This window comes from Sapajus apella, unplaced genomic scaffold, assembly GCF_009761245.1.
Source record: "Sapajus apella isolate SASKATOON/1434 unplaced genomic scaffold, GSC_monkey_1.0 scaffold8, whole genome shotgun sequence".
Lineage (NCBI taxonomy): Eukaryota > Metazoa > Chordata > Mammalia > Primates > Cebidae > Sapajus > Sapajus apella.
In genome coordinates, this window is record NW_022436948.1 from 42,769,903 (window position 1) to 42,901,704 (window position 131,802).

Below are 131,802 nucleotides of genomic sequence, written 5' to 3' on the forward strand. Positions count from 1 at the left end.
AGTGTTAAGAACAGTAGCTTCAACGCCTCTAAGTGCAGCGTGACCCAGTTATGCACCCAAAGGGGCTGTGGTAAGGCGGGGGAAGCCAGGTTGGCGTTTACTGCTAAAATGGAGTCAGTTATGCTAGCCCAGGGTAGATTATTACATTACCAATAACATGAGGCCCAAAGAATATTATGTACAACCCGAGCTGCCTGGGTTCACCTCTTAAAAACTACGAACATTTGGGTCTCAATTCTTCTGTTTTCTCATCTGTAAATTGGGGATGATAATAGAACTTACCTCAAAAGGTCATTCCAAGATTCAATGTCATCTACAGTGCATGTATCTAGCTTCACTCTTTCTCATCTTTGTATATAGGAACAAAATAATTCACTAAGTATAAGAGGAGGAATGACTAAATAAAACATTACTTACACATGTCACTTTATTTTATAATTCTTAGAGATATTAAGATAGAGAATAAGGAAGCATCTGACCAGAAGCATACATAGCAGAATCAAAAATCAAATTCAAATCATCAGCAGGAGTGTGGGTTATATTTTCTTTTGGTTTCTTGGGGTTAATTTATAGACAAAAGGTTTACTATCTATCAGAGTACACCACTTAAAACGTAACAGAAAACTCTATCAACATTTGACTCTCCAAACTAAATAGTTATTACCTTGGCTAAGAAGAAAGACTTAAGCAGTTGCTGGCATTGGTTTATCTATTTAATCATGCCAAGGTTGCTGTCTCTGAAATTTTATTGGCCCTTCTCTCATGGTCTCAAGATGGTTGCTGGAGGTCCAGAAATTATGACCTCAGTCAAGGCAGGAAGGAGGAGGAAGCAGATGGTGTTAACCTCTTCTGTCCCTTTTATCAGGAACAGCAAAGCCCTTTCTAGAAAACCACAGCACACATGTGCGAATGTTTCATTTGCCAGATCCAGCCCCCATGTTGTCCAAGTGGCTTTCTAGGGTAGACAGGTAATGAAGAGTAGAGTTGTAAATGGATTTTGGCTAGTCAACAGTATTATTTTGTTTGATTCTTACTATATTTAGGCCACATTTACTCAGAAGCTAGGGTATACATTAATGGAAATGGCTAAAGAAACTGCCACTTGCAGAGTAACTATTAACTTCCAGGCCGTATGTTAGGCACTTCATGGTCATTATTTTATTTATTCCCCAAAATACTCTTTGAGGAAATAAATAAACTGAGATACAGGAAGATGAAGTCTCTTACGAAAATTCTGTACATAATATTCTTTGAACCTAGGTCTGACCAACTTGAAAGTCTGTATTTTAACTGAAACATGAAACAATGGAGAAAGCTGTAGAATAACAGCCACTGGTGAATGAATGCTCACTGAATGTCGGGGATCACAAAAGCTAACACGTTTAGAAACAAATCGCCACGTTTATCCTTACAACAACAATCCTAGGAGGTATTAGCAGCCCCATTTTGTAGATGGATAAATGGAGTCTAAAGAAGTTGGCTAACTTGTCCAAGGTTACTCAGCTAAAACTTTGAAGCTGGAGTTAGTGTCTAGGTTTTGTCTAAATACAAGCAATTTGTTTCCAATTATGAAAACAATTTTTCACTTTTCATCTGTACTTAGGAGAGTGTTGTCTAACCTGCCATCTTACCATGATGATTCTAAAAGTGAACAAAGTATAACCATGTAGGTGTTGGAAGTATCCACTTAGATGTTTCCCCGTGTAAGTGCTACATATGTCAGGATAAAATCCCAGGCAAATGGTCTTGGGAGAAGGAAAATGGATGTATGTAATTTCAGGGAAGTCTGGCATAGGTACTCTATCTTACTGATAATATGGAGTAGGCTTGAGGTTATAAAAGGCAGTTAAACAGAGGAAGTCATGACGAAATGACTTGTTCTATATACAGTGTTATATATTATTCATTTAAAGCTTTTTGAATGCAAATAATACAACAGGAAAAAAAACACACAAAAATCCCCCAGCACCTCAATATTTCTCAACGGGCCAAAGCTGATCATTCTCTTTGGTGCGTTAGAACATTCCAGTACTAACAGCTACACAGAAATGAGAAAAGTCAAGTATGAGACATTGTCTTTGCTGATGATGAGGTAACAGTTGTATATACTTATCAGGATGTTTAGAATGGTCACTCTGTGGTGGTAAAGGGACAAAAATTATGTTTGCTCCTGTAGAAACTGACTTTATCTATTTATTTATTTAAATATAAGACCTCTGTCACCCAGGCTAGAGGGCAGTGGCACAATCACACTCACTGCAGTCTCAACGTCCCACATTCAAGTCACCCTCCCACCTCCGCCTCCCGAGTAGCTACGGCCACAGGCACGTGCCACCATACTTTGCTTATTTATTTATTTTTTTTTTTGAGAGACGGGATCTCCCTATGTTGCCCAGGCTGGTCGTGTACTCCTGGGCTCAATGGATCCTCCCACCTTGGCCTCCCAAAGTGCTGGGATTACAGGCATGAGCCACTATGCCCAGCCTGCAAATTGACTTTATTTAAAGATTCCTTGATGTCCTAAACTCCTTTAAAGGCAGTCATAAAGGGTTTCAGAGAGAAAAGTTTCAACATAGTCCACTGCACAGAATAAAAACATTTGCCCTGAGGGCATCAAATACCCAGGAAAAACGAGCACATACAATAGCTGACCACAACTTACAAAGGAAAAAAAAACAAAAAACACAAGAATGAGATTTTATTGCCAGCACAACTGTGATGAGTTTCCAAAATCAATTCTCTACCGTAGGTATCCAGTCTAAACATCTGAATAACCTTATATCTCAAGATGTCTGTCAGTTGACCTGATTGTTATTCACTTGATCAGTGCTTATGGGTGACCTATCCCCTCTAATGATCAGGAAAAGTGACTCAGTGCAACACTAATCCCAAAGAGGAGGTGATTAGGCATTTTGAGTCCCTCTGGTTCCCTTCATTTAACCACCATTCTTTTCTGTACATTGAAGCTATACATGCATGACATTACATTGCAATGTAACAGTTCTTTTCTTTTTTACTATAAGACACATAGATCTTTGTGTTTTTCAGACTAATTCAAATATATAAAACTTCACTCTGAGATTCTGACAATAATACTTTCAGTGATGGTGTGGCCTCTTTAGTCTAATGATAATAATTACAAATAGCAGTCATAACTAACATTTACTGAGTTATTGCGAAGTACTAGACTCGAAATATTTTATTAACCTAACTTTACTTAATCTTCTGAGCAACCTTATAGAATATGTGCTCTAGTTTTTTATATTTCATGGATGAACAAATGATTCCCAGAGAGATCCATAACTTGTCCAGGATTGCACAGCTTATAAGTGGAAAACTCACCTGAATCCAGAGGCTCAATATATAATAGCGATGCTAGAGATTGAGCTTTACTTTTAAAATTATCAAATGACATTTAATTATAATAATTTTCTGATGAGGAAGTGGGAGTCATTATGGCCATTGCTTCTTGATTCATTGCACTGCCTTTTACTTAGCGGGTGCTCCAATAAATTTTGATGAATGAAGAAATGAACCAATGGTACAATACAGAGGAAGTGCTCATTCTTGAGTCATTTAGAATAATTTCATTTCCTTATTTGTCTTCAATTATATTAAAGCATTGCCATGCAGATATTTGCTTATATTACAGAGTCTGATTTTAATGATTTGCATTATTGACTATTAGTACACAGATCATCCGTGTTCCATGTTATTTTTTTCTGTTGAAAATGTGTGCCACCTTCAGTATCATCCACATCCTCTTGACAGATACACTAGTTAAGGGGCATGGATTCAAAGCCCTGAGCTGACGGAGCAGAAACAAAATGTTCACCTGGGCAGCAGGGATAACACTTTCAAGAGGCAGTCAGCTTCTCTGCTTGCTGTCTGGAAGAACAACTTTAAGAACCTACTGTGGCCGGGCGTGGTGGCTCACACCTGTAATCCAAGCACTTTGGAGGCCAAGGCGGGAGGATCACCTGAGGTCGGGAGTTCAAGACCAGCCTGACCAACATGGTGAAAACTCGTCTTAAAAAAAAAAAACAAAACTAAAAAAAACAAAAGAACCTACTGTCACAGCAGTTTTTCCTTAGGAAATCAGGTCGTGGTCCCAATTCAACAGTGTGTCTTTTACAAGGATTTGGGACCAGTGCTCCCAGGTTTTTACAAATAATGAGATTATACATTTTTTCTTTAGGGTAATCAATAAAAATAATGGCTATAAAAATTAAATTGCTTTCGCTTTGAGAATTGGTAAAAGTGAATTTACAAAACTTTAGTATGTAGTATCAAATTCTTTGAAGAAAATGAATGCAAGACTCATTACCATATCGTTTCTGTTTGTCTAATTCCAAACACCTTAGCTTGGTATTCAAGGCTTCCAAGTTCTATCCCCAATATTATTCTGAGCCTTAAGTCTATCTTCTTCTATAAGTACATTATACAAGACCGAAATGGATTACACTTATTCCTAGATATTCACCATATTGTTAGTTCTTTAACTCTGCTTGTAGAAATCCTACTTATTCTTCTAAGATGCAACCTCCTTTATGAAGTAACTCCAAATAAAGATGATCTGTTCTTCTTCTGAATCCCTTAATACTTTCTGCTTCTCTTATAAGGCCAAGTTCAAGATAAACCACGTTTTAGTTTTACTATAAATATTTCTGTATTTGCCATTTGTAAGTTCCTTGAGGTCAGGAGAAACAGCATATCCCTGTGGAAGGAGACTACATTGGGTAATGGTAAATTGATCCATTTTTGGAATTGTGGAGTTAGGGCTGATGAACAAGAATAGGAGAATAGAGGGTCCAATAGGACAATAATTGCTACTTTAGAACAGCTAATTAAAGTTAATTAAATTTAAAAGAAGACCAAACTTTCACAAGTAAATGCTATTAAAAATCTGGTTATCTTTGGACATGAAAGTAAGTTTATTTTTTCTTATATTTAATATAATTTATATTTGGCTATAATCTAATTATTAAAATGAACAAAAAATTGTTCAAAGAATTTTCCCCTTCACTTTGCAAAATTATTCCTCAATTTTCCTAAACATTCTCTAAATTTCTCGATGCTCAGACTATTTCTCTTAAAACTGTCAATAGAATTACTACCCTGTTAAATGTCTAGATTTGGCCATTTCCTACTTCGTTCATGATTATTCTTGTGATTCAAGTAATCTCCAATGTCATTCTCATTAATTTCATGATGTTTTAAATATTTTACTAGAAATGTAATATCTTTTTAAAGTACTTAGCATTACATTTGCATTTCAGGCTAATACTCATTGAGAGACTAGTAGGCAAAAATGTCGAACTAAAGAGCTCTGGTAGATAATGTTAATGGGGAGAAATGTTTGAGTACAGACTAACTGCAAGGAATCAGTTTCCTGTACATACTCTTACGTTACTCTCCCTACTAGAGCATTGGACGATGAACACTCAGAGGAGACTCATCTCTGTTATATGTTTGAATTGACTTTTTCTGCCTATTTTTTTCCTTCGCATTCTACTCTGGATCATTGCATTTGAATGTGCAGTTTGTGTCTGTAGACGGTGCCAAACTGAGGGCAACTGAGTAAATGCACAAATGCCTCTTGGAGAAGAGACGCCTTTTTCTTTGCACAATTGCACATTCACCTGTGACAAACCTTTAAACAATATTACAAAGGCACCACATAGGCCAAAGCGGGCTCTGGTTCCATAATTCTTGTCCTCACCCCACTTCAGCCAGCCATGTCATTTTGCAGATTCTGCTGCATTCCGTGTTGACTACCTTCACAGGGCCGTCAGACTTACTGTTACGTCCCCCTTCTGTGCCCCGCTGCCTTTTTTTCCTAAAACATTTGAAAGTAAGTTGCAGACATCATGCTATTTTACCCTAAATACTTCAGCACGTGTCTTTCAAGAACATTCATTTTCATATCTAAGAAACTGAATATTAATATTATTCAACATACAGTTCTATTCAAAGTTCTCCAACTTTTTCATGTGTTTCCCCTATAAGTTGTGTGAATGTGTTTTTTTAATATTTTTACTTTTTAGAATCTAACCAGGAATCACAATTTGCATTGGGTTATCATGTCTTCTTAGTTTTCTTTAATCTATAATCATCTCTCTGGTTTGGTTTGTTACTTTGTTTGGTCTTTCATATTTTGACAGTTTTGACAAAGTCAGGTAAATTGTTCTGTAAAATGTTCCAGAATTTGGAACACATCATGTTAATTTTTTTGGGGGGGCATATGACAGCCTGGTGGTATTGTGGCTTCCCATTGTGTCATATCGGGAGGTACATTATGGTAATTTGTCCCATTATTGGTGATGCTTACTTTGATCCCTGCCAATTTTGCAAAATTTCCCTTTTTTCCTTCATAATCCATGATAATCAGGTGAGTGAAATGCTGATAACGTGAAGGTCATTTTACTCCATGTTTTAAAGCAATATTTGGTGATTGTTGCCTAAATCAATTCTGAAATTGTTTGCAAAATAGTGATTTTCTAGTTTTATCATTTCTTCTACTTAAAGTAGCTGGCATACGTTTTTAAAGGGTGTTTTTCCCCTACTACCCCCTCTACATTTTGTTGACTTAAAATGCAATATGTTATGATTTTTTCTTTGTTTTTTTTTTTGTTAATGCTCAAATAGTCTCAAATTTGGTCAGCTGGATCTGGTCCTTATGCCTTTTTGTTATGTCCCCATTAATCACTGAGGACTTTCTTGTTTTCTGACATTATAAGAACATTTAAATTCATCAGTGATTTTTCTTGCCCTCAGCCATTTCTCCAAGGACTCAAGTTCCTTTATGGGGAGAATGCTATTTAGAAACTAAGATGTTGGCACCAGATAAGCACATGAATGTTAGGGTGGGCATGACTAATTTCCACGTCTACTGTATCTTGTCCATTTCCATTCCTCTTACTCTTAGTCCCGCTTAGCTAATTTTGGATTTTATGCAACTAAAGCATTTCCCTCCTTTGTGTTTTCTGTAGCTAAGCAGTTAATTTCAAATGTTTCTGCCTAAAATTCTATTTGATTCCCAAAGATTGGCAAGTGGTAAGAATCCCTCTGGCTTCATCTGATAATGAGAAAGCTCTATAATTCTACACGTCATTCAAGTATTTTGCAGTCACCTCTTTCATCTGATTTTTACAGATGTTTTGAAGTTCCCAAAATAAATAGAGGTAATCAGTGAACCACAATATCTGGAAGATAAAGCAAATGCTTACCTGTTTGCTTTGCCATCTGCTCTGTTTTAGATTGGATCAGTACGTATTCAGTCTCCCTAAACAGCATGCGCTTCTCAAATACCCATGGTGACTGGTTCCAATTCCATCTGGTTGTTTCTGATTATTTCATAACAGCTGTTCAGATTTATATACCCAGCAATTAAAAGAACTTAAGACATGTTAATACTTATGCAGCCCTTAACCACCATGCCACAAAAGAAAAATTGGGAAAGGTTTTACAAGACATTGTTTCATTGAAGGGACTGTCATTATTTTAACGAAACATGCTATACATGCACATTATTTTAAAAGATTTCTTTCTTTCTTTTTAAAGTTGTCAAGCCTTCATTTACAAATAGATTAACCATAGTTTATTTTAATTGGTCCAAATTTGACAATGGTGAAAAGCAGCAATACAAATCCCGTCTTTTTTTTTTCTCCCTAGCAATGTTTCTATGGGAAGATTAAGAGTGTCTGCGACTTGTTCTAGAGTAATAATTTCAGTTGGCTCAAGTCCATTAACTGCAGGGAAAAACACCTGGCAAGGCGGTTGGTAGCAGCCCATTCTTGTTAACCTTTCAGCCTTCACAATAACTATCAGCAGGCACGGAGTCAGGGCCACAAATAAACTGGCATTAAAGCTGCTGACAGCTAATAACTTTTTATGGGTTTCCAGGAATAAATGAAAGAAAATTCTGATTAATTAGAATCAAAGAATTTTCAAATTCCATAACCCCAGAATTAAAAAAATATTAGATATATAAAATAAATATCAGTACGGTCTTCAGAAGACATTTTTAGCATAAACGAAATAGATTTTAAAGTATACAATTTCAGCTATTTTACTCCAGTTTAACTCTCAGCTACTATGTTCTTTTACTTTTTTAGTAAAAGAGAAAACAACTAAGAAACTGAAAACTTAGCAGACGAACTATAGAAATCAAGGTTTAACTGAATTATTTCGACATATCAAAGAATTTATGCTAGTGAATTACAGAAACCCTTTAATCGTCAATAACTGTGGAAGAGTAGAACTCAGGGGAGACATTTTAAGGAGAGTATTTATTTATTTATTTATTTATTTCCATTTATTTATTTTATTGCATTTTAGGTTTTGGGGTACATGTGAAGAACATGCAAGATTGTTGCATAGGTACACACGTGACAGTGTGATTTGCTGCCTTCCTCCCCATCACCTACATCTGGCATTTCTCCCCCTGCTATCGCTCCCCAACTCCCCACCCCCCACCGTCCCTCCCCTATTTCCCCCCAACTGACCCCAGTGTGTAGTGCTCCCCTCCCTGTGTCCATGTGTTCTCATTGTTCAACACCCGCCTATGAGTGAGAACATGCGGTGTTTGATCTTCTGGTCTTCTGTCAGTTTGCTGAGAATGATGGTTTCCAGGTTCATCCATGTCCCTACAAAGGACCTAAACTCATCGTTTTTGATGGCTGCATAGTATTCCATGGTGTATATGTGCCACATTTTCCCTATCCAGTCTATCGTCAATGGGCATTTGGGTTGGTTCCAGGTCTTTGCTATTGTAAACAGTGCTGCAATGAACATTCGTGTGCACGTGTCCTTATAGTAGAATGATTTATAATCCTTTGGATATATACCCAGTAATGGGATGGCTGGGTCAAATGGAATTTGTGTTTCTAGGTCCTTGAGGAATCGCCACACAGTCTTCCACAATGGTTGAACTAATTTACACTCCCACCAACAGTGTAAAAGTGTTCCTATTTCTCTACATCCTCTCCAGCATCTGTCGTCTCTAGATTTTTTAATGATCGCCATTCTAACTGGCGTGAGATGGTATCTCAATGTAGTTTTGATTTGCATTTCTCTGATGACCAGTGATGATGAGCATTTTTTCATATGTTTGTTGGCCTCATGTATGTCTTCTTTTGTAAAGTATCTGTTCATATCCTTTGCCTACTTTTGAATGGGCTTGTTTGTTTTTTTCTTGTAAATCTGTTTTAATTCTTTGTAAATTCTGGATATCAGCCCTTTGTCAGATGGGTAAACTGCAAAAATTTTTTCCCATTCTGTTGGTTGCCGATTCACTCTAATGACTGTTTCTTTTGCCATGCAGAAGCTGTGGAGTTTGATTAGGTCCCATTTGTCTATTTTGGCTTTTGTTGTCAATGCTTTTGGTGTTTTGGTCATGAAGTCCTTGCCTACGCCTATGTCCTGAATGGATTTTGCCTAGATTTTCTTCTAGGGTTTTTATGGTGTTAGGTCTTATGCTTAAGTCTTTAATCCATCTGGAGTTAATTTTAGTGTAAGGTGTCAGGAAGGGGTCCAGTTTCTGCTTTCTGCACATGGCTAGCCAGTTTTCCCAACACCATTTATTATACAGGGAATCCTTTCCCCATTGTTTTTGTCTGGTTTGTCAAAGATCAGATGGTTGTAGATATGTTGTGTTGCCTCCAAGACCCCTCTTCTGTTCCATTGGTCTATATCTCTGTTTTGGTACCAGTATCATGCTGTTTTGATTACTGTAGCCTTGTAGTATAGTTTGAAGTCCGGAAGTGTGATGCCTCCCACTTTGTTCTTTTTGCTTAGAATTGACTTGGCTATGCGGGCTTTCTTTTGGGTCCATATGAAGTTTAAGGTGTTTTTTTCCAGTTCTGTGAAGAAGGTCATTGGTAGCTTGATGGGGATAGCATTGAATCTGTAAATTACTTTGGGCAGTATGGCCATTTTCACGATATTGATTCTTCCTAACCATAAACATTGAATGTTTCTCCATCTGTTTGTGTCCTCTCTTATTTCTTTGAGCAGTGGCTTGTAGTTCTCCTTGAAGAGGCCCTTTACGTTCCTTGTTAGTTGTATTCCTAGGTATTTTATTCTCTTTGTGGCGATTGTGAACGGAAGTTTGTTCTTGATTTGGCTCTCCTTAAGTCTGTTATTGGTGTATAGGAATGCATGTGATTTTTGCACATTGATTTTGTATCCTGAGACTTTGCTGAACTTGCTTATCAGTTTCAGGAGATTTGGGGCTGAGACGATGGGGTCTTCTAGATATATAATCATGTCATCTGCAAATAGAGACAATTTGACTCCCTCCTTTCCTATTTGAATACCCTTTATTTCTTTTTCTTTCCTGATTGCTCTGTCTAGAACTTCCAGCACTATATTGAATAGGAATGGTGAGAGAGGGCATCCTTGTCTTGTGTCAGATTTCAAGGGGAATTCTTCCAGTTTTTGCCCATTCAGTATGATATTGGCTGTTGGTTTGTCGTAAACAACTTCTATTATTTTGAGATACATTCCGTCAATACCTAGCTTATTGCGGGTTTTTAGCATAAAGGGCTGTTGAATTTTGTCAAAGGCATTCTCTACATCAATTGAGATAATCAAGTGGTTTTTGTCTTTGGTTCTGTTTATGTGGTGAATTACGTTTATAGACTTGTGTATGTTGAATCAGCCTTGCATCCCCGGTTGAAGCCTTCTTGATCATGATGGATAAGCTTTTTGATGTGCTGTTGCAATTAGCTTGCCAGTATTTTATTGATGATTTTTGCATCTATGTTGATCATGGATATTGGCCTGAAGTTTTCTTTTCTTGTTGAGTCTCTGCCGGGTTTTGGAATCAGGATGATGTTGGTGTCATAAAATGATTTGGGAAGAATTCCCTCTTTTTGTATTGTTTGGAATAGTTTCAGAAGGAATGGTACCAGCTCCTCTTTGTATGTCTGGTAGAATTCGGCTGTGAACCCATCTGGACCTGGGCTTTTTTTGGGTGGTGAGCTCTTAATTGCTGCCTCAACTTCAGACCTTGTTTTGGGTCTGTTCAGGGTTTTGGCTTCTTCCTGGTTTAGGCTTGGGAGGAGGCAAGTGTCCAGGAATTTATCCATTTCTTCCAGGTTTACTAGTTTATGTGCATAGAGTTGTTTGTAATAATCTCTGATTATGGCTTGCATTTCTGTGGCATCTTGGTGATATCTCCTTTATCATGTTTATTGCATCAGTTTGGTTATTCTTTTCTTTTTTATTAATCTGGCTTGTGTTTTGTCTATTTTGTTGATCTTTTCAAAAAACCAGCTCCTGGATTTATTGATTTTTTGAAGGGTTTTTTTGTGTCTCTATCTCCTTCAGTTCTGCTCTGATCTTAGCTATGTCTTGTCTTCTGCTAGGTTTTCAATATTTTTGATCTTGCTCCTCTAGCTCTTTCAGTTTTGATGATAGGGTGCCAATTTGTGATCTCTCCTTGCTTCTCATGTGGGCACTTATTGCTATATATTTTCCTCTAGAGACTGCTTTAAATGTGTCCCAGAAATTTTGGCATGTTTTATCTTCATTCTCGTTGGTTTCGAAGAACATCTTTATTTCTGCCTTCATTTCATTACTTATCCAGTCAACATTAAAGAGCAAATTGTTCCGTTTCCATAAAGCTGTGCAGTTCTGGGTTAGTTTTTGAATTCTGAGTTCTAACTTGATTACTTTGTGGTCTGAGAGACTGTTATGATTTCAGTTCTTTTGCATTTGCTGAGGAGTGATTTACTCCCAATTATGTGGTCAATTTTAGAGTAGGTGTGATGTGATGCTGAGAAGAACGTATATTCTGTGGATTTGGGGTGGAGAGTTCTGTAAATGTCTATTAGGTTTGCTCGGTCCAGGTCTGAGTTCAAGTCCTGGATATCCTTATTAATTTTCTGTCTGGTTGATCTGTCTAATATTGACAATGGGGTGTTAAAGTCTCCCACTATAATTGTGTGGGAGTCTAAGTCTCTTTGTAAGTCATTAAGAACTTGCCTTATGTATCTGGGTGCTCCTGTATTGGGTGCATATATATTTAGGATTGTTAGCTCTTCTTGTTGCATTGATCCTTTTACCATTATGTAATGTCCTTCTTTGTCTCTTTTGATCTTTGTTGCTTTAAAGTCTAATTTATCAGAGATGAGAATTGCAACTCCTGCTTTTTTTTTGCTCTCCATTTGCTTGGTAAATCTTCCTCCATCCCTTTATTTTGAGCCTTTGTGTATCCTTGCATGTGAGATGGGTTTCCTGGATACAGCACACCAATGGGTTTTGGCTTTTTATCCAATTTGCCAGTCTGTGTCTTTTGATTGGGGCATTTAGTCCATTTACATTTAGGGATAATATTGTTATGTGTGAATTTGATACTGCCATTTTGGTGCTAGCTGGCTGTTTTGCCCATTAGTTGATGCAGATTCTTCATTGTGTTGATTCTCTTTACCATTTGGCATGTTTTTGGAGTGGCTGGTACTGGTTGTACCTTTATATGTGTAGAGCCTCTTTCAGGAGCTCTTGTAGAGCTGGCCTGGTGGTGATGAAATCTCTGAGTACTTGCATGTTCACAAAGGAATTTCTTTTTCCTTCACTTATGAAGCTTAGTTTGGCTGGATAGGAGATTCTGGGTTGAAAGTTCTTTTCTTTAAGAATGTTGAATATTGGCCCCACTCTCTTCTGGCTTGTAGGGTTTCTGCTGAGAGATCTGCTGTGAGTCTGATAGGCTTCCCTCTGTGGGTAACCTGACCTTTCTCTCTGGTTGCCCTTAGTATTTTCTCCTTCATTTCAATTCACCAGGATTCTCATCATCCTGGTGAATCTGATGATTATGTGCCTTGGGGTTGCTCTTCTTGATGAATATCTTTTTGGTGTTCTCTGTATTTCCTGGACTTGAATATTGGCCTGCCTTGCTAGGTTGGGGAAGTTTTCCTGGATAATATCCTGAAGAGTATTTTCCGGCTTGGATTCATTCTCTTCATCGCATTCAGGTACACCTGTCAAACGTAGATTAGGTCTTTTCACATAGTCCCACATTTCTTGGAGACTTTGCTCATTCCTTTTTACCCTTTTTTCTCCAGTCTTGCCTTCCCGTTTTATTTCCTTGAGTTGATCTTCGACCTCTGATATCCTTTCTTCTGCGTGGTCAATTCGGCTGTTGAAACTTGTGCATGCTTCACGAAGTTCTCGTGTTGTGTTTTTCAGCTCCATCAGTTCACTTATATTCCTTTCTATTTTGTCCATTCTCGTTAGCATTTCGTCCAATCTTTTTTCAAGGTTCTTAGTTTCTTTGCATTGGGTTAGAACATGTTCTTTTAGTTCACAGAAGTTTCTTACTACCCACCTTCTGAAGTCTGATTCTGTCATTTCATCACACTCGTTCTCCATCCAACCTCATTCCCTTGCTGGTGAGGAGTTGTGATCCCTTGTAGGAGGAGAGGTGTTTTGGTTTCGGGTGTTTTCATCCTTTTTGCACTGGTTTCTTCCCATCTTTATGGATTTGTTCACCTGTCGTCTTTGTAGTTGCTGGCTTTCAGATTGGGTCTCTGAGCGGACGTTCTGTTTGTTGATGATGAGGTTATTTCTGTTTCTTGGTTTTCCTTCTGACAGTCTGGCCCCTCTGCCATAGGTCTGCTGAGGTCCACTCCAGGCCCCTATTGCCTGGGGATCACCTGCAACAGCTGCAGAACAGTAAGGGTTGTTACCAATTTTCTTCTGCTATCTTTGTCCCAGAAGGATACCCACCAAGTGTCAATCTGATCTCTCCTTTATGAGGTGGCTCTTTGGATATACAGGGGTCAGGGAGCTGCTTGAGGAGACAGTCTGTTCTTTATAGGAGCTCAAATGCTGAACTGTGAGCTCCGTTGGTCATTCAGAGCTGCTGGGCAGGTACGTTTAGGTCTGCTGCAGCAGAACTCATAAACTGCTTTTTGTTCTCAGGTGCTCTGTCCCTGGGATTTAGGGCTTTATTTATGAGTTTCCGTTATGCTGCTGCCTTCTTTTTTTTCCTTCAGAGCTGCCCTGCCCAGCAAGGAGGCAGCCTAGTCACTGCCTGTAGAGGCTTTGCTGAGCTGCTCTGGTCTCCACCCAGCTGCCCAGTGAACTTCCCTGCAGTTCTGTTTATATGGGTGTAGTTGGAACTGCCTGGACAATGGTGGCCCGCCTCTGTTATGGCGGACTCTCTCTGCAGTGGCGGGTTGCCTTGGCAATGGCGGGCCACCTCAGCAATGGCTGACTACCTCCGTAGTGGCGGGCTGCCTCGGTAATGGCGGACGCCCCTCCCCCATAGAGCTGGACTGTCCCGGGTTCAGCTGCGCTTGCTGTGAAACTCTCAATCCAGAGAGTTTCTGATTGCTGTTCTTTTGTGGTGGTGGGACCAGCCAAGCCTGATCGCCTGGCTCCCTGCCTCAGAGCCTTTTTTTTTTTTTTTTAAGTTGGTGTTCCAGTCGCCTGTTAAAGAGGTGTCAGGATCTTTATGTCTTCCCACGCAGCGACTCACTGCACTGGCTTAAACAGTGGCACTGAGATTCGTGGTGCTTTTTTTGCCCTGGAATCTACTGTCCTAGTGCCCTGTTCAGTCCCCTTTTTAAACAGATGAATGGGCGACTTCCCGTGGCTCCAATCACCAGCCTAAAGGGCCCCCGGACCGGTGTATTTTGTACGGAGAACCGCTGCGCCGGGCACCGACAAAGCAGCCGCACGGGGCAAAGCAGCGGTGCCGGCCAACACAGCCGCGCTGGCTGAAACAGCCGCACTAGCGACCCGTGGGGCTTCTCGCCCAGGAATTTCCTAGTCTGTGGGCAATAAAAATGTGGCGTCCACTCACCCTCCGCACTTTCACTGGGAGCTGCAATCCTGAGCTGTTCCTAAACGGCCGTCTTGGATCCAGTCTCTTAAGGAGAGTATTTAAAAGCTTCACAGACATCGTTTTTCTTCTTTTTGCCTTTCCTATAAGAAAACCAATCTGCAGGTGGACTGCATGTGTAACCTGCTCACCACTGGTTATGTGGACTCTAAGGTGGTCTTGAGGAGTTGCAGGAGGAAGTCAGAGGCAAAAAGTCAGTGAAACACTATGGTCCTGTAAGAAACTAGACATAATTTATTTTCTTTTTTGAGCCAGACAGCTAATGTTCAGTTGCTGGATGCAGCTCTGGTAGAAATAAGGCATGGGTAGAGACTGGGTAGGGAGTCAGTTTATATTACTGATGACTTTAGGTAAAAACGACTGGGAGCCATCATTGTACCAGAATGTGTGAGGTTTCTTAGGCACTAGATTCAGGTAACTATGGTGATAGGAGACTAAAAAAGCTCTACCTATACCCATGGCTCAGCTCCTGGAGATGGAAGGAAACAAAATTGTTTGTGAGGATGGAGAGACCCCTGAGACAGTGAGTAAAGACCCAATACAGTGAGGTGAAAACTCCTCCTAACTTCTAAGCTTACAACCCAACCTTGTAGGCTGTTGTGAAAACCACAGATGCTATGGTTTGAATGTTTATCCCATTCCAACCTCATGTTGAAACTTAATTGCCATTGTAACAGTATTAAATAATTGGACTTTTAAAAGGTGATTAGGCTGTGAAGGCTCTGCCTTAAAGAATAGATCCATGCTGTTATCCTAACCCTAACCCTCACTCCTTCCTCTGAGGACCTCGGCAATGCTGCCTTCTTACTGTTTCTCCAACTTATCCAACATACTCTCAAGACAAGGACTCTGTACTTGCGATCTCAAAGAACATTCAATAGTGTGTTCTTCTCTGTTATATTGGGATGAATATTAATACTTTCCTCACTTTCTTCAGGTTTTTATTCCAAAGTTTTGTGGGCTTTTGTTTGTTCGTATTGTTTGTTTGGGACGAGGTCTCACTCTGTCACCCAGAATGAACTGCAGTGGCTTGATCGCTGCTCACTATAGCCTTGGTCTGAGCTCAAGCGATTCTCCCACCTCAGCTTCCAAGTAGCTGGAGCAACAGCTAGGGCTATAGGCGTGCCCGACTAATTTTTTATTTTTTGTAGAGATGGAGTCACTATGCTGCCAAGGCTGGTCTCAAACTCCTTGGCTCAAGCGATACTTCCATCTCAGCCTCCCAAAGTGCTAGGATTGCAGGTGTAAGCCACCACACCCAGCCCAAAGCTACATTTTTGTAAGGCCTTTTCTGTTTATTCTATCTAAAATTTCAATACCTAAGTTCACATTTCACAAAGCTCTTTCCTGTTTACATAACTTCTTTTTTTAGCACACATCACTTACTTACATGTCATATATTTTACTTATTTATTTGGCATATTGTCTGTATGGTGCTTAACAGTGTCTTGTTCACTATATCATATCTGGTCCTGCAATAGGAGTTGGCATACAGTAAGTCCTAGAGAAATTTTGTTGAATGGTCATTGAGTAAGTAAATAAGTATTTACTAAACTATCTGCAGATTCTTTTCTAGTTTTATTTAATAATTTATGATCATATGAAATAAAACTATTTCATTAACAAAATAATTAGTATGTATTCTATTCTTTCTCAGTACCAAATCTAGTATTTCTCATCCATCATCCTGCAGATAAAAAAAAATCCATGATTAAATTGCTTCTGTAATATGTTTGCATACAATAAAAGTACAAAAATTTTCAACCTGGAGTACAAGATAAAGTACTTTTCTAAACACAATGCTCTCTGTAGAAAGTCCTGGAGGTAATTAGCATAAAGGTTATTTTGCCTCACTGTAAATGGTTTCTTAATCCTAGAACAGTTTCTGAACCAAATCACAGAATAAGCGTTAAGCTTTTGAGTGAAAGCAGTGTGTCTGTAGACAATCTTATGTTTGCTTTCTTCTTCAGTTATAATGTTTTCTTTCCCTAGAATTTTTAACCTCCTCATTTCTGCCCATGAAAATCCTCTGTATTACCTCACTCATTTTCAGGTTACAGCTCCAAAAGCAATACACCCTATATACAAAGACTGTAGTAATTTTAATACTTCCTAAAGTAATTGCTTACCAGTGAGCTGATTTTTCTCTGCAAGCCATTATTTTGGCATCAAGGAAGGGGAAATGACAATTCTCTCCCTGAAGAGAGGAGAATATGATGTTGGGGAATACTGTAATAGAATTTGTAATTTACCTTCTAATGTTTAAAACCCCAGAGTGAGGAGGAAGTTCATTGCACATGTAGATAGAAAACTAAGGCAGAGGGCCTGCAGCCTTGCTCAGCATTTGGTTCTCCAGTAGGAAAGTGATGTTTCAGAGCTTCTCGGACCAACATGCAGCAGCAGACAAGCACAATAAAGAGAACGACTGCTTTGGTTTGAGAGAGAGTGGATCTTATTTACATCTGTATGTTTTCTTCAATTTCATAGTACACGGACATTGGACATGGACATTGGTTTAAGGACACTGCATGGAGGGAACAACCTGAGAATGAAGATGAGAAGGAAGGTGTGGCAGACACTCAGATGGGTCTACAGAAGCAGGGAGCTGCACTGGCTTGGAGGGTAATGGGATGGACCAAGCTGAGAAATTTTGGATCACAGAGTGTAACTACACAATAAATAGGCTAACTCTGGCTGAATGATCACCAGCTAACACACCCGAAGATTAGCCTGAAGCTACAGAGTCTCCCTCTTGCAGGTCCCAAGATCATGCAAATATCCACACCAAGAACACAATATACCTAGGGGTTAGCACATTGTAGTCCATAAGCTGAAGAGTGCTTGCCTCTTTTTGTGTGTCTTAGAAACTAAAGTGTGTGAATTGTTTTTTTTTACATTTTTTAATGATTGAAAAACAAAATATTTCATAAAACTTGAATATTATATGAAAATCAAATTATATATAAAGTTCCATAAACAAAGTTTTATTAAATCATAGCCACACACATTCATTTACATGTTACCTATGATGTTTTCCTGCTGCAAAGGCAGAGCTGAGTAGTTGCAATAGAGACCATATGGCCAATCAAGACTAAAATACAGTATCTGAGTATTTATAGAAAAAGTTTGCCCACTCTTGTAATACAACATGTTAGAAAGCAGCCTAGGGAGAAACAGAGGAATTTGAAGAACAGAGCTATCACCTGAAAATGAGTGAGTTAACCACAAAGAGACTCTTGAATTATCGGCTCCACTAAATTTAATTAGATTAGACAAAGATTAGGATTAGCAAGAAATTGCAGATGATGCCAATTCTGCCATATGTTCCTAAATGGCTCAATGGGGCTTCCTCAGTTATGTGGCATCTCAGATGTCGGGCCATCTCTTGGCCATCAATAGACTCAGCACAGATCTACCCACACCTTATGTGAATACAATATTTTACAGCAAGTTTAAGCACATAAAGATTTTACTACAGCCCAAGCTTATGATACCTCTAGGCAAAACTATAAAATAGCACACACACACACACACACACACACACACACACACACTCTCTCTCTCTCTCTCTCTCTCTCTCTCCCTCTCTTTCTTTCATATATATCCTCTTTCTTCCTACTTACATGTCTGTTGGCAACCCTATTTCCATGCTCGCTAAAGTCCCAACCTCACTCAGGCTGTTTTATCGATGTCTTGTGTCACTCTGGGCTGTCCTCCCTTGTTCTCCTCAAGACAGTGGAAACGTCTCATTTGTTTACATGGAACCGTGAGTGTTTGATAGTTACGAATGTGTTGTGTCTCGCATTTTGAAAACAATGGGTTATTAACGCAAGAAGTACATTCCTAATGAAGAACTAGGGCTGTAATATTTAGTAGCATGCTTTTAGAATTTAAGCAGTAGATTCATGGTAACACAACCGGTCAACTTGTAAGGAATCAGATGTCTATTTGTGGTATTTTGATTTATTTTTTGAAATTTGCATTACATACTCCAATTTTAAAGGAGAGGAAGTGGAAATACATAAAAACTTATGTTTTATGTTAATTGAAGACATCTGGATTTATAAGACAACTGGGAAGAAATATGGAAGTAACACATATTCTTTAAACTTAATCTTCAACTTAAAACAAAATTATTTATAGGTTATCATTTCTCTTGTTAGTTAGGTAACAACTGTACCATTTATAAAAACTACCTTCTGTCATTTGTTATTTTCAATGTTAAGCAGAGCTTTTAATTTTACTCTGTTCCCCCAAATAACTCCGTGAATAGATATTACAATCTCAATATTACAGGGGAGGGTAGTTGTACTAGTGAATTTAATCATTTCCCCACCTCAAGATTATATAGCTTGTACACAACAAAACCAGATTTAAGCACAAGCTTGTAGAACTTTAAAGCCTGTGCTCCTAAGAATAAGTTTAAAATCCTAACCACTACTTGACTCTACTTTCTGTGTTTGAAATACATTTTTCCGCAAACATTTAGGGTTTATTTTGTTTCATAATTGCTGAGTTTTCTATACATGCGTCTTTAAAGACATTTGTAGCCTATTCCTCTGTTTCTCTAACCCTCAAGGTTAAATGGCCCAGTTTAGCTATGACAGCATTCTTCTTGGTAAAGGAGATAGGGCAAGGTAGCAGCTGATTGTGCAGAGTTAACCTTGAAGTTATTTGATGTTAAATCAGTTTCACTTAGGGATGTTTTTTTCACCCCTAAGGTCTCTTTTATTCTCTCATACAATTTGCTGTCAAACTAAATGATGCATTTAAATTGAATGACCAAAGATAATGACTGTAGCAAGGGAGAGACCAGTACAATTGCTGTTGTAATGTCATTCTGATCTGAATGACCCTGTTATGTGAGGGTCATGATACAGAGGATGTCAAGTCATGATAACCTTCCACTGCTTCTCAGACAAATAATGGAAGTTTCTTGTGGGGTGGCATTAAAAATAAAGTTGCCCAAAGGGTATTCGCTGTAAGAGAGGTTCAGAAATGATAGCAACACCAACTGGAAGTAGAATGTAAGAACAAGGTACTCTATTTGATTATCAAACTGAATGACATTAAAATCTGTTTCTTACTGGAGATATACAGTATGGTGAAATAATTAGAACAGTTGTGGCCAAAAAATTGGCTTGGCTACACTGTGAAATAGAAAGATAAATTGGCACAATGTCTTTTGCAAAGACAATTGGATTCATAATTTAGATTTTCTGTAGTGGAAAAAAAGCAATTGCACAGCTTCTAGACTATCTGAAAATCCAGCAGGAAAATATGTCCTCAGTCTTTCCCTCCTTCCTTCCCTCCCTTCTTGCCTCCCGTCCGTCCGCCCTTCCTTCTTTTGCTACAGCATGAAAATCATAGAAACTAGTATTATTTGGCTTGATTGCACAAAGGGGGCACTATGATTTTACTTTTTCAGGTTTCTGTCATTTAAATTTAGCACTTATATATTCTTGACTTATTTAATCTTCAGAAGAAATAGACTATATTCTACAACTTCCTTCTGTCACTTTTGCATGCATTGTTGCCCATATTTTTTCATCCCATAAACCACAGGAGAGAGACCAGAAAGTTTTGTTTCTTAAAAATTTGCTTAATGACATTCTATGCATTTTCTCAATTATTTTGAAGTGGAAAGTCTCATAATCTTCCACATAACTCTTCTTTTTCCCCCATTTAATGTAAGATATAATCTTAATGCTCTCGTTCATGGATTTCACCTTATGAATAGGAAGTATATTGAGACTAGATTTTGATTTTGTGATCCTCATATGGCCTTGGATATTTTTCCCTTATAACAAGAATAATGTTTTCATTTTAACAAAAGACAAATTTAAAGTCTATCTTTCTCACAATCAAAACTCATTAAATAACTGAAATGGTGATGGGAAAATTGGCTAGCCATATTCAGAAAACTTGAAACTTGACTTCTTACTTACACCTTACATAAAAATTAACTAAAACATAAAACCCAAAACCATGAAAAACCTAGGAGAAAATCTAGGCAATATCATTTGGGAAATAGGCATGGGCAAAGATTTTATGATGAAATCACCAGAAGCAATTGCAACAAAAGCTAAAATTGACGAACAGGACCTAGTAAAACTAAAAAGCTTCTGCACAGCAAAAGTGGCTATAAACAGAGTGAACAGGCAACCTACGGAATGAGAGAAAATTTTTGCAATCTACTCATTTGACAAAGGCCTAATATCTAGAATCTACAAGGAACTTAAACAAATTTACAAGAAGAAAAAGTCCAAACAACCTCATCAAAAAGTGGGCAAAGGACATGAACAGACACTTCTCAAAAGGAGACATTCATTTGGTCAACAAACACATGAAAAAAGCTCAACATCGCTGATTATTAGAGAATTGTAAATCAAACCACAATGAGATACCATCTCATAGCAGTCAGAATAGCGATTAGTAAAAAGTCAAAAACAATACACGGCGTTGAGACTGTGGAAAAATAGGAACACTTTTACACTGTTGGTGGGAATGTAAATTAGATCAACCACTGCAGAGGATAGTGTAGTGATTCCTCGGGGATTTAGAACCAGAAATACCATTTGACTCAGCATTCCCATTACGGGGAGGGATATAAATCATTCTATTATAAAGATACATGTACATGGATGTTTATTGCAGCACTGTTCACAATAGCAAAGACTTGGAACCAACCCAAATGCCCATCAAGGAGAGACTGAATAAAGAAAATGGGTACATATACACCATGGAATACTATGAAGCCATAAAACGGAATGAGATCATGTCCTCTGCAGGGACATGGGTGAAATGAAATTGGAAGCAATCTAACACAGGAACAGAAAACCAAACACTGCATGTTCTCATTCATAAGTGGGAACTGAACAATAAAAATGCATGGACACAGGCACGGAAAGGGAAACACATACTGGGGCCTGTGGGGAAGGTGAAGGAGGAAGAGCATCAGGACAACTAATGCATACGGGGCTTAATACCTAGGTGATGGGTTAATAGGTGCAGCAAACCACCATAGCATATGTTTACCTATGTAACAAACCTGCACATTCTGCACATGTATCCCAGAATCTAAAATAAAATAAATTAATTTTTTAAAAAAACTCATGATTACGAGGAAGTGTATTGAAAGAAAATACATATTGCCAATAAAAATATAGAAATCTTTCTGATCATTAAGGAAATGAAAATTAAAGCACCAATTAAGAAATATTTTTTCAGCTATCATATTGGGAAAAATTAGAAGATCGATAAGGTTGAGGAGTGCCAAGTATATGGGGAAATTCATGTCCTGTCAGTGCGAGCAGAAAGGCTCGCCACAACCTTTCTGGAAAATAATCTGGCAATGTCTGTTAAAATAAAAATGTATAATCCATTTGTCCTAACGTTCCCAGTTATGTGATTCTGAAAACAAACAAACAAAAACTTATTTAATAATGACTCTGCATGTCCATTTGTCAATTATATATCCTTTTCTCAACAATGGATTATGTAATTTGCTGCTACTTATCTATAATATTAATCATAAATCTTTTAGTTTTAATATTTACAAACGTTTTATAATTAAAAGGACAATAACTTTGAAGTATTAGCAACAGAACTTAAAAACAATTTATAAGAAAAAATCCTACATATAGGACATTTGAGAAAGTGGGCTTAAATATTTTATAGTTACTCATGAATTGCAACTAAATGTCAAAAAACAGACAAGAAGACACATGTCTCTTCTATCTGGTGACTTCTTTTCTGAATTGATGGTATTCTCAATCTTGCTTGAGGAACTAAAGCACAATTTAGCACAGCTCCTCCTAAATGTGGCACCATTGGTCTTCTCTACTTTCTGAAAAGTAAGTAGAGTAAAAAAACAAAGTAATTCCCAAAAAGTAATTCCCACTCCTTCCTTAGAGCTCAGTGTTCTTGATTCTCTTCCCGTCTCTTTGAGCTCTACCCCATGACCCCGTGTTTGTCTTTCCCTTCTGCATGCATAACAATCATAATAGGATTCCTATTTAAATAAACACAACTTTTGAATCATACTGAGGGCAGGCCTCTTAAAGTGAAGTGTCTTAGTGAGGAACCCAGAAACATACCTTGTAGCAAGTTTTCTCTGAGGGAGTCTTATGCTCAGTAAAGTTTGAGATTTGTTACCTGAAATGATGGGCTACTTCAAGGTTCCTGCACGTATCTGTTTTGGACACACCAAATTTATCTCTGCTGTTGAAAAGGGCATTGAACTTCTTCTGGCCTCTACTGTTTGAGTCAGTTCCAATCTCACTCCTGACTCTCAGACTTTCAGCTCCCTTTGGAGGACTCACAAACACCTCAGATGCCCTTTGAGCCTACTCTTCCCTCTGTCGTTCCTGTTTCCGTGATTGACATTGCACCTCACAGCTGCCAGAACCAGAAACTGGGAGGTACTCCTGATTTCTGTGCTTTCCCACTGTGTTCATTCACTCATGAGCTCCTGCTTATTCTGCCTTCTAAATATCCACATTCCACTCACTTCTCAACAGTACCAGTGCCACTAGCCTTCCTCTGGCCACATCATCTCTCATTGAAATTATTACATCTGTAATTTTCATATTTCCCCTGTCTGTATTAAAATCCCATTGTAACTCAGTAACCTCGTTTTTCTATGAGAGAGTGAGTTATTTTTAAAATGAATTTCTTCTTCTCTCTTTCCTGTTCTTCCCTGTTTTCAACTTCTTTCTTAGCTCTTTAGAAATACAATTATAACCTTTACTTTCACTTCACCAGACACTGCCTACATGGACTATAGTCTCACTCAGAAGCTCCAGAGCTGAAACTCTGTCTCCGCAGGAGATTCTCCCAATTGACATCAGTCAATCTGCATCCTAACGTATGCTCATGATGGAACTCCGTCCCACCTGAGGAGTATCTCAGATAATGGCCGCTTTAAAACCTGCCACTACCTATGATGATGCCAGAGGGACCTCCTGGTAGACAAGGCACCAAAGAAAGTCACATAGGCCCCACGTCTGCTTGCTTCCTCCCATGCATGCCATTCATGGTCAGTTCCCCTTTAAAACCCCTGCATTCTGCCCCCAAAGCAAAGCGGTACCCTTAAAGGCCGGAGCCTGTGCTACTCCCCCTAAGCTAAGCTGTGGAATCAAGTCATTTACACCAGACCTTGTTCCTGTTAAACGGGATTCTGTAAGTGGTCAGTGACTGAACCTGCATTTCGGTTGTACCATGCATTCTTCTTCTAAGGTGTTAATTCTCTCACCTTGAGTAAAAGCTTTCAATAGTTCTCATTTGCTTTTAGTTTAAAATAAAAGTCCCTTCCTGTGGCTCAGAATGTCCTGCATAATCTAATCATTGTCTATTTCTCTGATTTGTTTCCTTCTACGCCTAGCCTCATGCTTTATCAAGGTCCGATTAAAGGTTTTGTTTCCATATTGTTTCTTGCCTGGGTTTTTATGTAGAGTACTTTTTCTTCTTGGAGTCCTATTCAGTATCCTCTTTAACCTGATCATTTCTACACTATATTTAGGTCTCACTTCCTCTGGAATGGCTTTCTTCCCACCTCTGGGTTGTGGGCACAGCATCACAGCAGTGTCCCATACAAGGAGGAAGAAGGGGTGGTGTCAGCCAGATCTAGTCTAACATTTTCTTTCTTTCATCGTGTTTTTCAGAATTGGGGTCAAATAGCCACCTGTAGCTGCAAGGGAGTCTAGGAATAAAAACATCTTTCAAAGGAAATGAGATATTAAGGTCAGTTCAAACAGATCATGATTCATCACTCAGACCAAACAAATTGTGGTTGAGAACATAGCTGGCATCCTGTTATCAAGAAGGGAAAATGGCCTAAGGGGAGGCAATCAGCAGTGTTTACTGGGCTTTCCCTTGCAGATTGACACCACAGGGAGTTGCCTAGCTGGCCTACTCCCTCATAGAGCTCTATTTGTGCACACACTCCCTCCCCAACCTCAGGGCTGTTTCCAAATTAAGAAGTAAATGCCCTCGGGGTCTCCCAGTGAAGCTTAATTCTAGGCAACTTGTGTTTGCTGTCTGCTAAGGGAACCTCTTGCTACTTTGCATTCTACTTGTTTCTAGAGCTGAAGAAACATGGCTTAAAAGGATTAATTTGGCTGGTGCTCCAGAGAATTTGGAAGGTAAACAACTGTTTCTTTTTTGTCAATATGGCAATTAAGAATGTCAAGATTAAAGAAAGAAAAGTAAATGCAGCTTTTATTTCTACCGTAGACTGATAGGCTAGTGAGTCATTGAATAGGTAATAAGCCCTAGAAGAGTTTGGCTTAATAAATCTAGTTCAGGGATAAAATTCTCTCTTGCTGCAACTACCTTGCATCCCAAATACCTGAACTCTACACAGACAGAAGCTTGACAAATTAGAATCTGAATTTTGTGTTCATCTGATTGTGGTGTAAAATGTTTTTATGCTAGAGATGCAAATCTGCATGAAAATTTGGTTTCAAATAAAGCTGATTTTTTTTCCTGTAGCCAGAAGTGTTACTTTTTGTTTTATGATGACTAAAGAAAATATAAATATATATACACATTATTAATGTAAATGTTCTAATGGAAGTATTAGTGGATGATACAAAATCATATTCTCACTGAGGGAATACTAGATTCAGCTATCAATTTACCTATTAGTGATCTTGGAAAATTGCTTATTCTTTCTGAGACTGTTTCTCACTTCTTTAAACAGCAATGGTAATGCCTCCATCCCTACTGGGTTGTTGGGGACTCTCTCTTATACTTCATTGTACCCATTATGACCAACTTAGTGCCAGGTATGTGATAGATATTCAGTAAATACTTATTTAGTGAAATATAGAATTAAAAAGCAAATGACATATGTATGTAAAAGTATTGTGAATTACTAAACGAGTATTATTGTCAAAGAACAAAATTTCAAAAAATTGAGTTTTAAAGCTATAACTGGCTTTTATTAGCAATTCATGAACCAGGCAGTATTCAGTCCACAGAGTAGAGGCAGCTCTTCCAGGAGCGGCAGAACGATTGGCTTTGAAAGGCAGATTTCGCAGTAAAACAAAACAAAACAAAAAACAGCCAGAATAGGATGGAAAGTGGATTGGCTGTCCTCAGGTACTTTCCTTGTGTGGGTGAAAGCCGAGGGGACTTCCCTATTAGGCCTGCTCAGATTTACCGATCCCATTTCGTTTGGTTGCTGTGAATCTCCTGTTACTTTTTCTTTGAAAACCACCCTGTTTAGGGATTTGGCTCTCATCTTTTTCCTAATTTCTCAGAAGGTCAGATTCATACAAATAAACATTTTAGTTCTCAGATAAGTAATACGGAACTTTATCATGAGTGACTCCATTTTGAGCCATCTTTTTATTAACCTTGTTATTCTCTTCCATGGTATGGAAATACGTTTTATCTATAAACTCTTTGGATCATTTAAAAAGCAACTTTAGGCCGGACGCAGTGGCTCACGCCTATAATCCCAGCACTTTGGGAGGCCAAGGCGGGTGGATCATGAGGTCAAGAGATCGAGACCATCCTGGTCAACATGGTGAAACCCCGTCTCTACCAAAAATACAAAAAAATTAGCTGGGCATGGTGGTGCACGCCTGTAGTCCCAGCTACTCGGGAGGCTGAGGCAGGAGAATTGCTTGAACCCAGGAGGCGGAGGTTGCGGTGAGCCGAGATCACGCCATTGCACTCCAGCCTGGGTAAAAAGAGCGAAACTCCATCTCAAAAAAAAAAAAAAAAAAAGCAAATTTAGCATCATAGCTTTCTTCAAAGACCACTCCACTGAGTAGGAGTAGCATTTGATGTACTATGGTTTTTTATCATTAGTCATTAGCTAAATCAATCAAAAACTTAACTTGCTAAAGGGAGGACATGGAGAAGAGAACAGATTTATTGAAACCTAATTTCTGAGCAAGATTAGGATGGAGGTTTTCTCAACTATGTCAGTTCCCGAAAGACGTGGGATACTGTGGCCCTTGAGGCATTATGGGAAGTACCCCTGAGAAAAAAGTGTCATTGCACTTGCTGACTCTTCAGCTGAGAATTACAGAGCATCCCCTTCTCATTACTGATCTATCTTGCATGCCAGTAATCTTACGTGGTTAAACCTATAGGAAAACTGGAGTCGGGATGATGGGGTTGGGAGAACTTAAAGAGAAAAAAGGGACATTTTGTTCAGGGGATTTTATGCTCTATAATTCCTTTCAAAAAGTCAGTAAAGAGAGAACCTTAAAATGAAAGCTGTATTTTAGCAGTAACTGTTACTTCTCTCAGTTGCTTTTTCAGAGCAAAAGCAGCCAAATTTAACTGACAAGTATAAAGATACTGTAATGAGGATTCTGAATTACTATGAAGAGGTCTGATAATAACCAAATTGTTAATTTTTAATCCATAATTAATTTATTAATTTTTGCAAAAGAGTTACAGTCAACATTGTAAACAAGGATAAATGCTATCATCCAGAGAAAATGGCTTGTATATAGAAATGAAAACGGATAACATTTTGAAGTACTATCTACTTTGGTTTTCCTTCATCATAATTGTCTTTTAACTGTGCACCGTTCATGATTAAACTAGGAAATAAATGTGAGATCTATTGTCTTAGCGGGAAAAACAACATCAACAACAACAACAAAATAAACTTCAAAGAGAGTCAAATTCTTGACTTTATAGCTCCTAAGTATATTTTGTAATATTCAATTTGGAATATTAGTCTGAAAGCTGAAGAATGTTTGAATAGTCAAAGCTAGACACTGTTGAGACATAAGAGGCTTGTAATGGAATGGCAGAAGTTGGTCTTGAATATTCTCACTGGAAACAGAATTTATACCAAGAACCAAAGGGTTGGAAGGAAATAAAGAGTGAACTAGTTTCTTTACTCGAAGGGAAATAAAAGTACAACTAGATGAACTGAGGGAGATAACTGAATTTGTTGGGACTGGGATTCAGATGCTGATGGATCCCTGAAAGCGGCCATTGCCATAGTCCCTGAGCAGCTGAAAGTTATTCTCATAGACCTGTAAGTACCAGCTTCGGTTTGTGTTTTTATTACGTGCCTTAAAAAAACAGGCCGGGCACGGTGGCTCACGCCTGTAATCCCAGCACTTTGGGACGCTGAGGCGGGCAGATCACGAGGTGAAGACATTGAGACCATCCTCGCCAACGTGCTGAAATTCCGTCTCTACTAAAAATACAAAAAAATTAGCTGCGCCTGGTGGCGTGCGCCTGTGGTCCCAGCTGCTGGGGAGGCTGAGGCAGGAGAATTGCCTGGACCCGGGAGGCGGGGGCTGCAGCGAGCCGAGGTCGCGCCACTGCACTCCAGCCTGGCGCCTGGCGACAGAGCGAGACCCTGTTTCAAAAAAAAGAAAAAAAAAACCACTATTATCAAACAAAAAAAATCACTCAAAATTCCATCACCCAACAATATCTGTTTCAATGCTTATCCTACTAGTCATTTCATTCATGCATGCTCATTTCTATTTATGTGTTTCTGTATCTGTAGCTGTATCCATATTTTTATCTACACCTGAAATTCAATTTTTCATCTGTAGCTATAGATGTACTTATATCTATATTGAAAAGTAGTATGTCCTAGGAAATTCTAGGAATGTAGTGACAGATGGAAAACAAAAATAAAAAAAAATCCATGAAGATAATATTTATAATGAAAATAGGTCATAAAGTATTTCTTTGAACCTCAAAAAGTAAGCAGATAGAAATATGTCATTATAGCCACAAAATCTGCATTATACCAATATCTGCATTAGAAAAACAAGAAGAAAGCAATGAATGACTAAAGGACTTGAGAATACAAACTTCCAAATTAGCCAACATGAAACTGTCAGAGAACAGCAGCTACAAGGCGGAGAGTTCTTACCTATTTGTATGATGAGTGAGTGTAAGGCTTACATTAAGGTGGAAGGCGCTACAGCTGTCTAGCCTTTATAAACTCTTGAAACTGATCAACCTGAATTTCCTTCCAAGATAGAGTACCAAACTGCTAAAAATAAAATGAGAATTGATCAGGCTGGGGACAATAGCAAGGAAGGAATTGTGATGTCTCAGTAAAAGTGAGAAAGAGAAACAGAAAAGCTTAGCAAGAAGCATTATATGTTTTAATGCTACTCATAAATGCCAGAAGAAGTTAAAAAAAGTCATTTGAACCAAGAACCCTTCTAAAAATTCAAGAATACAATTTGACATAAAAATAAACAACAAAAAAGTGTTAAGGTTAAATCCCATGAAAACGTACCAATATACAAAGAGAATAAGGAGCAGAATGACATCTGTCCTGACAATGAAAGTATGCCATTATGATATGCCTGTAAAACAGATCAAAATTATAACCTGCTATTTCAAAGCAACTTTAACGTCATTCAAATGCGATACAAAATGTAAATGAGTAACACACATCAGAATTAGGAAAAATCAGAAATTTAGTGACAGAATTCAAGAAAGAATTAGACATAAGAAACAAACATATTAAAAAGAGAAATAAACATAGCTAAAATATGTTAAGAAAAAGGAAAGGTTAAAAATTAAAAGGAAAAAAATGAAACATTGAAGATAAACAAAACAGATATGTAACACAGATAATAGAATTCTCTGAAGAAGAAAACTAAATCCAGAAGGAAGAACAGATACTCAAAAACCATAATTCAAGAAAGCTTATAAGGTTAAAAAAAAGACTTGAAACTTATTGAAAGAGCACATCATACACTCATACGCCCAAGAACGTCAACTCAGAAAGAATAGTGTTAAGACATTTTAGAGAAATTCCTGAACCTGTCAGAAAAAACATAATCTTCTGAGTGTCTGGATAAAAAAGCATATCACTTACAGGGAACAACATATCTTCTTCATAGTTTTCAGCAGTAATACTTTATATCAGAAAAAGAATGACGAGATATGTTTAATACATCAAGGACAGAAATCACAAAATTAGAAACTTATATGTAGCAGAATTATCAGTAAAACAGGTAGAAACTCTTAAACATACAGGAAATCAGAGAATACTGCTCTTATGAGCACTTCTCTGTGCAATGTGCTGGAGAGCAACTTCAGATGACTAACCCAACACTGAAATGTAGAATGGTGATGAGAATATGTACTTAAAAAGCTAGAAATAAAGAAGAGTTAAAGAGGAGAAAATATATCTGGAGTACAAGCTTAGAAATGCAGAAGGATGAAGGGATTAGCCTATGTAAAAATTAAAAAAATTTTTTCTAATAATTATTACTGGTGGTAGTATTGTTAGCATTACTGTTCTGGGATCATTCTGTGTATAATGTGAGCTAAAGCAAGGATGTCTTCTCTACACTTGAAAACGAAGACTCACAGTGTGGAAAATAAAAGATGCAAATATAATATAGGAGAGGTTACATGATATCAATGTGATTATGAATAGATGCATATATTTATACATTATATGTTTACGTATAAAATCAAAGCTAATTATTTATGTGTATATACTGAGTATATCCACTGAAAATGGCTGGCAACAGTGACTAACCCAGTAACAGTGCATGTTTCTGGTGACCAAATTGCCTTGAAATGCCAGGGGCTTCATGGGAAAATGGCTGATTGGAAAATCTTGTTACACTGGGTAACAAGACAGCTGACAGAGACTCCTTAGGATGATGTCAAGAAGAATTATGTGCTATCTTGAAGTATCTCCCATTGCCAAATGTAGGCCAGTTTGCATGGCAAGAGAATAAGAGATATAATGTTTTGAAACCCATACAGTATGTTTAAATTCACGAGTTTAAAATGATGTAAAAAGTAATTAGTCACCTTTTGCAAATATAAGGGGATTACTATATATCTTGAAACATAGTATGCAGAGGGAAAGATTAGGCATTTATGTTGCCTTCTTGTATAAACTGTACCTTTGGGTGACCAAATGGTAGATAAGAGAAGTATCTTCGTGTAACATTATTTCAGATAATTAAATACCAGCATTTTACACCATAAAATATGCTTCAGCATGAATGATATTTACTCAGAATATGATATAAACTGGTAGCTTCTCTCACACCTTACTAAATGAGAGTTTCTTCTTTCTCTCTGTCTGCATGTATGAAATATACACATGCTGGAATAATACTGTCATCCCGTCTTCTCATCTTTTTTAAGAAAAATTAGTGTATCATGAACATTTTCCCCCTTTTATCATCCATTTAGCAGACATTACAACATTTATAATGACTATATAATAGTCTAGCGCATGAGTATATAACATCAGGTTTATAATTTAAATAACATGCAATTTTTATTCAAAATTTACTTTGTTATCTTATGTATTTATTTTCTATTATGAATATGACTTCCACAACTCCTTTTGTAGTAACAGGTTTTACTTTGTAACCATAGTTTTTTTTTTAAGCAAAGTATAATTATTAAACATATTTTTAACAATTTGGACATCAGTTGTCAAATTGTCCTTCAGAAAAGTTTATCAGCCTACATGTCCATCTGTAGAGTGCAGTCCTCCATATGCCTGCTGCTTCTTTAAGTACAGCTGGCCCTCTGTATTTGTGGGTTCCAAACTGAATTCAATTAACCACAGATTGAAAATATTAAACACACACACACACACACACACACACACACACACTCAAAAACTGAGTTAAAGATCAAATAGTAGAAGAAAAGATCCTCCTAGTTCCCCTATCTACAAGGATTTAGGAGCTCCTGTCTCAGGACCTGGGGGGCAGAGATCAATATATATGCTTCTTATTATATCAGAATATCATGTGTTTATTATTTCTCTTTAAGTCTTTAGTGTTTATGTTTGTATGCCTTTAATGAAACCTTAATGGAACTTTCTACTATTTTAGATACTACAAAAGCTGGTAAAACAAAAACTTAAAACATGAATATGAAATTAAATAAAATACAGCATCTTATCTAGCCTCATTTATTCACTAAAACTAATTTATCAGGCATTAAGGAAAATCAGCTATTTCAAATTTTCCTATGGATGGTATAGATACTGCATTTGAAAAAATCTATAAGATTAACCAGCTATACATTTATTCTGATGAACTGGTCCAATTAGCCTCTTTATCTGCTTCTGCTATTAAGAGGCAGAAGTTAAGAAGAAAAATCCAGCTTTGGTTTAATATTTTTCTGAAAATGACTGAACACATTTTAGAATGAACAGCAGATTTCCCCTTGATATATACTTACAGTGGGTTTTGTAACCCACTGTGGGATGGGAGATTTCTAAGACGCAGGTCCTGATATCAAGCTCTCTTATTACGGCTGTCATGGCTCTGGGATTGGACCACAATTCATCTTCCTGGCAGAGATTCATTTAAGTGACTCGTAAGTACCTGAGTTTTTACCCCAGCCTCTTAGGAGCAAGGGGATCTTGAAAGAGCTGTGTGTATTTATTTATTTTTTTTAAAGGATTAAGTACCAAGTTTTAACAGTGGCTGAGATCCAATAGTCTCTTGTTAATCTTTGCAGGATATTCCCTAGTAGAAGAGCTCAGTTTTAGCTTAATATTTTTCTTAGAACAACAGTCCTTGCTATTTTAATCTGTCAGTCCCTGGAGCAAAAGAGCATGGCTGAGCATCCAATGTTACATTTTCTCTATCTTATCATATAACTGAAGCTTCTTTTTTGAACCTAATACAACTTTCTTTCTGTGTATGGGAGGCCTGTAGTTCTTCCTATTCTTCTTTTTTATCTTGGTGTTTTCATTCCTTTTATCAGATACAGCATTATACATTAAACAAGCTAATTAGTTAAAAGGCATTTCAGGAATATATTAGCATATATAGAAAGTCAAGAAGGTGCATTGGAGATTTATTCAGCACCTACAGTTTATACGAAGAAAAAGAGAAGTGAGATGAGTGAAGTTACGTCTTTTCAATGTTCACAAAGGAAGTTCACAGCTGATATTTTTTTGTATCTCTCCTCAGGTTGTAGATTAGTTTACATTGTAATTCTTAGGACAACAATGAATACAATTCCCTGGTTTAATAATGGCTTCAAAAGGACTAAGTTACCAATACAAATCCTCTAAAGTTGTATGCAGAAAATATAGCTGTTTGCATAAGTGGTTTTCTAGAAGCATGAATATAATGCTAAATAAATCAAAACGTATTTCAATATTGTTACACTGATATTTATTCTATGATATACTCATGTTTGCTTTGCACTACTAATATTGTATGTACTTAGAAATACTTGAAAAACAGAGTTTAGAGAGAGCTTTAATTAAAATAGTAATGAGCACTTGATTACCAAAATTGATTTTAATCATAAGAAAATATCGTCCTTCTTCCTGCTCTCTTGGCACCCTTGCTGTGCTCACAGACTCTCTCTTGGAAAGGTGGCCTTTTCTTGTCTTGATGGCATATGCTGCCGTGGTTTTCCCCAAACATCCTGTGGGACCTTTTGTTCTGTCCCCTTTGGTCCCTCCTGTTTTGCTTTTATCTCTTAAATTTATCCAAGTGTTTTCCTTATTTACTTTAATGTCTACCCCCATACTCGGTTTTGTCCCATATTTTCCCAACTTCAACAGTCATCACTGTTTACATGATTTCAAGTACTACACTTGCAGCTTCAGTATTTTTCCAGCTACTGATATTCCCTGTTAAATATCTTCACTTTGATGTTTGCTGGTGTTTTACTGGAGTGAGCATAGAAAGTCAACACCAAGACAAAAGTATGCCAAATTGCAGGGTCTTTATTGCCGGCGGCCACGGAGGACTTGCGTCTCCCCAACCGTGGCCCTGAAAGGAGGGTGTCAAGATGTTTTGTGTCTGTAAACCACCTCGAGGGTGAGGGTGAGGAGTGGGGGTGAGGGGCTTCAGACAGTCCGAGGGCCAGTGGATTCATAAATCACCTCCTGGGTGGAGATGAGGGTGAGTGGCTCCAGACATTCCAAGGGCCAGGGGACTTTGGATATTCCGATTGTTACTTAAGTGGTTCACAGAAGTCAAGATAAGCGTTAGTTTACACATTGTCTGGGTAGGGTGTAAATTACAGACCTTAGTTACTTATTACAAGTCACAGGGCCAAGATGGCGTGGGCTTGGACTGCTTGCCTGTCACATCGGGTTACAGAGAGCAGTTTCAACAGAAAGCTGAGGTATGGTCGAGGTGTGCAGTTTTATGGGGCTTTTACCATGTCGCAGCTGGAATAACAAGTTCAATATGGTTATTTCAAGACTCATTGTCTGCTCAACATCCTACAATTCACTCGCCCTCCTTCTTCTCCGCTTTCTGCGTAATGCCACATTTCTCTCAGCTACTCCTCTTTAGTTGCTCAGGCTCAACACCAGGCATATTTTCTTTCCTATATCAATTCCTTATCCCTGACCTTCAAAGAGTTATTTCCATGGTCTGAATGTTTATGTCCCCTAAATTCATATGTTGTAACCTAATCTCCAAGGTGATTGTCTTAAGAGGTGGTACCTTTGGGATGTGACTATTTCATGAGGGTAGACTCCTTACAAATGGGATTAGTGCCCTTATAAAAGAAAACTGAGGAGCTGGCTTTTGCCATGTGAGGATACATGGAAGGTGCCATCTATGAGAAACAGGGCCTCACCAGACATGAAACCTGCCGGCACCTTGATCCTGGACTTCCCGGCCTCCAGAACTGTGAGCAATAGATTTTTGTTGTTTACAGATTACCTCGTCAAAGGTATGTTGTTGTAACAGACTGCATGGGCAAAGACAGTTTTCAAGTCTTGACAGATTTTGCTACTGAAATGTTTACTCATTTATCCTCAGTCTTGCAATACTCTCTTAAATCTTAATTTATGTCTTCATTAACTCTTTATAGACTTCCAAAAGAGTTACCTGTTAGTTTCCCTACTTTGGAAAGTCTTATCAAATTACCCTTAAACACAGGTGATGTTAATCTGCTTAAAACATAGCCTCAGATCACATGCTCAGAGGCTTCCAATGGTCCCTCCTGACTTAAAAGAGTTTCATCAAAATGTAGTTTTTTTTCTGGAAAATGGCTTCATACTACATTGCCATTGTTTTTTCTTTCACGTTTCAACAAGTACTCTACATAAGTGCTTCTCATATTTGAAGTGCATACAAATCAAAGGTAGGTCATTCACTGTCCTTGGAAAGTTTTATGTGCCTTTTTGGTTCTGTGCTGCTCACTGTCTGCAATACCTTGCTGTTACACCTCCATTGATTATAAACCAAAGCACATCTCACAGTCAGCCTATCCATAACATCTCGTTTGTATGAATTTTATATTTTCCAAATTCCCAAACATCCATACATATATTCAGTTTTTTAAAAAAATATATTTTATCGAATTTTAGGTTCTGGGATACATGTGCAGAACATGCAGGATTGTTGCATAGGTACATACATGGCAATGTGGTTTGCTGCCTCCATCCCTGTCACCTGTATCTGGCATTTCTCCCCATGTGATCTCTCCACAACTCTCTACCCCCGCCACTGTCCCTCCCCTAGTGCCGCCCAACAGACCCCGGTGTGTGATGCTCCCCTCTCTGTGTTACGGATTCAGAACTGAAAGTCATAATCTTTTCCTATAACCAGCTAAAAATCTAGTGGGAGAGATATCAAAATAAATAATCACTAATAAAACAATGTGACAAGTAGTGGTTAATTAGGGAAACTACAGAGTCTAAAAGAATACGTAGGATATGTTTGGTAGAACAGCCGAGAGAGGACATATCGAATTGAGTAGGGTTTCTGAGAGAAAAAGCGCTGTTTCTTTCTTTTTCTATTTATTTTTAAATTATTACCCCCCTAAGGAAACTTTTCAGAGCCTTTTTATAAACACTAGCACTTGTTCCCTATAAAATGTCAATACCACAGATATATTGAATGTCCCTTTATGTATGGTGGCCTGTTGAAGACGTATCAACCTCTGTAATATCTACAGATTTTTCATCCTCTAACAACCAGTTTTTATGTGTTTGTGGCAATATGACCCCCACTGAGAATGCTTGACGTCCTAGCACTAGCATGCCTAGATCTTGTCAACTAATTTCATTCCCCTAGGGTCTATTTTGGCAACTTTTTTGTGCCAGAGTGACCTCACATTGTTTTCCCTCCCTTGATCTCAGCTGCTAAAACAAAATCTGATTGTGGTTTAAAGATTGCAACTGACTGGCATTTGGGGTTACCCTTCTGCATTGAGTATGCTGAGACACTGCTGCAAGTAAGAGAAAAATAGAAACAGTGGTTTACACAAGAGTTCTTCGGTCACTCTGGGAGTATGACTCTGCTCAGTGCTGTCTGGAAGGGTCCCAGACTGCTTTCAGTTCGCACTGCTTTGCCAGTTCTAGGAAGTTGCCCATGTCCAAGTTGGCTTCTACAGCCTAGGTAACAGAGGAAGGAACACAGAAGTAGGGAGACGGCCACGTGACAGCCACCTCTTAAGGGAGGTGTCCAGAGAGCTGCTGCATTGCGCTGTGACTCACAGTACATTGGCCAGGGTTTAGTCACATGCCCATACCTGGCTACACAGGAGGTTGAATATTGTCATCTTTATTCTGGTGGCCCTATGCCCCCCTGCAATGGAAGAATGAGGGACTGGATATTGGAGGACTACTAGTGCTTTTGTTAGTTTCCTTGCTAAAAACTTTTGCTTTAAAGAAATTATTTTTGCCAGACAAATTGTAACATTTACTGAAATCAAAATAAAGTATATTAAAATGATCCAGAGTATAACACAAAACAAATTAAACAGCTTTCATAGTTTTTCCACCATAGAATTCTTATCTAGGCATGATTTTTATATTGTTACAATTAGCAGTTGAATATAATTGTTACTTTTTCACTTTGTTTGTAAGTAGTATTCCAGATTGTTATATAATCCTCATAATTTTAAGGGCTTTAGCTATGCTGCAGTAAACGTTTCCATGTATACTAACTTTTCCTTGTTTAGGATAATTTTCTCTGTCTATCTATCTACCAAAAGTAGGGTAATTGGGATAAAGGTTACTATCATTTTACATGTCTCAAAACACAAGAAAAAAATATTTTTCCAATAGGCACCTTCCAATTTTGTTTGTTTTGTTAGTGATTATTTTTCATCACTTTTATTAGTTTGATATGACAGTGTCTGCCTGATTACCAAATATTCTTATTTTTATGGATTTAAAAAGCCACATTACTCTTATTTCAATGTGTTCTTTTGATAACTGGCAGAAATGAACATTTATAAATATACAAATATGTATGAATATTATTTTACTAACTTTAATTCCAATTATTCACATACTTTTCTCTGGTGTTAGTATTATTTTAAATACTAATTTGCACAAGCTTTCTCTACAATATAGATGTGGTGTCTGGAATGTAAAATTTGCTACAGATATGTGTCTAAATCTGTTTCCTAGTTATTATAAAATCATTATTATTATCATTCCGTTGCTCTTTCCTTCCTCATATTCTCTGTCAAAATGCATTCTTCAGGAAATAAAAAATTAAAAGACTGGTTAAAATACACGTCAAACACCAATGTAAAGCAAATGTTAGCTCAAACATTGCTTAGCCAAGGAAACGTTTATTTTAATAAACTTTCCTCTCTGATTAGTTTTCTCTTGAACACTGCTAAAATAAATGCAGACACACAGAATCAACGTTCAGGATTGTCTAACTATTTGCTGTGATTGTGTGGTTTAATTCATTTGAAACTAGAAGAACATAGTGCTGTTCACACTCCACTGGAGGAAGCACAATTTCACAGTTTGGTTCCCAGCGCTGCCTCGCAGGGCTGTGATCGTAATATGTTTCTGGCTCTGGACATGCAAGCACAAATCTCTCACTTTAGCTTCTCAATGGGGAAGGAGAAAAGCAGTAGAGGAAACGGCGATTAGATCAATACATAATAATACAAAAGCTGTAGAATGGTTCCCCATACTCTTATGTATGTTACTGAAGTAGTATGACTCTTTCCCATTCAAACAATGATTTATTTTTTCAGGAAGACTGGTTCAGGTTTGTACAAGCTAAAACACAGGAAGCAGCCTGAGAAACTAAGGAGCTGCGCAGTCTGTATGTAGAGCATTATTAGCTGGGGTCTTTTTGTTTTTAACTACAAGAAATGACCAAATCCAAGAATTTAATCGGCCATGAGATTTTTGCTGGAAAATTTTTTATCGATAAGATTAAAAAAGTCTGTTACTAAGAATTATTATGAGAATAAACTAGTTTGAAGGACATAATCTCATCACATGCTGGATAGTGGGCATTATTATTTCTGTTTTTGTGAAACTAAAAAAAAAACAAAAAACAAAAACTGTCCTTGAGCAACCAGAGAGTCGAACATTGCTTTAGCAAGTGCTCCTCCTGTGCTGTGGAGACATATGGTATTAGATTCCTTACTGACACAGCTTTCTACTAGAGACAATATCATATAGGAGAACATGACCTGGCTTTGAGGTCAGCTAAATCTGGGGACACACTGCAGCTCATTCACACACTTCTGTGTTCCTGGGTAAGTTTATTAACCTTTCTGTCTCTTCCTATTGTAAGATTTTTAAAAAGTGAAATAGATACCTATCTTGTAAGGAAGGTGTGAAGATCTGTAATAATCTATATAGAACATCCACTGTAAGGGCTATAACGAATTGAGAATTCAGTAACTGATAGTTACTACTCCTGTCTTGAATCCAATTTATCCTACATTTTTTTTTCCTGGATATGTATGGCAAATATTTCTTAATTTTGTTTGCACTTCCATGATCATCTTTTTCTATGCCCATAGAAGACAAAATTAATTGATTATGGTGCTGTATTCTACCATGTTTAGATAGTTTTTGAATCTAATTATCATATAAATTTGCAGAGGAAGATACTATAATATGTTTTCTTTTTTGCAACTATTATAATTTCCAGTACACATTGCATACAAGAAAAGACCCATTCATTGAATGATTTCTCCATTTTGGCATCTGAATAATATCATAGTTTAATTTTGTACAATACTAGAAAAATAAAAGAAGTAGAAATTAATTCGTGACATAAATGTTTTGGAAAATAAAATATTTCCCCAGGTTTGTCTTGAACTCCTGGCTTCAAATGATCCTCCTGCCTCAGTCTTCCTAGTAGCTGGGATTACAGGTGTCTGCTACCTCCCCATTAGAGAATGGTGAAAGTACTGCCTCCAGCGCTAGGCCTGTGCTCCCGAAAGTGGGACAGCAGTTGGTGTCGATCTGAAGCAGAAGTTCCCAAAGACTCTTCTTCAAGGAAGGTGGGCAAGTTGTAATAAACAGTGCTATGGTTTGAATGTGTCCCTCCAAAAACATGTGTTTTTGGAAACTTAATCCTCAATGCAACTGTGTTGGGAGGTGGACCAATGGGAGGTGTTTAGGCCATGAGGTCTCCACTAATGAGTAGATTAATGCTATTTACAAGAGGGTTTGAGGGGGCCAGTGTAAGCTCTTGCTGTCTTCCTCTCACGTGCCCTTCTGCCTCCTGCCATGGGTTGATGCAGCAAGAACATCCTCATCAGATATGGCCACTTGATCTTGGACCTCCTATCCTCCAGGACCATGAATCAACTGAGTTTCTTTTCTTTATAAATCACCCAGTGTCTGGTATTCTGTGATAGCAACACAAAATGGACTAAGAAAGAGTGTTTTAATAATTATCTTTTTTCTGTTATTCTTTATTTGAGAGAACCCACATATTGAGTGACTCGTTAACAAACCTCCCTTTAGGATTGAAAGGAAAGACATTTAAATTCAGGGCAATCTCCTTATCGATGTGGCAGGCAGAATTCTGATACGATCCTCGAAATTTCCCCATACCCTGGAGTACATGTCCTGTGCTAGCCACCCTCCTTGAGTGGTAACAGAATGAATGTCACTCCTGGGATTAGGTTCCATTAGATGACAAAGGTTAGGGAATATTGCTATGTGGCTGGTAGAATTTAAGCTGCAAATAAGGTGACATGGAAATTATCCTGGGTAGGCTTGACCTTACCAGTCAAGCCATCAGAAGAGCCTGAGGTCTTCCTGATGATGGAGAGATTTGAAGCAGCAGGGATGTGCTCTTTTTGGCCTTAAAGAAACAGACTGCCATTGTGTGAAGAGGGCATTTCAGAAGGAACAGTAGGTGGCTTCTAGAAGCTAGAACAACACATGGCTGAGAGCCAGCAATAAAGCAGCAATCTTTATAGATGCTGCTTTATAAATATCATTTTAAATATCTTTATAAATATCGTTTAAATATCTTTATAAATGTAGTTTTATAGATGCAAGGAAAAGAATTTGGCCAATAACCAGTGAGCTTGAAAGATGACCCTGAGTCTCAGATAGGAACATAGTCCCAGGCAACACTTTGGTTTCACTCCCTTAGACCCTGAGACAATGATGCAATCAACCAGTGTCCAGATTCATCAAATCTGTGAGATAACACATTTGCATAATTCTGAAACTTTTTGTAATGATTTGTTATACAGCAGTGGAAAACGAATACTCTTGGCTAAGAAAAAAATCAAATCCCTTATTTTTTTCCTTCCATAAAGAAAAACAGTACTTGTATTTCTTTTCTTTTTTTTTTTTTTTTGAGATGGAGTCTCACTCTGTCACCCAGGCTGGAGTGTAGTGGTGCGATCTCGGCTCACTGCAACCTCGGCTCACTGCAACCTCTGCTTCCTGAGTTCAAACGATTCTCCTGCTTCAGCCTCCTGAGTAGCTGGGACTACAGGTGCGTTCCACTATTCCCAGCTAATTTTTTTTGTATTTCCAGTAGAGTTAGGGTTTCACCGCATTAGCCAAGATGGTCTCCAGCTCTTGACCCCGAGATCTGCTCGCCTCGGCCTCCCAAAGTGCTGAGATTACAGGCATGAGCCACTGCGCCTGGCCTTCTTGTATTTCTTAAAGCCAATTATTTCACTTAGAGGTGTTTTTAAAATTAAATTATTTATTTATTTAAAATGGAATCAGAATCTTTATTACAAATGACCTTTAAGAACACAGGCAGGAAAGATAGCCACGTAGAAAGGGTTCTTCCCCGCCCCCCCAAATATAAACGTTGTATTTTATTTTAAATTTTGGGGATACAGGTGCAGGACATGCAGGTTTGTTACATAGGTAAACACATGCTATGGTGGTTTGCTGCACCTATCAACCCCTCACCTAGGTATTAAGCACTGAATGCATTAGCTATTTATCCTGATGCTCTTCCTCCTCCACCCCCAACCCTGAAAGGTCCTGGTGTGTGTGTTTTTCCCCTCCCTGTGTCCATGGTGTTCTCATTTTCAGCTGTTTGGTTTTCTGTTCCTGCATTAGTTTGCTGAGGATAATGGCTTCCAGCTCCATCCATGTCCCGGCAAAGGACATGATCTCATTCCTTTATATGGTTGCGTAGTCTTCCATGGCATATGTGTACCATATTTTCTTCATCTAGTCTATTGTTGATGCACATTTGGATTGATACCATGTCTTTGCTATTGTGAATAGTGCTGCAGTGAGCATACTGGTGCATGTATCTTTATAATAGAATGATTTATATTCCTTTGGGTATACACCCAGTAATGAGATTGCTGGGTCAAATGATATGACTGGTTCTAAGTCTTTCGGGAATCGCCACACTGTCTTCCACAATGGTTGAACTAATTTATACTCTCACCAACAGTGTAAAGTGTTCCTGTTTCTCCACAGTCCTGCCAGGCTCTGTTGTTTCTTTACTTTTTAATAACTGTCATTCTGACTGGCATGGGATGGTATCCCGTTGTGATTTTGATTTGCATTTCTCTGGTCAGTGATGTTGAGCTTGTTTTTTTAAATATGTTTGTTGGCTACATGAATGTCTTCTTTTGAGAAGTATCTGTTAATGCCCTTTGCCAACTTTTTAATGAAATTGTTTTTTCCTCTAAATTTATTGAAATTCCTTTGTAGATTCTGCATATTAGACCTGTGTCAGAAGGATAGATTAAAAAAATTCTCTCTCATTCTGTAGGTTGTCTGTTCATTCTGATGATAGTTTCTTTTGCTGTGCAGAAGCTCTTTAGCTTAATTAGATCCCATTTGTCAATTTTTGCTTTTGTTGCAATTGCTTTTGGCAATTGCGTCATAAAATCTCTGCCCATGCCTGTGTCCTAAATGATATCACCTGTATTTTCTTCTGGGGTTTTTATAGTTTGGGGTTTTACATTTGTCTTTAATCCATCTTGAGTTAATTTTTGTATTAAGTGTTAAAAAGGGATCCAGTTTCAATTTTCTGCATATGGCTAGCCAGTTTTTCCAGCATCATTTATTAAATAGGGAATATTTTTCCCATTGCTTGTTTTTATTAGAATTGTCAAAGATCAGATGTTTGGAGATGTGTGGCTTTACTTCTGGGTTATTTATTCTGTTTGATTGGTCTATGTGTCTGTTTTGTACAAGAATCATGTGGTTTTGATTACTGTAGCCTGGTGTATGGTTTCATGTCTGGTAGTGTGATGCCTCCAGCATTGTTCTTTTTGCTTAGGATTGCCTTGGCTATTAGGGCTTGTTTTTGGATCCATATGAATTTTAAAGTAGTTTATTCTAATTCTGTGGAGAATTTCAATGGCAGTTTAACAGAAATAGCAGTGAATTTATAAATTACTTTGAGCAATGTGGCCATTTTTATGATGTTGATTCTTCCTCTCCATGAGTATGAAATGTTTTTCTATTTGTTTGTGTCTTCTCTGATTTCCTAGACCAATGGTTTGTAGTTCTCCTTGAAGAGGTTCTTGCTGTTTTCCTAGGTATTTTATTCTCTTTGTAGTAACTGTGAATGAGAGTTTATTCATGATTTGACTCTCTTTTTGTCTATTGTTGGTGTATAGAAATGCTTGTGATTTTTTCATTGATTTTGTATCCTGAGACTTTGCTGAAGTTGCTTTTCAGCTTAAGAAACTTTTGGGCTGAGACTATGGGGTTTTCTAGATATAGATCATGTCACCTTTCTAGGTATAGTTTTGCTTTCTCTTTTTCCATTTGAATGCCCTGTATTTTTTTTTCTTGCCTGATTGCCCTGGGCAGGACTTTTGAAGCTATGTTAAATAGGAAGGGTAAGAGAGCGCATCTTTCTCCTTCACGAATTTTCAAGGGGAATGCTTCCAGCTTTTGTCGTTTCAGTATGATGTTGACTGTGATTTATCACAGATGGCTCTCATTATTTTGAGATATGTCTCTTCAATACCTAGTTTATTGAGAGTTTTTAACATGAAAGGATGTTAAATATTATTGAAAGCTTTTATCTGCGTCTATTGAGTAATCTGTTGAGTAATCAGGTGGTTTTTGGTTTAGCTCTGTTTATGTGCTGAATCACATTGATTGATTTGCATATGTTGGACCAGAAATATGTTGGACCTTGCATTCCAGAAATAAAGTCTACTTGATTTTAGATAAGCTTTTTGATGTGCACCTGAATTCAGTTTGCTGGTATTTTGTTTGGGATTTTTGCATTAAAGTTCATCAAGGACATTGGCTTAAAGTTTTCTTGTATCTCTGCCAGGTTTTGGTATTAGGATGATTCTGGACTCACAGAATGAGTTAGAATACCTCCCCCTCAATTTTTTGAAGTAGTTTAAGCAGGAATGGTACCAATTCTTATTTGCACATCTGATAGAGTTCAGCTGTGAATCCATCTGGTCCTGGGGTTTTTTGGTTGGTATGCTATTCATTACAGATTCAATGTTAGAGCTTGTTACTGGTCTGTTCAGGAATTCAGTTTCTTCCTGGTTTAGTCTTGGGAGGGTGCATATTGTCCACTTTTCCTAGATTTTCTAGCTTATGAGCATAGACGTGTTCCTAACATTCTTTGATGGTTGTTTGTAGTCACGTGCAGTCAGTGGTAATATTCCCCTTGTCATTTCTGATTGTGTTTATTTGTGTCTTCTCCTTCTTGCTTTTTATTAGTCTAGCCAGTAGTCTATTTCATTAATTTTTTCAACAAAAACAGTTCCTGAATATATTGATCTCTTGAATAGTTTTTCTGTGTCTTGATGTCCTTCAGTTTAGCTCTGATTTTGGCTATTTCTTTCTTCTGCTAGGTGGGGATTTGTTTCTTATTGAAAACTTTTATCTGCATCTATTGAGGAATCAGGCAGTTTTTGTCTTTAGTTTTGTTTGCTCTTATTTCTCCAGATACTTTAGTTGTGTGGTTAGGTTGTCAACTTGAGATCGTTCTAACTTTTTGATGTGGACATTTAGTGCTATAAATTTTGTTCTTTTTTTTATTTTCCTGCAAAACCAGCTGCTTTCATTTTCTCTTCTCTCTCTCAAGGCGTCCATCACCTGTAACAGTCTAGAAGTGATATATATGTATAAACCATCAAACATGATCTGAGATGCTAATTAACAAGTACAAGGCCTCACATTACATCATGTGAAAAGGCTAAAAACAGCGATAGAAACTACGTTCATAAAAGTGCATCGTCAACATACAACGAAGGCTTTGGCTTGCTCTGTGCCTGTGGGGATGTAGGCATGGCTGGTAGGGCTGCCTGGCACTAATCCCCAGCTCCCTGGAGACGCCCATCCCTGGGCACTGGCTTATTTTTTTTTTTTTCCTTTAATCACAACAACTCCCAAGGAAACTGGGTATTGAGAGGGAAGAGCTCTAGCAATAGGCACATTTTGGGCGGGAGGGGCAGGAAGAAAGGACCAGCGCCCAGGCTGAGGTAAATATAGCCAACTCTAAGCTGCTTGGAGATGCTGTTTCCCCAACCCTTGCTGTCATTCCTCCCCCAGGGGAGGAGCTAGAAGGGAAAAAGACTGAGAACTCATGGGGATAGGCAAGGCTGGCTAAAGAAAAACAGAGCTGGCGATTTTGGACACAGCCGGTGGCAGCACATGGGCTTTCCCTTCTACCAGACTGAGTGGGCTCTGGCCTAGCAGGAGCGCTGTATTAGCCCTCCTCAGCCGAAGGTCTCTGGCGAGCCTCCACAAAAATGCACCTCAGGAAGTCCCGGCCATGTTCAGAGATGTGGGAGGGCAGCTGAGGATTGGTGGGCTGGTTGGCAATCTTGAAGATGGCAGCCATAGCTTCATACTCTGCCCACGGTGGTTTCTCTGTCAGCATCTCCACCACAGTGCAGCCCAGGCTCCACACCTCTGCTTTCCTTCCACAGCCCTCACCACTGATCACCTCAGGACTCATCCAGTAAGGTGTGCCAGTGACGGAGGGCATGCCCGTCCCGACATGCAGACCGTCTGCCGGCGTTTGCTGGCCCCAGAGTCCCCCAGCTTCACATTCCCAGCAGAGTCTCGATGGATGCTGGCTCCCTTCATGTCCCGGTGAACGATCATGTTACTGTGCAGATAGGACATGCCCTCCAGGATCTGCCACGTGTACTTTTGGGTCACGCTTTCTGTCAGAGCACCATAGGCCTTCAACTGGTCTTTCACGGAGCCTCCTGGCATGTACCCCATGAAGATGGTCAGGGTCTTCTCAGCACGGTCCTGCAGACAGCCATAGTACTGCACGATGTGGTCATGCTGCAAGTTCTTTAGCAACTGGATCTCCCACTCCAGAGCACTCACCTCCTTGCTTGTCTCAGGCCTGTCTGGGTCAAACTGGACCTGCTTGGAAGCAAGTTCACGTCCCGTGTCCACGTCATAGCACAAATAGACCCTGCCGAAGGCACCCTGGCCGAGGAGCTTTCCCCGGCGCCAACTGATGGGGGCACTGGAAGAATGGTTGGCACATTCCTCTCCTGCACAGAGAGGGCATTCTGGCTGTCTGCACTCCGCAGGCGCCACGGGGGTCCAGGTATTGCTCAGCTAGACCCATGTTCTCGCCATTTGTGCTCAGGGAGCGGCTGGAGGGCACCAGGGTGAACAAGTTGTCTTGATGACGCCGTATTCGGGGAAATGTTCTTCTGCCATCGCTGTAGTCCCTGTGGTGCACAGATACACGGTAGCGCCGGGGGTAGGTTCCAGCTTTGACCCCTTTGTCATAGAGCCGAGTTTCCTGATCTGAGTATTCCTGTCTGTTGTCAGGGAAGCTCTGGGCACGGGACATTCGTGATTTCCGGAAGGATGGGCTGTCTGCTGACCTGTCCAAGGGTTGGCAGATTCCAGACCAGGAATTTTCTGCACTGCTCAGGGGATCCAGCACGCACTGCTCGCTGGTCTGTGGGATGAACTCCCCGTCACTGTTGATGCGGGTGTAGGACCCCTGCCGGGAAATGCGCTGCTGCCGCTCGGGAACATAGCCGGGGTGGTGAGCTTCGGCCGAGGTTCTGCGAGCTGACGGAGGGGTGCCTGCTTCTGGGCTCAGGGGGCTGGTAGATAGGGTTTATATCCCCTGCGGGCTGGGAAGCCTTGATCCGCACCTGCCTGGGCACCTCAGAGTGGGGGGAGGAACCGTTACGGTTTCTGTCCTGGGACAGCAGCAATATCCTAAGGCTTTTCATGCTTGAGCTTCTGTCCAAAATGTCAATTGCTTTGTCAAGATCATCTTGGTTTTCAGCAGGGTGGAGAGCTCGTTGTTCATGTCGTGTAGATCAAGAGGTTGTCCACATACTGTTGTCACCTTGCGCTCCACGTCTTCGTACTTCACAGGCCGGCGGAACGCCGTAATTCGTCTGTCCCCGTTGTGCTCAAACTTGATTCTGACGCCTCTGAAAACTTTCTTTCTCACTGGCCCCTGCACACGAGCTTGTCACTGCGCGGCTGTTCAGACGGGCGGAGCTGCTGCTGTTGTGGTTTTTCTGCCTATGTGAGCGACCCGTGTCCTTGTTCTTCGCCGTCTCCTATCCAGGCATCGGTGACGTCGGTTCATCGGGAGGGCCACCAGGTCGTTCATGACTGAGTTCAATGCCCCCGTTCGTCCATGGTGGCGGCGGCGGCGGCGTCTCGGGCCCGTGAGTGTCACCTCCGCAGCCGGGGCTGCGTGCCGGGGTCCCGGGCGGCGGGGACCGGCGGGCCGGGCTCCGGGCGGGGGGCGCGGGCTGCGCTCGGGGCCCTGCCGCCTCCCTAGGCTCCGGCTCCGCCCGCGGCCGGGCGCTGTGGCTTGGGCAGGGTGGCCCGCTGCATCCCGGGCGCTCCTGGGCTCGGCCCAACCCGGCCTCGGCAGCGCCGCTCGGCCTGCCCGCCAGTCCCTCCGTCCGGCCTCGTTCTCCACCTCAGGGACGCTGTTTTTTTGTTTGTTTGTTTGTTTGTTTATTTTTAGACATAGTCTTGCTCTGTTGCCAGGTGCCAGGCTGGAGTGCAGTGGCGCGATCTCGGCTTACTGCAACCTCCGCCTCCTGGGTGCAAGCAATTCTCCTGCCTCAGCCTCCTGAGTAGTTTAAATTACAGGCATGCGCCACCATGCCCAGCTAATCTTTGTATTTTTAGTAGAGACGGGTTTTCACCAGGTTGGCCAGGCTGGTCTTGAACTCCTGACGTCAGATAATCCGCCCATCTCGGCCAAATTTTGTTCTTAATACTGCCTTAGATGTGTCCCAGAGATGATCATATGTTGTATCATTGTTCTTATTAGTTTTAAATGGCTTCTTGATTTCTGCCTGAATTTCATTATTTACCCCAAAGTCATTCAGAAGCAGGTTATTCAATTTTCATGTAATTGTATGGTTTTTAGTGACTTTCTTAGTCTTGATTCCTAGTTTGATTGTGCTGTGCTCCAAGAGATTGTTTGTTATGATTTTAGTTATTTTGGATTTCCTGAGGAGTGATTTTTCTATTATGTGATCTATTAGAAAATTCTAATAATTTTCTATTATGTGATCAATTTTAGAGTATGTGCCATGCGGTCATGAGAAGCATGGGTATTCTGCCCACAGGAAGGCAGAGGTGAGGAAGCTGTGGAGGCATGATGAGGGAGCACCTTCTGGAGACTGTGCATGGTCATGCTAGAGGTGGTGGCTGGCTCAGGTCTGGATGCTTTTTCTGTTCTCTGCAAGCAGGAGTGATTGCTTAAAGAGGGAGAGGATCTGCTATTCTCTATGCAGTGTTAGTGCCAGGGCAGGTCACTAGGAAAGTCAGAATTTGCTGGCTCTGTGCCCATCAAGACTCAGCCTGCAGTGGTGGTGACAGCAGTGGAGGTATGGCTGGACTTCACTTGTGTGCACTGTTGGGCTAGGTAAGCAAACCCCACCTGTTCAATCAGCAGCAAAGCGATGTGTGCTGGGAGGCAGCGGGTGATCTGGTGCACACCAGGAGACGCTACCTCACTGGGGCGCTCCATCAGTCAGGCATGACCTGACAGTGCAGGAGCAATCTTTATGGCCAGTTTATGTATGTGCTTTACAGTATAATTCAATGCATCTATATTAACTTAAAAAGACTACATATATGTTAGCTAAAGAAAGTAGATAATTAAAACCATTATTTAGATGAGCAAAGCAGAGCAAGTGATCATCTGAGGCAAAGTGTTTTATATTTGAATTGAAATGAAAAATATTTACGTATATCTATTACTTTTCAATTTTGTGTCATTTTTGGAAAAACATTATATTTTTAATTAAACTGTAATCCCTAGAGTTAGTTTTGAGGTTCCTCTACTGCATCTCATACTTATCTCTCTACTAAACTTTCCGTATAACCCATTGTGAAGTTCTATAGTTTCTTTCTCCTCAACATCTATACATCTAATTCTTTCTTTGCTTTGTCTTTGTCTTTTTCTCCAAGACAGCCTTTCATACCAATATCTTAACAAGTCTTCTCTTCAATTAAATGCCCCACATTTAAAGATTAATTGTGCATTTTTACTTCAAAGCATTAACATATTTTCCACTGTTGATGTATGTAAGAGGGTCTTCTGCTTACTTAAGTGCTTCTGCAATATGGCTTCTTACCGTGTCATTAGCAACATGTCAACTTCCTCTTTCCAGGAACCCAAAAGGAACTCAAATCCACAATACAGCCAAACACATCCTCTCTTTTCCAGCCTTTGCCTTTTTATTGTGGTTTCTGCTTGGTCTTGATTTTCAAATTCATTCTTTCAAAATCTTATGCAAATATCAGGATCCTATTAATCAAGCATCAGAGTCTCATTCATCAAGCCTCAGGTTCCCATCCAAAAAGCATACTTCAGGAAGCAATCCTTGATCTCCCTTACCTATGTGAAGCCACTCCTCTGAACTCTCCTGTATCACTTATATCCTGATTATTAATATGCGTATTTGTAGGGTTATCTTATTAACAACCTTGTCCTCTCCTGACACTGTATCATCTCAAGAGCAAACTTTCTTATTTATAATTTCGTTCTCCGCATTGCCTAATTTTGCATCTTACAATGCTATTTCCTAGTTTTTCTTATGTATTTGAAAACTAAATTGAATTTTTTTTGACAGGTAATAAAGCATTTCATTCATAAAAGGAAGCATATAGTTGAAATAAGTAGCAGTTAAAGAGGTATTTATACGATCAAATATATTAAGAAAATTTGTTGTTCTAGTTTTTAATGTACCAGAGTTCTATTTTCGATTCTTTTTCTTTTTTAACCCTTTTCTTCCTTACGTTCTTTCATTTTTGCTATATACGTATTTATATTGACACAGTATGACTATTTCTATTCCCTGATATCAAAGATTTCTTTCTCTATTTGATTTTTCCCTAGGGTTAGGCAGAGTGATTTAGAATAAACCAAATTTGACATGAATCCTTACACATTTCTACAAATGTCAAAGTTTTAAATTGTGTACCTCTGTATAGAATTTATAAAATCTTGACTTACTGTTGGATTCTGCTTTGAGCAACAAAACACACCATGCTTAAAATTGAGTTCATCTGCAGAACACAAAGTAATGTCAAAAAATACTACTCAGAATATCACTTCCTCAGAAATATCTGAATATATTCAACATACCTATCTATAAAACAGCAAACTTCTAAGCTGTGGAAGTGAACAAAATTGGTATTAGCAGTGACTTCCCTGTGGGAGGAAGGGTGGCGGTGTAAGGGCTGAGTAAATTCTGTATAAAGTCTATATATGTTTGGGAGCATTTTCAACAGCTAGTCTTTCAGGAAGTCATTCCATTTATGGCTTTTTTGGTCATTTTGCACAAAATCACCTGGATAAATTTAATGTTCACATTTTGAGAAGAAACCTGCTCAGTTTGGGTGTGTTCACTTCTTTTGAAACACTGATGTTGAAAGCTACATGGAGATCTTTTGAGAGGCCACATGCTTGAGATTCTATTTTTAAATTTTCATGACAGCGTTTACGCTCTCCTGAGCATGGTGGATCTAAGTTTCTACTGAAGCATGTAATTACCAGAAATGACTTAGCATCCACCATGTGGTGCCAAGTAACCGTAATGCAAGCAATGTCAGAAAGAGAAGATTAGCAAGTTAGAAACAGTGAGATAACTCAGACTCACATGCTCTGGAAAACACTCTCACCATTGCTAGTAGCACAGAGAACTATCTTTACCAGAAATGCTTATGTAATCTTTAAAGTCCCCTACATCAAAGAAAATAAAGGGGCTGCTTTTTTTGTTTGGAAAAAAGACACATGACATCATTGACTGAATGCCACACTCTTCCAAAACGATTTCTTACCCAACTTGTCATTTTATTTTACTGACTCCACTATTCGGTTTGCTCCTTTGGATTAGAATATTATCTATAGAAGATAACTCTCAAAACCCATAGCTATGAGATGAAAGACCTGGGAATGGGGTTGAAGATGAACCTGTAATTTAGCTGTTGGGGTACACAGGAATCACCTGTAGAGACTATTAAAATGACACGTTCCTGGACTCACCCTGAAAAGATTTAGATTCAGTGGGTTTAGAATTAAGCTGCGCAATCTTCATTTTTCTGAAGCGCTGCGACTTTGGACCAGATGGGAAAGATATCACTCTAATTTGAAAAAAGCTATTCTTTAGCCTCTACCTTAGTCCATTTGTGTTGTTATAAAGGAATACTTGAGATGAGTAACTTGTAGGAAAAGAGGTTTATTTGTCTCACGGTTCTGTAGGTTGTACAAGAGGCACGGTCCCAGCATCTGCTTCTGTTCCGGCTTTTAGTCTGTTTCCACTGACAGTGAATGGTGAAGGGGAGTTGGTGTGTGTAGAGATCTCGCGGCAAGAGAGTAAGAGGGGAAGCATTCCCCATTTCTCTTGGGAGAAACGTCAAGCTCTTTTTAACAGCCAGATCTCAAAAGGACTGAGGAACTAATGAAGCTACAGTGAGAACTCACTAATTACCATGAGAACAGCATCAAGCCATTCATGATGGATTCACCTTCAGGACCCAAACACCTCCCCTTTGACCACCTCCAACACTGGGGATCAAATTTCAACATGAGATTTGAGGGGTCAAACTAACCAAACTATAGCATCCTCTTTGTATTCCCAGTGTAAACTGTGGACAAGCAGAATTCTAGAGTCTTTCAGGAGCATAACAGAACTGCAAAATTACAGATTCACCCAATCTATAGAATCAGAATTTGAATTTTGACAAGGTCTGCAGGTGGTTCCTATTCACATAGAATGTGAGAAGCACCACTTCAGCAGACATACAGGATTTAGTTCCTGCTGTGTCATTAATTGGATTAGCTGTTACATTGAATAGAGAAGGAAAAGTAGTGTGTAGAAGAGTGAGTTTGGATGGAAAGGCAAGCCTTGTTTGGAAGATGGTGGGGGAAGGTTTGAAGCAGTTTGGTGGAAACAATATGGGAACAGAACTGGCAAGCCAAGCGAGGCAGATTTCCCAATGATTTTGCGGGCCCTTCCACGCTGTATTAAAATGTGCCATCCTGTGTTTTTTCTCTTTAGTTTAAAACTGTTTTATTTATGCAAGATGTGGCTGACACATGTAATTTCAGCACTTTGGGAGGCTGAGGCAGGTGGATCACTTGAGCTCAGGAGTTCGTCACCAGCCTGGGTAACAGCAAATCCCCGTTTCTGTAAAAAAAAAAAAACAAACAAAATAGCTGGACATAGTGGCATGAGCCCTTGGTCACAGCCACTGGGGAGGCTGAGGCAAGAGAATCACTTGAGCCCAGAAGGTGGAGGTTGCAGTGAGTTGAGATCACACCACTGCACAACCTTGGGTAATGGGAGAGAAACTGTTTCTCAAACAACAACAACAAAAATAAAAACATAAACAACAAATATTCTATTTAAACTCCTAGTATTTGATAGTACAGTAGAAAGAATATAATTAATAATAATTTAGTGCATATTTCAAAATAGCTACAAAAATATAATTGAATATTTCCAATAAAAAAAGATAAATGTTTGAAGTGATAGGTATCCTGGTTACCCTGATTTGACCATTACATATTGTACATAGATATTTATTAAATATTACATGTATCTCCCAAATATTTAAACTATTATACATCAATAGAGTTAAAGCACATAACAATATTATATTTATGTAACTCAATTATACTTTGGATTTTGCATGAAGCAGTTTTCATAAATTACTATTATGGGCTATTTACTGTGCTTTAGTATTTGACTGCTAGAACAGATAGACAGTTTTAAACCCTCCCTGTTTTGAAAATGTGTACAGATTGAAACAGTCATAGTTATTGAATAATTCAAAAGGAAAATATCTGATTTTCCTCAGGTAGCCACGATCTTTAAGCTTGGCTACAGATGCATTTTTCCTGAGCCAGATGATCTCAATTCAGATTAAAGTTTCAAGCGAAACCTAGGAGCTGTATTCTCTGAATGAGTCCTAAATGTGGTGAAATAAGTTCAACTATTTTGAACATTTACCATGCAGAATAAATTTTATGATAATAAATTAAATCACATAATCTAATGAACATATTTCTTCTCACTTAGCAAGAGAACTGTTACCGCTAAATACTAAAAGCTGTGTATTTAATTGATGAAAGCATGTTTATTACATTAGAAATACATAAAGTTACCCTGTAATGCGACTACCACACAAAGTTCTGTCTCATTAATTCCAAAGAGACATAGTGCAAGTTTTGTGGTAATTTTGACAATAAAATTTCTTAGTGTTTTAATTTGGATTTCATAATCTTCCTTGCCAAATAATTATTTAACTTCACAAATGCAGGCTTTGTAATAATTAATTGGTATTTAATTATCATATAACCAATAAGATTATAATCTCTATATGAAGTTTTATTTCATTTAAAATAAATGTTCATTTTAATGTAAATTTTATTTCAGATTAATATCAGTGATAGTTTTCCACATGAGATAGTAAACTTGGTTTACACTGTGAGCAAGCAAGTAATCATCTTTCAAGATCAGCAAGGAATCTAGGTTTTGTTCTTTCTGAAAATTGCCCTGATGTTGCATTGTCATTTTAAAACATAAGTCTGTATCACATACTTTGGTCCCTTGAAACTCTAAATATAATAATATTTTGATTTATGACATTACAATTAATGAGAAAAAGATAAAAATAATGGAAAACTAAGAGGTGTAATTCCGGGTTCAGTGCACTAATCTAGACAGTATTCTTGTCCCTTAATAAAAAGTGACAAGAATCACATATATTTATTTATATTTGATGTATTACTGTTCTCTAAATTTCCATAATGAAAAGAATCACCTAAGGTACTTGTTAAAATACCACTTCCTGGGGCTTTCTCTGAAGATTCTGAGTTACTGGAATTGAAATGAGGCCTTGGAATTTGTACTTTTTTCAAGGACCTAAATAATTTAAATCATCAAGGGAGATTGGAAAATACTGTTCTTATATTAAGATCTAGAAAAAGAAATTTAGAATCACTGGTGCCTGAACGAGAATATATAGATCAGTTCTCTCAATCTTATTTGCATTTAAAATATTCTGATGGTCAAGGCACGCCTAGACCAATTAAATATTAATTTCTAAAGTGGGATCCAAGTGTTAGAATGAGTAATTGGGAAACTGCCTCAGAGAAGAGTATAACAGCCAACCAAGTGGTTTCAGAGAATCTGAATAGATTTGACAGAGAAAGACCAGGAAAAGAAACATAAGATTAAAAATGCCTATTTTTTAAGGTGATAAAATTGATATCGCCAGGGCTGCTGCTTGCTCACACAGTCCAGATATTTATTGAATTAGGAATCCAAGGCGGTGGTTTTAAAACTTGACTATGCACAGAATTATGTGGAGGGTTGGTTTAAACAGTTTGGTTGGTCCCAGCCCCAGCGTTTATAATTAGTAGGTCTGGGATGAGTCCCAAGATTGAAATTTGTAATAAGTTCCAGGTGAAGCTGATGCTGCTGTTTCAGATAACACACTTTGAGAACAAACGTTCCAAGGGAAGTTACAGTAAAGATGAGCTATATGGAATGGGCATGATGGGACTGTATTAGAGAAAGCCTAGGACTGGGTAAGATGTTATTCTGATAGAACACCTCCTGCCTAAGATTACAATAAATATAGCCAATCCTAACAGAGTGCCTACTATGTGTCAGGTCTTGTTCTAAGCATTCTATATAAATTAAGTGATTTCATCTTTACAGTAATCCTACATGACAGATATGCTCTTATTGTTTGTATTTTATGGCTGCATAAGTTGAGGCGCAGGGAAGTTAAGCAATTTGTTCAAGGCAATGTAGATAGTAAATTGTGGAGCTGAAGGATGAGGGTTCTGCCTTCCAGGTCCATGCTGTTAACAACTGTTATACTGAAAGAAGTGAAGATGAGTACGCTTTATTCAAACAATAGATGTTTATGTCTGCTTGTGGATCAGATACGTGGTCTGGACCAGAAATCAAAGTGGAAGTAAAAGGAAAAAGGATAGCCAGACAGGAACAATCTTACATGTGTATTACAGAAAGAAGAGGACCAATTTAAGAAGGAGTTTAAGATACTGTATTTCAGTTGGGCCTTCCTGAAAATGTGTGGAGATAGTAAAGATACATAAACCATTAGGGGCATATCCCACGACTGCAGGAAAAGAAATAGCATAATGTTCTCATTCATATGTGGGAGCTAAAACCATTGATCACATGAAGGTAGAGAGTAGAACAGTGTAGTTACCAGAGGATGGAAAAGGAAGGAGGGAGAAGTGGATGAAGAGAGGTTGATTAATGGGTACAAAAATACAGCTAGATAAAAGGAATCATTTCTAGTGCTCAATAGCACAGTTAGGTGACACAGTTAACAATAATTTATTGTAGATTTCAAAATAGCAAGAAAAGAAGATTTGGAATTTTCCTAACACGAAGAAATAAATAAATGTTTGAGGTAATAGATACTCTATCTGATTTAATCATAACACATTATATGCAAGTATTAAAATATCACATATATTCTTAAAAGTGATTTAGCACAGGCTGGGCGCAACAGTTCACGCCTGTAATCCCAGCACTTTGGGAGGCTGAGGTAGGCAGATCACTTGAGGTCAAGAGTTCCAGACCGGCCTGGCCAACATGGTGAAACTCCATCTCTACTAAAAAGATAAAAATCAGCCAGGCATTGTGGTGGGTGCCTGTAATACCAGCCTCTTGGGAAGAAGAGGCAAACGAATCATTTGAACCAAGGAGGTGGAGGTTGCAGTGAGCTGGGAGTGTGCCACTGCACTCCAGTCTGGGTGATAGAGCCAGACTCCACCTCAAAAAAAAAAAAAAGATTTAGCATAAAGGAATGCTATTCAAGGGGTTAAATATGAATACCCTGAAGAATAACCACATGTGGAAGGGTATTGGCTTTCACTAGGCCAGTGGGAGCACAGACTTGGCAACATTTATGGCAGTTTTATCAATCTGCAAAGATGATTTTTAGTTAGAAGAACATTTTGGAGTTTTTTTTTTTCATTTAATTATCAAATATTTATTTACTATATTCTAGACATAAAGGCACTAAGGATTTGGCAGTGACCAAACAAGAAAATGTTCCTCTTGGGATGATGCTTACATTCTAGCGAGGGGAGTGATAATCAACAAAATAAATGTAATAAGTTATATATTAATAAAATGTTGTAGAGGAAAATGAAGCAGAAGAAGGAAAACATGATGGGAATGGTGAGGGGAGTAATCATCAACAATAAAATAAGTATGGTAAACTACATATTGATAAAATGTTTTAGAGGAAAATGAAGCAGGATTAGGAAAACATAATGGGAATGGTACAGGTGTGTGAAAAGGTGATGTGAATAAAGTGGTCAGAGAGGTTCTCCCTGATAAATTGATAATTGAACAAACATTGGAATGAAATGAAGTGTGAGGAAAAGGGATATCATGAGACCATAGAGTCCTAGAATGAGCAACTCGGTTTCACAAAATGAAGCACGGGTGCCTGTGTCCTACATGGATGGGCTCAAGGACAATATAGTCCCCTTGTACCTGAAGAGACCAGTATCAACTGGAAAGAAATAACCCAAACACGGTTGTAGGCAGAATTTCCTATGGAAAAGGTTTAGCTCCTCTACAGCTGGCAAGGGGACTACAGGTTTTTTGCTATGTAATTCTAATGGGCTACAAATGGATGTCAACTGGAATTGATACACACACACACACACACACACACACACACACACACACATATACGTTTTATATATACGTATATAATGACCTAAATATCCATTATATATACATATATAAACTAATTAAATATACAGTTTTACATACATATATAAACTAACATGTATCAGTTTCAGTTAATATCCATTTGTAGCTCATAAAAAATATATATACACACACACGTATGTATACATATCTGAAAAAATTTTAAAACCTGAAAAATAATTAAAATGGTAAATAAAGGCTACAAAATGTGAGCCAAACTGTAGTTATAGCTAGCTTCCAGTAAGTTGATTCAATAGAGAGAATTGTTTCATTTCTTCTACGTAAATATGAAGCAGAGTTTTCAGAAAGAACTCGTAACTCAACAGACATCTTTTTCCCTACTCTTCACAAAACAGTTCAATGGCTTCTCCCAATCCCAACCACGAACCATCATGAGATCTGCGTGAGATAGCAAAGAGTACCATTTTCTACTCTGAATCTGCCTCGGGAATACTATAATTGCGTCCCTTCCTGGTGCCCCTCCCTTTTGCCACTATCTCATCTTGCCAGTTAGTCATTGTTTTCAGTGATCTCCTACCCTCCAATAATTCTTTGACTTGTGTATTGTGCCTACCCACAAAGCAAACAGTAACAGCAGATTCGCCACTGTTATTTCTTCACTGCATTTCCAGGAAGACATCACAGAATTTTAAAGGTAAAGGATCACAGATTATCTTTACAGTTTACCTTGGAGGTTTTGTTCACATGTATTCCTAATTTGCTTTTATGGCATAAAGTTATAATCCACCCCCAGAGTACTTTTAGAAATATACTTAAACTTAATGGGTACTTAACTTTAATTCATTGTAGTAATACGACAGTAAATTGTAAAAGGAGAAAGTACCCAAGTCTAAATATATTTTAAATAAAAAAATACATATTAATTTCTTTAATGACAATGGAATTAAATTATAAATGAATTAAAACAAAATAGAAACCCTCCAAATATGTGGAAATTAAAATACTCAGGAATCCTCCAAATATTTAAAAATTAAAATACACAAGAAACCCCCAAATATTTGAACATTAAAATACCTAATGTCAACAACATGTGTGATAGCTTAATCAGCACTGGCATCCACGCGCCAGGAGTTCTGCAGGATTTTACGAGCATTCGATAACTAAGAAATGGAATATGGAAGCCCATCTTCACAATTAAAACAACCTGCTAACTTCTATTTCTGGCTGAATTTAATAATTGCACCATACTGGCTTTCCACCATAAACAACTAGAAAACCAGAGAAAATATGCAAAACAGGTGTTTGCAGACATTGGACAGATGGCAACACACTACCGTTGCCCATCTCCCCCCAAAAATAAGACAAACTCTATGACTTCCCCATCTTTCTGTCTGAAGGCATTTTCTGGAAAGTGCTGTGTGTGTGTGTGTGTGTGTGTGTGTGTGTGTGTGTGTGTGGTTGGGGGTGGGGATTGTGAGACCCAAGCAAAATATAGTGCACTTACTGAGTTGAGAAAATAGAGATGTGGTTCAGATGACTGGGTTGATGAGGATTTGCAGGGCAGAGTATTGGAGAGGAAGGAGCTATGTGGAGAAGATTCTCCTTGTTTTTATTATAAAATGCTTGTCTGCAGTAGTCTGGAAATGCCTGAGTAAAACGGTGTGAGGCCAGGCAAAAACTATGGGTAGCTACCAATTGAATATTCCCTAAATTTACACAGGACTGAGATATGTTCCTCTTCTGATCAGCCAGATTGGAACCACCTCAATGAACATCTGGGGTGTTCAATAAAGATCCTTGAAGAGTCAAGCTCACTCACAGTGATAAAATCTGGAGTAAAAGGGTATCCTATACTTGTCCCAACAAAGATTAGAAACAAGCCTCAGAAGGATAAAGCTGAACCACAAAGTATTTGACTGTGTACCTACAAAGCATAACACTTAAAGACATCGAAACCAAGAATAAAGATAAGAATCATCAACTTCTCATCAGAAACAATGCAAGTCAGAAAGCAATAAAATAACATTTAAAAAGTACTGGGTGGCTGGGCATGGTGGCTTATGCCTGTAATCCCAGCACTTTGGGAGGCTGAGGTGGGTGGATCACTTGAGGTCAGGAGTTCGAGGCCAGCTTGGCCAACATGATAAAACCCTGTCTCAACTAAAAATACAAAAATTGGCTGGGCATGGTGGCATGCGCCTGTAATCCCAGCGACTTGGGAAGCTGAGGCAGGAGAATCCCTCGAATCCAGGAAGTAGAGGTTGCAGTGAGCCGAGATCATGCCACTGCACTCCAGCCTCGGTGACAGAGCATGACTTCAAATCAAAATAATTAAAAAAAAATTTTTTTTAATTAAAAAAATAAAAAGTACTGGGCAGTGCAGGTAGGGGAACAACAAAACACTGTCAATTTAGAAATGTATATCCGTGAAAAGATCCTTAATAAATGAAAGCAAAATAAAAATGTTTTAAGCCAAACAAAAGGTTAGATACTTTATTACCAGAAGACTGGCACAATAAGAAATGTTAAAGGCGATTTCTCAGGGAAAAGCAAAATGATGCCACATGGATAACTACGATCTACAAAGGAATGAAGAGTGCCAGAAATGGTAAACATGTAGGTAAATATATAAAACATATTTTCTTACTTTAAAACAATTCTAGTAAAGATAATCTACTTTTAATAAAATAATAGAATTAACAATAACTGAAGGCAACTGCAGAGTTAATGTAAAAAGTTGCTATACCCATATCTAACAAAACACATTCTAGAAAGTTTTAGGAGGTTTTACTTTCTTTGATACTTTACACTTTGAACTATAATTTCTCTGGAGTTGTATGGTAAAATAGAGGAGTTTATAATCAAATGTGGGGATCTCCCTGTTCTTCGTATTTTTATTACTTGTCTTTAAGTATTTATTTAATCCAGAGTTTGCCTTTTTTCACCCTGCAGTGGCCCAGATAACAGCATTTTAGGATTAGAGGAGAATGCATTCTTTGTCACATCTACTCAAATCTGTCATTTTGGGCTGGGTGCAGTGACTCCCTCCTGTAATCCCAGCATTTTGGGAGGCTAAGGCAGGCAGATCACTTGAAGCCAGGCGTTTTGAGACCAGCCTGGGCAAAAAAGGTGAAACTCCATCTCTGCTAAAAATACAAAAATTAGCCCGGCATGGTGGTGCACGCCTGTAATCCCAGCTACTTGGGAAGTTGAAGCATGAGAATTTCTTGATCCCAGGATGCAGAGGTTGCAGTGAGCCAAGGTCACGCCACTGCATTTCAGCATGGGTGACGGAGCGAGACTCTGTCTTTAAAAAAGAAAGTGTGCGTGTGTGCATATGTATGTATATGCGTGTGTATATATATATATGCATATGTGTGTGTATGTGTGTGTGTGTATAGAATATTAATACATTTTCAATGAGAATTTGCATTTTCTTCTGCTGGGTATCAGGTTGTGTAAAGAATCTGAGACAAATTTATTTTAGTCAGTTTGAGTTTTTACCAACCGTGGTATTGGTAAACCCCAGGGAGAGTATGTTTATGATGGCAAACACCCAGAGGAGATTTTATCATCAGTATTTTTGCAGTTGTCATCATCATCATCATCACCACAAATATTTTCCATCTAGAGCCCTGGAAAGTGCAGATAAGTTACTTACCTTTTCTCTTTACTGTTAGATGAAATTTTTCCATCTACTCCTTCACTAAGGGAAATCAAGTTCCAAAGCACCATTTTGCACAAAGCCTAGACCTCTGATTCTCATATGACTGCTAACCTTCTCATTCTCCAGACAAAATTATCAGGAATAATTTGGCAGTATCAATTTGCCTGACTCTCTTTTGTATCTCTCTGTTGCTGCTGAACATATCACACATGGAATACTGGTGTTCACTTACTAGGTCTTCTTAATCTCCAATACTGTTAAAATGATAAGCTCTCTTACAAAGAAACTTCATATGTCATATATACACAATTGCATAAAATCACAGATGGTGCATAGGTTTTCTGAAGATGATATCTTAACTCTTTGGAGTCATGTTTTGAGAACTTCTCTTAATTATTAGATAATTTAAAGTTCAAGTGACCTATTTTGGTTAAAATAAATTTCAAAATTAAAATTCAGTACAAGAACTGTAATTTATGAGTATTATTGTATAGAAGACTATATTAGTTCCTTAATGTATAAATGGGATTTTGTGGGTATGTTGGGATGGGACAGATATAAATAGTAATTAGAGGTTTTCCACTTATAACTGGAAGCGGCATTACTGGTGAAAAGCAAAATATGATTTGGTTGCCTTGCTAATTATGTGGTATTTCCTGCTCTAGATAAATGGATGGGTTGAAGGAATAGTGATCAAGGAAAAGTTTATGCAATGTGGTTCCTTCATCCATTTTTTTCCTCTCTTGATGTCTTTTTGAATTTTTTCTTTTTAACACTGGGTACTTGGGATTATGTAGAGGTGAAGTAGGGTTTTACATAAGCATCTTAAGTCAAAAGAGAAATATTACAATGGAATCAAAATAAGTCCAATACAATAGTTAGGACTCTGTATTATATGTTTGAATAATCTACAAGCGTTTTTTCTATTAAACATTTTCTTGAGGTACCTATCAATATAAATATTTTAAGTGCCACTAATTACATCAGCATTTCAAAATGTTTTGACCATACAGATTTGGAGGCAAGATGGCTGGCTAGACAGGGAAAAGAAGAGCTTCTCCCATGGAAAGACCAGATCGTCAGGACTGTTGCATTGATTTTGTATCCTGACACTTTGCTGAAGTTGCTTATCAGGTTAAGGAAGTTTTGGGCTGAGACAATGGGGTCTTCTAAATATACAATCATGTCATCTGCAAATAGGGACAATTGGCTTCTTCTTTTCCTCATTGAATATGCTTTATTTCTTTTTCTTGCCTGATTGCTCTGGCTAGAACATCCAATACTGTATTGAATAGCAGTGGTGAGAGAGGGCATCCTTGTCTAGTGCCAGATTTCAAAGGGAATGCTTCCAGTTTTTGGCCATTCAGTATGATATTGGTTGTGGGTTTGCTGTAAATAGCTTTTAGTATTTTGAGATAGGTTCCACTGATACATAGTTTATTGAGAGTTTTTAACATAAAGGGCTGTTGAATTTTGTCAAAGGCTGCCTCTGCATCTATTTTTGTTTTTTTTTTTTGGTCCTTGGTTCTGTTTATGTGGTGGATAATATTTATCCCCGGGATGAAGCCTACTTGATTGTGGTGGGTAAGCTTTTTGATATGCTGTTGTATTCAGTTTGCTGGTATTTCATTGAAGATTTTTGCATCAGTGTTCATCATGGATAGTGACCTGTAGTCTTCTTTTTAGTTGTGTCTCTGACAGGTTTTGGTGTCAGTATTATGTTGGTCTCATAGAAAGAGTTAGGGAGGATTCCCTCTTTTTGTATTGTTTGCAATAGTTTCAACAGGAAAGGTACAGCTCCTCTTTGTACGTCTGGTAGAATTCGGCTGTGAATCTGTCTGGACCTGGACTTCTTTTTGTTGGTAGGCTATTAATTGCTGCCTTGATTTCAGACCTTGTTATTGGTCTATTGAGGCTTTCAACTTCTTCCTGGCTTAGTCTTGGGAGAGTGCAAGTGTCCAGGAATTTATCCATTTCTTCCAGATTTACTGGTTTATGTGCATAGAGCTGTTTGCAGTAATCTCGGATGGTAGTTTGTATTTCTGATTCCTATACACCAACAACAGACAGAGAGCCAAATCATGAGCCAACTCCCATTTACAATTGCTACAGAGAGAATAAAGTACCTAGGAATATAACTAACAAACGATGTAAAGGATCTCATCAAGGAGAACTACAAACCACTGATCAAGGATATAAGAGAGGGCACAAACAGATGGAAAAACATTCCATGCTGATGGTTAGGCAAACTACACTACGAGTAATCAAAACAACATGGTACTGGTACCAAAAGAGAGATATAGACCAATGGAATGGAACAGAGGCCTCAGTAGTAACACTACCCATTTACAACCATCTGATCTTTGACAAACCTGACAAAAACAAGCAATGGGGAAAGGATTCCCTGTTTAATAAATGGTGTTGGGAAAACTGGCTAGCCATATGCAGAAAGCTGAAACTGGACCCCCTCCTTGCACCTTATACAAAAATTAACTCCAGATGGAATAATGATTTAAACATAAGAACTAACACCATAAAAACTCTAGAAGAAAATCTAGGCAAAACCATTCAGGACATAGGCACAGGCAAGGACTTCATGACTAAAACATCAAAAGCAATGGCTACAAAAGCCAAAATAGACAAATGGGATCTAATTAAACTTAAAAGCTTCTGCACAGCAAAGGAAACAATCATTAGAGTGAACCAGCAACCAACAGAATGGGCAAAATTTTTTCCAATCTACCCATCTGACGAAGGGCTAATAACCAGAATCTACAAAGAACTAAAACAGATTTACAAGAAAAACAAACAAACAAACAAACCCATTCAAAAGTGGGCAAAGGATGTGAACAGAACTTTTCAAAAGAAGACACATATGCAGCCAACAAACATATGAAAAAATGCTCATCATCATTTGTCATTAGAGAAATGCGAATCAAAACCACATTGAGATACCATCTCACGCCAGTTAGAATGGCGATTATTAAAAAATCTGGAGTCAGGAACACTTTTACGCTGTTGGTGGGAATGTAAATTAGTTCAACTATTGTGGAAGACAGTATGGTGATTCCTCAAGGATCCAGAAATAGAAATTCCATATGACCCAGCAATCCCATTACTGGGTATATATCCAAAGGATTATAAATTGTTCTACTATAAGGACACATGCACACAAATGTTCGTTGCAGCACTGTTTACAATAGCAAAGACCTGGAACCAACCAAAATGCCCATCAATGATAGACTGGACAGGGAAAATGTGGCACATATACACCATGGAATACTATGCAGCCATAAAAAACGATGAGTTCATGTCGTTTGTAGAGACATGGGTCAGTCTAGAAACCATCATTCTCAGCAAACTGACACAAGAACAGAAAATCAAACACTGCATGTTACACTCATAGGTGGGTGATGAACAATGAGAACACTTGGGCACATGGAAGAGAACAACACTCACTGGGCTAGGTGAGGGGATGGAGGTGAGGGGACGGGAGGGACAGCGGTGGCTGGGGAGCATGGGAAGGGATAACACCGGGAGAAATGCCTGATGTAGGAGACTCTTGAGGTAGGGGATGGAGACAGCAAATCACTATGGCATGTATTTATTTGTGCAACAATCCTGCAGGGTACAGGATGTGCACATGTACCCCAGAGCCCAAAGTGTATATATATATATATATATATATATATATACATATATAAAAGACTGGCAAACTCCAAATAGAACTCTGGAAAGAAGGCATTGAGAGTGAGTGGAGAGAGGACACAGGCCCTGCATTGAAGGGAGAGGAAGCTAAAAACTCTCTACAAGGTTGCTGAGCATCAAGACTGACTCCCAGGGAAGAAATGAGTGAAAAGGTGTGGACTAGCCCACTCTTACCATGGACCTCTGGAATCACAGCTGCAGGAAGCCCCATGACCCCCACAGACATTTGAGTTGGCAGGGAGAAATGCAGAGAGAGTTGGCAGAGACAGATCTCCAGCCTGCATGGAGCCCAGAGGGTTTGGCACAAGGAATGGCTGCAGTAGATCACAGCCATAAGTGTCCAAACCCCAAGACTCACTATACTTCTTTGGTTGGCTTTAGCCTTTTATCAGTTGTCAGAACTGGACAAAGCAGGGCAATTTTTCCCGAGGGACAGGGCCAGTTTGATCTGAGCAGCCCCCTGTCTGCTGGTTTATCCCAGAGTCTCTGCTGGACCACAGGGACTCACAGCATGGCCTTGGCTGCTTGGCTGCTCAGCTGAGTCACTTGCTAGGAGGCACTGACATAGCCTTATTGCTGGCAGACCCTGCCTATCAGAGAGCTTTTGCAGGCTCCCTCTCTCATATACCTGCCCACAGCCCTTCCCTCACTGCTTTGCTGGCACATGGTCACTCACAGTTCCCCCCAACTTTATTGACGCATGCTTGCCCACAGGCTCCTCCTGCTGCTTCGCTGACATATGCACACACTAACTCCACCACTGTACCACTGCTGCTGCACACGTGTGCATGGGGACCCCAACTGCTCTGCTGCCACCCACTGAAGCATGTTTGCCAGCAGCTCCCCATTGGAGTGTTGTTTTCAACAGACTAGGAACACTTTGGCCCCTCCAGCATGGCAGATGCTTAACCTTGTGTGGGAAGGGGCAACAAAACAAAACTGTGAGCCTAGTCCTAGTCCCCAGATTTAGAGCACGCAGCTCTTCAGCTCAGTACTATTGAGCTGATCTTTGGTGCTCTGAAATCGTCCAGAAATAAAGCCAATCAACTAAACCTTATACTATATTCAAGTCCTCAAAGGCACCAAAGAATATAAAATCAAAAAGCCCCATCCAAAAGACAGCAATTTAAAACATCAAAGGAACATCAACCCACACAGACAAGAACAAACACAAGAATTCTTCAACCCCAAAAGCTAGAGTGTCTTCTTTCCTCCAAATAACTACAATAGCTCCCCAGCAATTGCTCCTAACCAGCTTGAAATGGCTGAAATGATAGAAATAGAATTCAGGATCTGGATGACAACAAAGATCATCAGATTCAGGAGAAACGTGAAACCCAGTCTAGGGAATCTAAGAAAACCGGTAAAATTACACAAGAACTGAAAGACAAAAAAAAAAGTCATTTTAAAAAGAGCCAACTGATCTTCTAAAGCTGAAAAACTCACTACAAGAGTTTCATAATACAATCAGAAGCATCAACAGCAGAATAGGTCAAGCTGACAAAGGAATCTCAGAGCTTGAAGACTGGTTCATTGAATCAATCAGTAAGACAAAAATAAAGAAAAATGAATTAAAAAAGGATCAAAACCTCCAAGAAATATGGGATTATGTAGAGACTAAACTTATCATGCATTTGGGTCCCAGAAAGAGAGAGAGTAATCAACTTGGTAAACCTATTTGAGTATATTGTCCATGAAAATTTTCCCAAACTTGCTAGAGAGGTTGACATGAAAGTTCAGGAAATTCAGAGAATCCCATTAAGAAAATATACAAGATGAACATATCCAAGACACACAGTCATCAGATTCTTCAAGGTCAACATGAAAGGAAAAATAATAAAGACAGCTTGAGAGAAGGTGCAGGTCATGTACAAAAGGAATCTCATCAGACTAACAGTGGACTTTTCAGCAGAAACCTTACAGCCCACGGACCTGTGGTGAGCATCTTAAAAGAAAAGAAATTCTAACCAAGAATTCCATATTCAATCACATTAAGCTTCATATGCAAAGGAGAAATAAAGATCTTTTTCAGATAAGAAAATGCTAATCCAAATTATTGCCAGCAGCCCTGCCTTATAAGAGGTTCTTAAGGGAGTGCTAAACATGAAAACAGAAATTATTACCTGACACCACAAAAGCACACTTAAGTACACAGCCCACTGACACAATAAAGAAACTATACAATCAAGTCTTCATTACAACCAGCTGACAACACAATGTCACGATAAAATCCTCACATATCAACATTAACCTTGAATGTAAATTAGGTAATGCTCCAATTAAAAGGCACTGAGTGGCAAGTTGGATAAAGAAGCACGGGCCATCCGTAGGCTGTCTTCAAGAGACCCACAGGCTCAGAGTTAAGAATAAAAAAGATCTATCAAGCAAACAGAGAAGAAAGAGCCAGTGTTGCTATTCTAATTTCAGATAAAACAAACTAAACCTACAATAATTAAAAAGGCCAAAGGAGGGCATTACACAATAATAAAGAGTTCGATTCAACAAGAAGACTTAAGTATGTTAAATGCATATGCAGTCAACACTGAAGCACCCAAATTCATAAAACAAATTCTTAGAGACCTATGAAGAAACTTAGAAATCCACACAACATTACTACCACTAGTAGTAGATAATCACACATGGTAGATTGCAACACCACATGGACAGTGTTAGAGAGATCGTTAAGGCAGAAAACTCACAAAGATATTCAGAATCTAAACTCAACACTTGACCAAGTGGACCTAACAGACATCTACAGAACACTCTGTCCAATAACAAAATATAAATTCTCCTCATCTGCACATGCACATACTCTAAGATGAACCACATGCTTAGTGATAAAGCAATTCATAACAAATTCAAAAAAACTCAAATCATACCAGCCACTCTTGGACCACAGTGCAGTGGAAATAGAAATGAATACTAAGAAGATTTCTAAAAACCATACAGTTACAAGTATGATAATATACAAGATGAACATATCCAAGACACACAGTCATCAGATTCTCCTGATGACTTGCTCTTGAATTAAATAACTTGTCCTTGAATGACTTCTGGGTAAATAATGAAATTAAGGCAGAAATCAAGAAATTCTTTGAAATGAATGAAGACAGAGATACAACATGCCAGAGTCTCTGGGACACAGCTAAAGTAGTATTAACAGGAATGTTTATAATAGTAAACACTCACATCAAAAAATTGGAAAGATCTCAAATTAACAATGTAACATCACAGCTAAAGGAACTAAAAAATAAGGACAAACCAACCCTAAAGGTAGCAGAAGACAAAAAACAATCAAAATCAGAGGTGAATTGATGGAAATTGAGACACAAAAACTGTACAAAATATTAACAATATCAGAAATGTGTCTTTTGAAAGAATAAATAAGATTGGTAGACTAATAAAATAAAAAAGAGGCTGGGTCAGCAACTCACACCTGTAATCCCAGCACTCTGGGGGCAAGGTGGGTGGATTACTTGAGCTCCGGAGTTCTAGAGCAGCCTGAGCAACATGGTGAAACACTGTCTCTACAAAAAGTACAAAAATTAGCTGGGTTTGACGGTATGTGCTTGTAGTCCCAGCTACTTGGGAGGATGAGGCAGAATTGCTTAATCCCAAGAGTCGGAGGTTGCAGTGAGCAAAGACTGTACCATTGCACTCCAGCACGGGTGATAGGAGTAAAACTCTTTCTCAAAACAAGAAAAGAAAAAGAAAAAAAGAGAATAAACACAATGAAAAATTACAAAGAAAATATTACACCAACGCTACAAAAATGCAAGAAACTCGCTGAAACTATTACGAACACTTCTGTGCACACAAGCTAGAAAACTTACAAGAAATAAATTCCTAGAAGCATACAACCTCTCAAGATTGAACCAGAAAGCAATTAAATAAACATAGTAATAAGGAGTTCTGAAATTGAAGCAGTAAAAAAACAAAAAACAAAAAACAAAAAACTTACTCCCTGGATCACACAGATTTATAGCTGAATTTTAGAAGACATAGAAATAAAAATTGCTACCAATCTGTTGGGGGAAGCAGCAAAGGAGAAAGGACTTACAGAGTGACTACATAAATTAGTTATGAGTAACCTATAAACTGGAAACAACAAACTATGACAAACTGCAGGAGGCCTCTGGGGAGGCAGACTTCTCCATGTCTCATGTGCCAGTGCAGGTGACCTAGGATCTCTTACCATAAACATTGTGCTCAAGGAAGTAAAACCCCTTGTAGCACTAAGACATAACCAGACTTGTAGGCTCCTTGTGAGACCTGCATTCCACCAGCTGCACATAGATAACAGGCTAAAGACATCACATGTCCTTGTTTTGTGAAACTCCCAAACTACCACTGTTATCAGTCTTTAGAATGACACACTAGTTATGGCTCACTGATTCAGTTCCGGCTCACTGATTCACCCCACCATCATGTCACCCTCTCCCCATCATCACTCCATTCCTACCCTATAGATCAAAGTGATTGTAACCAATACATACTGTGGAAATCAGAGCTCAGGGCCTTCCCTACCTCCAGGACAAGTGATGGCCCCCTGGTCCCACATTTTGCATTCTTAATCTGTCTTTTTCTTATTCCTTTGTCGCCACCAAACTCGTGGTACCCATGGGTGATGTGGGGGCTGGCTCCCTACACAGCCCTACTCAACATATTTCAAAAAAATTTCTCTACAACTCATCCTGTATAATCATCATTATTCTGACACCATAACTTGGTAGAGACACAACAAAAAAAGAAAACATCAGGCCAATATCGCTGAAAAATATAGACAAAACAATACTCAACAAAACAAGAGAAAATCAAATCCAGCAGCACATCAAAAAGCTAATTTACTATGATCAAGTATGCTTTATTCCTGCGATGCAAGGTTTGTTCAACATACAAAATCCAATAAATGTGATTTGTCTCATAAACAGAACTAAAAATGAAAGCCACATGATCATCTCAATTGGTGAAGTAAAGGTTTTTGACAAAATTCAAGATTCCTTCAGCTAAAAATCCTCAAAAAGCTAGGAATCAAAAGAACCTCAAAATAGTAAGCCATCTATAACAAATCCACAGCCAACATCACACTCAGTGAGCAAAATTATTTGGAAGCATTCTTCTTGAGAACCAGAACAAGACAAGGATGCCCACTCTCACTACTCCTATTCAACATAGTACTGAAAGTCTTAGTCAGAGGAATCACGTAAGAGAAAGAAATAAAAAGCATTTAAACAGGAACAGAAAAAGTCAAATTATCTCACTTCACAGATGATAAAATTCCATACCTGCAAAACCCCATAGTCTCTACCCTAAGGCTCCTAGAACTAATAAACAATTTCAATAAAGTTTCAGGATACAAAATTCATGTACAAAAATCAGTAGCATTTTTATACACTAAGAATGTCCAGGTTGGGAGCAATGGCTCATGCCTGTAATTCTAGCACTTTGGAAGGTTGAGGCAAGTAGATCAGCTGAGGTCAGGAGTTCAAGACCAGCATGGCCAACATGGTGAAACCCCAACTCTACTAAAAATACAAAAATTAGCCAGGTGTGGTGGCAGTCACCTAAAATCCCAGCTACTTGAGAGGCTGAGGCAGGAGAATTGCCTTAACCTGGAGGGCAGAGGTTGCAGTGAGCCCAGATTGTGCAACTTCACTTCAGCCTGGGCAAAAGAGTGAAACTCTATCTCAAAAAAAAAAAAAAAAACGTTCAAGCTGAGAGCCAAATCAAGAATGCAATCCCATTCACAGTAGCTATGCAAAGAGTAAAATACTTAGGAATACAGCTAACCAGGAGGTGAAAGATCTCTACAATAAGGATTAAAAAACACTACTGAAAGAAATCAGAGACAATACCAACAAACAGAAAAACATTCCATGTTCATGGATAGGAAGAATTAAAATTGTTAAAATGATCATAATCCCCAAAGAAATTTATAGAATCAATACTATTCCTATCAAAATACTAACTTCTTTTTTCACAGGATTAGAAAAAGTATTCCAAAATTCATATGGAACCAAAAAAGAGCCCAAATAGCTGAAGCAATCCTTAGCAAAAAGAACAAAGCCAGAGTCATCACATTGCCTGACTTCAAACTATACTAAAAGGCTACAGTAACAAAAACAGCCTGGTACTGGTACAAAAATAGATACATGGACCAATGGAATGGGTTAGAGAACCCAGAAATCAAGCTACACACCTGCGACCATCTGTTCTTCAACAAAGTTGACAGTAATAAGGCCTTCTATTCAACAAATGGTGTTGGGATAACTGGCTAGCCATATGCAGAAGATTTACACCAGACCCCTTCCTTTCACCATATAACAAATTAAGACAGATTAAAGACTGACAAGTAAAACCTATAATTTTAAAAATCCTCCAAGAAAACCTAGGAAATATCATTCTGGGCATAGGGCTTGGCAAAGATTTCATGAAGACTCCAGAAGCAATCATAATGAAAACAAAAATTGACAGGTGGAATCTGATTAGACAAAAGAGCTTCTGCACAGCAAAAGAAACTAGCAGTAGAGAAAATAACCTACAGAATGGGAAAAATATTTGCAAACTATGCATCCACTAAAGATCTCATATCCAGAATCTATAAAGAACTTAAAGTAATCAACAAGCGAAAACCAAACAACCCCATTGAAAAATGTGCAAAGGACATGAACAGACACTTCTCAAAAGAAGGCATGCATGCAACCAACAAGCATATTAAAAATGCTCAACATCTATAATCATTAGAGGAATGCAAATTAAAACCAATGAGATACCATCTCAGATCAGTCAGAATGTCCATTATTAAAAAGTGAGAAAACAACAGGTGCCTGGCAATGCTGTGGAGAAAAGGGAACACTTATACACTGTTTCCGGGATTGTAAACTAGTTCAGCCAGTGTAGAAAGCAATCCGGAGATTACTCAAAAAACTTGAAACAGAGCTACCATTCAACTCAGCAATCTCATTTTTGGGTACATACTGAAAGAAATAGGAATTGTTCCACTAGAAAGATACATACGCACGTATGTTCATTGTAGTACTTCTTTAAAAAATAGCAAAGACATGGAATCAACCCAGATGCCAAGCAATGGTGGACTCGATAAAGAATATTTGTTACGTATACATCATGGAATACTGTACAGCCACAAAAAGAATGAAATCGTGTGCTTTGCAGCAAGGTGGATGCCACTGGAGGCTGTTATCCTAAGTGAATTAATGCAGGAACACAAAACCGAATAGTGTGTGTTCTTTCTTATAAGTGGGACCTAAATATTGAGTACACATGAACACAAAGAGGGGAACGATAGACACCAGGGCTTATTTGAGAGGTGGGTGGGAGGAGGGTGATGATTTAAAAACCACCTATTGGATCTATGCTGACTACTTGGATGATGAAATAATTTGTACACCAAACCTCAGTGACGCATAATTTACCCATGTAACAAATCTGCACAAGTACCCTCAATCTAAAACAAAAGTTGGAAGAAAAAAAAGATTTTGCTAGTAGGTATGGACAGTCAAGAAACTTTCCATAACTGTCTTCAGGAGTCAGCAAAGATTTTGTTAAAGGGCTAGAGAGTAAATATTTTAGGCTTTGCTGGCCATGAGTTCTCTGTTGCAACTACTTAACTCTGCCGTTGTAGTGTGGAAGCAGTGATAGACAATATGTAAATAAATAAACATGATAGTGTTCCAATAAAACTTTATTTACACAAACTGGCAATGGATTTGATTGGCCTGATGGTTGTAGTTTGCTGACCTCTAGTTTAAGTAATTACATGAGTAGTAACAATACAGTTTAATAATTAGGGCAAGTACAGAGTGATATGAAACACAGATCACTTTTGTCAGGAGGGTGATCAGACCTGGAGGAAGTTAAAAAAAAACACACACACAAAACGTCTTGATGATAGATTTTTAAAAGGGTTGGAGTTTTACGGTTATATAAATTGGCAATTAGACTGAGTGAAATAGGTTTCCTCACAGCATAATTTTTCAAAAAGTCTAAAAAGCAAATATATTATATTTCTAAAAGACCTTATAGCAAACTGCATTTTCTAGCAATTTAAGCATGACATCTTTTTCTCTTGGTGCTTCTTGTTGAACTGCAGATTTAGAACACATTTGTGTCTCTGTACTACTTTTATTTCTATTTAAGTGTTAAATAAATGTAATACATATGTAAGCCATAAACACTCATTTTTTTCTTGTCATTGAATGTATAGTAATTTAAATAACTGGTAGTTAAAATAGAAACTATGTACACAGAGTAAAAGAAGAGTAAGTTAACTTTTATTATGAATCTAAATTATCAGAATGACTACTGCAATAAGCAAATGTTTTCATCTTGTACCTGCTCTTTGCTGTTCATCATAAAAGTCCTTAAGTAAATTTATATGTGACAGATACTGGGACCAAAATACTTGGTGCCAGATTCCAAAGTTTGGAGTTAAAACCTACAGGTAAATGTGAACAACATGTCCTTCATGGGTAGGATTGAATAGTGGAAACTGAAGATTGAGGTGCTAAATTTCCCTGTTAATACTAAATCTTCTTCAGTAATAATGTGTCATTTATTATTTGTGAAATAATTATAAGCCTTAATACAACTCAACAATTAAAATTAAAGGAGATTAAATATTTTAATGCACGTCGCAGAACTCTGAAAAACCTGTGACCTTTATGCTGACTTCTGCAGTCACCAAGTGGTGGCCTTTTGAATATTTTAATTGGTTTATATAGTACCATGTGTATTAGTGTTTGGAACATTTCAACCAACTTTCCACTACTGAGATTGTTTATCTAGAATCTTGCACAGATGAATATGTTTTATGGCCACATTACATCATGTAAATAATAACTTTTAAAAGCAAAAATAAAGCACTTGAGTAGTGACTGGTATAGAGGGCTGACAGTTTCCGCCCCCATGCCTCTGTGTCTGAGCTGGAGGGTAGGGATGCCTTTCTGTTTGCACCCTTCTGTAACTGTCTCCTTGCTCAATGTCCCATCCAACCTCCTTTGGTCTTTGTAAGTCATGCTCTTTTGGGACTCATGGGTGCTATTTTGTCCACTACTGCAGTTTGCGTGCCTTCCTTATTTACCAGAAAACTGTAAATTATAAACTTGGTAGGTATTGTAGCTTTAATGGAGAGAAAATGAAAATAATCTGGGGATATTTATCTCTGCAAAATCACTTTTTTGGCTTAATTTCAGTTTATGATTCTGTCTACGGATTTTTGCTAGGAAGAAAGTCAGTAATGTTTTTACCACTGGAAGAATATCAGTTAACTAGTAATCTTCAGAACCCTGACCCTGGTAAAGCTTATGTCCTCTGGAAAGCACCTAATCCCAGGTCCAGCAGCTCTGACTGTAACTGTCAGTTTGCCATTTCATTACTGCCTCATATATAATCTGGAATACACACAGGCACATCAAATACATCCTATAATTTTACCTTAAATTTTAAAATAAAATTGTCTAATGAATAGCCTTTGTAAAGTCACCAAGTTAGGACTCCAGTGTAGACAATGGCCTGGAAGTCCCACTTAAAACCGTTTTAGCATATATATTTAATACATATTATATAATTATATGTTATGATCATATCTCAAATCATTTTTGTGTACATCTTCTCGTATCCAAATACATGGAAAGAAAGGAGTGGCGTATGAGATTAAAAATTATATTCTTCTCTAGCATATTCAGTTAACAATTTATAACCAAAAGAGCTAAAACTAAAGATTATATATACCTTTCCTGTTAAAAGATTTTGTGCTTTATTAAAAATAAAAAGAGATCATTTGTTTTTGTTGTTATTTTCCTAACACAGTGGTATTCCCCAAGTCCATGTGTAGCTCGTTGTAAAGATGATTTGCATCCCAATGCCTTCACAATAGCTAACAAAATTGTTATTCAATGTTTTCTCACACCTATGAAATAAAGATATAAAAATACAATTTAAATTATTTCTCACAATAATATGCTTTGTGTATCTTTTGAAATTGAAGGCTCTATCTAGAACTGCTTCCAAATATACAACACTCTACAACCATCCAAAATGCATTGTTTGTAGAAAATTAAATTTTTGTTTGTATTAAATTAAATTGTTCCAACTATTGTTTTCAACAAATGCTACTTAATTAAAACTCCACCTCTCCGATTGAAATCACATCAGTGGTAATAGAAGGGAAGAGTTGCAAACTACATCATCGGCATCAACCCCAGGAAGGTCAAGAGCCCAACCTTGGATTAATAGGAGGAGGCCTTCATAACTTAAGAGACTCAAGAAAACACGCAAGTTGCCTGACAGTCCTAACTGTGATGAAAATCATCCACTGAAGTGGGTATTACTGTAAATCTTTGTCTACATGACTGATTTACATCTCCTTACCTCCATAAAATTCACCGTTAATGGCACAACACCTATTAAGCTGAGATATTTCTAGGTGTAGTACGTCATGGTATTTTCCTGTACAGTTTACATTATTCTTGGCGTTTCACTGCCTGTCTCATGAGGTGGCCAAGAAGGAAAATATAGTAGCCTGCACTCACTTCTCAAGGACAAAATGCCACATCTTACCAGAGGAAACATTCAGAAAGCGAAAAGCAAATATTGAGAATGATAAGTTTGAAAAATGTGGTGTGTGAGAAATCCGGGGGCTTAGGGGAAAAGCATTTTGTTTCATGGAATATAATTTTAATGCAGTACCAACTTTCCAGTTTTCAGCTGTTTCAAGAAGGGACAAATAACCATTTACAAAAGCTCATTCTCAGAGCTGGGAATATAAAGGAGAGAAAGTGGGATCTTTGACATAAACTCAGTCTTAGAGCTTGTACTTCTACTGTGCTTGTGTAGGAAAACCCTGGGGCCTCCAAAACGTTTGGGTAGCACTTTCTGACAACACAAGCTGAGCGGGCTTTGTGCACCCAAGGCAATAAAATGTCCAGGCAATCCCTTGAGATAGTCAGCACGTCGAGAACCTGGCAGACTGAGTGCCTTCATTCTTATTCACATAAACCCAGAGAAAAATAATTTCATCCCTTCCTGTACACTTTCTATTTTCTGTCTTAAGAGAACTGTAAGTCAACAGTTACAAGCATATACTAAACTTTTTGACTCATTGTTGCAATGTTTCTGGCCGTACTGCAGGGTAGTCAGTTCTATCAGCTAATATCATTGCACCTTATGTGGGCTGAAAACACATTTAAAAAATCATATGGTAGCATTCCACAACTGAAAGAGGTGGGTTTTCTCTCTTAGAGTTCACTGGAGAGGGAACAGCCAAATGGCTCAGCCACCGTCATATCATTAGATAATAGTAGATCTGGAACGGAAGAAACAGGTGTTCTTTTTGTGCTCCAGAGAAACTTCACCTGAGCGCAGATAAAGTCCAACCATGCTTTTTTTTTTTTTTTTTCCTCATGGAGCTAGCTGTGGGTAATATCATATAGAAAACAACATTGCTTCTTACCTTTTGCTCCTTTTCACTTTGACAAAAAAGAAGCAGAGAAGATGAATTATTAAAGTTTTAAGCGAATTTTTAGAAAGAGACGTTGTATTTCTTTTGTGTGTAGTGTATATTGCTGCTTGTTGATTCATTTCTTTACTTGCGGCAACATCCCTTTCATTTTATATTAGCAATAAAGGGCTCTGTGGGAAAGCCTCATGTGCAACAGTAGGGTCATTACACAGCGCTTTGGATGTATGGTGTTTATGGATGCTACAAACTATTAGAAATAGCCATATAGATCTTGTGGAAGAGCCCTCTTTAAATGGCTGGTAATGGTTTCACACAATAGAGGCTCAGAAAATATTCGCTTTTTGATTTGCTTCTTTTGTAGATAATTTTTGTGAACCTATATCTAAGATAATCCAGTATGGAACATGAATAGCCTGAAAAAATTAATATACTGAAATGTTCAACATGTATCATTTGTTTATAGGTTTTTCTATACAAGGATTTTTCTTGATGCTGTGCTGCATGGTTTTACTATCACTGCAAAGCAGAACAGAAAAGTTCCTATAATTTTAACTATTAGCAAGTAGTGTATGCTTCTTTTGACTTACTGGGAAAGTACAGGAGCTTTCTAGTTGGACCATTGTCCATGAGATAACTTGCTAGCTGTCAGCTTAGTCATATTAAACCCACTAACGCAGGGAGCTTTGGTTTGCTGGGTGGAACGTGGTTATGGACTGAATGCTTGTATGCCCCCAAATTCATATACTGAAAGCTCAACTGTCAATATGACTGTATTTGAAGACAATGATGAAGATAATTAAGGTTAAGTGAGTTCATAAGTTGGGCCCTGATCCAATAGAATTAGCGTCTTTATAAGAAGAGAATACTATTTAGTCATAAAAAGGAATACAATTGTGTTTTTTGTAGCAAGATGGATGGAACTGGAGGCCATGATCTTAAATGAAACAATTCAAACATAGAGAAAAAAGCGCTTCATCTTCTCACTTACGTTTGGGAGTTTAATAATGTGTACACATGGATGTGGAGTGTGGGATAGCAGACAATGAACACTCAGAAGGAGGGAGGGAGTGGGATAGGGATGGATAATTAGAAATTACTTAACAGGTGCAATGTCCATTATCTGGGTGGTTGGTACTCTCAAAACCCTGACTTCCCCACAATGCAATCTGTGCATGTAACAAAATTACACTCATATCGCATACATTTATACAAATATATGTATATATAAGTATGTGTGTGTGTGTAGATATATATATATATACTTGTATTGCATACATTTATACAAATATGCGTGTGTGTATATATGTGTGTGTGTATATATATACATTTTTTTTAATTTTAATTTTAATTTTAAAGAGGACATACCAGGGAGTTCACTTTCTGTCTTCACCATGTGAGGACACATACGGTGGACAGATGTCCAACCTCTGTGGACATCTACAAACCAGGAAGAGAGTCACCACAAGAAACCAACCCTGCCAGACTTTGATCTTGTACTCTAGCTTCCAGAACTATGAAAAATAAGGATCTACAGTTTTGGCCAGCCACCCATTCTATGGTATTTTTTTTTATGTCAGACAGAGCTAACTAATATAGTTACTATTTACAACAAAGGTATGGCATGATCAATCAAAAAACAAACACTTTTGAAAAGCATTACATGCTTCCAGGTCTTAAAAAATAGAACTATTGTTTTTCTCTTTTTAATATAAAAATATTTTTGGGAACTCAAACAAATACCACATGCAAACTATTAAAAATTAATGCATGATATTCCTTCCAGCAGCCCAATTTTTTGGTAGACCCACTGAAAAAATCTTACAAGTTTAAGTAGATTTAATTATTTAAGGACTGATCATGTCATGTGAGTTCTATTATGCTCACTCAGATTTCTTTTAGTTTTGCCCTGTGGGCCAAGCGCATCCTTGCAAAGGGCCTCAGAAATAGCTACTGCTTCCATAACAGCCATTCAGAGTCAGTCATGTTGAGTTTCTCCAAGACGTGAAATTATGTTTTCATAGCAGAAAACACTAATTTAAGTTGAAATATGTTGGAAAATGTCATTTCCTTTGCAAACCAAACAAATTAAGAGGAAGAAAAATATCACTCAGTGGAATTCAGAGCTTGCTGTGAAATTTTGAGAGTTCTAGAAATTTGGCAAAACCTAAAGTATTGCTTGGCATTTACACCCTGAGAGGAGTATTTTAGGAGTTCAAATTAAACTTGTTGATAGATATATACTGAGAATGTGTTAACTTGGTGATATTTCTATTTCTTGCTATAAATACTGTCCTACAAGCTGAAGATTTGTCTCATGTATAACCTATTCAAGTTACTGTGCTATGCAGATGAAAGATATATACTTACTACATATTAAAAAAATCATGGTCATATGCCCATGGGATTCAGTATACCCAAGTTTTTATAAAATTAAACATAGAAAATCAAAATGTACTTATGTGATAGATTTCAAGGTTGCCACTATGCTATATTTCATTTACTGATTCAAGAGAAAATGGCAGGTCATAAAAGTTAGAATGCAGGAAGGCTACTAAAAAGTTATTTTTTCACAGTGTAGAGGATAAGTGTGTTTAAATACTATACGTAGTTATTTGAGGCACTGCTATATTTCGTTATACATCTCTATTCTATATAGGTTGTGCTACTGGGTTCTGTTAATGTCTCAATTTTATATTAGATATTGGACAAGTCAAGTTGCAGCTCAGACAAGATGGAATAGAAAGAAACATGACAGTCTTTGTGGAGATCTTATGGAGGTGGAAAGCATTATTGCTAAGATGTTATAAGTCTGTCTTTTGAAGCCAAAGTTCTAAATTTAAAACTTTTTTATTACTGGAATTTGAATTATACTCCTATAGAATAATCTTCAACTGCTACAATTCCTGAAGATTTCTCCTCTCTATATTGCTACATAAAATAAAATAAAACATGTATAACATCTAGTATAGCACTTGCAAAAATCTTATTGTCTTTTCCTTCTTTTTTTTTGTCTTTTCCTTCTTAACAGAGGACCAGGAGTGGGAAAATGTAACACTTATATCTGCTTTGGATGCAGCGTGGCCATTGATAAGCCCTTACATTTGGTGGTGAAAGAGCTGAAGGGAAAGCAATAGAAAGAAGACAGGCTAGGACTAATATCTACGTTCTTGGAGAAAGAGCAACTGATTTCAGCATCTTTTGGATAACAACTTTGGAACCAAAATAATTCCTAGCATGCAGTGGAAATAGATAATGATTTGTCAGATAAACAAACTGATAGATACATAAGAATAATAAGTGTCAAAATATGCTTAATGTTGACTAAGTAAGCCAGAAACAGAAGACGAAGAGTGTATTAGTCTTCTCAGGCTGCCGTAACACAATACCACAGGCTGGGTGGCTTAAGCAACAAAAATTTATTTTCTCACAGTTCTGGATGTCCCAAGTCCAAGATCTAGGTGCCATCGGCATCGGTTTCAGTGAGGCCCCTCTTTCTGGTTGCAGGCAGATGCCTTCTTGCTTTGCCCTAACATGGTCTTCCCTCTGTGTGCAGGTGGAAGGAGACCAATCGCTAGGTCTTTCCTCTTGTTATAAGGATACCAGTCCTCTCAGATTAGGGCCCCACCCTAAGGCATCATTTAACCATAATCACTTTCTTAAAGGTCCTATGTTTAAATAGTCACATTGCGGGTTAGGGCTTCAACATGTACATTTTGATGGTACACAATTCAGTCCATAACATGGAACACTGAGATTCTAAGGAATGTGAAGTATATCCATTGGGAAGCTGTTGTATAGTAACCACTGTAATTATCTTTATATCCTTCACCTTGAAGACTAGTTTTAGAGCCACAAGGTCTCTGTCAATCTAGAAGCTACAGCGTGAAGATACAAGGAATTTTAATTCATTCAATGTATGTACAATATGTTTCAAGCTTTCAGATTTAAGAATATCAATAAAAATTCTCTTTAGGGTGGCCTACAGATTTTGCTTGAGTTACATTCCTTCACAATATTTCCCCAAAACAACAACATGCAAGCCAAAAATACACTTGCCTAAACTCAGTGTTCGATTAAATGAAACCTATCTCATAGTCTGTTTGAATTTTACTTGACTATGGTTGATTCAAAGGAGAAGAACTGAGTATCTGTGAATTTTATATTCCCAGCTATTTGGCAACATTTATTGATCAATTAAAAGATTATATAATGTAATACAAATTTAATTTTATGTAAATGATCCAGAAAAATTATAAGGCATTACACAGTGACTTTGCTATATTATTTATAATTATCTCTGTAATCTTCCCTTTTATTTTTAAATTAAAAGAACATCGTGGCTACACGGGGTTTAACTTTCTATTCTAACAAATTCCCTGGGCAACTTAGTTCTGTTATTATTCATAAAACATATATTATTAGTTTAAGAGAAATACATCTTGAACATTTCAGCTTATATTAAACTCCAGAGCCATATCTGGTAAAGATGCTTACCAGTGATATATAAAAATATTATAATTCACATTTCAGGATGAGTTGAAAATATGTTATTTCTTGAAGTAATTTGTTGGATAAATTTAGAAGAAATAGCAATGTTGATTCACATGTGGCTTTATTTTCGTATTTTCTTCTCAATGTGCTTTGTTGAATTATAATTTTACCTATAGATCTTGTAGATAATTTATTATCATTCTCAGACTATTCAGGTAGCTAGATTATTTCTAATCTAATATTTTTTGTTTTACACATGAGATACATATTTTTATAAAAGCATATGTATTTTGTAGTCACCCATGACAAAAGTAGCAGGGCATGGGGTTATAAAAAGAAGTTTCTCTTTCTTCAACATTACAATATATTTAATTTCTTCTATTTCTTTTTCCTCCTTCCTCTTTTCATTTTTTTCTTCCACTTGCCTTGCTAATCATGGTTTCTTATTTCCCGTTCCTCACACATCTCTCCATCAAGCATCTAAAGTATACATATTTCCCTGAATCATAGCTAATCATTTGCTTTTAAGTGTTCCCTTTTTTCTCCTCTCTTGCACACACATACAAAGGAACATGTAGAAATAACTAGGTACTTACTTTCAGGCTATTTCCAAGCAAATTTTAAATAATAGTGGAAGATTGCTATTTGAAACTAAATAGCATGTGAGTTGATTTTCTTCTGTCTTTGTGAATAGGAGGATGATGTTAGCTGATCATGAAATTTCATAGTTCTCTGACATACATAAATCTTTTCACCTGTAGTTTGTATAACCTCCTCCCTATTCCTACCTTTTGATTAACCACTGAGATATGGTGTTTTTGCAAGGCTGTCAGAATTACAGTTTTTGAAATAGAAATGTGAGGATATACACTATTTGGTTGTATGTGTTCGAGACCAGAGGAGAGTTTCTATTGCTTCTCCTTTCATTGCAGCTTGGTGGTTTTTCAGGAAATTAAATGGCAACACAAGAGCATATAGTTTTAGAGGGGATGCTGCATTCTACTTTAAAATTTTTATTTTATGGATTAATTTAATTTTACTTATACTGTTCATAGGCCAATCTGGGAAGCAGTAGTTGATCTGAGCCATGATGTTATGTTCAGCCCTATGAACTTTGTTCTATGACCTCAATTATAATGATAGGAGCCCAGTGATTACAGCTTCAGAGTTTCTAGAAAACTGAATTGGTGGGACATGTTGCATGACAGCATCCAGAATATATAAATATACCTGGTTTCCTTTAAATGCTCTGCTAATTCTGCTTGATGATGCTCAAAGACAAAACCACTATAATTATAGAATTTTAGATCCACTAGAATTATAGGCTATTTATACCTGGGAAAAATTTGAAAACATTTACATTGAAATTGTTCAATTAGTGTTGTGTAGAAAGCCATAACCATGAGATGTAATCATCAAGATACTTTGAGTAATAATGGACAGAAATCTAACTCAAGGAAAGAAACAATTACTTGAAAGAAAAACGATGTAACTTACAAAGAAAGGGAGGGCTGCCTTGCAGCTCTCAGACACTGGAACCGAAGACTCAGTGTTGGCAAGATTGTTTCTTACAATCTTAGTTGTGCCTTTCTGTGGGTATAGGCTCCAGTCTTTTAGATTCTTCTATATGGAAACATTTCTCCAAAGAACAACAGAAAAAAGGAATCTTCACCAAAATCTCCACATAGAAAACTACTGAGGAAAGTCTCTTATATGACTAGTTACAGTCATGTGAGCATTAGGAATAATCTTTGGACTAGCAGGATGAGTTGCCAAGATCAGTCATGTGTGGATTAGGTATTTGTGTCTGTAGCCAGAAAGATAGCCCACGATATTTGGCAGTTCAATGAGCAAGATAAAGTTCTAGTCGCTAAGGGGAGGGAGGTGGTTATAGGTAGCAAAAATGTCAAATGTTTACAAAAGTACACTCTGTGAATGTGCAGCACCTACATCTATTTTCTCGTGTGTATAATTTTTTTGTTGTTGTTCTAAAGTAATTCTAATAAATTGCTATTTTTATTCATATTATTTTTGATTGACATCATATTGCTTACATTTATGGTGTATAACTAGATGTTTTGATACATGTATGCAATGTTGATTGATTAAATTAAGCTGACATATCCATCAGCTTGCTTACCCATCATTTTTAAGATGAGACATTTGAAATATAATCTTTTAGTTATTCTGAAATATATAATATACTATTAGTTACTATAGTCACCCTGATGAACAATAGATCTTAAAATCTATTCCTCTTGTCTACCTAAAACTTCGTACACTTTAATCAACAACTCCACATTCTTCTCCTCTCCACCTACCCAGCCTCTGGTAGCCATTACTGTACTCTCTACTTCTATGAGTTCAACTTTTTTAGATTTTACATATAAGTGAAGTCATGTTGTATTTGTCTTTCTGTGCCTGGCATATTTCACTTAGCATCATATCATCCAGGTTCATTCATGCTGTCATAAATGATAAGATATCCCTCTTTTTAAGACTGGATAGTATTCCATTGTGTATAGATTCACTACATCTTCTTTATCCATTCTTCTACTAATGAACATTTTAATTAATTTTCTATCTTGAGTATTGTGAATAATGCTGTAATAAAAATGGAAGTGCAGATATCCTTTTAACACATTGATTTCTTTTTTTTTTTCTCTTTTTTATTATGTACCTTAGGTTCTGGAGTACATGTGCAGATCATGCAGGATTGTTGCATAGGTACATATATGGCAAGGTGGTTTGCTGCCTCCATCCCCCCATCACCTATATCTGGCATTTCTCCCCATGTTATCCCTCCCCAGCCGCCCCACCCCCCATTCCTACCCTAGCCCCCCCAACAGACCCCAGTGTGTGATGCTCCCATCCCTGTGTCCATGTGTTCTCATTGTTCAACATCTACCTATGAGTGAGAACATGCGGTGTTTGATTTTCTCTTCTTGTGTCAGTTTGCTGAGAATGATGGTTCTAGATTCATCCATGTCCCTACAAAGGACAAGAACTAATTGTTTTTATGGCTGCATAGTATTCCATGGTGTATATGTGCCACATTTTCCTTGTCCGGTCTATCATGGATGGGCATTTGGGTTACTTCCAGGTCTTCGCTATTGTAAACAGTGCCACAATGGACATATGTGTGCATGTGTCCTTATGACAGAACGATTTATAATCCTTTGGGTATATACCTGGTAATGGGATTGCTGGGTCATATGGAATTTCTATTTCTAGGTCCATGAGAAATTTCCACACTGTCTTCCAAATGATTGAATTAATTTACACTCCCACCAACAGTGTAAAAGTGTTGCTATTTCTCCACATCCTCTCCAGCATCTGTTGTCTCCAGATTTTTTCATGATTGCCATTCTAACTCATGTGAGACGGTATCACAATGTGGTTTTGATTTGCATTTCTCTAATGACCAGTGATGATGAGCATTTTCTCAGATGTTTGCTGGCCGCATATATGTCTTCTTTTGAAAAGAGTCTGTTCATGTCCTTTGCCCACTTTTGAATGGGGTTGTTTGTTGTTTTCTTGTGTATCTGTTTTAGTTCTTTTAGATTCTGGATATTAGCCATTTGTAGATTCTGGATATTAGCCGTTTGTCAGATGGGTAGATCGCAAAACTTTTTCTCATTCTGTTGGTTGCCAGTTCCCTCTAATGATTGTTCTTTTGCTGTACAGAAGCTCTGGGGTTTAATTAGATCCCATTTGTCTATTTTGGCTTTTGTTGCCATTGCTTTTGGTGTTTTAGTCATGAAGTCCTTCCTGTATCTATGTCCTGAATGGTGTTGCCTAAGTTTTCTTCTAGGGTTTTTATGGTGTTAAGTCTTACGTGTAAGTCTTTAATTCATCTGGAGTTAATTTTAGTGTGAGGTGTCAGGAGGGGTATAGTTTCTGCTCTCTGCATATGGCTAGCCAGTTATCGCAGCACCATTTATTAAACAGGGAATACTTTCCCCATTGCTTGTTTTTGTCAGACCTGTCAAAGAGCAGATGGTTGTAGATGTGTGGCATTGCTTCTGAGGCCTCTGTTCTGTTCCATTGGTCTATATCTCTGTTTTGGTACCAATATCATGCTGTTTTAATTACTGTAGTCTTGTAGTATAGTTTGAAGACAGGTAGTGTGATGCCTCCAGCTTTGTTCTTTTCCTTAGGATTGTCTTGGCTATGTGGCTGTCTTTTAGTTCCATATAAAGTTTAAGGTGGTTTTTTTCCAGTTCTATGAAGAGGGTCATTGGTAGCTTGATGGGAATAGCATTGAATCTATAAATTACTTGGGCAGTATGGCCATTTTCACAATATTGATTCTTGCTAATCATAAGCATGCAATGTTTTTCCATCCATTTGTGTCTTCTCTTATATCCTTGAGCAGTGTTTTGCAATTCTCCTTGAAGAGGTCCTTTATATCCTTTGTTAGTTGTATTCCTAGGTATTTTATTCTCTTTTTATTAATTGCGAATGGAGTTCACCCTTGATTTGGCTCTCTGGGGGTCTGTTATTGGTGTATAGGAATGCTTGTGATTTCTGCACATTGGTTTTGTGTCTTGAGACTTTTCAGGAGTTGCTTATCAGTTTCAGGATATTTTGGGCTGAGAAGATGGGGTCTTCTAAATATAGAAGCAAATCGTCTGCAAATAGAGAAAATTTGACTTCCTACTTTTGTAATTGAATAGCCTTTATTTCTTTTTCTTTCCTCATTGCTCTGGCTAGAACTTCCAATACTATATTGAATAGGAATGAGAGAGGGCATCCTTGTCTAGTGCCAGATTTCAAAGGGAATGTTTCCAGTTTTAGCCCATTCAGTATATTGGTTGTGGGTTTGTCATAAATAGTAAATAGCTTTTATTATTTTGAGATAGGTTCCACCGATACCTAGTTTATTGAGAGTTTTTAGCATAAAGGGCTGTTGAATTTTGTCAAAGGCCTTCTCGGCATCTATTGAGATAATCATGTGGCTTTTGTCTTTGGTTCTGTTTATGTGGTGGATTACGTGTATAGACTTGCGTATGTTGAACCAGTCTTGTATCCCCAGGATGAAGCCCACTTGATTATGATGGATAAGCTTCTTGATGTGCTGTTGCAATCGGTTTGCCAGTATTTTATTGAAGATTTTTGCATCTATGTTCATCATGGATATTGGCCTGAAGTTTTTTCTTGTTGAGTCTCTGCTGGATTTGAGTATCAGGATCACGTTTGTCTCATAAAATGATTTGTGAAGGATTCTCTCTTTTTATATTGTTTGGAATAGTTTCAGAAAGAGTGGTACCAGCTCCTCTTTGTGTGTCTGGTAGAATTCTGCTGTGAACCCATCTGGACCTGGGCTTTTTTTAGTTGTTAGGCTGTTAATTGCTGCCTCAACTTAAGCCTTTGTTATTCGTCTATTCAGGGTTTCAACTTCTTCCTGGTTTAGGCTTGGGAGGGTGCAAGTGTCCAGGAATGTATCTATTTCTTCCATGCTTACTGGTTTATGTGCATAGAGTTGTTTGTAGTAATCTCTGATGGTAGTTTGTATTTCTGTGGAATCTGTGGTGTGGCGATATCCCTTTTATCATTTTTTATTGTATATATTTGATTCGTCTCTCTTTTCTTTTTTATTAATCGGACTAACAGTCTGTCTATTTTTGTTGATCTTTTCAAAAAACCAGCTCTTGGATTTATTGATCTTTTGAAGGGTTTTTCGTGTCTCTGTCTCCTTCTTTTCTGCTCTGATCTTAGTTATTTCTTGTCTTCTGCTAGCTTTTGACTTTTTAAAATCTTTCTCCTCTAGCTCTTTTAATTTTGATAATATTGTGTCAATTTTCAATCTTTCCTTGCTCCTCATGTGCGCATTTATTTCTATAAATTTCCCTCTAGACACTGCTTTAAATGTGTCCCAGATATTCTGGTATGTTGTGTCTTTTTTCTCATTGGTTTTGAAGAATATCTTTATTTCTGCCTTCATTGACATTCAGGAGCCAGTTGTTCCGTTTCCATGAAGTTGTGTAGTTCTGAGTTTGTTTCTTAATCCTGAATTCTAATTTGATTCTACTGTGGTCTGAGCGACTGCTATGATTTCTGTTGTTTTGCATTTTCTGAGGAGTGATTTACTTCCAATTTTGTGGTCAATTTTAGAGTAGGTGCAATGTGGTGCTGAGAAGAATGTATATTGTGTGGATTTCGGGTGGAGAGTTCTGTTGCTGTTTTTTAGGTCTGCTTGGTCCAGATCTGAGTTCAAGTTTTGGATATGCTTGTTAATTTTCTGTCTTGTTGATCTGCCTAATATGGACAGTGGTGTGTTAAAGTCTCCCACTATTATTGTGTGGGAATCTAAGTCTCTTTGTATGTCATTAAGAACTTGCTTTATGTATCTGATGCTCCTCTATTGGGTGTGTATATATTTAGGATTGTTAGCTCTTCTTGTTGCATTGATCCTTTTATGTAATGCCCTTCTTTGTCTCTTTTGATCTTTGTTGGTTTAAAGTCCATTTTATCAGAGACTAGGATTGCAACTCCTCCTTTTTTTTTTGCTCTCCATCTGCTTGGTAAATCTTCCTCCAGCCCTTTATTTAGAGCCTACGTGTGTCCTTGCAGGTGAGATGGGTTTCCTGAATACAGCACACTGATGGATCTTGCCTTTTTATCCAATTTGTTAGTCTGTGTCTTTTGATTGGGGCATTTAGCCCATTTACATTTAAGGTTAATATTGTTATGTGTGAATTTGATCCTGCCATTTTGATGCTAGCTGGTTGTTTTGCCCATTAGTTGATGCAGTTTCTTCATGATCTCAATGGTCTTTACCATTTGGTATATTTTTTGAGTGGCTGTTACTGGTTGTTCCTTTTCATGTTTTGTGCTTCCTTCAGGAGTCTAGTAAGCCAGGCCTGGTGGTGATGAAATCTCTCAGCAATTGCATGTCTGTAAAGGATTTTATTTCTCCTTTGCTTATGAAGCTTAGTTTGGTTGGATATGAAATTCTAGTTTGAAAATTCTTTTCTTTAAGGATGTTGAATATTGGCCCGCACTGTCTTCTGGCTTGTGGGGTTTCTGCCAAGAGATTCATGGTGAGTCTGATGGGCTTCCCTTTGTGGGTGACTAGACCTTCTTCTCTGGGTGCCCTTAGCATTTTTTCCTTCATTTCAACCCTGATGAATCTGACAATTATGTGTCCTGGGGTTGCTCTTTTTGAGGAATATCTTTGTGGTGTTCTCTGTATTTCCTGTATTTGAATGTTGGCCTGCCTTGCTAGGTTGGGGAAGTTCTCCAGGATAATATCCTGAAGAGTGTTTTCCAGCTTGGATTCTTTCTCTCCGTCACATTCAGGTATACCTATCAAATGTAGATTATGTCTTTTCACGTAGTCCCATATTTCTTAGAGGCTTTGTTCATTTCTTTTCACTCTTTTTTCTCTAATCTTTCCTTCCCATTTTATTTCATTGAGTTGATCTTCAATCTCTGGTATCCTTTCTCCTGCTTGGTCAATTTGGCTATTGAAACTTGTGTATTCTCACAAAGTTCTCGTGCTGTGATTTTCACCTTCATCAAGTTGTTTATATTCTTCTCTAAGCTGTTTATTCTAGTTAACATTTCGTTAAACCCTTTTTCAAGGTTCTTAGTTTCTTTGCATGGGTTAGAACATGTTATTTTAGCTCAGAGAAGTTTGTTATTACTCGTCTTCTGAAGCCTGTTTCTGTCAAGTCATCAGATTCATTCTCTATCCAGCCTTTTTTTCTTGCTGGTGAGGAGTTGTGATCCCTTGGAGTAGGAGAGGCGTTCTGGCTTTTGGTGTTTTCGTCCTTTTTGCACTGGTTTCTTCCCATCTTTGTGGATTTATCTACCTGTGGTCTTTGTAGTTGGTGACTTTCAGATGGGGTTTCTGAGTGGACATCTTTTTTGTTGATGTTGAAGCTATTTCATTCTGTTTTTTAGTTTTCCTTCTAACATTCAGGCCCCTCTGTTGCAGGACTGCTGGAAGTGCACTCCAGATCCTGTTTGCCTGGGGATTGCCTGCAGTGGCTGCTGAAGAGTAAGGGTTGCTGCCAGTTTCTTCTTTTGTAATCTTTGTCCCAGAAGGGTACCTGCCCAAAGTCAGCCTGAGCTCTCCTTTATGAGGTGTCTCTTTGTATATACAGGGGTGAGGGAGCTGCTTGAGAAGACATCTTTTCCCTTATAGGAGCTCAAGTGCTGAGCTGGGAGCTCTGTTGTTCCATTCAGAGCTGCTGGGCAGGTATATTTAAGTCTCTGGCAGCGGCATCCATAACTGCCTCTTCCTGGGTGCTCTGTCCTGGGAGGTGGGGCTTTATTTATAAGTTCCTGATGTGCTGCTGCCTTTTTTCAGAGATACCCTGTCCAGCAAGGAGGTAGTCTACTCACAGTCTGCCAGCAGAGGCATTGCTGAGCTGCCATGGGCTCTGCTCAGCTGCTGTGTAAACTTCCTTGTGGTTTTGTTTACAGTTAGAACTGCCTCAGTCATGGTGGTCTGCCTCAGTAATGGCAGACTGCCTCAGTAATGGTGGACTGCATCGGTAATGGTGGACTGCCTTGGTAATGATGGACTACCTCAGTAGTGGTAGTCTGCCTTGGTAATTGTGGATGCCCTTCCCCCCACTGAGCTGGACCATCCCAGGTCCTACTGCACTTGCTCTGAAAGTCGCAATCCAGAGCGTTTCAGATTACTGGTCTTTGTGGGGTTGGGACCCACTGAGCCAGATTTCCTGACTCCCTGTTTTAGCCCCCTCTTTTTTAGATGAATGGGCAGCTCTGTCTCCCAGATGTTCCAGGCAACAGCTGAAATGGTCACCCAGATTTGTGTGAGTTTTTGTACAGAAAACCACAGCACCAGCTGAAACAGCCATGCTGAAAACTCAAGGTGCTTTTCGGCCTGGGAATCTCCTGGCCTGTGTGCATTAAAAACCCATTTGGAAATGCAGTGATCACTCACTCTCTGCATTGTTCTCACTGGGAACTGCACTCCAAAGCTGTTCCTATTTGGCCATCTTGGATCTCTCTCAAAACATTGATTTCAATCCTTCTGGATATGTATGCAGAAGTAGAATTACTGAGTCATATAGTAGTGCTATTTTTAGTTTTTGAGGGACCTGCAACCCTTTTTTCATAATGGCTACTAATTTCCATTCTGACCAACTAAATGCACAAGTTATTTTCCTTTGTATACTCACCAACATTTATCTTTCATTTTTGCTTTGATAAAAGTCATTCTAAAAGTTGTAAAGAAATATCTCATTGTAATTTTAATTTTTGTTTCCCTAATAATTAATTATGATGAGCAATTTTTCATGTATCTACTGGCTATTTGTATGTCATCTTTTGAGCAATGTCTATTCAGTTCTTTTTTCCATTTTTTAAAATGGGTTGTTTCCTTGTCCTTGAATTGTTTAAGTTTATCATGTATTCTGCATATTAATTCCTTATCAGGTATATAACTTGCGACTATGTTTTCCCATTCTCTGGGTTGTTTCTTCACTTTAATTGTTTGCTTTGCTGGGCAGAAGTTTTTTAGTTTAATGCCATCTTGTTTGTCTCTTTTTGCTTTCGTGGCCTGTACTTTTGGAGTATTTCCAAAACATCACTGCCCAGACCACTGTTTTAGAGCTTTTCTCCTATATATTATTTTATATGTTCAGGTTCTATGTTTAAATTTTAATTCATGTTGAAGTGATTTTTATATATGGTGTGAGAAAAGAATTCAATTTCTTCTTTTTGCCGTTGTATATAGTTTTTCCAATGACATTTATTGAACAACTATTCTTTTCCCATTGCATGTTCTTGGCATCTTTGTCAAAAACCTTTTGACCATAAATGCATGAATTTATGATTGGGGTTTTTATACTGTTCCATTGCACATGTGGGTCTGTTTTTATGCCAATACGATGCTGTTTTATAATATGTTTTGAAACCAGGAAGAGAGATGTCTTCAGCTTTGTTCTTTTTGGTACAGACTTTTGTGGCTATTCAGATCTTTTGTGGTTCCATACAACTTGATTATTATATTTCTCTGAAAAATCACATTAGAATTTTGATGGAGATTGCATTGAATCTGTAGATCATTTTGAGTAGTATGAATATTTTCATAATACTAAATCTCCCACCCCATGAACATAGAATATCTTTCCATTTATGTTTTCTTTAATTTTTTTATCAGTATTTTATAGTTTTCAATATACAGTTCTTTAATCTTCTTAATTAAATTTATGACTAAGCATTTGATTTTTTTGTTGCCATTATAAATGAAATTATTTTATTAAATTTGTTTTTGGATAGGTCATTTTTAATATATAGAAACATTATTGATTTTTGCGTGTTGCTTTTATATCCTGCAATTTAATCTATTTATCAATTCTAAAATTTTTTTTTTTTTTTTTTTTTGGTGAAGACTTTAGTGTTTTCTACATATGAGATATTGTCATCAGCAAATAGAGACAATTTTACTTCTTGCTTTCCTATTAGGATGCATTTTATTTCTCTCTCTTTCCTAATTTCTCTGGCTAGGACTTATAGTAGTATGTTGAAAAAAAGTGGTGAGATTAGGCATTTTATCTTGTCACTGTTAGAAAAATTTTCAGGTTTTCACTATTGAGAATGAAATTAATTATGAGTTTGTAACAATGGCCTTTATTGTGTTGAGGCACATTTCCTCTATACCTAATCTGTTGAGAGTTTTTATTATGAAAGTGTGTGGAATTTCATCAAGTGCTTTTGCTGCATTTATTGAGATGATTATATAATTTATATCCTTTATTTTGTTACTGTGGTGTATCCTTCCTTCTTTTCTTCCTTCCTTCCACCCATCCTTCCTTCTCCTTCTCTTTCTTTCTTTCCTTTCCTTCCTTTTTCTTTCTTTCCTTCATTCTGTCTTTCTTTCTTTCTCTTCTTCTTTTCTTCCTTCTCACTTCCCTTCCTTCACCTCCTCTCTCTCTTCCTTTCTTGTTCTCTCTCTTTCTCTCACTTCCTTCCTTCCTTCCTTAATTACCTTATTATATTTCTCTGAAAAATCACATTAGAATTTTGATAGGGATTGCATTGAATCTGTGGAGCATTTTGAATAGTATGAATATTTTCACAATACTAAATCTACTCCATGAACATGGAATATCTTTCCATTTTTTTGTGTTTTCTTTAATTTCTTTCCTTCCCCTTCCCTTCCCTTTCTCTCTCCCTTTTCTTTCTCTCTCCCTTTCCCTTCGCCATCCCCTCCTTTCCCCATCTCATTCCCTCTTTTTCCTTTCCTTTCCTTTCCCCTTACCTTTTCCTTTTCCTTTCCCCTTTCCTTTCCTTTCCCCTCTCCTCTCCTCTCCTCTCCTCTCCTGTCTTCTCCTGTCCTCTTCTGTCCTCTCCTCTCCTGTCCTCTTTTCCTCTCCTTGCCTTGCTTTCCTCTCCTTTCCTTTCCTTTCCTTTCCCTTCCCTTCCCTTCCCTTTCCCTTCCCTTCCCTTTCCCTTCCCTTCCCTTCCCTTTCCCTTCCCTTTCCCTTCCCTTCCCTTCCCTTTCCCTTCCCTTCCCTTCCCTTTCCCTTCCCTTCCCTTTCCCTTCCCTTCCCTTTCCCTTCCCTTCCCTTCCCTTTCCCTTCCCTTCCCTTCCCTTTCCCTTCCCTTCCCTTCCCTTCCCTTTCCCTTCCCTTCCCTTTCCCTTCCCTTCCCTTCCCTTTCCCTTCCCTTCCCTTCCCTTTCCCATCCCTTCCCTTCCCCTTCCCTTCCCTTCCCTTTCCCTTCCCTTCCCTTCCCTTCCCTTCCCTTCCCTTTCCCTTTCCCTTCCCTTCCCTTCCCTTCCCTTTCCCTTCCCTTCCCTTCCCTTTCCCTTCCCTTCCCTTCCCTTTCCCTTCCCTTCCCTTCCCTTTCCCTTCCCTTCCCTTCCCTTCCCCTTCCCCTTCCCCTTCCCCTTCCCCTTCTTCCCTTCCCTTCCCTTCCCTTCCCTTCCCTTCCCTTCCCCTTTCCCCTTTCCCCTTTCCCCTTTCCCCTTTCCCCTTTCCCTCTCCTCTCCCCCCTCCTCCCCTCCCCTTTCTCCTCCTCCCCTCCCCCTCTCCCCTCCCCTCCCCTCCTCTCCCCTCCCTTCCCTTCCTTTCCCCTTCCCCCTCCCCTCCCTCCCTCCCCTCCCGTTCCCTCCCCTCCCCTCCCCTACCTTCCCTTCCCTTCCCTTCCTTCCCTTCCCTTCTTTCCTTTCCTTTCCTTTCCTTTCCTTTCCTTTCCTCTTTGCCTTGCTCTGTCATCCAGGCTGGAGTGCAGTGACATGATCATTGCTCACTGGAGCCTAATCCCCTAGGCTCAAGCAATTCTCTCATTTCAGCCTCCCAAGTAGCTGGGGACTTGCACCTGTCTAAATTTTTAAAATTTTTTATAGAGATGAAGTCTCCTTATATTGCCCAAGCTGATCTCAAACTCTTGGTCTGCAGTGATTTTTCTGTCTTATCCTCCCAAAGTTTGGGGATTCTAGGAGAGTGCCATCACACCTAGTCTGGTGTGTCACATTTATTGAATTGCATATGTTCAGTTATCTTTGCATCTAGGGATAAATCCCACTTGAATATGGTAAATTAACATTGATATACTATTGAATTGGTTTGCTAATATTTTGTTGAGAATTTTTTCAACTATATTCATCAGGAATTTGGGGCTGTAATTTTTTCTTCTAACAGTTTACTTGTCTGGCTTTGGCATCAAGGCACTTCTGGCCTCATAAAATGAGTCTGGAAGTACACCTTCCTCTTTAATTTTTTTCTTTTGAAGAGTTTGAGAAAAATTGATATTAGTTCTTTCTTAAATGTTTGGCAGAATTCTTCAGTAACGTGAATTAGAATGGGGATTTTGTGTAATGTGACTTTTCCTTGATTTTCCTTTTAATTTCTTCTATAACGTAATGGTTGTTTAGAAACATGTTGTTTAATTTTCACAATATTTTTTTTTATTTTCCAAGATTGATCCTGTTATTCATAGCTAGTTTCATGTCATTTTGATCCAAAAAGATAATTAACATAATTTCAATCATCTCAAATTTGTTAATTTAGAAGAACATATGTTCTGCTGCTATTGAAGAGAATGTTCTGTATATGTCTATTAGGGGTATTTGGTCTAAAGTGTAAACAAGTCCAGTATTTCCTTACTGCATTTCTGTCTAGATGAAGTGTCCATTGTTGAAAGTAGAGCATTGAGGCCCTCTATTAATATAGTACTACAGTCTATCTCTTCTTTAGGATTATTTAATAATTGCTTTATGTATTTTGATACTTCAATGTTGGTGCAAATATATTTATAATTGTATGTTCTCTTGGTGAATTAATCATTTTAACATTATGTAATTACCTTTCTTGTGTCTTTTTATAGTTTTTGATTTAAAGTCTATTTATATGACACAAATATAGCTACTCCTGCACTTTTTAGTTTCTGTTTGTGTGTAATATCTTTTCCATTTCTTCACATTCAGTCTAAGTGTGTTCTTACTAGTAAAGTGATTATTTTGTACACAACATATGGTTGTATCTTGTTTTTTTAAATAATTCATTCATACAGTTTGTGAGTCTTTATTGTAGATTTTAATCCATTTACATTCAAGTTTCTTATGGTAGGTAAGGACTTGCTACTGTCATTTTAAAACTTTTTTTGAATTCTTTAGTAGGTACTGTGTTTTTTACTTCCTTTTTCTACCTTCTTTTGTAGTTTGATGATTTTCTGTGGTAGTATGCTTTGAACCATTTATTTTTATATTTTGTGCTACTACTTTGGTTTTTGCTTTGTGATTATCATGAGGCTTACATGAAACATCTTAACTTCGTTACAGGCTACTTTATGCCAGTAGTAATTTGAATCATATACAAAAATTCTACACTTTCTTTCCTCTCATCTTTTATGATTTGGATGTCAACATTTACATTTGCTTTGAAAATTTGTATCTCCTAACAATTTATTATAGTTGAAGTTGATTTTAAATGTTTTTGTCCTTTAGGCCTCATAGTAAGGATAAAAATTGTTTTACAAACACTTTTTGGTATTAGGAAATTCTGAGTATGACTACATATTACTTACACTATTAAATTTTTTACTTTTGTATGTTATTTGTTATTAATTAGCAATCTTTTGTTTCAGCTTAAAAAACTTCCCTTAGCAATTCCTAGAAATCAAGTCTAGAGTGATGAAATGTCAACTCTTGTTTGTCTGAGAGAGTTTTTGTTCTACCTCCTTTCTGAAGGATAGCTTTGCTGTGAAAAATACTCTTGGTTGGCAGGTTTTTCCTTGAGCACTTTAAATATTTTATCTTACTTTCTCCTGGCTTGTAGAATTTCTGCTTAGAAATTTGCTGAAAGCCATATTGGGACTCCCTTGAATGTGATCTGTTTCTTTATTATTGCTGTTGCCAGTATTCTTCCTTTGTCTTTGATTTTTGATAATTTGACTAGGATGTGTCTTGGATACTTCGTCTTCGCGTTTAAAGTTATTGGTGACCTCTGAGCTTCTTGTGACTAGATGTGGGCTTTCCCCATATATGAAAAATTTTCAGCCATTATTTCTTCAAATATGCTTTCTAGATCTTTTTATCTTTGCTCTCCTTCATGAACTCCTACTATGTGAAGGTTAGTTTACTAGCTTTCTCACTCTTTCTTCTTTTTATTTCTTTGATTGGATATCTTCAAATGTCCTATTTTCGAGCTCACTGACTCTTCTGCTTGATCAGGTCTGCTATTCAACCTTTCTATGAAAAATATCTGTTAAAAATTTTTATTAAAATTTTGGCCCAGTTATTGTATAATTTATCTCTAGTATTTGTATTTTTTAATATTATTTCTATTTCTTTGTCAGATTTCTTATTTTTTCATGAATTATTTTCCAAATTTTACTTAATCGTCTATCTTTTTTTTTTAGTTATCTGAATTTCTTTAAGATATTCTGAAATCTTTGTCTGTAATTTCATAGATCTCCATTTTTTTCTGGGTCCACAGTAGAACTTTATTAGCTTCTTTTGGTGGTGTCATATGTCCCTGATTTTTCACAATCCTGGGTTCTTACATTAATGCCTATGCATTTGAAGTGATGGCTACTTCTGGCCTTTGTAGATATTCTTTGCTGGTGATAAAAATGTACTCGTTAGTCTAGTCTGGGATTCTCAATGGGAAGCTGGTAGCAACCCTAGTTAGGCAGAACTTGATGTCAAATTCTGTAGTTGGGCTTGTTCTCCTCCTGTGTTCTGAGGTTGAATGGTACTGCTATCTGTGCTCCATGGTCTAGTGAGACCACTGTTGGGACTTTGCCATCTGACAGAGCTGTTAGCTGGACTTTGTGATTGTCTCTGATCATGCACGGTTGTAAGTTGTCTCCCCTGGCTGGGAAGTACTGTTGTTTGTAATCTGTAGTTGGGAAGAGCCATGTGCTGGGTGTACAGGCTGAGTGAGGTCTTGAGTTGCTGCTTGACCACACAGGATTGGAAGGGCCATAGGCTTTGCTTCACATATATGTGTGGATTTGGGCTTGCCTCCCAGGGTGTGGTAGGATTTCTGGAGTTGCTGAGCAGCATCTGGAGTTGGGAGATGGATGTGGAGCCAGATGCACCATCTGTAACTTGAAGTTGCCTCCTGACTAGGAAAGACTTAACAAAAGCACCAAGGCTGTGTGGAGAATGCTGGCGAGGGATTGGAGCCTGGTAGATTTGTGGTCCATGCTTTATGCAGTGAGATGATGTTAACTGGTCTCTCTGATATGATGCCTACAATGGCTAGAATGCAGAGCAATGGACAAGATCTCCACACTGGTCACTTTGAGCCCAACCCCCATTCTTTGCTTCTAACTGAGCTCAGGAGGTCTAGCTTTGCCAAGTACTCTAAATGTTTCCTTGTGGAATAAGACAAGAGTGAGCCTCCTGTAAATGGTCCCAGAATCATGGGGAAGCTGAATGCCTACTTTTCAACTTAATTTTCCACTGTAGAAACTGGAGATCCAGAGGAATCCTCTGTGTGGCACTGAGTGGCATCTTCCTTCTCTTGAAGGAGGGATAGCTGGCTTGAAAGAGTGATAGCATGGTGAAAGACAACCATTTCTTTTACTCTTAGAACATGGCTTTTCTCAAATTTCTACAGTTCAAGGCAGTGCGTCTCAGCCCCACTCCCTAATTCTGGGATATTCACAAAGGTATCCTTTGCCTGTAACTAGTTGCTGGTTTGAGGGCAGTGAAGCCGGAGTACTCCTATTTCATCATTTTTCTGATACCACTCTCCTCATGTATAATTTCAAAAGGACTCCTATCTCACATCCAACTGCTTTATGTGTAATGACAAACTCTCCTACCTTTTCCCATATAGACAACAAGCAAAAAAAGAGAATACAGCTCTACATCTAGAGTGTCTGGGCAATGTGATATCTTCTAATTCAAGTTTAGGTGTTGTTAGCTAACTCGTGTATAAAGTGGTACATTTGACCACCTAATACTCACAATGTACAATGAAGAGCCAATTTTTTTTTTCCAGGCAAGGCAGGGCTTCTCACAGTGGCCCCTATTGATATTTTGGGCTGATAAATTATTTCTTCTTGGGGATTTTTCTGTGTATTGTAGGATGTTTTGAAGTATCCCTAGCCTCTGTCCAGTGGATGTCAGTAGCACCCTTCCACCAACCTTATGACATAAAGACTGTCTCCAAACATTGCCAAATACCTTCTGAGGGGCAAATCTCCCACAACCAAGAACCACTGAAATAAGGAGAAAATGTGAAGAAACACAGAGCTGTCAAGAGTCCAAAACCACTACATAATTATTAGAGTGGAGCTGTTGCAGTGGCTGGCCATGGAGTCAAATTCTTTGGGTTCGGATTCTTACCCTTACAAATTTTCTGTGAGCAATGCACTTAACATTTGTAAGCAGGTTTTCTTTTCTTCAAACCAACACAGTGATAGGAACTATCTCATGAGTTGTTATGAGGATTCAATGAGCCCTCAGTACAATGCCTGTATACAATGAGTGCATGTGCCATTAATGTTTGCTTTCATGATTATCAAGCTAGGCTGGGACAATGAGGAGCACCCACATATTTACTCACCTTCCTGAAAGTGGTATGATTTATTTGGTCAGAAATTTTTGTGTCCTGGTTATGCTCAAATTTCCCAAGGCTCTTTATACACATATCTGCAAGGGTTTATGAGGCTTACCAACTGCAAGACGGTCTATCTCTGGAGGGAAACTCTGTCATGACCATGCAGATTGCCTCTGCAGTTAAATAATAATGCAACATTGTTTACCAAGCCTTGGGTTTCTTTTTCAATACATCTTTTTTCCTTTCATCCCTCCCTCCCTCTCTCCCTCCCTTCCGTCCCTCCCTCCTTCCCTCCTTCCTTTTATTCTGTCATCCTCCTTCTCTTCCTTCTAGTTCTTCTCTCATTGTCTTTTTCTTCTTCTCACTTTCTTAAGCTCTGTGTATAAATTTCATTTGATGGGAATCCTTTAGCAATAAATAAAATTTAAAATTGTGAAGTTGGGATCTTTGTTTATGGATCTCTACAGTTTCTGTTTCTTAGTAACAGGTCCCACACCCCATCAATGTCTCAGCTCAGTGTCTTTGGTTTAAGCCACTGTCCAAATCAGAATAAAGCCAGAGTGGTAAGGCAGAGCTTCGTAAATGCTCAAAGCCTGGAGCCTGCATTTTCTTTGATGATGCTTTTAGAGAAAAGTTTACACCTCTGCCAGATAGGGAGTTCAGAATGACAACAAAACAAATGTTCAAGAGCAGCCTGATAGAACAGACCACCCCATTATACTGGTGCTTTTGGGGTCCCAGTCTCAGCTAGTGGAGTGTTGTTTCTCTCTTCCTAACCTTTGCAAACACAAATGTCGATGTAAGGTAGAAAACTTCTGCAATTCTCTGTTACACATTAAATATAATGTTTAGAAGATCACAGCTTAAGGGTCATAGGTAGAAAACGTGTCTTTTACAAAGCTTTTATGTTTGTAGTAGCCTTTCTCTTTTCAGAGGGACAACTTGTATTAAAGCTCTTATCTCTCCTATAGAAACTTACTTAATCCTGAGAAACAAAGGCAGCATTCCAGTACTCTAATATTTTTCTCCCATTGAAGATTGAATTTAGGCAGCCACATAATAAAGACTATCAATTGCTTAATAAACTGCTTCCCTGGCTTTGAGCAATTATTTTTCCAGCATTGGATAGAAGGGTCTTCACTGTCTTCTAGTCCAACTTGAACAAGCTACTTCTACATTTTAGGGCTTATAACTTTTTTCATTCCTCTTTTGGTGTTGTTTTTGTATTTATTAAATTATTTCTAAATGCCAACTAAAATGAATTGACATTAGTTTAAATTAAGACAAAAATTAAACTAATGTCAGTATAAAAAGCATATTTTTTATACTTTCATATATATATTTATAATTTTATGTATGGCATATATATATATATTTGCTGACATATATATATATATATTTTTCTAAGAGTATAAAATATATATATTTTAAAAATATATATTAAAAAGTATATTTTTGTTCTAAAAATATAAATATATTTATTTGCTGACATATATATATTTTGTTCTAAGAGTATAAAATATATACATTTTTAAAAATATATAAAAAGAGTATATTTTTGTTCTAAAAATATAAAAAAATATATATTTTTCTCCTGGGATAGCTATAGGAAGCAGGGAATCTAGGATCTTAACAACTGATATCAGAGACTTGATGTATTCATTTAACAAGCTTCTACTGAGAACTTGCTGTAGTATGCACCAAACTCTGAGATCAACATGGAGCAAAACAGTCACTTCCTGATTTCCTAAAACTTAAGTCGGTATTGATGAGATTATCTGTTTCCAATTCTTACTATGGCTTCTTTATTGGTTAGTGGATTCATTTGCTTAGATTTCTTTGTGTGGCAGTATACACAGTTCCTAACATTTCCTGGGTTACATCCTTTCAATTTCTCAACTTGAAGAAAGGGTAGTTTTTCTCTGGTTGTTCTATCAAGAAAATCTTGGAGGGAGGCATTCCTGGATGGAGCACATTGGGATGTGAAAATAGTATACTAGCAGCGGTCGTGTTTGGGTCGCTCTGTAGCAATCTCTCTAAAGAGTAAAACTTCTGTCCTTTACTGGGGTTGAGGAGGAGCAATAACCTGTTTTTATCTCTTCCAGCAGCTACACTATCAAAGGTAACCAGTGCCTTCAATGCCTCAAAATTGACGCCCCAACTCATTGTAGATTTAACTTGCAGGACTCAAATTGCTTAGCAGCTCCCAACATTTTTCTACTGTTGTGTCTCATTCTCTTTGTCCTTGAGCATGATGCTTCAATTTAACTTAAAAAAAGCAGTTTCCTGTCATTTTATTGCACATTTGGAGATGTATTGCATTTCTTGCACATGTGTAAACTGGTATCTTATCTGTATGTCTCCTGTAGGTGTACTTTACAGGAAGCTTCATTTGACTATTGCTCTTCAAAACACCTACAACTGATGTAGCCCTTCTCAATTTTATGTGGTTGCTTTGATGAAATCCCACTTGGTTAGATATTCACTTAATCAGTGTTGCTCTTGGGATCAAAAACTATGTATTTTTTCAGATATACTGATATGGCCAAATTCACACAGAAAACAATTATTTCCTTATAAGTTCTCAGTTGTCTTAAGCAATCTATTGATAATTTCATGTCATGATCATTTTGTAGTGATATGAATACCTAGACTACTGATTTATAATGGGATTGGCTAGCTGCTTCTCCACTTTTTTTTGTGCTATGAACTTCAGAGGTGGAGAATCTTATCACTGAAAGGACCATGTTACTTCATACAATAAGATATTTTATCTTTTAATATTGGAAAATTTGTCAAAATTTTGACAATGCTAACAAAGATTTTAGTGAGAGGAAAGAGAAAATATTTTAATTCATGTTGCTATGCAGTAAGGAAAATTTGAATCCAGGAGTTTGTACTGTCAGACACTGATGTATACTGGCAGAGGTTACCTTCTAATTTCTGAATAAAATATCCCTAATTAACTACATTAACAAATACTAAAAATATCAGGTGATGATATTAATGACTAGCTTCTATTTTTCTCTCATCACTTAGTTTTTTTTTTTTTTTTTTTTTTGGAGACATGGCTAACTGTAGCCTCGACCTCCCTAGACTCAGATGATCCTCCCCATTAGACTCCTGAGTAGCTGAGACTACAGGCACACAACACCAGTCCTGGCTAATTTTTGTATATATATATTTTTTAGAGATGGGGTTTTTCCACGTTGTTCAGGCTGGTGTTGAACTCCTGGTCTCAAGCAATCCATTTGCCTCAGCCTCCCAAAGTGCTAACCACTGCACCCAGCCTTATTGCTTAGCTTTTAATTATGCCTCTATTTCAGTGTTTACATATTGGAATTATTAGGTTGATGCAAAAGTATTCGCGGTTTTTGCCAAAAACTAACATGTTAATCATTGTGGGCTTTTAAAAAAGATTGAATCTCTGACCCCAATGCAGAACAATTAAATCCATATTTCTAGGAATAGCATCTGGACAGTAGTACTTTATTAAGCTCTACAGGTGATCATAATATGGAGGCAGGATTGAAAACTACTGATCGCTCTTTATGTCATACAACAACATGAAAATGAATTTATATTTCGGCCCCTTTGATGGTATATTTGGCTTTGACTTCCAGCTGTAACTTGATCTCAGGATCCGTGAGATCCATAGGTTCTCAATATTAATTATTATTTTTGTTTAGAGACCTAATGCCAGAGAATCCTAACATTTAAGCATGTTGAGCGCTAAAATATGAAGAGGATTGTAAAAAATTTCATTGTTGTCTAGCACTTAAAACATAAAAACTGTTTTGGGCTTTCTCTGTAACCAAGCCAGAAGATTGTATGGAGACTTAATTACTCAAGGATGGATTATTTTGAATTAATGTATAACCATTCTTTTATTTCATAGGTAAGTGCTTTACAATACTGTATGTCATATCTTGTATTTTTCCCCCTACTATATTGACATTGGCTTCTCCAGATAAGACTATCTTTTTCTTATCTAACATATGCTGTCAGTTTTTGTGAATGTCAGGGCAGTAAAAGTGAGACTGCAGATACTAAGTCATGAAAAGTTGAAGGTTTTGGAATCGGGATCAGTTTTGGGGAGTATTAAACGTCGAATGTCAAAAAAGATAGCAATCTCTAAAAAAAGGACTTCCTTGAAGTTGTTCTTGTGGAATGTTGGTTGTTACAGTGATAGAAGAAACAGAAATCATTTATCCGATATTCAGTTATTTATTTCAAAATCCATTTGTGCCTACAATGTGGCAGACAACATCTTAGACATCTTAAATGGGAAGCCAGACTGAAAGAGATAATGTTAATAAGTATGAAAATATGTACACATTAATTCATATGTGAAAAATATTTGATTGATGCTGAGGAAGAAATGAGACACTATCTAATATTTCCTTACAAGATGGTTTAAAGAATCTTCTAGGATTCTTTTTTTTTTTTTTTTTTCCTCAGGTTTCCTAGAGTTGAGTGATTAAAGCAGAGGATCAAAGAAATAAGGGCAGTGGTACAGCAGGGAGGGAGCAGGGCATTTTGCTTTTACTCTGAGATGAGAAAAATTGAGGTAGGATTCCTTTTTTTTGAGACGGACTTTCGCTCTTGTTACCCAGGCTGGAGTGCAACGGTGCCATCTCGGCACCTCTGCCGCCTCCTGGGTTGAAGCAATTCTCCTGCCTCAGCCTCCCGAGTAGCTGGGGCACCACCGCTAATTTTTGTATTTTTAGTAGAGACGGGGTTTCACCATGTTGACCAGGATAGTCTCGATCTCTTGACCTCGTGATCCAACCCCCTCGGCCTCCCAAAGTACTGGAATTATAGGCGTGAGCCACCGAGCCCAGCCTCTTCTAGGATTCTTAAAGCCATGATGGTTTCTGTTTTTCTATATTATCTGGGTCCCCAAAATGATTAAAAATTGGGTAGAAAGAGAATGGCTCTGGCAATTACTTAGTCTTTGAATTCCTAAGAATCACTGTTCTTTAACCTCTGCATTTTGAATCCTCCAGTAGCTTCCACTTTTGAATTGCTCCTAAATCCTAAACTTTGCCTTGTTTTTGCCTGGTTGAAACTGTGTTTCTTTAACCATTTATTTTCCACATTTATTGGATGAGTCAAGCCCCCCCCCTTTTTTTTTTGGTGCAGATCATAAGTCGAAGACCAGAAGTGATATCTTTATATGTTACGATCAATTTTGAAATCATTGTGAAATGATTTTCATCTCATTTCACGATGATTTCAAAATCATTTCACAAAATCATAAGGTTTTATGATTCTTATGACCCTTCAGCTGTTGCAGTAATTTCTACAGATTTTAAACATAATTCATAATTTTCCTTCGGAAGCAGCTTGCTCATTATTTTCACAAATGATTATTTATATATTGAAAACTGATAATAGAAATTTAATTGTTATATCATATTATGCTGTAGATTAATATTAAAATTACTCTTTAAAAAAAATAGTTCTTAACCAGGAGAAATGTTGCCCCATAGAGGAGATTTGGCGTTGTTTAGAGACTTTTTTTAATTGTCATGACTAGAAAGTGCTACCGCCATCTAGCTGGTAGAAGGCAGGGATGCTGTTTAATATTCTACAGTACAAGGACAGCCCAAAACAAAGAATTATTTCCAGTCTGAAATATCAATAGTGCTGTACCTGATAAACCTCATCTTAAAATTATTCCAAGAACAAAACCATATTGTTGAATTTTTAATGTATGCTTGAAAGTCATGGTATTATAATTTTTATCTAGGGAAAAGATAATTTAAAAGCATTGTGCTTTGGGTCTTCTTTCTTTTACACATTAATGTATTCCTTCTAAAGCTCTAAATTGAGTAGGTTAAGTGATTTTCCTCCTGCAATGTTCACCTACCTATAACCACGAGTGCTTTCTCTTAAGTGCAAGCGCAAGCTGTCTTCTTAGCCAGCTATGCCAGATTCATTACTAAGAAAATGAATACCCTGTAGATAACATATGTTCCCATTTCAAAATAAATTACACATTGAAGGGATATTGCCCAATTTTAAAAAAGTGTTTCTTTGGCACAAATCAAAATTCTATGTTCACCATATAGTTTTACCTCTAATACCTAAGCTTGATTTCTGGATTTGCAAGGGAATGTCAATGAATGTGAATACACAAGCTCTCTAGAGTGATAAATGTTAGAGTTGATATATATATATGTGTGTCTGTATTTTTATGTAGAATTTATGAACATACTGCTTCTAGATTTTACTGGCACCTAACGTAATGCCTCAAGCAATATTGTGAAATATACTTAGCCATTTCTGTATTTTTGAAAGAAATACATTTTGTTGTTGAACATATTTGTATACTTATTGTGATTATATGTCTTATAGGCTTAATTTCTATTCATAAAAATAATAAAAGAAAGCAAAACCATTTCTTCTATAAGGCTTCTCTGATTCCTCCAGTCTTGAGTATATCCATTGCATCCCAGGTATGTCACTATTAATCTACTACTAGATTGTTTCAAAATGTCTATGTTCTGTCTCCTGCAAATGACTAGAAACTTTTATTTTGACCCTGGATCTGTCACATTGCCTGAGATATATTAAAACATTCATGTTTTATGTGATATTTTAATGTGAAAGTTTCTGCAACAGAGGTAAATTCCATGTTAATGCAACCCCAGTTCATTGTTTTGTTTGTTAATTTTTTTAAAAAGTCGCATTCCAGAGCTACGGAAAGATTTCATCATGTGAATTAAAGATGAATGTTTTGTTTATCTATAGTCTTCCCTCTGTGTTCCCAAAAGCATCCCATTTTTGTTCAGATAGCCATGCATCTTCCCACAGCCCACATGACTCAAACGAAATGCCCACATTTGTAGGTACAGGACCTGTGTAGTTTAGGAGGACAGCGTTGGGAAATCCATCCTCCTTTCCAGAGAATGTTTTAGGAATTTATAATGAAACTCCAAGCACTTGGGACTTGGGGGGACTAATTATTAATAAGCAGAAATATCCCCCATTGTTAGGAGACAGGATAGTTTTCTTCTCTTCTTCACTGTGCATGAACAAGCAGTCTGCTGCTTCAGGAGCTGCTGGCAGCCATCTTGTTGCTGGCAGCCATCTTGCTGCTGTGGGGAAAGTCTTTCCAGTCAACACAGAGAAGGGGCGAGCTGAGGCAAGATCAGAGCGGTAGAGCTGGAACTGTGACTGCCCCACACCTGGAGATTATCCTACTTTTGATTTAGATTATGTGAGAAAGCATCTTTCTATATTTTGTAAGCTTTTTATTACTTGTAGGCTAAGTAACAGAATGTTAGAAATTCCCTTCTCCTTTTATTAAAAAAATCATTTGTGTCTGTTAACTTTTGTCTGTAATTCAGGCTGTAATCACACATCACACATTCAGCTATTTTCTGTTCTCTCTGCTCTGTCTTCCTGCACCTGGAAATTTCTGTTCATATCTTTTCTTTTATCCTGAGGCCTGCTGATAACTGCTTTTACATTCTCAATGTTCCCCAGGTGAATTAGCAAGACGTCTTTACAGCAAATACATTTTCTCTCTAAGAGCAATTCCAGTGCTAGCTGTTAAGACGTTAAAATTTTTACATTTTCTCAATCTTTCTGTTGTGAAAGATTAAAGAATACTAAAGGAGGTACAATATAGTGGTTAGTAGCTCAAATCTGTAGTTAGTTAGTTTTTAACTTTTGGCCTCACTGCTTCGTGACTTAGGCAAGTCATTTAACCTTATCAAACCTCAATCTCATAATCTAGAAGAGCAGTAAGCAAACAGTGGCCCACAGACAAAATAAAGTACGCTATCTTTTAAACAAATTTTATTGTAATACAATCACGCTTACTTGGTTAAGGATTGCATAAGAAGCTTTTGAGCCATAATAGCAGTTGAGTAGCTGTGGCAGAGACTGACTGTTTGGCTAGCAAAGCCTAAAGTGTTTATTTGACTCTTTCCCAAAAATGTTTGCTAACTTCTGATCTAGAAATTTGGCTAAATAAAAGTCTCATAGGATTGTTGTGTGGCTTAAATAAGATAATACACATAGGCAGTTAACATGGCAACTAGAATGTATAAACTTGCAATAAATGTTAGCTGTCATTATTGTTGTTAATAATAGTAATGTTCGGGAAAAGATCAGTTGGTAGGTCAAAAATTATTTGAACGAGTACCCTCCTCACCATTTTTTTGCAGTTGAGGAAAATGACTGCCATGAGGACGCATGATATAGTTTTATTGAACAATATTTATTAGCAAGGGGAAGAAAACAATATTTATTTCTGGAGTCAGTCCCCCAGGTGAGGTATAAATATAATTACGAGACTGCATAAATATATTTATACCACCCTGGTGAGACTACAATACTTTAAGTCTTATTTTTCATCCAGGGGAAATAAATGTTATTTTAAAAATCATAACTCATGCTATTGTTAATTCAATAATCACAATTGTGTATGGGGCTGCATTAGGGGAGAGTATATCACTAGTGTTTGGCCAGACAGCGAAACAATTAATAGAATCCCCATTTCCCCTAAGAGGTTTATTTGTCATGTCAAAGTTACTCTGGTCTGGTGCAACACAGATGGTGGTGTGACAGCACAAAATGATGAGTGCCACATTGTTCTTTCTAATGATCTTCTCCTGCTCAATTCATCTTGTTTTGCAGCTTTGGATCTCTGCTACATGCCTGTTTTTAAAATAGGGGACATCCAGTAGAGGAAGTCAAAGAGGATGCTGATTCTTTTGCTATTTTTCTGATTGTTAAGTGGGTCCAGAAAGTATTAAAACATACTGTGAATATGAAAATGAACAAAGATTATCAGCATTATCACATAAATGAAAAAAATAGTAAACTTTTCTTAAAAATAGTAGAATATATCTTGGTTTTATATGAAATGCATTCTGCTAAACTAATTATCTCTATGACATGGTTCTGGGTATGATAATAAAGAAAAACTTATACATATTAAAATGAACACAGTTAAATTATTACTCTCTTAATTTACTATTGAGAGGATATATAACAGGTTAGAGAATCAATAAAAAGATCAATAAAAATAGTGTAAAAGTCAATAGAGAAAATAAGATAGTTCATATAATGAGGAATCTCAAATTCAAAAACTGACATTATAGTAGTATACTATTAAAATATGCCTTGATTAAAATGGATGCTTTTGTCAATTGAGTTGACGATTCAGGAATAAATTAAAATTACATTCAAATTTGTACTGTTCTGAAATTCATTGTATGACTTTTCACTTTTTGCTCTTCTGTAATTTCTGCTTGTTTAGATGTTGAGGTAAATGCTAAATATGAACAGAAGTTTCCTTAATCCTGTAAATCTTGCCAGACTTTGTCCTGGGAATAATAGCTATAAAATATGGAATAGTTTTCGGCAACTTTTAGAATCTCTGCAACTCTTAACGACATTCAGCATACATGTAAACCATAGATTTTAAACTATGTTTTAAAATGTTTGCAATAATATTTTAAATCAGCAATTATACCAACTCCATATTTGGAGAAGAATGTCATTTGTAATCTTTCACCAATTTACAAGTATTAAACTTGATAAGCATTACCTTGAATCATAAATTATAATCATCGTCCAGCCAAATTTTTTCTTTTCTTTCTTTTTTTTTTAGAGAGACAAGGTCTTGGTCTCATTTTGACCAGACAGGAGTAAAAAGGTACAATCACAGATCCCAGCAACTTCAGACACCTGGGCTTAGGGTATTCTTCTGCCTCAGCCTCCTGAGTAGCTAGTGCTATAGACACATAACACTGTGCACAGCTAATCAATTTTTTTTGTATAGATGAAGTCTTGCAATGTTGACCAGACTGGTCTAGTACTCCTGGCCTCAGGTGATCTTTCTGCCTCGGCCTTCCACAGCCAAGTTTTCATTCTGTTTTTAACTAAAATAGAAAATCTTTCACAATAAGACTTTTTAAATGGCTTTAATTTTATATCACTGTGGATATCCGAATCAAACTTCCTTCTAAGTCAATGAAGCAGTTTATTCCAGACTTCAGATTCATTAACTCCTAATTCACCTTTTACACTTTCAACTCTGAAATGTCTGTTCTATTGCAGCATTTTGATGTTGTTTGTAAATCTGTCCAATGATAAATATTTTTAAACCTATTTTTTTCTCCAAAAATGAGAAAACATTCAAATGCTAGGAAAAACTCTCTGTAAATGCATATTAATACTTTGGTTATACTTTTGTCTTCAGTGATAAAAGTTACAATATTTTGATGCTGAAATGATAGCTTTAGGCTCTGCAAGATACTAAATGTACTCCTGAGATGTTCTACTAAAACAAGCTGCATGTAATCATTCAAATGGTCTTTCCTGGCAATATAGGTGTCATAAAGTAATGATTTTCATATCACTTCCTATTTTATCTTGGTGAACACCTTCCCCTTTTACTGACAGCATACTTCACGGGGGAAAACTAGGCACCCATTTATTGCCAATTTTTTCATGAGCACGCTGAAAGATTATATATTCACTAGATGAAACATGATTGCAATGAAAGATTTCACAATGTTCTTCAATACCAAATCAAGAATATAGATGTATATTATTGACTACCAGCTGGACTCTGGATATGACAATTTGCAGGATTGGCATTCAGGTATAACCTGTTTTTATTTGTTTTATTTACTTGTTTTCATCATAGAGTGGTTGGTGTTTTTCCTTATTAGACACAGAAGTGCTGTTCTGTTAAGATTAATTTCAGTACATGTTTCCTAGTGTACACTACAAAAGAAAAATATTACCCCGGTAGCACATTTTTCAGTAATAAACCATACAAAAAGGCATCATGCACTTCTACCTTACACTGCACATAGCAAAAAGCTTATTCATATGCTTGGATATGCATGGTCTTGTCTACTGAAAAATGAAATATGCCCATCATGTTTTAGTAATTGCTTTTCCACGTTATATGTTATGTATATGTATGTGCAAATTCTGAGTTGGGCCTTAAAAGAAGGCACTCCTTTCTCTTTGTCTGGGAAATGTTGAGACTAAGAACAGACTTCGTGGACCTAGAGATAAAATGGTGAGTTGAGGAGGGTAGAGGCCTCCTTCTAGCCTTGGATTATATGTGAGTAAGAAATAAACTTTGGTCTTGTTAATCAATTTTATTTATTTATCTGTGTTATAGAAGCTAAGTTGAGCTCTAATATAATCTAATCTATATTAGAAAAAGATTACATCTATCATAATAAATCTGGTTGTATCTATATCTATAGTTATTAGAGAACTGCTTAATATTTCTGAGCTTCAGCATTTGAATCTATAAAATATAGATGAAAACACCTACCTTACATAGTTGTTGCAAGGATTAAATGAGAGGAAATATGTGAAGTGCTTTAGCAAAGTTTCCAGTGTTATGAGTAAATACTCAACAGAGTTCAACTATTACTATTGAATTTGACATTTTGGTGCTTCGGAATACAACTAAATTATCAAATTATTTTTTGTGTGAATAGAGATTAATTTAATGAAGTTCTGTTGCTTTAACCACTCAGTGTTGGGATACATTAGTCTGATTCTAGACCTGTCCGGTCAATACATCACCAGTCAGAAAGCTCACTCTAGCCAGTGATCATGGTTCCCTCAGCTGATTTCTGGTTTGAGTATGTTTTATGCATTAAACAAAATAATGGTTGTAAATTGATTGGCATGTTGTAACATGTGGTAAGTCTTTGATAATTGGAGACTATTACTATTTGATTATTATTATTATAGTTATTTTTTGCTGTTATGTATTCTTCAGCTTAGTGGTGAAGAAAAAATGATCCAAAGATTTAAAGTGGTTTCTTCAAAGCTCTTCCTCCAGGATTTGGAAACAAGATGGCTGACTAGAGGCAGCCAGGAAGAAAATCTCCCACCAAGAGTCCAGGCCATGGAGAAAACTGGCACACTCTAAGAAAATACTCAGAGGAAAGGCATTGAGAGGGGACAGAAAAAGGACACAGACCCTGGGATAAAGAGGGTGGAAGTTGGGACTATGCATGGGGCTGCCGAGCACCAGGACTTGTCCTTGGCCCCCCCTCCCCCCACCCCGTGGTTCCTGGGGAACGGATGAGTTGAACAGGCCAGGAGCGGCCTGCTTTCACAAGGGACTTCCAGAATCCTAGCTGCAAGAGACCCCACAAGCCCTATGACACTTGGGATGGCAGGGAGAGAAGTTTGGAGAGGCAGCAAGGGCAGGACTCTAGCTTGTGAGGAGCCCAGAAGGTTTTGCATGGGGAGGGCTGCAGTGGAGCATGGCCAGGAATGCCTATTCACCAAGGCTTGCCATGCTTTCTAGGTGCCCTTGGACTTTGGTGACTGGCAGACCTTGACAGAGAAGGGCAGTGTTGCCTGTGGGTTGGGGGCAGTCTGATCTGAGCATCCCCCTGTCTGCTGGCCTCTCCTAGGGCCCCAGCCTTCCCACCTCCACTTACAGCTCAGCCTTAGTTGCCCAAATAGGGTGCTTCCTGGGGCCCATCGTTATAGCTCCTTTACTGGAAGACCATACCTAGCAGACCATAGCTAACCATTGTAGAGTTGCACCAATGTGCAACCATCCACTTGCAGCTTCCCTTGACTGAACCTCATCCCACTGCTTTGTCCATGAGCCCAGCTCGTCCCCATGAACCACTTTGCTGGCACATGTACATGAGCAGACTTCCTCTCCCCTTGTCTCCTGTCATGTGCACATGCATCCTGTTGCCCCATTGCTGCCGGCACAAGTGTGCACACACGGACACTGCTGCTTCTTTTCTGACGATGTGTGAAGGCCAGCTACTGCCACCACCGGTGCCCTGGCCCTGCCAATGTGTATGCACCCCACTGCACCATCACTCTTACTGATGTGTGTGCAGATGGGGGCCCTGCTGCCATCATCCTCAAGAATATCTGTGGTTGGTATCCCACTTTAGAGGGTTGTTGCCAAGGGACAGGAAACACTGGTCTGCATGCAGTACTGTGGGTGTCTAACCTCAAGGGGCTAAAGAACAAAGCCAGGAAACCAGTACCAGCCCCTCAGGGCTAGGGAACACAGTTTAAAAGTGATGATCCCTCTTTCCCCCACTGAAATCTTCCAGGATGAAGCCAGTTGATTGAATCCACCTTACACCACAATTAAACTCTCAGGGGAATCAAAAATAAAAGCAAAATACAAACCCAAATCTTATCCGAAAGACAGCAACTTCAAAGATTAAAGGTCAATCAGCCCCCACAGATAAGACAGCACAAGTGCAAGAACTCTGGCAACTCAAAGAGCCACAGCGCCTTCTTACCTCCTAAAAACCATACTAGTTAACCAGCAATGGTTATTTACAAGGTTGAAATGGATGAAATAACATACATATAATTCAGGATCCAGACAGAAATGAAGATCATTGAGATTCAAGAGAGAATTGAAACCCAACCCAAGGAGTCTAAGGAATCCGGTAAAATAATATAAAAAATGTAAAACCAAACTGAACGGATAGAGCCCACAACTCACTACATCATTTCATAATAGAGTTGGTAGAATTGACAGCAGAATAGATTAGGCTGAGGAAAGGATTCCAGAGGTCAAAGACTGGTGCTTTGAATCAACTGAATCAGACAGAAAGATAAAAGAAGACAAAGAAAGAACAAAACCTCAAAGAAATATGAAATTATATAAAGAGACCAAATCTGTGACTCATTGGCATCTGTGAAAGAGAGAGAGAGGAAGAAAGCAACTCGGAAAACATATTGGAGGATATTGTTCATGAAAGCTTTCCCAACTTACCTAGAGAGGCCAACATACAAATTTAAGAAATGCAGAGAACCCCATTAAGATACTATACAAGATGACCATCATTCAGACACGTAGTCATTAGATTCTCCAAGTTCAATGTGAAAGAAAAAAAATACATAAAAAGCAGCTAGAAATTAGGAGCAGGCCATGTACAAGGGGAACCATCAAGGCTAAGAGCACACCTTCCAGCAGTAACCCAAACAGCATGCTACTAGTACAAAACAGACAGATGGACTAATAGAACAGGTTAGAGAACCCAGAAATAAAGCCACACACCTACAACCATCTGATCTTCAACAAAGTTGACAAAAATAAGCAATGGAGAGAGATTCCTTATTCAACAAATGGTGCTTGGATAACTGGTTAGCCGTATGCAGAAGATTGAAACTGGACTCTTTCTTTTCATCAAGGACTGTTTCCTTTCATCATACAAAAATCAATTCAAGGTGAATGCAAGACTTAAGTATAAGACTTAAAACGATAAAACCCCAAAAGAAACCTAGGAAATACCATTCTGGACATAAGCCCTGGCAAAGATACTATGGCAAAGATACAGAAAGTGATTGCAATATAAACAAAAAATTGACAAATGGGACCTAATTAAAAAGAGTTTTTGCACAGCAAAGGAAACTATCAACAAAGTAAACAATAACCTACATAAGGAGAAACATTTTGCAAGCTATGTATTCAACAAAGGTTTAATATCCAGAATCTGTAAGAAACTTAAACAAATCAGTAAGCAAAAAACAAACAACCTCATTAAAAAGTGGCAAAATACATGAATGGACATTTTTCTAAAGAGGTCATACATGCAGCCAACAAGCATAATAATAATAATTTAAAAAATGCAACATCGCTAATCATTAGAGAAATGCAGATCAAAACCACAATGAGATACCATCTCATCTAAGTCAGAACGTCCATTATTAGAAAGGGAAAAATCGACAGATGCTGGCAAGGCAATAGAGAAAAGGGAACACTTAGACACTGCTGGTGGATATGTAAATTAGTTCAGCCACTGTGGAAAGTTATGTCATTTCTCAAAGAACTTAAAACAAAACTACCATTCGACCCACCAATCCCATTTTTGGGTATACATACAAAGGAATATCAATCATTCTATTAGAAAAATACATGCCCTTGTATGTTAATTGTAGCACTATTCACAATAGCAAAGACATGGAATCAACCTAAATTCTCACCAATGGTAGACAGGATAAAGAAAATGTGGTACGTACACACATGAAATACTACCTAGCTATGACGAAGGATGAGATCATGTTTTTTGTAACAGCGTGGATGGATCTGGAGGCCATTATCCTAAGCAAACATAGAAATAGAAACCCAGGTACTGCATATTCTGATTTACAAGTGTGAGCTAAACATTGAGTACCCATGGAACAATAGATTCTGGGAAGTCCTTGAAGTTGGAGGCTGGGAGGAGAATAAGGATCAAAAAGCTACCTATCAGGCACTAGGCTTATTGAACCTGGGAATCAAAATAATCTGTATACCAAATCTCTGTGACAATCCATTTACCTATATAACAAACCTGCACATGATCCCCTGAAGCGATAACAAAAGTATTTTTTTTTAAAAGACAAAATTCCTTCTCTATTCTATGTATTTTCACTTTTGAGAAAAGTAGATTAAATCAAACTGGCTTAAGTAATAAGAAAGATTTTGTTTAAAAGATGCTGTGGTAGCTGACAGTGTCAAAGGCAAAGCTGACCACTCAGTTTATGGGTGTATGTGTTTCTTGGTGCCTGCAGTGTGGAATTTTTTTTCCCAAGAAATGAACGTTTTCTGTATTTAATCTTTTGAGCATTTTACCATAATATTTTAAGATACAGGTAATTGTATAGATTTACTTCAGACTTTAAATTCCTTGGGAAAGGCCTTAACATTTTCATATAAAAGTTTCATTATGATTCCTGTTATACTGGGCATAGTGGTTAGAAGCTGGACTCTAGAATTAGACACCAGTGTTTGAATCTTGATTTTGCCATATACTGGATTTGGGACTGCAGAAAATTAAATTCTCTGAGCCACAGTTTTCCACCTTAAAGTCAGAATACGAAGAATACCCATTTTGTAGAGTTATTGTAATCATTGAGTTAATATATGCAATGTATATACAAGAGAGATTAATGTTATTATTATTACTACAGAAACACAGTTTTAAAAATAATTTTGTCTTGAAAATGTAAAATATTTTAAGTGTCAAAAAATTGATTTAATGTTAATTATTTAAATCTAAAGCTTGGTATCTTTCGTAATTTTTTGAAAATATTTAGTCTAATCTTCGAAATATAGCTCTTTGTGTTCTAATTGCACAGATGCTAGAGCTTTTAAGCCATATCTCATATTTCTATTATGTTCTTTTTGCATATTCTGTCTTTTTATACATGAATGGAGATATTTTCAAAAGCCAAGTGGCCCTTTGCTTTCAAGTGCCAAGTAGTCCTTTGCTTTTAACATAATTGAAACTTAAGAATCATTGATAAACACAACCTTGTGCATGCTGGGATGAAAAACTTGCCGGTTCAAATCTCTGCACAGTGCCACACTGTTGAAAATTATGCACTTTTATTAATACCTTGAACTCTTTTACCAAGATACTGTTTTTAAAAATTGACCAGTTTATCAGCAGGATGGAATCAACCTTGCTCTATCTTAGCTGGCACTGAGGCAGGATCACTGGTCCTGATTCACCCTTTACTTCGGTTGTGTTTCATTTGTGCCTTTCCTTGTCTTTTTTTCCTGTAGCAGTTCTCCTTGAGACCATCTCAATACATCAACACCTTCTATTCAATTGGAAGTTAGGGTTAGAGATGTAAGCCCTGTTTTCATTAAAGTCTCCTTGACACCTATATAAATTTACCTGCACTTCCCTCACAAACCTAATCCGAACTGAGATTTTCCAAGATGCAGACTTTGCCAGGCCACACAGCCTCTTGTTTTAACTTCCTCTGGGGAAATAGCAGCTTGTATAATTGATTGCTTAATATAGAGACTAATTATGTGTATAAGAATCAAAAAGATCTTCTCTCAGGTGATCTTGGGTTCATCTTCTGTGTAACTATTTGGCAATTTTTCTGGATCGAAAGTATTTTTCAATTGTTACCCGACCTAAAATATTTTAAGATATTTTATTGTAGAAGGAGAGATGACATGTAGACATATACCTGTAAACCAACATGGGAAGAGTACTCTAAAAGTAGTGAAATGAATATGTTTTAGAAATGTAGATGATAAAATAATTCCCCCACTGCCCCCCTGCTCAGGCCCTGCCAAAAGATAAGCAAAAGGCAATACCCGACTTGGCAATTCGGCTTTTGTGAGCCAGCTTGGAATGTGATTATTGTGTATGTAGAAGAAACATGTTAATGAATCCAAATCATTGATGCCCAAATAGGTTTAGATCCCAATTCCTCTTAAATAGGGGGCTGCTTGTCTTTCTGAGACTCTGCTACTTTTTTGCCCCTTCAATATTTTGGGTTAAAAATATTTAAATTAAATTTAGTAAAAAGGAGAGAATTTGGCACTTTGAAGTAGACAAAATACTTTTAATATGAGTTGCTTGATTTTGTGTAAAATTATGGAATTAAAGGCTTTACTTAATTTAAACACAAGTGTTCAGGAATTCATCTGTCAGGGAAGGTGTGATATACCTGCTTTCTGCCACAGATGAGAGTCAGATGCATTACAATCCTGCTGTGGTTCTCTCTCCCTTTTCTTTCAAGTATTAGTGAAAGTAGTTTCTGATCCAGGAGGGCTATTTGTCATAGATTACATTTATTTCTGTGTCTTAGTTCTCATTATGGAGAACATCATTGGAAAGACATCACACTTTCATAGATGACTAATCTGTGATTAAGACAGATCACTCATTGCTTCATAAGTAACATCTGGCATCAAAGATAATTCCATTGACTTGAAATCTCATAAAATGTAACATCATTAGATTGAAGAAAAGACTGTCATTATTTCTAGTTATAATGAAAGATTTCTACCAGAAAGTCACATAAGGGCACTTTATAATTTTCCCCAAAGATCTATAAAGTGTCAAACACATTTTTTGAAGTTATCCTAGAAGTTTGCTTCCCCATGATAGAAGATCCTTGAACAGTGAGGAAGAAGGTGTAATGCTGAGGAACAGAACATGCTTTGCAGAGTGGCTTCCAATTTGCTGACACTTGTTTTGCTGACCTATAACCACAGACACCAAAAGAAGAGAAAATTGATTTCTAATGAAAAATGTTTCCGTAGCCAATATGGTTCATAAACATTATTGCTTTCCCTCCAGATAATAAATTTTAGTGAAAAAATTCTTCACAGAATTACATCATTGATGGGTTTGAGTTGATGAGAAAGCTTTATTGTTTTCTGGAAATAAATAAAGAATTCTTTCATTGTTTTCCCAATCTATAATGATGTTAAGTCAATGCTGGGGACTCTCCTGACTTTATATTGGGCAATTGTTTCTTTAACAAACATAATAACATAAATCACAGTTATTAATAATATGCTCCCAAATTATTATAGAGTAATAATAAAGACTCAGAGAATAATAATAAAGAATTTCTTTAAAGACAATTCTTATTTGGAGCTTTAATTCAGAAACTAAATATTTTCAAGAATTTTATTTACACTAACTCTGATTGCTTGATTGTTTTTGAAAAGTTTTGCTCATCCATCTTTCTTAGAGTACAATGAAAAATTTCCGTCTATACTATTATTCCTTGAAGATAATGTAATTTTAAAGGAATTAAAATAATATGTACTTAAGGTGAAAAGGAGTATGAGTTGATGGTTATTATACACTTTTCATTTATAGTACATCAAATAATGTGTTTATAAATTGAAAAATCTATCAATGCTATGGCATATTAAAACATTCATACACACAGGAAAGCATTTTCTATTTTTAATTTGCATATTTTTAACTGATGATTTTTCCTTCTCTAAGAAACAGGTGGGATAGAATCAAAAAGCAGAAGGGGGTTGAATATATGGTACATAGAAAGTTGTTTCCGTGAATACTACCTTAAATTCTGATTATATTATCATGAAGAGTTTTCTGTATTTTAAATAAATAATTTTAGAAAAGCCATCCACATTGATATATATTTTCCCCTGCCAAAGCATTATGCTTCCTTTAGATCTTGGTTACCCTGTTTGCAAAAGAAAACCAAAACTGAAATTCCAAAACCCCCCAAAAAACCACAAACACAAAAAACTGTCAAATAAACTCTATATTTATTCAAATGATCATAAAATGACAGACTTAAGAAAGACTAAGAATGTATTTACTAAATAAATTATCTTGAAGCTTTGTGTATTAATGGATATGTGTGTATGAACTTAAAATACAAAGGCATTTAGGGACTACATAAATTGTTTTTTTAAAATTTGACGTTAATCTTTGAAGAAAAGGGAATTAACATTTTACTTTATTTTTATTTTAAATAAAAATTCTTTTCATATTAAAAGATGGGGTTTCGGGGCCGAGAGCAGTGGCTCACGCCTGTAATCCCAGCACTTTGGGAGGCCGAGGCAGGCAGATCACGAGGTCAAGAGATCAAGACCATCCTGGCCATGGTGTAACCCCATCTCTACTAAAAATACAAAAATTAGCTGGGTGTGGTGGCACACGCCTGTGGTCCCAGCTACTCAGGAGGCTGAGGCAGAAGAATGGCTTGAACCCAGGAGGTGGAGGTTGCAGTGAGTCGAGACTGCACCACTGTACTCCAGCCTGGCAACAGAGCAAGACTACATCTCAAAAAAAAAAATAAAAATAAATAAAAATAAAAAATCCATATATATATATATATATATATATATATATATATATACACATATACATATATAAAAGATGGAGTTTCACCATGATGGCCAGGCTGGTTTTGAACTCCTGACCTCAGGTGCTCCACCCACCTCAGCCTCCCAGATTGCTAGGATTACAGGCGTGAGTCACCATGCCCAGCCGGGAATTAACATTTTTAAATTACTTTGTCAGTGGTTCTACATTTATATCTTTAAATATTTTTCATAATTCTATAATATATTTTTACTCAGGCCATTGAAGCTCAGAAAAGTTAAGTAAAGCATTCAGGTTTACACAGGTATTGCATGCTGGAAATACATTTCAAATATATGAACACCTAACTTAAAAAGCCTATGTTCTTTCCATTACATCTCTCTGGGGACATCACTGTTTGTTCAATTATCAGAGTCTTAGAGAAGTCTACTTCTTGTGAAAATATTGATTAGCTGTCAGCAACAGTAAGACCTATAGTTAGCTTTTAGTTATGTAGGTTTTCTACATGAGGAAAAGTTGTCTGGAATGAAAACGTTTCTGTTAAATGGGAGACGCAAGGCCCATTTAAAATAAGAAAAAGGGTGTAAAGGGTCTGTTATTTTACCCTGTTTGCAAAGTAACAAGTGAGTCTGCAGTCACACACACACACACACACACACACACACACACACACACTCACACAGCCCTCAAGAACATAATATTTTAATATTTCTAGGTCAGAGAAATCATTTTTTTGCTTACGGCAAAAAGCAGCATCCAGAGCAATAACTTGCCACAGCCTCTCACGTTCCAGTTCTCACAGGCTGAGATGATGAATACCACGTGTTTATCTACCGGTGCAACGTGTTACATCACAGAAGAACCCCAAACTTTCACTGGGGTAGTCTGTAGAGAGATTACTCATATTACCTTAGACTATAAGTAAATCTCTAGCATAGCAGAGGACAGTATTTCTAGATTTAGTCCTCTGGAATGTGAGGAAAAAGTCTCTGGGTGGCAGTGGGGGACAAAAGGCTGTCATCTTTTGTATTGTGGAATGTCTCTAAATCTTTCTAGAGGAATACACCATCACTAGCTTCCATATTCAAACATATCCTTTGCTCAAAAGGCCTAGAATATGCAGGAATTTAAGACTGTCATAGAAACTTGTCTCTCAACAAAGCCTTGGCACCAATAATTCCCGTTTTATTGGACCACTTCTATAACCCCTGGTTTGAACTGCAGCTTTTATATTTGATGAGCTATTCTTTATTTTTATTTCTTTTCTTTCTATATTTTGGTGAGATTATTACCCCCAGAAAACAGAACATAAAACAGCAGCTTAAGTCTGAGTAGTCTAGTTGAAAGTATGAAGTTCGGCACTAGGAGCAAGAGATACAGTGAGTGAAACAGGGAAGGAAGGAGGAAAAGCCAAGACAAGCTCACACTTTCACATTTCCTCCTTGTGGTCCTTCAGATATTCCAGGTTCTGAGGGCAGGTGTCCTTCTGTCTCCTTGTGTCTCATGATGAATGATGGTTGGTACAACGTTGTATTATATCACATCAGTCACATATTTTGTTGCTTCAACTCCTTTCCTTCACCTCCTGTTCTTGCTTCCACGCCCCCAAATCAAGCATTTTCTCCTTTACCTTCGCTTCAGGCTCTACTTTCCAGAGAACATTGGCCAAGACAAGTGTTTTGAAGTTTAAGAAACACTTCCACAAACATCATCTTACGTACATCATTTAAAATTAAGATTTTTTTTTTTTTTTTTTGAGACAGAATTTCGCTCTTGTTACCCAGGCTGGAGTGCAATGGTGTGATCTCGGCTCACCGCAACCTCCGCCTCCTGGGTTCAGGCAATTCTCCTGCCTCAGCCTCCTGAGTAGCTGGGATTACAGGTGTGCCCCACCATGCCCAGCTAATTTTTTGTATTTTTAGTAGAGACGGGGTTTCACCATGTTGACCAGGATGGTCTCGAGCTCTTGACCTCGTGATCCACCCGCCTCTGCCTCCTAAAGTGCTGGGATTACAGGCGTGAGCCACTGCGCCCGGCCGAAATTAAGATATTTTAAAATAAAAATATCATGAACATAGTTGAACTATTAAATTGTTTAAAGTTCTTATGTAGAAAAACAGCAATCTGCCTCCCTGCTCTGCCAATTCAATACCCAAAGCTGTTTTTCAACTTTTGAGCAGTAAGTTTCATTTACTTAAGTATTTGTTTTACATGTGTATGGAGTTTCAAAAAATATCAAGTTGAGGGAGGATCCCTTTACTACTTTATAGATAGTTGAGGGGTTATCACCTCTACAATGGTTAGGCTTATTTCATCTGCTGATTTCATTCACCTATTTGTTTTTCTTTTGATTAATAATTGCCTTATTTGTCAATTTGCTTTTTATACATACCTATAATCAATTTTCCCCAAATTTTCTAGCACAATCTACTGAATACCAATAATCCTATTCCAAAGCACCATAATATTACATAATATTTCAGTTTTATTTATTTTCTTAGAAATCTCCTCTCCCACATCTCTATCCATTTGCTCCAATCTGGAATGTTTAATCTCTAGGACTAGTGCACAAATATTACCCTGGCATTTTCCTTAGCTTCCTCCTCTGTTAGATATTCTTTTTTGTGAATCATTTCTTCCAGTTTTTGGTTTACTTTTTCATTTTGCTGGCACACGTTTTTAGCTTTCTTAAGAAGATCAACGTTTTGAGAACCTTTGAACTAAGCCAGTTTATGGGGTTCATCTAGGTTGAAAGTTGGAGAGAAAGATCACTTGGATTTAGCTCAACTTACCTTGATTTATACCAAACTAGAAAACAATATTAGAAAACATATGGGATCTGTATATGAGGTATATATGTGTAAGTGTTTACAGCCCTGATTCTGCTCAAAGTTTTGTGGTCAGTGCAGCCCGGACGTAGTACATAAACCTCAAGGTCCTAAATACTACAACTGTATGCTTGCTGCTTTTAATTCTATTAACTTGGTAGAAGGGGTCATGTCAGCATTCAAGGGTCTGACTAATGCTTTCCTGTCTTATATGTTACTGTAGCATTTGGCTGTGACTCAATCCTCTTTGTTTATGTGAAAATGTTTTTATTTTCCTTGAATTCTTGATTTATAGTTTGGCTAGAGGGAATATTCCGAATTGAAAATCACTTTTCCCCACAATTTTGGATGCTTGGCCTAACTTTCTATTAACCTCCAACATTACTCTTAAGTAATCCAATGTCACCCTCACTTTTATTCACTTCATTGTGTCACTTTTTTTTTTTTCCCACTTTTACAACTTTGTGATCTTCCCTATAACCCATTGAGTTACTTCCCTCACTAGCCTTCTCCCACCTGCTCCCCACCTCCACTACATTGGTAGCAGTTCCCGGGGTAGAAAGGCAGGGAACTTTCTGGTTAGATGCAAATTTATTACCTGCTGTTGGCTCTCTTTAGGAACTTCTATAAATATATTTTATTTTTAACTGACAAATGACAATTATATATATTTATGGGGCACTTTTCATAGTTCTATAAAATGTCTTTAGGTTTCTCTTCTATTGATTTATATCACCAGGACTGTACAATTTAAGAAAGATCTATATTGATCAAAAGAATATACCTGATATGTTCGACAATGAAATCCAGAGATGAATCATAGGAGTTTAGCAATGACGCCAAGTAAAAATGAAAATTATGGTTAAAGAACTGTATGCACATTTATAACATTGATAATGTGGAAATAATCAACAAAAATCAGTGAGTTTGAGAAGAAAGTTTAATAATTCCTGTATACTCACTTTTTAAACTAGGGAATGATAAATGAATAATATCTTAATCTAGTAATTAAAGAAATAATGGTTTGAGTATGTCTTGAAATTATAAATGTAATCTACTTCAAAACCGATTTAATAATTAGCAATCATCCACTGTAAGAACTCAATTATGATACTCTCTTTGGATGAAGAAGATATCAAATTATTAATATTTCTTCTTATGTCCCCCCGTCTTTTAAGGAAGAAGTATTCATTTCTCGTTGTATCTTCTGGAGCAACTGTTTTGAATAAAGAAATCAGGTAATTGGTGAGAAGAGACCTTGCAGTTGAGAGCCTAGGCAGAGCAGGTGGTAAGTATCACTTAACATAGATTTGATAAAAATAGAAGAATAAGGATTTCATGAAACACTGCATGTATTCATTTACTTTCTGAGACCAATACATATTCTAATTGCTTTTAAATTGTTGTTAGCTTTTTTATTGATATTTCCTCAACGGAAATTTATGCTGTGATTGAGCCACAAGAGAGTTTAACTTTAGGTGGTATGCCTTTGCAAATACTAGCCTATGTATTTTATAAGATTACACTTACCAGTTTACATATATTCAGTGTTTTAAGAGAAAAAAATACGGTAAGCAAAATTCCTTTGTTAACCTCTTCAATTGAAAAACAAAATAGTAGTGATAACAAAAAATAAGTTAACTATCATTCCTTTTTCATTTTCCCACTTGTCACTCATAGATCTTGGCAAAAACAATTTATCTGTGGTATAAATACAGGTCTATTTATTTCTCGTACAATTGTAGGATAGAGTTAATAGAGCTTTAGAGTTGTAAGGGACCTAGAAGTTTAAGTGACTTGTCCAAGTTCCGTCAGGCAGTTAATAGCAGAGAATGAATTAGAATTCAAGTTTTTGGGCTGATGATTTTCTTTGCACAATAGTATGCTGTCTCTAAAGCTGTGAATCTAAAATTCTGACGTAGAATAGTCATTGGGAATCACTAGACAATCTCTCAGAACTGGGGTCAAATGCAGAGATATGTGTTCTTAAGTACCCCAGTTGTCAGAGTCCACACTTGGGTATACATTGTCTTAAGGTTGCTTCTCTTAAAGCTGTTAGCGGTCACTGGCTTTCACAAAACGTTTATATCAAAATGTTAATGGTTTCCAGTCCTGATTAATGATAGTGGAGTGATTTTTGTTTTCATCCTTGCAGAAAGAAATCAGAGAAAATCTGATCTCATTGTGTGTTACTGTAAACTTTTAAATTGAAAACTGATTATTATTAAAATAAGTATGCAAAGTGGTTATTTCACATCACGGTTGACTGGGATTAACCTTTTTGATACCTGCACAAATCTTTAGCAGTTTAAATCATTTAAATCTCAGTCCTAGAAACTCGTCTCAAATTCCTTTTCTGTGGGCAATAACAACTTTTAGGGGAATGGAATTTCTGTATCTCTCATCTTCAGCATTATTTCATGTTTTTCTTCATCAGCATTATAAAACTTTATGAACCTGGGCCGGAATGCAACAATGTAGCTTACAGTCCATTGGCGTTGCTGCAATCAGTCTTCTGAGACGCATTTGTGGACATGATTTTGCAGGTAATGGGCTGTTTCAGTTCTGCTTGAGTTTTCATTGCCATCTCCATCCCAGCAACAGCTGTGTTTTGCTGTTGTCCTTTGGAATACATAAATAAAGGGGAGAACATGGGTATTCCTTTTAATGTTACTTCCCAATCGATACTTGTTATAACTAAATAGAGTGTTTAGTTGCATTGTGAGAAAGATGTTATGAAAATTCACATTCTGAAAGTTTCTTGTCGAATTCCAGTAAGCCTTGTTTTTGGCAAATCAACTGTTTTAGTGAAATAATCATGTTCTTTCACAAGAAAATGGAAAATAAAACAATGCAAATAAAGTCATTTGGTTTAGAAGAGGTTATAGAATTATCCAATTCAGAGGTTGACAAGCTATGACCCATGTGTCCAATCTAACCCCCAGCATGTTGTTACAAGTAACGTTTTATTGGTCCACAACTACTACCATTTATTTATCTATTGTTTATACATACCCAGGTTATAACAGTGGAGTTCAGTTGTTGTGAGAGATACCATATGACCTATAAAGCCTAAAATATTTACTACTTGACCCTTTATAGAAAAAGTGTACTGAACCCTCATCTAAAGCAATGGTTTGAAGCCTTTACAGAATTCTTGGAAAGCTTTTGAAAAAATACAGAAGTATGGATCTCATACTTAAGGATGGATATGGTTTGGCTCTGTGTCTCCACCCAAATCTCATGTCAAATTGTAGTTCCCACATGCTGAAGGTGGGGCCTGGTGCAATGTGATTGGATTATGGGGACAGTTTCTAATGATTTAGCACCATCCTCCTAGTGCTGTCTTGTGGTAGAGTTCTCACGAGATCTGATGATTTAAAAGTGTGTGGCAATGCCCAGCTTGCCCGCTCTCTTTCCTGCTGCCAAGTAAGATGAACTTTACTATCCCCTCACCTTCCACCATAATGGTAAGTTTCCTGAGGCCTACCTAGCCATGTGGAACTGTGAGCCAATTAAACCTCTTTTCTTTATAAATTACCCAGTCTCAGGTAGTTCTTTCATTTTTATTTTGATTTTTTAGATGAAGTCTCATTCTGTTGCCAGGCTGGAGTGCAGTGGTGTGATCTCAGCTCACTGCAGTCTCTGCCTCTGAGGTTCAAGCAATTCTCCTGCCTCAGCCTCCCAAGTAGCTGAGACTACAGGCATACACCACCATGCCCAGTTAATTTTTTGTATTTTAGTAGAGATGGGGTTTCACCATGTTGGTCCGGATGGTCTTCATCTCCTGACCTCGTGATCCGCCTGCCTCAGCCTCCCAAAGTGCTGGGATTACAGGCATTAGTCACTGCACCTGGCCTCAGGTAGTTCTTTATAGTAGTGTAAAAATGGACTAATATAAGAATTTAAATTTACTTGGTTTGGGACAGTGCTTAGAGATTCCTACCTAATTCAAACGTATGGTTATGATTGAAAACCACCAACTGACTTCTACAATAAATTTACATTATTCACAAAATACATTGCATTTTTCTGAGAGGACAGGAGGCCAACCAGAGAGACACAGACTTGGTAGTTAAGGCTCAGATAAAAACAATGGCATATAACTTAATTAAGATGACTTACATTTTTTATTGATTGACCAAATAGATTTTTCATGAATGACCTGACATGACTTGAGACTATCCTAAAGAAACTGAATAATTGTGGTTCAGAGGAAGAAAATATTACCTTGGGTTGCAGTGTCAAAGAAGACATCACAAGTGAATATTTTGAACTGTGCCTACAAGCTTCAAATACGGGTAGGATTCAATGCTTCAGACAGGGGTATTAGATATTATCATTATTGCATTCTTTTTTTCTTCTCTGCAAGTCTGCCTTAAAGGCCAAGGAATCAGAGTTTTTCCATTGTGGTTTGCCTCACCCATTCAATTCAACAAAATGTCTGAATCCAGGCACTCAGTGCTATGAAGAGCATATCACAGCGAACAAGACAGATGTTGAGCTTGCTCTATAGAAGATCTCCATACAGTAACAATATGGCATAATAAATGCTATGGTGAGAGAAGTTCATGGTAACTTCGAGTCATATAGTAGAGTTACCTTACCAAGCCTTGAATACTCTGAGAAATCTTTTAGACTAAATACATTCTACATCGGAACATTTCGAAAGATCAATATGGAATAGGGCAAAATAGGGACTGGTCAAAGGCAGAAGGATGGGAAGAATCAATTAAGAAATGGTAATTATTTGGGAGTGATTAGCACAGAGGGCAAGATGGGTGACATTGTGGACATGGGTTTGAAGAGTAAGTAAGATTCAGATGTGAGGGCTTTCATTTATTTGTTTATTTTAAATTAATAAATAAATTTTATTGAATTTCAGGAACTTGGTATTTCTTTTCAAGTTTCAAATCTTTGCATACAAGTTTCCACTATGCTTTCTAAAATAGTGGAAGCTAGGACTTCAAGATTGTCACTTATCTTCTTGTGTCACATTGCACAGACATCCCAAGTCCCAACACTGCTCCTTGACTCCCATTCTGGCCGTGAACCAAAGAAGAATACACAGGGAAACTCACGTATGACCCAAATTATGTTGGGCATTGCAAAGTGTATGTGGCATGATTGGGGGGTTGATTTTCCTCTCACTTCAGTATAGTTTGCTCATGGATAGGTGATCTCCTTAAATATTCTAGCTATTTCCACCATTGTCCTCTGCTACAATAATAGAGTAGTTTGTAGTCATGAAGGGCTTTTTAAATGCCATGTTTAGGAGTGTGGCGTTTCTACAAAACAATAGGAAACCCTAAAAGAGTTTTGAACTATGGAATGACATAATCAGAGAGCAAATGTGTTTTTATGCTGATATGTGGGGGAAAGATTTAAGAAGGAGCAGATCTCGAGATAAGAAATTCAATTATGTGTCTGATATAATATTTCAAGACCCAGAGGCTGGTCCAATGAAGCACAGTTGTGACAACAGTGAAGGAGATAAGCAGATGTGTTTCAGAGATAATCTGGAGGTGCAATAGATACAGGATCTGGAGATTGTTTACATATTAGCTATAAAGAGAGGATCATCAGGGATAACAGAAGATCTGGCCCTATCCTTGTCCAAGAAAAATAATTTGGAGTGCATAATATTGACCTACGGAATTGACTATTTCAGTATTATATCTCTCTTGCCTTCAACTCTGCTATTAAAATAACTATAAAAAAAAAAAACCCTCTGGTTCTACTGAGACCACCAATACAAAGTCAATTTGCTTCATGATCCTTGAGGAGAGGGTTGATTTGGAGGATTTCATTTTGTAATTCACTGGGGGCTCATGCTGAAATGAACTGTGACACATTCACAGCTATCTTAATATTGCAAAATGTAGAAGGCAAGAATATTTGCATGCCTCTGTCTGCCAGCCTTGGACAAGAAACCCCTTTCACCTTAAAAATCCATTCATCCTTCCAAATGATCCCATTTAGTGTATGACTCATATTCATTCAACTGCTGTACTTGAAACATTTAAAGGATCCATGGGCCATTTACTTCTTTTAGAGATTGTTAGCAATGGTATCTTGGGATTTATGCTTCCTTTACCATGTTTCGTGAACTGTGAGGTGGGTCTTTGCGATTCATTTATCGTAGTCTGGAAAAGCAACAGCAAGAATAGGAGAAAAATAGTGAGGGAGACAATGTTTGTATTTATTGTTTGTACACTGAGCACTGGCAAAACAGTATTCTGCATTCAAATGATAACTATTCAGCAAGGGATGAATCAGGCATAGAATTATCAAGTGAAAAGAATAGGTTTTATCTGTATTCATATTGATTCCAGGTTAGACATACATCATCTTTATTGAAAATAACACATGGCTTGCAATGAAAGCAACGTGTTCTTGCATTCCCTTTCTAACTTGCTGCACCCTGACTCCATGCATTGTAAAGTTTTCTCTCCCACTTTCACAGCCAAACATTAAATGTAAGTAGGTGTGGGGACTGGAACTAGCTGAAATTAGCTATCCTATTTTAAAAATGTAATTTATTCTTTCCTTTGCTGTCTTTTCCTACTAGACTATAAAGCCCTCTGTAATATCACAAATTACTTCCTTTCCATATGCTGATTTCTTATGCAGTTCCCAACCATAGTAGTTATTTGATCTATCCTTAAAAATTTTATTAAATTCCCTTTTCTACCCACTCTCACACTGAACTCTCTTAAAGGCTCTCTCTGTCTTTAGGTGTCTTATGTTAACTATAAGCCATTTTTCTTTCTCTTTACAATGTCACTTCTCTTAACACCTAGTCTGAAGCTCTTTCAGAGTTGTTACACTTTTGGAAGGTTTTTATCTACCTGAGTTTGAAGTGTTGCTACCACTAACACATCTGTACTTGGCATTTCCAAAAGCAGTGAAAGATTTTAGTAATTTACGTGTATAATTTCAGATTGTAGGAAAAAATTTATCTAAAGAAAACCTCTGTGACATTTTCTAGCTGACATTTCTTTAGTGACTTCTCTGTGTCCTCTGATCCTAAAACCCCAGCCTCCATGGCCGTGTGACTAGCAGGTGTTGATAGATCAATGGCTAAGACACCAGGACCTGCTAAAAGCCTAGAAATAACTGACAGAAATGGCTGTCTTCTCCTGCCTCTCTAAACTTCAAAAAGCCAGCAAAGGATGATCTTTTGGGAAGGGACGGCAAGACGGCCAACCAGATGCGACAAGTGAAACAGCTCCACGGAGGGACTGAGACAACCGGCTGCTTTTTACAGATCTTCAGAGGGAAGGCATGAGAGTGGGCGGAGGGAATATACAGAGCTGGGCTGAACAGGAAGCCAGGAACCCCAAGAGGGCTACAGTGCACTGGGACTCATTTTTGAACCACAATAGCTCTAGAGGACGGGGTTAGTTGAACTGATAAGGAGCAACCTGCTCACACCAGGGAGTCTGGATTCCTGGCAGAGGTGAACCCCTCTACCACTACAGGCACTTGAGGTGGCAAGGATTGCTGCTTGGAGAAGTGGTGGGGCAGCAAGCCGCCGATGCAGAGCCCGGAGGGTTTGGTGCAGGAGCATCTGCACTGAATCGTGGCCAGGGACAGCCACGCTCTTAGGCTTAACTTGCTCCCATAAGAGACTTTAGCCTTAGGGGACTGCTGGACCTGATCTCTGCAGGGTGGTCTTGCACATCAGACGGTGCTGGTCCAGCCTGAGCACTCCTTGGTCTGCTGGGCTCTTCTGGGGCACAGCCTGACGCTGCTTGCTTACAGGGCAGTCTCTGGTGCCCTGGAGGCCTCCATTATAGCTTCTGTGTCAGTGGACAGTGGTTGACAGGTGGATATCTCTAGTGAGGTGGCCCCTAGCGCTGTGCACCGGCCTGCAGGTTCTTCCCCATACGGCAGCTTCCTCAGAGCCCACAGCAGCTCTCCACGTCATTTTACTGGCTCATGTCTGCATAAGCAGGTTTTGCTTTACTTGCCCTGGGAGCACATGGGAGTGTGCTGCCCCCACTCAAGCAAAGGCCATTCCTGATGGAGCCTTGACAGGCACAAAGCCAGCAAGCCTCTCCCCACCAGCTAACACTGTGTGGAGAACAGGGGATCCCCCCACTCTCTGAGCTATCACCCCAGGTGGCAGCGCACAGAGAACGCACCCAGACCTGTACCAGCCAGCACCCCACCCAAAGCCAAGACCACTCCAGTGTAACAACACACATAGTCTTCAGCAGGGTCCCCTTGCTCACCACCCCCAGCTGCCTTGCCACTCCCACTTTGGGGAATGCCTGCAAGGAGGCAGACAGCCCCGCGTCTGCCAGCATGCTGCTGGGGCTGCCACACATCAGCTCCCCCAGCACAGGGAACCCTAAACCTCTGAGAGCCAGAGAACAAAGTCAGGGCCTGGTACAGATCTCCCAGAGTTAGAGCACACAGCCCAGGAACTGGGAACTGAGTGCTGGCACTCTAAAATCTCCCATAAACAAAGCCAGTTGGCTGAATTCACCTTATATCACAATCAAACCCTCAAGGCCATCAAATGGGATGAAAGAAAAAAACACCCATCTAAAGGTTAGCAGCCTCAAAGATTAAAAATGGGTAAGCCCGCAAAGATGAGAAAGAGTCAGCATGAGAACACTGAAAGCTCAAAAAGTCTGAGTGCCTTCTTCTCTCCAGATAACCACATCACCTCTCCAGCAAGGGTTCAGAAGCAGGCTGAAGCTGAGATGGCTAAAATGACAGAAGTAGAATTCAGATTATGGACAAAAATAAAGATCATTGAGTGACAGGGGTATGTTGAAACTAAATGGAAGGAAAGTAAAATCATGATATTAATAAAACATTGCAGAAGCTGACAAATAAAGTAGCCAGTATAGAGAGGAATGTAACTGACCTGATAGAACTGAAAAACATACTACAAGATTTTCGCAATGCAAACACAGGTATTATCAGCAGAATAGATCAAGCAGAGGAAAGAACTGCAGTGCTTTAAGCCTTTCTGAAATAAAACTGGCAGACAAGAATAGAGAAAAAGAATGGAAAAGAATGAATAAAACCTCTCTGAAGTATGGATTATGTAAAGAGATTCAATTTATGACTGATTGGTGTATGTGAAAGAAATAGGGAGAATGGAACCAATTTGGAAAGAATATTTTAGAATATCGTCCATGAGAACTTCTACAGCCTAGCTGGAGAGGTCAACATTTAAATTCAGGAAATGGAGAGAGACCTAATCAGATACTTTATGAAGATTATCCCCAAAACACATAATCATCGGATTCTCGAAGGTCAAAATGAAAGAAAAAATGTTATGAGTAGCTAGAGAGAAAGGTCAGGTCACCTGTGTAAGGAAGGCCTTCAGACGAACAGTGAGCTTCTTGGCCAAAACTCTAGAAGCCAGAAGAGAGTGGGAGCCAGTATTCAACGTTCTTAAAGAAAAGAAATTCCATACCAGAATTGCATATCTAGACAAACTAAACTTCATAAGCGAATGAGAAATAAAATCCTTTTTAGACAAGTGTTGAGGGAATTCATATCTACCAGATCTACCTTACAAGAACTCCTGAAGGAAGTACTAAATATAGAAAGGAAAGACCATTACCAGTCACTAAGAAAACACACTGAAGTACACAGACCGGTGATGCTATAAACCAGCCACATAAATAAGTCTTCAAATTAACCAGCTAATATCATGATGACAGGATCAAATCCACACATATCAACACTTAGCTTGAATGTAAATGGGCTAGATGCCCCACTTAAAATATACAGAGTGGCAAGCTGGATAAAGAACAAAGACCCATTGATAGGCTGTCTCCAAGAGACCTGTCTTCAAGAGACCTGTCTCACATGCAATGCACATAGGCTTAAAATAAAAAGATGGAGAAAAATCTACCAAGAATATGGAAAACAGAAACAAATCAAGAGTTGCTATCCTAGTTTCTGACAAAACAGACCTTAAACCAACAAAAATGATAAATAGCAAAGAAGGGCATCATATAATCATAAATGATTCAATTCAACAAGAAGATTTAATCATCCTAAGTATATATACACCCAAACAGGAGCACCCAGATTCATATAGCAGGTTCATATAGACCTTCAAAAGTAGTGGGAGATTTTAACACCCCACTGACAATATTAGACAGATTACTGAGACAAAAAAAAATTACAAAGATATTCAGGACCTTAACTGAGCACTGGATCAAATTGATCTCATAGGTATCTACAGAATTCTCCACCCACAAACAACAGAATATACGTTCTCATCACCACATAGCACATACTCTAAAATAGATCACATAATCAAAAGTAAAACACTCCCAGGAAATGAAAAAGAATTGAAGTAATAGCAAACAGCCATTGGAAACACAGAACAATGAAACTAGAATTCTAGACTAAAAGATTCACTCAAAATACTACAATAAGTAAATTAAGGCAGAATTCTTGGAAACTAATGAGAAAAAGCTTCAACTTACCAGAGTCTCTGGGACACAGTTAAGTCAGTGTTAAAGAAAACTTATAGCACTAAATGCCCACATTAAAAATAGAAAGATCTCAAGTTAACAATCTAACATCACAATTAAAAGAACTGGAGAACCAAAAGCAAACAAACTCCAAGGCTGGCAGAAGAACAAGAAATAACCAAAATCAGGGCTTAATTGAAGGAGATAGAGACACACAAAAAAATTCAAAAGCTCGGCAAATCCAGAGTCAGGTTTTTTGAAAAAATTAGTAACATAGATAGATCACTAGATAGACTAACAAAGAAGAAAAGAGAGAGGACTGAAATAAACACAATCAGAAACAACAAGAAGGATATTACCACAGACCCCACAGAAATGTAAACAACCATCAGAGAATATGATGATTACCTCTATGTACATAAACTAGAAAATCAAAAAGAAATAAATGAATGCCTGGGCACATACACCCTCTCAAGATTGAACCCGGAAGAAATTGAATCTCTGAACAAACCAATAATGAGTTCTTAAACTGAGGCAATAATAAACAGCCTACCAACAAAAACAAAAATAGGCCAAGACCAGACTGATTCACAGATGAATACTACCAAATGTACAAAGAAGAGCTGGAGTCATTCCTACTGAAACTATTCAAAAAAATTTAAGGATGAGACTCCTTCCTAACTCATTCTACGAGGCCAGAATCATCCTGAAACCAAAACCTGGCAGAAATACAACAAAGAAAAAAAAACAACAACCTTAGGCCAATATATTTGATGAACATCAATGCAAATATTCTCAACAAATTACTGTTAAACTGAATCAAGCAGCACATCAAAAGGCTTATCTACCATGATCAGTAGGCTCTATTCCTGGGTTGCAAGATTTGTTCAACATACCCAAATTAATAAATGTGATTTATCACATAAACAGAACTAAAGACAAAAACCACATGATCATCTCAATAGATGCAGAAAAACTCAATATCCATTCATGTTAAAAACCTCAATAAACTACATTTTGAAAGAACATAGATCAACATAATAAGAATCATCTATGACAAATCCACAGTCAGTATTATACGGAATGAGAAAAAGTTGGAAGCATTCCCCTTGAAAACTGGCACAAGACAAGGATGCCCTCTCTCTCACTGCTCCTATGTAACATAATACTGAAAGTCCTGGCCAGGGCAATCAAGCAAGATAAAGAAATAAAAGCTTCCATTCAGAAAGAGAAACTCAAACGAACTCTGTTTTAAGATGACATGATCCTATATCTTGAAAAACCCCATAGTCTCAGCTCAAAACCTTCTTAAGCTGATATCCAACTTCAGCAAAGTCTCAGATAGGAAACCAATGTGCAAAAAATCACTAGCTTTCCTATATACCAACAGCAGGCAAGCCAGGAGCCAAATTAGAAATATACTCTCATTCACAATTGCCACAAAAAGAATAAAGTATCTGAGAATACAGCTAACTAGGGCAGTGAAAGATCTCCACAAGGATAACTATAAAATACTGCTAAAAAAAATCAGAAATTACACAAAGAAATGGAAAAGCATTCCAAGATCATGGATAGAGGAATCAATGTTGTAAAGATGGCCATACTGCCCAAAGCACTTTATAGATTTAATGCTACTTCTATTAAAACTACCATTGAGATTCTTCATAGAACTAGAAAAACCTATTTGAAAATGTATATGCAACCAAAAACAAGCCCTAGTAGCCAAGGAAATCCTAAGCAAAAAGAACAAAGATGGAGGCATCATGCTACCTAATTTCAAACTATATTACAAAGCTACTTTAACCAAAACCACATGGCACTGTATACAAACATACATATAGACAAATGGGACAGAATAGAGAACTCCAAAATAAGACTTCATGCCTACAACTATCTGATCTTTCAGAACCTGACAAAAACAAAAAATGGGGAAAGGAATCCCTTATTCAATAAATGGTCCTAGGAAAACTGGTTAGCCATATGCAGAAGATTAAAACTGAACCCCTTCCTAAAACCATACACAAAAATCAACTAAAGATGAACTAAAAGACTTAGATGTCAGAGAGATCTAAGATAGCCAAATAGGAACAGCTCTGGAGTGCAGTTCCCAGGAAGAAGAACACAGAGGGTGAGTGATCACCACTTTTCCAATAGACTTTTTACTGCCCACAGACCAGGAGATTCCTGGACTGAAAACTGCCACAAGTTTCCAGCATGGCTGTTTCAGCTGGTGCTGTGGATCTCCACACAAAAACTCGCACAAATCCAGGGCACTGTTTCAACAGGCACCTGGAAAGCCTGGGATACAGAGCCCCCATTCTTCTGAAAAAAAAAAAAAAAAAAAAAAAAAAAAAAAAAAAAAAAAAGGGGG

At 37.8% G+C, this 131,802-nt stretch overlaps 1 pseudogene across 1 annotated transcript; it reads right to left on the reverse strand.

The window, feature by feature from the left end:
* Positions 1-44,694: 44,694 nt before the first annotated feature.
* Positions 44,695-121,567, reverse strand: LOC116550651 (annotated as a pseudogene). The gene is made up of 2 exons (XR_004268517.1): positions 121,461-121,567; positions 44,695-46,645 (listed from the first exon to the last, which is right to left on the reverse strand). The product of XR_004268517.1 is annotated as a mitogen-activated protein kinase kinase kinase 3 pseudogene (transcript).
* Positions 121,568-131,802: the final 10,235 nt, after the last annotated feature.